Here is a 114180-nt window from a genome sequence, read left to right as displayed (position 1 = left end):
GGTTCATCTTGGACCCCTAAATGTGCAGCACTGGCCTGAACCCACAGGGCAGTATTTTTGGAATGGAAAGATAGATGCGTTTATGCACAGGTTTCTGCAAACTACTAAAAGCCCACAATCAGCCTCATAGCCTCCTCCTTGAAAAGCAGGAAAGAGAGGAGCTGGGTAAAGGTCTTGCTGCCAAGCCTGTCGACCTGAGTTGTCACACTAGAATCCACATGAAGGAGAAAAGAGATTCCCACAGGTTGTCCTCTGACCTCCACAAGCATTCTATGCCATATTGCCACACACAAAAATAATCACTTAAGTACTGAATGTAAAAGAAGTCAGGTGTGGTGGTGCATCCCTTTAATCCGGTACCCAGAAACAGAAGGAAGTTGATTTCTGTGAGTTAAAGGCAAGCCTTGTCTACGTAGCAAGTTACAGGCTAGCCTGGGCTACATAGTGAGACCCTTTTTCAAAAAATTATCAACAACAACAACAAAAAGCACAATCAATGAAGAAACAACTGAACAAAGTAGCAATAAAGAAACACTTGAGGAGGCTGGAGATGGGATTGAGTCTGTAGGGTGCTTGCCTGGCGTGTGGGAAGCTCCGTACCTCACACACTACACAAGCCTGAAACCCCAGCACTTGGGAGGTACACACAGGTGGATCAAAGGTGCTTCCTCAGCTACACAGTTGAGTTTGAGACAGCTTAGACTAGAGACCCTCTCTCTAAAAACAAAGTCCATCTCTGGAGACGCAGGACAGTGGGATCTGGATGGTCCAGGCTGCAACGCACTGTGTGACCCTGGATAAGTCCCCATTGCTGGATCTCAGCTGCTCCCTGTAAAATGGAAACTCACCAAACACGGCTGTGGGCCTCAAGCTTCGCACCTCTGGTCCAGCCTTCATTGATGCCAGCCCCAGTGCTTCCTGGGACACCCCCAAGTCCAATCATCTTCTAATACTGGAGGCAGAAGAGGCCGTTGGGATTTTGTGGCCACACTATGTTCTAAGCTCTGTGAATACCTTCCAGAGGCATTGCACTTCCTCACTCTGTCACACTTTCTGTCCAGCACTGAATTATGAATTATGGGTAGGCACACACCTTAGCATCTATTTTACTATTTTACTAGACACTGAGCCACTTGAAGCAGATAGAACAGCTCATCGAAGGTTAAAATCTGGTACATACCTGGAACAGGCTTTTTGGTTTTTTTGTTGTTGTTGTTTTGGTTTGGTTTTTTTTTTGGTTTTTCGAGACAGGGTTTCTCTGTGTAAGCCTGGCTGTCCTGGAACTCATGATGTAGGCCAGGCTGGCCTCGAACTCAGAAATCCACCTGCCTCTGCCTCCCAAGTGCTGGGATTAAAGGCGTGTGCCACCACTGCCCGGCCGATTTTTTTTTAATTGTATATACTGATTGCATGTGTGTGTAGGGGTGTTCAGTGCACAGGTGGGGGTCAGAAGACAACTTTCAGGAGTCAGTTCTCTCCTTCCATCAGGTGGGTCCTGATGGTTGAACTCAGGTTGTCAAGCTTGGCAGCACATGCCTTTACCTACTGAGCCAGCCAGCCAGTTCAAACCAAAGTTATTTGATGGTAACTTCAGCAGGAAGTTGGGCAGGTAATATGGCTCGTGCTTTTAATCCAAGTATGCCGGGAACAGACACAGGTGGATCTCTGAGTCTGAGGCCAGCCTGGTCTACAGAATGAGTTCCAGGACAGCCAGGGATATGTATATAGTTTTTTAGATTCTATCTCCTGGCAGCCAAGAGCTATAACCCCGGGGTCTAGCGGTGTGCTGCATGCAGCTTACTTGGCTCCCGAGAGCAGCCGTTCTCAGAAGTGTTGTGAGATCGTTGCTACACAGTCATTATTAACAGGTGGGTTAGGGGGCTGGAGCCTTGGCTCAGCGGTTAAGAGCACTGACTGCTCTTCCAGAGCTCCTGAGTTCAATTCCCAGCAACCACATGGTGGCTCACAACCATCTGTAATGGGATCTGATGCCTTCTTCTGGTGTGTCTGAAGACAGGACAGTGTACGCATATGCATAAAATAAATAAACAAATCTTTATGGGACCATTTTTTTGTTTTTGTTTTTGTTTTTGTGGTTTTAAGATTTTTATTTTATGTATATGAGTGGTCTATCTGCACATACATCTGCATGCCAGAAGAGGGCATCAGACCTCATTTTAGATGATGAACCACCATGTAGGTGTTGGGAACTGAACTCAGGACCTCTGGTAGAGCAGCCAGTGCTCTTAACCTCTGAGCCATCTCTTCAGCCTACAAATCTTAAGAAAGAAAGAAAGAAAGAAAGAAAGAAAGAAAGAAAGAAAGAAAGAAAGAAAGAGAAAAGAAAAGAAGGTGACTTAGGGAGAGATGGCTCAGTGATTTAAGAGCACTGGCTGCACTTTCACAGGACACTGGTTTCAAGTCTAGAACACACACACACACACACACACACACACACACAGAGCTACTCACAAAGAGCCTATAGTTTCAGTCACAGGGGACCCAAAGCCCTCTTCTGGCCTCTTCAGGTACTGCATGCACATATAGCATAAAACATGCAGGCAAAGCACTCGTACGCAAAGATAAATGACTCTAAAACTTTAAATTATATAACCCTATCTTTAAATTACTTTAAAACAAGATAATACTCAACATTGATCAATTCCTACATTTTTGGTACATGTGTCTATTATTTAAGCTCTCGAGGCTGTTGACATCTGTCGTTTCTTCTTCACAACAATAGCATATAACACTTGGCTACCATGCATCTCTTTCCACATCCATGGTGGAAGACTTAAATCAGCCATGATGGAAGAGTTCACACCATGAAAACCAGCGAACACACGCACTTCCTGCAGCAGAATGGCCATCACATCACCACAGAGGCACTGCTGTGGCTGTCTCACTGCCACCACTGCCTGGTGGCATCTCCTGCTCTGGCTGTCAGGTCTACACCTCTATTGAAACCAATAGCTGCATCATCACTTACAAACTAGTAGGATGTGGCCTGGACTGGTGGCGCCGACCTGTAATCCTAGTTCTCAGGATGTTAGAGCAAGAGAGTCACATGTTTGAGACCAGCCTTGGGATGCGGAGCAGCCTGCCTGACTACATAGGGAGAGCCTGCACCCCCAAAACAACAGAACGGCTGCTTATGGTAGCGCTTATTTTGTTCTCCCTTTTTACAATTATGTTTATTTTTTTATTTTTTGGCTTTTTGAGACAGGGTTTTTTTGTGTAGCCCTGGCTGTCCTGGAACTTGCCCTGTAGACCAGGCTGGCTTTGCACTCAGACATCTGCCTACCTCTGTCTTCCAAATACTGGGATTAAAGGTATGTGCCACCATGTCTGGTTTGGTAGCACATGTCTTTAATCCTAGCACTTGGGAGGCAGAAACAGGCAGATCTCTGTAAGTTCAAGGCCACGCTGGTCTACCTAGCGAGACCCTGTCTCAAAAAGTAAATGAATAACTAAACATAAAAAAAATAAAAAATAAATAAAAAAATAAAAACCAAAGCAACACGAATCCCTCCAAAAATAAACCGAAAAAGACTACTGAGTTAGGACTGATGAGTTAATACATGGCGAGGTCCTGGGTTCAATCCCCAGCACCAAGGGATAGGGCAGGCGGGAAGCAAAATGCACTGTGGAGATAATAGAGCTGGGATCATGGATAGTAATGTGTAAGATGGTTAGAAATGATTCACCCCAGCTTGCTTCCTCCTTGAAGGGGCCTTTGTCAGCACAGCCCCAGGGTCTTAGGTAGACAGACCCACAGGACTTTAAAGGAGCCTTGATTGCCCTCCAGGTGCCCCCTTAAAGATCTATTTATTGCCCACAGCAGGATTCAAACATGAGTAAGACAATGTATGCTCACAGCCTACGACAGTCACTCTGGAATTAACAACTTCTGTAAATCTTTTTTTTTTTTTTAAAGACTTATTTATTTTATGTATGTGAGTACACTGTTGCTTCCTTCAGACTCACTAGAAGAGAGATTGCATCCCATTACAGATGGCTGTGAGCCACCATGTGGTTGCTGGGAAATTGAACTCAGGACCTTTGGAAGAACAGTCGGTGCTATTAACCGCTAAGCCACCCCTCCAGCCCCCTGTAAATCTTTTTATAAAATAGATTTACTTATGTTGTTTTATGTATGTTTGCCTGCATGTATGTATATGTAACACATGGATGCTTGCTTTCCTTGGAGGTCAAAAGAGGGCATTGAAACCCCTAGAGCTAGGATTACAGAGGGTTGCTAGCCACCATATGTGTACTGAGAATCAAACCAGGGTCCTCTGCAAGACAACGCATTCTCCTAACCACCCAAATTTTTACCATGAGGGTGCGGTGTGTAAGACAGCTATGAATAGGTCTTGTTCCCCACATCCTCATTTCAATGATGAAGAAACTGAGTCCACATGGGTCTATTTATTAAGAAACAGTAAGATCTTGGGGTTCGAGAGATGGCTCAGTGGTTAAGAACACTGGCTGCTCTTCCAGAGGACCCAGGTTTGATTCCTAGGACCCACATGACAACTTACAACTGTTTATACAAGAGAATCTGATGCCCTCTTCTGACCTGTAAGGGCACCAGGCATACGTGTGATGCACAAACATACATACAGGCAAAACACTCATACATATAAAATAACTGAACAAATATTTTAAAGAATTATATAAAAATAAACTGTGTAATCTTTATTGAATCTGAGCAGAAGCAAGCACAAAGTGTGAGCATACACACGCAAACATGCAGACCGAAACCGCCCCACTTTCTTCTCTGCTTTCTAGAAGATAGAAGAATTTTTTTTATATAAAGTACCCACTAAATGCCACATCCAGGGGGCACACAGAAAAATAAGAACTAGTCACCTGATGACTGATGTCACATGCCTCCAATCCTAGCATTCTAAAGACTGAGGCAGGAGGATCACAAGTTTGAGGACTTAGATTACATAGTGTGTTCCAAGCCAGCCTGAGCAATAGAGTAAGACCCTTCTCTACAAAACACCACAACACTGACCAAAAGAGTAAAACCTATCTCTCACACACAGTAGGTTACTACAGAACCAGGCTAAAAGTCTCTCAAGGGGCTGTGGGGGACAAGACTGAGATGCTATTAACCATCCCCTCCCCAGCCTAGGGAGTCACCCCAATCAAGCCTATTTGAAGAAGTGAAGGTTAAATAAGAGACGTTTTTTCTTTTAATTGAGAAAAGTAGGGACAGAGAAAGAGCCACTGAAACAAACTCAGAGAGCTTTTCCCAGGTGTCTTAAATCTGGGATGTCTCTTCCCCCAGCAATGAAGCCTACGGTGCAAGCTGTAGCCAGGAGACCGCCTCTCATCCAGCAAGGACTCCTAGAAAAGTGAGACAGGAAAAAAGCAAACCGAAGTCATTTTAAAAAAAAGATTAAACATACTATAAATGACTGCATAAGATTGCCACATGTCTCTAGACACTATTTTTCATAATTATCTTATCACTGAAGGACCACAATCACTTTGCAGACTGCCACCGTGGATGAAGGGGACTCCTAAACTCTAGAGCTCCTCTGGTATGTGTGGCAGGTGAGCCCAGGGAGACATGATCTGGAGAGCATGAGGGTCACAGAACAGAGGCCGAGCTGCTTTCCCATCTGTGCTTTCCCCTCAACTAATCTTGCCTCAGCAGCGCTAGGGAGGAGCTGATGCCACCCGCCCCTCTCTAATGGTGCCTGAGTCCTATCAGAGCCCCACAAATCCTTTCCTTCCTTCATTTATCCAGCTATCTAAGGTACTTCTGTCTAAGTAGCTGAACCCCTCGTGACAAGGCAGCATTCGAGGAGGATGGGGCTGTCACCCAGCAGTAGAGTGTGCGTGCTTAGCATGCAAGAGGCCCTAAGTTTGAAACCCAGGGCCTCTGGTCCACAGAGTGGTGTAGGTAACAGAAATAAAGGTAGCAGTCTTTTCAAATATAGCCCTGGGTGGCACAAAGATTGGTTAAATATGTAAGCAATTAATAAACTAGAGACCTGACCCTCAGATACAAAAGGGAAGACAAAATAGAAATGAAGGAAATATACAGAAAAATATATAGAAGAAACGGAGGCTTCTGCTCCCACAGCCCCCACAATTCCATCACCAAGGGAAGAGGTAGAGACAGTGGGAGGGAGTCCCTAAACCGTCCCTCTAAGATTACAACTGGGGGAGGCAATCAGGGTGAAGGGTGTGGTCTCATTAACACAAGAAGACCTGCAGCTGCAGGGGAGAGGTGACCTGAGTTCAGGGGAGGGGCCTAGACTGCTGGAGGCTACAAAATTCTGCCCTCTCAAGCAGTCGGTGACCCTAAGTGTAGGAGACCTGTTTCAGCCCTTCTCAGTCCGGGAGAGAAGGGCGTGGCCTCCTTGAAGGCTTTGGGCTGAGACCTTCCTCTCTGATCCCCCATTGGGTCAGTGGCTCCCGGGGTTCTGCCAATGGGGGACAAATGAGATGGGCTGCTGGTTTTCCCTCTTGGCTATTGCAAACTTGCCCATATAAAAATCGAGAAAGGCCCTGACGGTTCCTTTCCTCTCTGAACTTGCCCCTGAGCTGGACCTGGTCCCCCGGATTGGGCAGGACCATGGGACACTTGTTTATGCTGTGGGTGACTGCGGGCATGTGCTATACCGCCTTCGGTGCTTCTGCCTGGTAAGCCGCTCTCCAGCCTTCGTTCTCCACCAAGGCAGCCCCACTGCCTCAGCCCCGCTCACCTCAGGTTTTCTTTTTGGTAGGTCAGTGAACAACTTCCTGATAACAGGTCCCAAGGTAGGATGGTCTTGCACCTCTCCTGTTTTTTTTATTCTCTGGGGTCTCTGATAGAACTCTTCTTGGGACAGGAAAAAGGGTTGGGCACCTCTCCCTCAGAAAGCACTGGTTTTTTGTTTGTTTGTTTGTTTGTTTTTGTCATATTTGTGGTGCCTGCAGTTGAACCTTGTGTAGGCAAACCCTCAGCCACTGAGGAACATCCTCATGCCCCAGGATGGTTTCTTACTGGAAGCTATTTTATTGAGTTCTGCCTTCTCCCCAACCCTACATGACCTGTACCCAGGGAGGCTCACAGCCCTTTCCCCTGGCACAGGCCTATCTGACTTACACCACCAGTGTGGCCTTGGGCACGCGGATTGGCATCGAAGAGTGTAAATTCCAGTTTGCCTGGGAGCGGTGGAGCTGTCCTGAGCACGCTTTCCAGTTTTCAACCCACAACAGGCTGAGAGGTGGTGAGTTCTCATGGGACCACACCTCGTAACGGGCTGGTCATACATGTGTCCATGAAATGTGTGTGTTGAGTGACATGCAAAAGTGACCGGCCGGCTCCTGACACAGTTTCCTTGCTGTGTGACCCTGAGCGAGAGTCTTTCCCTCTCTCAATAAATGGAGGTGGGGCTTCATGCCTGCTCGAAAGGAGTTTTGTACCATTTATTTATTTAGTAGGGGACATGCCGCAGTAGGTGTGGGGGAGGGGTTGAGATTTTGGGGACTGAACTCAGGTCATTAGGTCATCAGGCTTGGATGCAAATGCCCTGACCCGCTGAGCCATCTCTCAGGCTCCGGGAGTATTCTGAGGGTTGACTGAAATGACCAGAAAGGTATTATTACAAATGTTATTGCAAATTCCTTTTTGTTTATTTGTTTGGGTTTTTTTTTTGTTTTTGTTTTTGTTTTTGTTTTTTTTTTTTGGTTTTTTGAGACAGGGTTTCTCTGTGTAGTCCTGGCTGTCCTGGAACTCACTCTGTAGACCAGGCTGGCCTCGAACTCAGAAACCCACCTGCCTCTGCCTCCCAAGTGCTGGGATTAAAGGCATGCACCACCACCGCCCGGCATTATTGCAGGTTCTGACTCACATCTGTAGTGGCGGGCTTATACATACTCACCTTGCTCTGATTTACATAAAATGAAATAAAAACGGAGAAAGGGGTCATGTAGCCCTGGAAGGAGTCACATTTGTAGCATCATCATAAGAGCCTGTGACGAGGAAGCTGAGAGATTAGAATAAGTTTGCCTCAGGTGGTTATGTGTGCAGTATGTGATATTTGTGATATGTGTGATATGTGATATATGTGATGTGTATGTGTGCTTATGTGTAGGGGGTATGTGGGCGTGTGTGTGTGATGTATATATGTGTGTGTGTAGTATGTAGGGGTGATGTCTGTATATGTGTGTGTACATGTAAAATATGTATATGTGTGTATGGGGTATGTATGTGTGTATGTGTGATGTATGTGTATTTATGTGTGTGTGATATATATGTGTATATGTCTGTGATGTGTGTGTATGTGTGTGGCTCTGTGGGTATGAGTGGTGTATGTGTGTATATGTACTTGTATATGTCTCTTTGTCTGTCTGTCTGTCTGTCTGTCTGTATGTATGTGTATGCAGGTACATGTTTGTGTGTATGTGTGTGTATGCATGTGCATGCTTATAAGTAGGTGCAGTAGGACCGGAGGGCTGGCTCAGCAGAGCACTGACTGCTCTTCCAGAGGTCCTGAGTTCAATTCCCAGCAACCACATGGTGGTTCACAACCATCTGTGATGGAGTCTGATGCCCTCTTCTGGTGATGCCCTCACTGATGAGAACAACAGTGTACTCATATACATAAAATAAATAAATAAATCTTTAAAAAAAATAAGTAGGTGCAGTAGTTTATATGAAAAACTTTTTTGAAGAAACGATAGAGTTGCTGAGAAGAGTTAGGAGAGTGTAAAGGAGACAACAGGGAGGAAGAGCTTCCTTCCCGTGGAACATGCAGGTAGACTAGGAAGTGTTTGTAAGCTAAGACTCAGGGCTGTGGGGACATGGATCACTGGGTCAAGCCCGAGGACCTGGTTCAGATCTGTAGCACACACCTAAAATCCTGTCTCTGTTTCCAAGAGGAGCCCAGGGCCTTACTGACCAGACAGTTTAGCCAGTCAGCCAGTCACTGGGCCGGACTCAGTGAGAGATGCTATCCCAGAGTAAGAGTAGAACAGGGGGAAGACAGCTGATGCTGACCACGGGCCGCTGTACACACAAACACATACATTCATCATGCATGTGCTCTCTCTGTGTGTGTGTGTGTGTGTGTGTGTGTGTGTGTGTGTGTGTCTGCTCGCATCTCCCTACTCTGTGCTCAGAAATTAAAAGTTTTTCTCATTTACCTGTGCCAGCCTTGTGGCTGAGTCTCAGTACCTGTGTAATAGAGGACAGAAGTCTAGGCTAGACTTCAGAAGGGCGAACTCCTGATCTGAAAACCAAAACTGGCCAGTAAGCAGCCTTAGCCTCATCGTTCTTTACAGTTCCACTGCTCCATCTGTAGCATGGGACATTCATTCCTGCCTGAATGAAGTCAGGCGGGGCGAAAGCAAGGGCGGCCTGCTCTGAGGGGGAGGAACACCTTAACACCGGGGCGGGGCGGGGCGGGGCGGGGCGGGGCGGGGCAGGGCGGGGCGGGGCGGAGCAAGAGCTGTGGAGTAGCCTTGTCTTACCAAGGCCTCTGCTTTGGGCTAAGGAGTCAGCCCCCAAAAAGTCAACTTTCTAGTCAGCCTCCTGTTTCCCCTCCCCACCCCCAAAGCCACGAGAGAGACATCCTTCATTCACGCCATCCACTCTGCTGCCGTCATGTACGCCATCACCAAGAACTGTAGCCTGGGTGACTTGGAAAACTGTGGCTGTGATGAGTCAAAAAATGGAAAAACAGGTGATGACTCTTCTACAGAGGCGGGACCTGCAGAGCTGCGCACAGACTGGGTCTTCTAAGAACAGCCTGGGGCCTCAGCTCTCTGGAATCCCAGCCTCTAGTAATCCCTTCCTTCCTGGGAGCTCATGGATTGATGAGGGCTGGGTTTACATCCTTGAGACCAGGAATTAGGAAGTTTCTCTAAAAACCAAGGAGACTGGGAGTGAGAAGGCCAGGAGAGCTGGAGACTAGCCCTGGTACAAGAAGAGCTTGTCCTCAGCCAAGGCTACCCCATTGTTTACAGACCCCTAAAGACTCAGGCCTGTCCCTAGTGAGGGTAGAGGGGGCTCCGATATTGTAGAGGTCCAGAGTGTTTGAGCTACAAAAAACCTCCGATGCATCCAGGTCATCACATGAGCCAGCTTCCTGTGGGCCTAGAGGACCTAACAGCCAAGAGTTGAGAAGCACTGGACTTTGGGACCAGGACCCCACCCGCCCATTCCAGGCACCTCCATTTCCCTGTCTCACTGTCAGATACACATACCTTCAGCATATCCTCCTAGGCCTCTTGGGGATCGTTTAGCTCTTGCCTAAACAGAACGTGACTCTTTCCCTGGGATTTAGCTGAGAGGTGTATGCAAAACTTCTTTCCCTGTGTAGGTGGCCATGGCTGGATCTGGGGAGGCTGCAGCGACAATGTGGAATTCGGGGAAAAGATCTCCAGGCTCTTTGTGGACGGTTTGGAGAAAGGGAAGGATGCCAGAGCCCTGATGAATCTTCACAACAACAGGGCCGGCAGGCTGGTGGGTATGGGAGACATCCAGTTTTGACAACAGCTCCTCACAGTCCCCAAGAGCTGTCTCATTCATCCCCAAAGCCACTCAGGAAGAACTGTGTTCTCTGCATGACAAAGACAGTTAAGTCTAAGACAAGTGGCATGCCATATACAGTTAATAAACCTTGCTTCCATGCAAGGTGTGTGTGTGTGTGTGTGTGTGTGTGTGTGTGTGTTCTCCAAAATGGGGTCTCTGAGGTAGCCCTGGCTTGCCTGGTAATTCACTATATAATCCTTGAATTCACGGCAGTTCTCTTACCTTCACCTCCCAGTGCTGGGATTACAGACATGAGCCACAAGGCCCTAAAAGATTTTAACCCCTTTAACTACATGCTAAGACATTCATAGAGGCCGTGATTTGAGAAGTTGGGACTGTGGAATCTATTCTTCACCAAGGTTCTGGTAGGATAACATTGTGAACTCAAATCTGGAAGCAAGTTGGACTCAGAACAAAAACCGTGGAAACTTTCCTGTGAACCTCCTGGGTGTTCTGGTCACCCAGGGCAGGAGAGAGGAACTTTCAAGGCAACCACATCCACTGCCTTGAGGGTAAATGGGTTCAGATACCCTTCTCTCTGAGAGGGTGTGAGGGGAGGGGGGTGGAGGAGACAGAATAGGGGGACAGGGGACAGACAATCACAAATAGTCTAGCTCCAGGCTTCAAAATAAATATAGTAACTGAGGTAATTTTTAAAAATGATTTATTTTTATTTTATGGACATTGGCGTTTTGCCTGCATGTGTGTCTTCTGTGTGAGGGTGTCAGATACTCTGCAGCTGGAGTTACAGACAGTTGTGAGCCACCATGTGGGTGCTGGGAATTGAACCTGCATCCTCTGGAAGCGCCAGGGGCCAGTGCTCTTAACTGCTGAAGTGTCTCTCCAGCCCCCTGAGGTTGTAACTTCTTTTACAATGTACAAAGCATTTCTTTGACCGTTCTGTTTTGGTTTTAGTTTGGGGTTTTGTGAGGTGCTGGAGACTAAACTCTGAGCCTCACACATACTAAGCAAGTACTCTACCCTCTGTTTCATCCAACATTTGTTACAACTGGACCAAGAAACACAGTGAAGAAGTGGTGAGCTTGGACCAGGAGCCTTTGTTCCTGGCTTCAGTCATCTAGGCACTTGGCCAGCACCTAGTCCTTAACCCCTTAACCCTGACCAGTCTCTCTGAAAAGATCTAAGACAGGGTTAGGAGTGCCCCCCTCCTCAGTAATTCAGATAGGTCTCCAAAGCTAGGAAGCACAGCTCTAGAATATTCCGTTTGCTTGCTAGACACTGGCCTTCTCCACCAAATTATTCTTTGTGTTCTCCCTCTCCTCCGCCTCCTCCTTCCCCTCCCCCACCCCGGCCCCCAAGGCAGTGAGGGCCTCCATGAAAAGGACCTGCAAGTGTCATGGCATCTCAGGAAGCTGCAGCATCCAGACGTGTTGGCTGCAGCTGGCTGACTTCCGGCAGATGGGATATTACCTAAAGGCCAAGTATGACCGCGCGCTGAAAATTGAGATGGATACGCGCCAGCTAAGGGCTGGCAACAGAGCCGAGGGCCGCTGGGCTCGCACAGAAGCCTTCCTTCCCAGCGCAGAGGCTGAGCTGATCTTCTTAGAGGGGTCTCCTGACTACTGCAACCGCAATGCCAGCCTGGGCATCCACGGCACAGAAGGGCGGGAGTGCCTGCAGAATGCCCGCAGTGCTTCCCGTTGGGAGCAGCGCAGCTGTGGACGCTTGTGCACGGAATGTGGGCTGCAGGTGGAGGAGAGGAGAACAGAGACCATGAGAAGCTGTGACTGCAACTTTCAGTGGTGTTGCACTGTCAAGTGTGGCCAGTGCAGGCGTGTGGTGAGCAGGTACTATTGCACACGCCCTACAGGTAGTGCCGGCCCCGGGGCAGGGGCAAGGACAGTGCCTGGTAACACCACCACAAATTCACTTGCTGCTTAGTTGCACTACAGTGGAGGTGGGGACTGAACTTCTGGCCTAGGGGACACAGACTGGAAAACAACTGGGACATCACAGGGTTGGCCTGTAGACCTTCCACAATAGGTGGGGTAGATGGATGATCTTACAGCATCTTCTTCGAAAGGCTGAAATCTGAACCTTGTTCTCCTGGCTTGTGGACCCAGCCTTTCCTGCGCAGTTACTCTTGGACTTAAGCAGTTTGTTCAAGAGGAATTTGATTTGGGTGCACACCCAGAGGACACTCGAAGAATTTATTCTATTAAGTTTCAGATACTGTTCCGCCCAGCCGGGCTGCTGGGAGTGAGAAGGAAGAGAAGCTAAAGGAAAGGAACTCTGGGGGCCAGAGAGATGGCTCAGTGGTTAAGGGCACTGGCTGGCCTTTCAGAGGACTGGTTCATTTGGCAGCACCCATTTGATGGCTGTGAGCCGCCTGTACTTCCAATTCCAGGGGATCAAATGTCCTCGTCTAGTCTCTGTAGTCACCAGGCACAAATGTGCATAGAACACTCATACCTATAAAAATAATAAAGTAAAACTTACATTTAAAAAGATAAGAGTTTTGTTCCGACCCGTGAAGAAAGCACCCTTCCTCACATGACCAACTGCAGGTAAACACATTGGGGACCTGTGGTGGGGACCAGCTTTCTCCTACTACGAGGTTGTTAGTGAGCTGGGTTTCTCATCTGCATTTGCATTCTGAAAAATCCCACCCCACCAGTTAAAGTCTAGGAAAACCAGGACCCAGGATGAGCATGGACCTTTCTAGCTCATAAACCATCCCCAGATCTAGAACAACAATAAACAGAGGTGACCGGGACTTTCCAGACAACATCCTAGAACACCCAGAAAGCTAGAAAACACCTCTGCTTTGTTATCTTCCCAAACTGGAAGCTCAATTTCATTTGCAATAAATGCTTCTAGGGTGTATCTAGATATAATTTTTCTTTTTTCTTGAAATATTTATTTTATGTGTATAAGTGCTGTACCTGTATGTATGTCTATATGCCATACACAGACCGTGGAAGTTGGAAGAACTGGAGTTACAGATGGCTGTGAGTCACTGTGTGGATGCTGAGAATTGACCTCGGGTTCAGCTATAAATGGAGAATGAGGTCAGGCTGACTCAAACAAACAAACAAACAAACAAACAAACAAAAAGCTGGGTGTGGTGGCCACCTCTTTAGTCCCAGCTGCAGAGAAGCAGGTATATCTCTGTGAGTTCGAGGCCAACCTGGTCTACAAATAGAGTCCAGGACAGCCAGGGCTCTGGTACACGGAGAAACTTTGTGGCGGGAGGGTGACCCGGGTGGTGGTGGTGGTGGCACAAGCCTTTAATCCCAGCACTCAGAGGCCAACCTGGTCTACAGAGTGAGTTCCGAGGCAACCAGAGCTACACAGAAAAACAACAAACAACAAAACAATAAAAATAAAGTAACAGGGAAAGAATATGCACAGGTTTGGGTGTGATTCAGAGTGACTTCAGCAGCTTGGGACTGAGCTTTGAACTTGAGCTACATTCAAAGTATGTTTACCCTCCTGGCTTAGCCCTCCTGGGGTGTCTGTGCCCCAAGCCTGCCCCGGGCAGGAAAGCTGTGGATTCTGCTTTCCTCATTTGCACTTTTACTTCTTCTAAAGGCCACCTCTGAAAGAGGGGTGCTACTCCACAAAGTGCTGCCCGCCTCTTCCCCAAGCCATTGGGTTCCTAACTCTGAATTTCACAACCAAGGGAAACTGCGGAGACTCTGGCCGAGATCCCTGCCGGCAGGTTTAACAAGTGAAGTGACAGCCAAGAGCAGGCAACGCTCCCAGGTTTTTGTTTTAACTTCTGTTCCGTTTTTACTTGCCTACAATAAACAAATATTCTTGGCCATTGGAAAGAAGTGCTCCTTCTTAAGTCCGTGGAGGAGCAATCAGTTTATCTTTTAATTTTAATCCTGTGCATGTATGTGGGGGTGGCGCACATGCATACGGGTGCCCGAGGAGGCCAGCAGGCTTCAGAGTCCTTTGGAACTGGAGTTATAGATGGTTGTGAGCCACCTGATGTGGCTACTGCGAACTGAACTCAGGCCCAAGGCAAGAAGAGTACGTACCCCTAACCGCCGAACACGCAGCTCCAACAGTCTGCTCATTTTAAATTGTTTTCAGTTTCAGATTGTGGTGGAATGTTCACTAAGGAAGTGAGTACCACGAGAGAAACCGTGAGCTGCCTTTAAGGTCTAGCCTGGGCCAGGCTGACCTCTATAGCTTCCGGTTTTTAACCCTCCTACATGTGTTGGAGAGCAGATACAATGGGGAACCCATAGAAACACTTTTGTCGGGGGCCAATTTCGTAGCAAAGGCTTGTATAACAGTAACAGCAGAGAAAGGCGGTGTGAACAGGGCTGTGGTATGGAAAACAGAGAGATGACCTAGAGGGCAAAGGCTTAGAGGAGGCAGCCCAAGAAAACATCATTTTCCTGGGGAGTAAAAACTAAAGCACAAAACTGTATAATGCTGAGTGTTGACCATCCATGAATGTGGATTTCAAAGTACCCAACCTGACACTCAACTTGAGTAGTGATGCTATGTTAGGGAAACGAACAGACTCGGTTTTCTCCCTGTATCCATAACAGGATTTCCACCCAAGGTACCTGATGCTTCGAAATTCCACCCCTACCTCCTGACCCGACACTGTGTGGATGCATCCAAATAATCGTGAGAAGGGAGGTGTTCAGAAACAAAGCCACCCCTGCTGCTTTGTTTAGAGCACTCGGGGAGAGCAGGCCTTGTGGTCCCTGTGGGGCTATAGGAGTTTTCACTAAGAAAACACAAAGAAAAAAAGAATTTTGGGGAAAGTTACTGAATCCCCTAAAGCTCATAGTCAGCTGGTGTCTTCTTCCGAGTCTCCCCCACCCCATCCATCTTGTCTCCAAAGTCACCAACTGTCATAGCAACCAACCTGCTGGCATGGAGGCTCAGCCAGGAGCTAAAGGGATTTAGATCTCTCCACATCTGGCCCCTTCCTGCCAGCCTCATCCACACTCATCAGTTACAACCCTGCCGTCCTCCTTCCCTTCCCTGCATCCCTAACAAGCGGGCAGCCATTGAGGTGACAAAATAAAACTCACACGTTCAATAGGTTCAGAGTCGGAAACAGGCAGATAGACTCCAAGGTTCCATGGTGGATCTTGAGAATCTGTTGGAAGGGGGATTGGTTCAATGAGGGAAGCTCGCCCCTGAGCCAGTGTCTCATGAAGCCCTGGCAGCAAGTCACTTCACCTGGAAAATGGACTTCTGTATTTTTGGTCCAGACTAGAAAATACACTCATGCTAGCCACAAGCCCCCATCAGGCTCTTTCCCCACTGCTGTCTTCTCTTCCTTCTTCCCATGTGAACTCCGATGTGAGCAGAATTAAGGATTCCAAAAACAAACAAACAAACAAAACAAACCCCCTGAAGCCTGTTTTCAGAGCCTGTCAGGCTCTTCCACTGACATAGTCTCAGCTAGCAGTTTGGTAATCTTTCAGGGTACAGAATCCACAACAGGGAGGGAGTATTAGACTTGCCAAATGGCCGACCCTCTCCGTCAATCTTCAGAACATCTAATTAAAAAGTTAAAATTAGCAGGGACTCGGGCATGGCTCCGGATAGAATATGCATAGATAGAGTGCATGCACAAGGCTCTGGGTTGGATCTCTATAAACCCCTCAAAAGCACCCCAATGTTTAAAGGTGGCAATCATTTCCTCTTATAGTGATTCAGAGAGGACAAGCGTCCCAACCTGAAGAAAACAAGGAGGTGGATTTGAATTCAGACCTGTCACCTCATAAATTCAAATTCTTCCCTTTACAGCCATTTCCCCTGTGGGGAGCCCAGAGTCTCCAGCAATGCTGTAACCACCCAGGCAGCTTTGAGGAGCGAGAACCATTTACATGCAGTGAAAGGTGTCTTCCTCCTCTCTCCTCTCCAAGTGAGTTATATTTCTCAGCCCTTCTCCTGAATAAGGACCCTAACTTTTGATTTGCAAAATCCTTCCTTAGAATGATAAAGCAGATGGCCTGGCACCCGCTGACTTCTAATTCTCTCTTCTAACTCAAAGGGAAAAAAAAACCAAAACAAAAAACCAAATCATTATGTATTCATTAGAGGTCAAAGTTTCAAGAGGGGATGTCAAGGGAGGGTGTTTACTTCAGAAGGCAGAGGAGGGAAAACACTGCCCTAAGGGAAACCCTAGTCCCACATCACAAACTTCTGGTGATAAGCCAAGGTTGAGAAAAAACAAAATGAAAGCAAGACCCACTTCAAAAGGTTGAAATTCTGCTCTAACCTCCTCTCCCTCCACAGGAGGAAAGAATCCTGTCCTGCAGAGAGTGGATCCCCTCCCCTGAGCAATCTCCAGGGCTGATGCTCTGGCCATTTCAAACTCTTCTCAGGGTGAGGCAACAGGAACTCATCAGGTGTCACTCCACAGCCCTGGGCCAAGAGCGGCCTGGAATTCACTTGTAACCCAAGTCGGCCTTGAATTTGTGGTAATTCTTCTGCCCATCCTTCCAAGAACTGGAGTTACAGATGTGGGTTCCATATCTGGCTTATTATAATAAATTATATACATGTACACATATGCATATGTTTGTGTATAATCGCTTTCACCCACCCTCTTTGCCAGCCTTTCCAGGCAGAGCTTTTTTTTTTTTTTTTTTTTTTTTTGGTTTTTGGAGACTGTGTTTCTCTGTGTAGACCAGGCTGGCCTCAAACTCAGAAATTCGCCTGCCTCTGCTTCCCAAGTGCTGGGATTAAAGGCGAGCACCACCACCTAGGCAGAGCTATTCTTAACTTGCTTCTTCTATTTTATTGCTTGCTCTTACAGCTCCAGCCAGGTCAACTAGGATAGATTCTTGCACTTCTGTATCCCAGGTGAGACCATTTCCCTTCCTGAAGTACACTTTGTCCTATGTTGTCCGTCTGACTCCCAAGATTCCATGAAGGGCTCTCTGCTCCTAGGCACTGTGCTCACTGCTCAGAGAGCGGTGGTTTTGCATGTCTATAACAGGCTGATCCAGGCATGGTGGTACTTGGCTGTGATCCCACGTGGAGGCAGGAGGATCAAGGGGTACCTCAGCTACAGAGTAAGCTCTCGGCCAGAACAAGCCACATGAGACTCTTTTTTTGTTTGTTTGTTTTTGTTTTTCGAGACAGGGTTTCTCTGTGTAGCCCTGGCTGTCCTGGAACTCACTCTGTAGACCAGGCTGGCCTCGAACTCAGAAATTCGCCTGCCTCTGCCTCCCAAGTGCTGGGATTAAAGGCGTGCGCCACCACAGCCCGGCGAGACTCTTTTTTAAAAACAAAAATAAAAACCCACAATAGAGCTGACATGCCTCTTTCTTGGAGGTAGGACCATGATGCCATCGTCAAAATCTCATTAGATTCAGTGGCCTCTGGAAAGACAGGATTCTTTCTATTATGTCTCAGTTTATGGCTTTTATTGAAAGTGCAATTTTTATGACTCTGTCACTCGGAAAAGTATCATGGGTTTTTGTTTTATGTGTAGTTTGGAGGATCCAACTCAGGGCCTTGGGCACGAAAGGCAGGTGCTCTACCACCAAGCTACATCCTCAGCTTGTCTCTGTGTTTTAAGACAAACTTGCTATGTAGGTATGCTAGCCTGAAACTGGCTATATAGGTTAGAACTGGCCTCGAACTTTCAGGAAGGACCAACCCCGTGCCTCAGATCCCTGGGCAGGGTGGCACACATCTGTTATCCCAGCCCCAGGAAGGCAAAAACAAATCTCTGGAGCTTCCTGACCAGTCTAGATTAACCATTGTGCTGCAGGTTCAAATATGGTGATAAAGCAACTGAGGAAGAACTTTGATGTCACCTTCTGGCCCTCTACACACATGCTCACATGCTTACTCACACATATGTACGTTATGTGTGTGTGCGCGTATGCACGCGCGCACACACACATGTACATGAGTAGTAAGGTGACTCAGCAGATACAGGCATTTGCCACCCAAGCCTAATGATCTGAAAATCAGTCCCTGGAATTCAGATAAAGATTGAAAGAGAACCACTCCATGTTGCTCTTTGGCCTCTACATTGTTGCATGCCCCACTCCCAACCATGCACACACAAAATGACGATAATGATGGTAATAGACGCTTGTACCCAGACTCAACAGATGCTTATAAGCAAGCACAGTTAACGGAACCTTGCCCTCTGATAAACATTCTAATGGACTGTCAGGGCAGTGACCCTAGGGGTTAAAGATCAGTCTGCCTGGGGACAGCACTGAGAGCAGCGACTCCCAAACAGGAAGGTGCAGCCTTCCCTCCGCCTCCACGTGGTCTTTTAAACAAGCCCATTCGTCTTGGTGGGAAGGTAAAGTCATGACAGGTTGGCGGGTGCAGAAAGAAGGATTTTGTTCCTCTAACTGTTGACAATAGAGAACAGGCTTTTCCAATGAGCCTTGGTCAGTCAGGTGTGTGGGGGTAGGGGTGGGGTGGGCATAGAGGGAACATTGGGAAAGATTAGTTTATTATTTCAGTTTTCTGTATGTGTGTCTGTCTCTGTCTCTCTGTCTGTCTGTCTGTCTGTCTGTCTCTCTCTCTCTCTCTCTCTCTCTCTCTCTCTCTCTCACACACACACACACACACACACACACACACACACAGAGGAATAAAATCCTTTGCCTGGAGCATAAGGGTCATAATTAGTATGATAAGCTGTCATTTAGCCAAGGGGGGAATTGAAGCCTCACTTCCTTCCTTTTGTGCACCCCTCGAATGGGGTGGATGCTAGCATTCAGTCGGTCAGCGTGAGGCCTGCTTTACCAACTTCGTTTTGCAAAACAAAGCCAGTCTTGGTCACACTCAGTTGGTCTTTTCCTTAGATTAGCACAAGAGGCCCCTGGAAAGCAAAGCAGCTGGGACAACTCTTCCTGCGATCCTGGTGATCCTGGGCCAGCTCGGCAGGGAGCTAGCTGTGTGAGAGAGCTAGCTGTGTGAGGGAGCTATCTGTGTGAGGGAGCTAGATGTGTGAGACCTCGTGGATCCCTGGAACTCTGCATTTCCCATCCCGGCCAGAGCTCCTCTCACCTGCAGCCTCAGGTTGACTGTATTCTTGAGATTTTGGAGGATGGGGTGATAATTCTTACATCAGAGCTGGGGCGCATGGTAAGGGGAAACCTAACAAGAGGTCCTAAGATGTGTACAGTTAGGGTTCTCTAGAGAAACAGAATGGAGAGAGTTATATATGGGAATTCATTAGGGTGGCTTACAGGCTGGGGTCCAGTTAGTCAAACAGCGGCTGCCTCCCAACAGCACATCTGAGAACCCAGTAGTTGTTCAGTCCACAAGGCTGGGCATCTCAGCTAGTCTTCAGTATAAATCGGAATCCCAAGTACGTAGGCTTTAATTAATGGGAGTGAATGGAGAGCAAGAGCAGGCAGGCAAAAAGTCAGAGCTTTGCTGTTTCCTGTTCTTTATACAGGCTGCCACTGGAAAGTGTGGCCCAGATTTTAAGGTGGCTCTTCCCACCTCAAAAGATCCAGATCCAAGGTGGGTCTTTCCACTTCAAATGATTTAATTAAGAAAAATCCCTCACAGGTGTACCCAGCCACTTGTGTTTAAGTCAATTCCATATATGGCCAAGTTGACAACCAGGAATAGCCATCACAGGAGAGGGGGAAATGCTAAACATCTCCTTTAAAAGTATCTATTCCTTGTGCATGTGGGCAAAATGGATCTGATATGGCAGACAGATATAGAGGCATCTGTAGAAAAAATTCTCAAGAATTCTCCAAGGGAGTCTCCATGGAGTTCCTTTAGAGGAATCCTTTCAACCTTAAAAGTTAACAAGGGACTACCTGTAGAGAGACAGCTTTCTCCAGTGTGCTTTGGTGTCACTGGGGCTTAGTGCAGGTTGATGTTCAGACCAGACTACTGGTCTACCTTAAAAGGGTCGAAGAATATGAGTTTAGTGTTGATGCAGAACAGAAATGGAGAGCAGGCAGGGGTGCTACCTCATTAGAACGGAGAGACTGGAGCAATCAGAACAGGATTTTTTTAGATTTATTTTTGTCCTTCAGACCCTGTGTTCTAGAGGACAAGTCAGGCTACACTAGTAGTGTTTCTGATGTCTCCCAGGTTACATGACAGGTTGAAGGCTGGAGTTATTCATAATATTCATGCTGTCTCTTGCAGAAGCTCTTAACAGGCAGTGGAGTTATCTATATGCAGTTGAAACTCAAGGGAAGGCTCTCTTGTCATCTGGTGCCAACTTTACCAGCCATGTTAGAACCCAGAGAAAGCTAGGGGAAAACACAGAGGTGGAGCCCCAGCCCCACAAAATGAGTCTGGTAGCGCCCATCCTTTGGTTTGTCTCTTAAGAGTATTTATATAAAATCATGGGTTTTAGTAAAACTTGTTTATTTAATGCTTTCCTACAGGTGCTAGGGAGGGAAATTGAAAGGAACAATTTTAAATTTTAAGTTATAAAATTAAGTTATAAAATTTTAAATTTAAGTTGCTTTTAGCAGTTAGTCATGTGCAACCAATCCCTTATTCTACTTTTTTTTTTCTTTTTCTTTTTTGGTTTTTCGAGACAGGGTTTCTCTGTATAGCTCTGGCTGTCCTGGAACTCACTCTGTAGACCAGGCTGGCCTCAAACTCAGAAATCCACCTGCCTCTGCCTCCCAAGTGCTGGGATTATAGGCGTGTGCCACCACTGCCCGGCTCTACTTTTTTTTTTTTTTTTTTTTATGTATTTAAGGTTGTTTTTTTTTTTTTTTTTTTTTTTTTTGAGAAATAAATGAGCTCATTTAATGTTTTGTAATGTTATTCCATATATATATGTATATATGTGTATATGTATGCGTGTATACATGTATAAATATGCATATATGTATGTATATACATATGTATATATACATGTATATACATACATATGTATGTGTGTGGAATGATATGAGAGACATTAATTCCCCAAAGTTGGCAAGCAGAGATAAAAGTTTCATACACATAAGTGGGACGATTTCTGTTTCGTTTTGGGACCCTCATGACAAAGCTGTTAAACAGCCTGAGCAAATCACATATTTGAGCAGTAGCAAAGATGAAGACTGAGAAAGTGTCAGCGCAAACATGAACAAATTTCAAAGGAATTTACATGAGCTCTATCACCTGCCAAAGAAAATGGTGATGGAGGCCATGGGCTTCTCGGGAAGAGGTCTTCACTGCAGCCTACGTGTCACTTTCATGATTTCACACAGGGCTTTGATGGGGGTTCTGGGGCTCCGAAGCTTAAGAAGAACCACTGTACCCAATGAGCCATCTCACTAGGCCTGATTTTTGGTTTTGTTTTCATTTCAAACTTTTATGTGTATGGGTGTTTTGCTTGCATACCTATCTGTGCACCAAATAGTTGCCTGATGCCCAAAGAGGCCAGCCAGAAGAGGGCACTGGACCCCATGGGACTGCAGTTATAGACTGTGATCTATATGTCATATGGGTGTTGAGAATCAAACCTGGGTCCTCGACAAGAGCAGCTAATGCTTTTAACTGCTGACCCATCTTTTCACTTCCTAATCCTGATTCTTGACATAGGCAGGGACCACTTGTGCTGGCTGGTTTTATGTTAACTTGACACAGGCTAGAGTTATCTGAAAGAAAGGAACTTCAATTGAGAAAATGCCTCCATAAAATAAAGCTGTAAGGCATTTTCTTAATTAATGATTAATGGGGGAGGGTCCAGCCAATTGTTGGTAGTGCCATCCTTGAGCTGGCAGACTGGGGTTCTAAATGAAGTCAGGCTGGCTGGGTGTGGTAGTGCACTTCCTGAACTTGGGAGGCAGAGGCAGGTAGATCTCTGAGTTCAAGGCCAGCCTGGTCTACAGAGTGAGTTTCAGGACAGCCAGGGTTACACAGTAAAACCCTGTCTCAAAAACAACAAAAGAGAGGGAGGGAAAGTGGGAGGGGGAAGGGGAGGGGGGGAGAGGAGGAGGAAGGGAGAGAAAGAAAGGAAGGAAGAAAAGAAAGAAAGAGAGAGATGGGGAGGGAGGGAGGGAAGGAGGAAGGAAGGAAGGAAGGAAGGAAGGGAGGGAGGGAGGGAGGGAGAGAGAGAAAGAAAGAAAGAAAGAAAGAAAGAAAGAAAGAAAGAAAGAAAGAAAGAAAGAAAAAGTCTGAGCAAGCCATGTGGAGCAAGCCAGTAAGCAGCACCCTCCACAGCCTCTGCATCAGCTCCTGACCAGGTTCCTGCCCTGTTTGATGGACAGGATGGACAGTTATCTAGAAGTGTAAGCAGAGATAAACTCTCTCCTCCAGAGTTGTTTTGGTCATGGTGTTTTGTCACAGCCATAGTAACCTTAACTAGGACATCACTCAATTTGAGTCCCCTAAGAAACATATCAGGACACTATTTTTTTGTTGTTGTTTTGTTTTGTTTTGTTTTTTAAGATTTACTTGTTTTATGTGAGTACACTGTTGTTCTCATCAGACACACACCAGAAGAGGGCATCAGACCCCATTATAGATGGTTGTGAGCCACCATGTGATGGCTGGGAATTGAACTCAGGACCTCTGGAAGAGCAGTCAGTGCTCTTAACTGCTGTGCCATCTCTCCAGCCCCAGGACACTGTTTTTATTATTTTATGACAGGCTCTCATGTATCTCAGGTTGGCCTGGAACTTGATATCTAACTGAGATAATAAAGAGCGTGAGCTGCCAGACTCTGCCTTTCCCTCCCAAGCATGTCGCCATGCCCAGCTTTATGTGGTACTGTATTGAACCCAGTGCTTGATGCTTACTGGGAAAACTCTGAGCTATATCCCTATACATATGGGTTTTATCTCCTCTACTCTGTGACATGAGTATTTCACAGCCTTGTAACAACTATGTAGAAGTCATGGTGGGGCTGGGATGTACACAGCATGCAGGAACTCCTGGGCTTGACACCCAGCACCACATAACCTAGAGGTACTGCTGCACTCTTGCAATCCCAGCATGCAGAGCGGGAGAACCAGGAGCTCAAGGTTATCTTCTATGCATGTGGAGTCTGGGCAGTGCTGGGATACATGAGACACTGAGAGAGAGAGACAGAAAGAGAGAGAGAGAGAGAGAGAGAGAGAGAGAGAGAGAGAGAGAGAGAGAGAAGAAAAGGGAGAAGAGGAGAGGAAGAAAAATAGAGAAAAGGAGAAATAAACAAAAATAAAAATGAAAACGGTGTTGGGGGAGACAAAAAATGAAAATGGGGCTGGTAAGACAGATGATCAGAGGGTGAGGGTGCCTGCTACCAAGCCTGAAGACTCGAGGGTCCCCAGAGTCCACATGATAGAAAGAGAGAACTAACTCCCGAAAGCCCGCTGACTTCCACAGCACCGTGGCATTTGCATACCACCCACACTAAATGGGTGTAGTGGCTCAGGCCCATAATTCCAGTATTCAAGAGGCTAAAGCAGAAGGAACAGGAACAGAGCCGGGATACCTAAGATACTGTCTGAACAGAGAACATGCAAAGGCTTGGACTCCATCAAAAGATCCAGATCAAATGGGTAGGCGCCCAAGGCTTAGAGCAATCCGTGTGCCAATCTACAAGAAGAGGCAGGTTTCCTGCCTCCATTTTAGAAAAATGGACAATACTGTGAGCTCACTGATGGGATAATGACCTTAATACTATGACCTGACTTCATTTAGGACATATTCTGTGTTCTCTCACGTATAATTTTTTTTAACCACCCTTGAAAGGCATGAAAGAATGAATATGGTTTGTTCTTTGTATACTGAGCCCATATCTGTAAAAATGAAAACAGGTCAAGCTAAAATAAACCTGAATCTGGGATCCTCATAACCACCACACTGGAGCTGGGCTGAGGAACCTTGACATTTCGGAAGTCCAGGGCAGCTGGCTTAGAGTATGTCCAGTCTGTGGATGGGGATCCTCTTCTCCTGTTGTCCTCGCCTGTAAGGTCACGTGAGGTGACGAGGCTCAGGCTCACTGAGCACAGTTCGAAAGCAGATAGGAGATGGGAATGTTGAGCCCTAAGGAAGCCAGACCCTTGAGAAGCAGTTCCCCACCTCAGCCCTGAAATGCTGACGAGGCAAGTCGGGAAGAAATGGCGGTTTGTGTTATTCCAGTGCTGAGGGTGTTGGCCAGATTACCCGCCATCTGTCTGCTAGTCGCTCCTCCTCCTCCTCCCCCTCCTCCTCCTCCTCTCCCTCCTCCTCCTCCTCCTCCTCCTCCTCCTCCTCCTCCTCCTCCTCCTCCTCCGAGGTGAGCACCATCACACACAGCTGCTGCTCAGGGAGCCTGGGACCAGACTCCCCTTGGAGCGGATGGCAGTGGCAGGGGGTGGGCTATAAAAAACAATTTGGTCTGGGAACAAAAGGCATCAGTCACTGCCGGGCAGCCTCTTCAGCCTTTGATTTGGATGAGAAAGGGAAAGGCAGAACTCTAGCCTTCCATTCCAGGAGGATCAGTGAGCCAGTTAAGAGGAAAGGAGCCTGTCTGAGCAGAGGTCTTCTGTAGGCATGTCTTTGGTGAAGTCAGAAGTCGTCCCACAGTCTGTATCTGAAAGTGCCAGAAACCAGTGGACTCTACTTTGAAGCCAGCTTTTCTGTAGGCCTGAAAGTCCATGATTTCAGAGTTTTCAAAGACACTGTATTGTCTCCATCAGAGGCACAGAGTAAACTTGGCTGTTGCTAATGGTGAGGGAGTCAACAGGAGAAAGACCCAAGAGCAACTGAGGTGATGGAAACAGCAGCTGAGACCTGAGCCATGTTCGGTCATAGTTCAATCTAAGTCGTTCCTACAAGGAGCTGACTGTGAGAGAGCAGGTCAGTATTCTGGTGTGCAAACTTCTCAAAATATATTTGATAATTTCAACTCAACCTGATCCACGGTGTGATCCAGGCTGTGGTAGGAGGGTCGTCAGTTCAAGGCCACTCTGGACAACTTAGTTAGACCCAATCTAAAAAATAAAGAAGAACTAAGATCTATCTTGTGGGTAGAAAGAGCTTTAGGTGCCATGTGCAAAGCCCTCTGTCCCATGAGCAGAACTGTATAATAAAACTAATAATAATAATAACATGAAGAAGAAGAAAAGAACATTTCACTATGTAGACCAGGCTGGCCTCAAGCTCGCAGAAATCTACCTTCCTCTGTCTTTTGGGTACTGGGTTTAAAGTCCTATACTAGTGGCAGTGGTGGCACACGACATTACTCCCAGCACTCAGGAGGCGGGGGCAGGCAGATCTCTGAGTCTGAGGCAGCCTGGTCTACAGAGTGAGTTCCAGGACAGCCAGGGCTACACAGAGAACCCCTGTCTTGAAAAACAAAAATTAATTAATTAATTAATGGCTTAGTAGCAGCAAAGAATGTATACACTCCTGCAGAAGACCCAAGCGTGGCTCCCAAAACTCCTGCCAGGTGACTCTCAACTACCTGTACCTCCAGCTCTACAGGACCCAGGGCTCCGGCACCTCAGGTTCCTGCACTCATGGCCAAACAGATACCCACACAAAGACACAGATGTGTTTTTAATGTAAAGAACTGGTGCGCAGCTTCTTACAGTAAGGTAGCTAACTTGGCACTTGCTCTGAGGAGTAGACTAAGGCTCTTCTGTCACTGGGAAATGACAAAGTTTAGGCTTGTTGGGATTATTTTTCACCAGCCAATCAGCGAGCCAGATCTGTGGAAAAAGAAAAACTTAAGTTAACAAACATTTAAATATTTCCTTTCGATGTGTAATGAGCCTATCAACTGAAAAATTAAAAATCATTTTAAAAAAAATTTGACAGCACTTGGGAGGCAGAGGCAGGCAGATTTCTGAGTTCAAGGCCAGCCTGATCTACAGAGTGAGTTCCAGGACAGCCAGGGCTACACAGAGAAACTCTGTCTTGAAAAACCAAAAAAAAAAAAAAAATTTGAGACAGGGTCTCACAGCCGAGGCTATCTGGAACTTACTATGTAGACCAGGCTGGCCCTGAACTCCTGGAGATCTAGCTGCCTCTGCTCCCTGAGTGCTGAGGTTAAAGGTGCACTCAGGGTGGGGTGGGGGCGCTGCAGTTCAGCTCCTCAGTCTGCTCTTCTTTGCTGATGGATCAGTAGCGGCTTGGTTACAATACATCTTTGTTTTCTGTCTGACCTGATGTTGGAGTTATGTTGACCTGGTGTTTGAGTTATGTTGTATCTAAATGAACCCCATAACAAGCCCGGTGATGAGGAACTAAAGCAGGAGGAGAGAGCATATACCCTCAAGTCTTTTAGGTTTTGTGGGCAACCTGGACAGAGTAAATAAGAAACATATGAAACAGCGGGACAGTGGTGGCACACACCTTTGATCTCAGCACAGCAGGCAGATCTTTGAGTTTGAGGCCAGCCTGGTCTACAGAGTGGGTTCCATGACAGTAAAGGCTACACAGTCTGACCCTGTCTTGAAAAAACAAAAAACAAAAACAAAACAAAACAAACAAACAAACAAAAACCCAAAGAAGCCAAAGAATAAAAATAAAGGTCCTCTGGAGACACAAACAGACATATACACACACACACACACACACAAAATAAAATAAATAAATGTAACTAAATATTTTTAAGAACAAAAAAGATAGGATCTGGGAATTGTCTAGTTGAGAGAATGCTTGCCTATTAAATACAAAGCCTTGGGTTTGATCCCAAAGGCTTTGACCTTGGGTTTGACCTGGTAAACTGGCACACAACTGTAATCCCAGCGTTTGGGAGGTAGAAACAGGAAGATCTGAGTTTAAAGTCATCCTTGGAGCTGGGCAGTGGTGGCGCACGCCTTTAATCCCAGCACTTAGGAGGCAGAGGCAGGCAGATTTCTGAGTTCGAGGCCAGCCTGGTCTACAAAGTGAGTTCCAGGACAGCCAGGGCTACACAGAGAAACCCTGTCTCAGGAAAAAAAAAAAAAAAAAAAAAAAAGCCATCCTTGGTTACACAGTTAGTCTAGGATACCCCCAGGATACAGAGTATCCTCTTTCACAAAACAAACAAGCAAATAATGTTAGTAGTAAGTGAGGGAAGGTACTTGGGATCAATCCTGAAGATCGTAGTAAGATACTGAGGACGCCCATGGTAGAAGGAGAGGACCTCTCCACCTTCCATATGTGTGCTGTGGTACACACCATGAATAAGTAATAAATTAATAAATGTAATTGTTAGACAAATTTGGGGGGCTAAAGACAGGGCTTGGCAGTTAAAAGTACTGGCAGATCTTCCAGGGGTCTGGAGTTCAATTTCCAGAAACCAGAAAAACAAACAAAATTTAAAAAGAAAGGAAGAAAGAAAATTTAGTGGAGGGTGAAAGTCACACAGGGCTCACCCTTTCTTGGGATTCACAAGAAGCTGATGGCTGATGGAGAGGGAGGAATATTGTCCTTAGTGATGCAGCCACAGGTGAGGCGCCTTTGCTCATTTAAACAAACCCTCACCAGTCAGTCAAAAGAAACAGAGAGACACGATAGACAGTAGCACAGGGGCTAACTGGAAAGAGGAAAGGGGTCAGCGGAAGTGGGTCAGGGGGAACAATAGCAAGTAAACGGGGTTGTGCACACACTGTGATCAATACATTGTCTAATACAGGCCAGCCAGGGCTTCATAGTGAAAGCCTGTCCCCCAACCACAAACAAAAACTCCCAATAAATAAGCCAAAACAAATCACTCCATATTATGTACATGTATGAAAATGTCATAATAAACTCATTATTGTGTATAATTACTATATGCTAATAAAAAGAATAAGAAAATGGAATCCAGGTATGGTGGCTCACTTCTGTAATCTCAGCACTAGGGGATGAGGGAGGTCTAGGGGCAGGAGAATAACCTCAAGTTTGACGTCAGTCTGAGCTAATATAGCAAAGTCCAAAGCCAGCCTGCACTGCATGGCAAGATCATGTCTAAAAAGAAAAGGAAAGGCAGGCCACTCAAGGCACAGGAGGCTAAACCAGGAGAGCCACGCCCGGAGGCCTGGGGCTGGGGAGGTGGCTCAGCAGTTTGCCTTTTGTCCAGCTCTTCCAGAAAACCTGAGTGCAGCTCCCAGCACCCATGTGAGGCAGATTAGCCACCTCTAACTCTAGCTCCAGAGGTCTCATACCATCTGGCCTCCGAAGACACAGGCCGCCGTAAATAAGCAAAGAAAAAAATAATCTTTTTTTTTTTTCCCATAAAGGGTTTAAGACAGCTTGAGCTACAGAATGAGATCTTGCCTCAAAATTAAATAAATAAAGTTTGTCTGGAGAGATGGCTCTGCTGGTAAGAGCGCGCATTGGTTTTGCGGAGGACCTGGGTTCAGTTTCCAGCACCCACATGTCTCCTCACAGCTCTCCGCTATCCCTGACTTCAGTTCCAGGGAACCCAACGACCTCTTCTGACTTTTCCAGCCTCCAGGAAAGCATACAGTACACAGATATATAAGCAGGCAAAACACTCATCCACATAAAACCAAATAAGTGAACCTAAAACTATATAGTAAATAAATAAATAATCAAAATCAAAACAGAAAACCTTGAAACGCTATTACTTACGTCCTGTAAAACTACTAAATACAGATCTAAATTAGGAATGAAGAAGTAAAACTGTCTTTGCTGCAGATGGCAGTGACCCCACACAGGAACAAATCTGATCGAGATCAGTTATGGTTCCTCCAGTCTGTAACCCCAGAACTTGGGAGACTGAGGTAGAGGGACCTAGGTTCAGAGCCAGCCTGCTTTATAAAGGACTTCCCCCACCACCAACCCCGTCTCTCTTTCTGTCTGTGTCTCTGTCTCTCACTCACAGGTGTTCATGCACACATGCAAACACACACACACACACACACACACACACACACACACACACACACACACTTTGAACTTGAACCTGGACAGAGTTCCCAGAGAAGACTCACATACTCCTCTTTCTGTCTGTATCTCTGTCTCTCTCTCACTCACAGGCGTTCATACACACACACACACACACACACACACACACACACACACGTTGAACTTGAACCTGAACAGAGTTCCCAGAGAAGGCTCACACACTCCTGGCAGGATGCTCTCAGAATCATGAATATGAAAGACAGCCATTGTCACATCTACTAGGGTAGCTGTTAGTGAGCAAGCAAAACAACAGAGACAAGCAAGTGATGGCTGTGCAAAAAGACCGGGGCCCTCATACGGTGCAGATGGGAAGGTAGAATGGAACAGCCACACGTGGGAAAGATTGGGTGGTCCCTGACAGAGCTGAGCAGTAATTCCAGTAACAATGGCCGAGCCCATAACTGTATATACACTGACACACATCAATCGTGGTCCACAAACGATACTGCAACACTACACACACTAGTCAAAGACAGGAGCAGTTAATCCTTGTGGCTACACAAAATATGCTATATGCACATAACAGGACACTATTCACCTTGTGGAAGGGATGGGGTTGTGTCACACGCGTCTCACTACTGGCTGCTTAATAAAACACTTAGTGAAATAAGTCAGACACAACTTTGTGTGTGTGTGTGTTGGAAACTTGTCTTAGGGTTTCATTGCTGTGAAGAGATAACAAGACCAAGGCAACTCTTATAAAGGCTAACACTTAAGTGGGGCTGGCTTACAGGTTCAGAGGTTCAGAACCTGTAAGCCAGCCCCACTTAAGTGTTATCACGGCAGGAAGCATGGCAGCATGCAGGTAGACATGGTGCTGGAGGAGCTGAGAGTTCTACATCTTAAGCTGCAGGCAGCAGAAGGGAACTGTGTTCTGCAGGCAGCCAGGAGGAGGCTGTCTTCCTGGTGCCAAGCCTCAACCTCTTTCCATGACCCATATAGTTTTGGGCTTTCAGAGGCCACTGAGGCTGCACCTTCACCAATGTCACCTTTCCTGGCCTCTCCCAGTGCCAAGCTTCAGCTGCTATTCATACCTTCAAAACCAGTACCACCGCTGATTTCTTAGCTCCAGCCAACCAGCATCCATTGTCCCAGTAACCCTTCTATTCTGGACTCTAAAGCCAGAGCCCATGTCTGAAGCCGAGTTCTGCTGCTTGCTGGGGCTGCCCCCTTGTTCTTTACATCTTCACAAGTTTCCTGTTTTCAATGATTTCCTTCACTTCCTAAGCTTGACTGTCCTGGCTCTGTAGACTGTCCTTGAACTCAGAGATCTGCATGCCTCTGTCTCCTGAACACTGGATGCTGTACCACCATGAGACCTTAAAGCCCCAACTCCACAGTGACACTGACACACTTCCTCTAACAAGGCCACACCTCCTAAAAGTGCCACTTCCCGTGGGCCAAGCATATTCAAACCACCACAAAGTGAAGCCCCACCGCTTTGGCTGTGCCCAGCAAGTGCCCTGCTATAAACCACACCCCCTAATGGCATGTATGTTGTTGCTCTAAGGCTCACAGGCCAGAGTGCACCTGTGGGGGTCAGAGGACAACTTTCGGGAGCTAATTCTCTACTTACATCCTGTGGAATCCTAGATCAAGAGGATTGCACAGTAAGTGCTTTGCCTGTCTCTCCAGCCCCTCCCCAGCCCCCCAACACACACCACTGAGGGGGTGACTTGTACTGGGTCTCACTAGATAGCCTTGACTGACCTGAAATTCACTATGTGGACCAGACAAACCTTGACTTCACAGAAATCTGCCTGACTTTACCTCCCAAGTACTAGGAGTAAAGGCACTGGCCACAATGACCGGCCCACCTTTTTAAACATTTATTTTGAGACAGTGTCTCACTAAATTGTCCTGCTTGGTTACCATGGAGTCAACACATAACCCAAGCAAGCCTCAGAACCTGAGAGTCTTGAGACTTAAAGAATAAATATTAGCTAGACATGGTGGTGTCTTTAATCCCAGCCCTCAGGAGGCAGAGGCAAGTAGATCTTTGTGAGGTTGAGGCCAGCCTGGTCTACACAGTGAGCCCTAGAACAGCTAGGACTACATAGTGAGACACTGTCTCAGAAACAAGCAAATTTACAGTTATAAAAACCACAGACTGTAAGTATTCTCTAGTAAGAATTAAAAGGTATCTTACATAAGGATCTGCTGGCTTTTGCTTGCAAAGCTCCGTGAGTCCTTGAAGTAGGGTTGGCGCTACGTACAAATTTAAATAGTCCTTAGCAGCTTGTCCTATTGGAATCGGTTCGATGATCACTGCAAATGCAAACAAGTTCTCACTAACAAGCAAATATACGTGATCAAACATTATACAGCCATTAAAGTGATGCCTGCAAGGCCTTTAACTGTCATGAGACACGCATGAGCTTTAAATTTGAGCTTTACATCGTTCCACTTATTATTAAAGTATCACAACTGATATTATTACCGGCTATCTGATAGAGTCTCACTGTAGTCCAGGCTGGCTAGGACTCACTAGCATATTGAGACCTTGCCTCAAAACAGAAGACTGGAAAGTCAGGCTGCAGTACGGGCCTGAAATCCCAGCGCTCAGAGGTGGAGGCACAAAGATCGTAGTTCAAGGTCAGCCAAGACATACAGGCCTGTCTCAAAATTTAAAAAAAAAAAAGGGGGGGCGGGGGGGTAGGGAGAGTGCTCAATGGTTAAGGTCAATTTTTCTTCCAGAGGACCCAAATTCAGATGTCAGCATCCATGTACGGTGGTTCATAACTGTCTGTAACCAACTCCAGGGATCCAATGTCTTCTGGGCTCTGAGGCCATCTGCTCACATGTGGCACACACTCACATAGACATAAACAAAAATAAAATAATCTTAAAAAGAAACAGGTAAATAAAGGAGGCCTGAACAGCTCACTGGCAACGGTTTGCTTGGCACGGAGCCCTCGGTCTGCTCCCCAGTACGTAAAGACAACGGACTGTTTCTCAGCACATCTACTTTTTTAAAGGCTCACCGGCTTCAAGACCTTAAATTGGAGGAAACCAGAAAGGATGTGGAACTATCATTTTCACATTGACTCAAGACTTTCTTGGCTTGTTTTGTTTGGAAAAAGACAAGTTTACTGAGTGCAGAACAAAGGAGCAATAGTCAGGGCGGAGACAGAGCTCAGCCTGTGCGAGTTACTGGTTAATTTGTTAGCTCTTTTACCCTCCTCGGACCAACACAGTTCTGAAGCTTCATGGGTAATTAGGAAGAATTACAACAGGACAGGAGAAGAGCAATCCTGACTATATCTAGTTCAGGAGAAGGAAAGAAAGAAACAAAGAAACTCACTTCAGAGCTTCCCTAGGGACACAGGGTACTTCTGTAGGTGGTGTTCACTTTTCCACTTTTGGCTTCAAGACTTGTTTTCTGTTTGTTACTGCTTTAAATACGTACTTATTTTATGTGTATGAATGTTTTGCCTGCATATATGTACATGCACCAGCTGTGCACTCAGTGCCACAGGGGGTCAGAGAGGGTGTTGCATTCCCGGGAATTGGAGTTATGAACCTCGGTGAGCTGCCATATGGGTGCTGGGAACTGAATTCTGGTCCTTTGCAAGAGCTGAGCCTTCTCTCCAACACTGTTTTTGCGTGTGTATTATTGAGTCAGGTCTCTCTATGTATCCCTGGCTGGCCTGGAACTCAGAGATCCTGCCTGCCTCCCAGGTGCTGAGAAGCTTTTTGTTTTGTTTTGTTTTGTTTGTGAGGTAAGGTCTGGAGATGCCTAGGCTAGCTTCCAGTAGTGCTAACACTTGAACTTCTGATCCTCCTGCCCTCATTCACTCTGTAGGCCCCATGCCCCACTTTATCTGGTGCTGGGATTTAAACCCTGGACCTCCCAGGAGCTCAGCAAACTCTCTACAAACGGAGCTACATCCCAGGTCCTTCTAGCTTCAAGTTTTAGTGACTCACAACCTGAGAATACACCAAAGCATGTTTGGAGGAAAATTCTATCTTCTTTCCCAGCCATGTTTTCAAGATACAAAACAAACTTTAAGAGGCGAACAAATTGGAGATGCAGTGGAGAAAGCAGGCTCAGCAGACTCACCTTCAGGAAACATGAACCTGATCTCTCTCTCCGAGGCGGCGAAGTCATTGCTCCCATGAAGTGCATTCCTCAGCTCGTCTGTACCATAGATCGCTCTTAAACTAGAGAGAATTACAGCCGCTGTCTTTCCGTTCTCTCACACTTTCCTTCCTGTATATCAGAGAGCTTGGAAGAGGCAGGAGGCACATGTGGAGGTCAGAGGACTACTCTGGGAGTGGTTTTTTTCCTTCCAGGTCATGCATGGGTCCTGAGTTCAAATCCAGATCCTCCTGCTTGGCAGCAATCACTTTACCCACTGAGCCATCTTGCCAGCCTTTTTCTATTTTTTTAAAGACAAATCATCACTAATTTAATCTGAAGCTTTTAATCTACCTAGAGGAGGGTCAAATGCATTTCTGTTTGCCAGTAGCATCCTCTGTGGAAGCAGGCTTTCTCTAGGTAAAGAAAGTATTTTGTGAGAAGTGAAAAGAAAATATTAATTCAAAACTGCAGTAACTATTTCATTTCTAGAAACTAGTGATCATGTTGAAAAAATGGATTTTTTTTTTTCTGAGAGAGGTTCTCAACTATGTATCCTTGGCTGGCCTGGAACTCTCATATTTGCCTGCTTCTGTTTCTGAAGTCCTGAGGTTAAAGGTAGATACCACCATGTCCAGAAAACAAATTTTAAAAATTCTTATTTTCCCATTACAAATCCTATTTCAGGATCAGAGAGTTGGCTCAGCTGCTAAAAGCACTTGCCACCAAGCCTAATGACCTGAGATCTGTCCTGGAACTCACACGCTAGAAAGGAGAGGAAAATAAATCCCACAAGTTGTATTCTGACCTTTACATGGGCAAGACACACAATGCCCACAAGCAATCAATAAATAAAATGTAATTTTACAACACCCACTTCATAGTCATGTGTTGTGGCTTATGCCTGTAACCCAGCACGGATTTTGAGGGGTGTGGGGTTAGTGGGGGTGGCTGAAGTAGGAGGATCGTCACAAATTCAAAGCTAGCCTGGGCTACACAGTCAATTATAGGCCAGCTTAGGCTACAGAGCAAGACCTGGTCTCAAAAATTATTAAAACAAATAAACAAAGCAGGGTAGTGGTAGTGCATACTTTTAATCCCAAACACTCGGAGGCTGAGGCAGAGGAATCTCTGTGAGTTTGAGGCCAGCCTGGTCTACAGAACGAGTTCCAGGACAACACAGGGCAACACAGTGAAACCCTGTCTGAAAAAAACAACCAACCAACCAACAAACAAATCAATTAATCAGTAACTCCTACTTTAGAAGCAATTTAATGCAAGGCTAGCCAGCCATCAGTGAGATGTTCTCTAACGCCTTCTGTAGCATTGGGTATTCAGATAGACATGAAATGTTGAGAATGTCAAATTCACTGACATGTACCAGACCAAAGTTTACTTAGGAAACTCCCACATGCCAGAAAGCCTGCATGTGAAGCCATTGTGAAGATGGCAGGCTTGGCTTCTTTATGTTTCTTTCGTTTTCACTCTTTAAGGTAAGCTTCAATCCCTCAAGCCACTTTCTTTTTTGTTTGTTTGTTTGTTACATATTTATTCATTAAACATAAGTACACTGTAGCTGTCTTCAGCTAAGTCAGACCTGTAAGAGGTCGTCAGATCTCATATGGATGGTTGTGAGCCACCATGTGTTTGCTGGGATTTGAACTCATGACCTTCAGAAGAGCAGTCAGTGCTCTGAGCCATCTCACCAGTCCCTCAAACCACTTTCGATGGAAATTACCTGTCCGGGTGTGTCTCCTTGGCTACTAAACTATTAGCTGGTCCCAAAAGTTCTTTCCAGTAAGAGATGGCATTATGTCTAGCTAATATCATAGCAACAAGAGGTCCAGAGCTCATATAAGCTGTTAAGTTTGGGAAATACATTTTCCCATACTGCTCCACATAAAAGTTACTACAGTGCTCAGGGCTCAGGTGTAGTTTCCGTCTCTGTAAACAAAACAAAGTGGACAAAAGCATTTAAAGAGACACCTCAACAGAAGCTCATGATGTCATTAATAACTTGCCAGGTATGGTGGCACATGCCCGCAATTATCTTTCGTTATTATACAAAAAGTAAATGGTAATTAAATACGCTCAGAGGAAGTATTTATCCCACTTAAAGAAAAGGATCCCTGGGCTGCTGCCAAGACTAAGGTTCTAAGTTCAATCCCAAGAATCAACACATGGGGAAGAAAGAATGGGTTCCCTCAGGTTTTTAGACCACAACACATCTACTGTGCATGCATGCATACATATGTAAACACACATAAGTAAACAGAAAAACTTTTGTTGTTAGTTTTGTTTTTTTGGAAGAGGATCACTCTGTGTAGCCCTGGCTACTCTGTATACAAGGCTGGCCTCGAACTCATAAAGATCCAACAGCCTGTTTTCTGAGTGCTGGGATTAAAGATATGTGCCACCAGCACCCGGATAAAAGGATTTTTTAAAAGAGTGTTTATTGAGTAATCCCGAGGATGAGAGTTTGAATCCTGGCACCTACATGACAAGTAGGGTATCCACCAGACACCTGGCACTCCAGCTACAGGAAATTTGATGCCATCTCCTATCACCCATGCACACATACCTCTGTCACTCTCCCTCCTCCCCACACCCTACACCCTGCAGTCAAGTCTAGCTTGGTCTACATAGTGAGCTCCAGGTTGGCTAGGGCTATAGAGACCCTGTCTCTGAAACAATATACATCAGTCTACCTCTAGACATGGTATTATAGGGTCTAGGGAGTCCGCAGACCACACAAAGGAATACTCTGAAAAATTCCAGAGCCAGTTGCCAAGAAATCTAAATCTCACATGACTCCTTGCTTTATAAGGAGTCCACCCCGCTTCACCATGTCCAGTATACAAGCTGCTTGCTTGTTTGTTTGTTTGTTTTGAGACAGGGTTTATTATGTAGCCCAGGCTGACTGCCAGTGTAATCCTACTGCCTTACTCTCCTAAGCAGAAGACTGCTCGCATGCCCAACAGCCATGTGCCCTTTCTTCAGGTGTGCTAGCTCCTGCAGCATCATTTTAAAAATTTAGAGTTCATCTTTAAAGTCAATGCAAAAACAATGTGGTTGCTTTAAAATGAGATCAGTCTCATTTTAAAAAATCATTTGAAATTAGTTTGAGAAACATCAATACCAAATCCGTGCAATAGAACTCAAGAGTTTTTGACAAGGAAACGTCTGCCACCTGCTGGACAGAGGGAGAAGTTTTCAGAGCTTTCCAAGAATCCACCACAATAAAGCCAAACAGACAAACCTTTAAAACATCCTTAATTTCAATGGTATAAAATAGCTGGGATAAAATAGTTTCTTGAGCTCACAACTCTTTGAAACTCAAGTTGCAGGAGATCTGACACCCTCGTACAGACATACATGCAGGCAAAACACCAATTCACATAAAATAAAAAAATAAATCTTAAAAAAAAAAAATAAGTTCACCGCTCCAGCTTGAGATGAGCAAATACAGATGACTAGTGTTGAGGGCCACAAAACAATGTGAGTGTATTTAAGGCCGTAAATTGTACCTTAAAAATCGTTTCAATGGTACAACTGATGTAATATATATTTTGTGAAAAAATTAAAGCAAAACAAAACAAAGACATCACTGTGGTGGCAGCAACAGCATAGACCACAGCCGACCAGTCTACTGTTCACTGCTGACAGAAGGGTCTACTAATTGTTTGCTTGCTACGTTGTTGTTGTTTTGAGTTCCTGGGATGGCCTGGAACTCACACAGATCCATCTCCCTCTGCCTCCTGAGTGCTGGGATTAAAGGTGTGTGCCACCATGCCAGGCTCTTGAGGTTTCTTTTGTTTTTTGTTTTCTGTTTTTTCGAGACAGGATTTCTCTGTGTAGCCCTGGCTGTCCTGGAACTCACTCTGTAGACCAGGCTGGCCTCAAACTCAGAGATCAGCCTGCCTCTGCCTCCCAAGTGCTGGGATTTTTTTTTTTTTTTTTTTTTTTTTTTTTTTTGGTTTTTGGTTTTTGGTTTTTTGAGACAGGGTTTCTCTGTGTAGCCCTGGCTGTCCTGGAACTCACTCTGTAGACCAGGCTGGCCTTTAACTCAGAAATCCACCTGCCTCTGCCTCCCAAGTGCTGGGATTAAAGGCGTGCGCCACCACCGCCCAGCTTGAGTTTTAATTTATAGTAAAGGCAAGCCACTTAATTACAAGGTCTGTTGTCAGTGGAGGGTTTTTGTTGTTGTTTTATTTTTACTATGGACTTAAAATTAGAGAGATGGCTCAGTGAGCAGAGAACTGTTGGTGGCTCAAACGTGAGGACCTGGGTTTGGATCCCCGAAATTTTCCTAATGGCCAACATTGCAGAGTGCCTTTGTAACCCCTGTATACTATAGAGAGGGTAGATGGAGTCGAGGCACCTTAGAGGCTTATGACCCAGTTAGCCTCCATTTTCCAGTAGCAAACAAGAGAGCCTGTTCTAAACAACAAAAAAGGTAAGGACTGGGGCCTGAGGTAACTTGTACACACAATACACACACACAATACACACACATAAACACACACACACAACAACACACATGCACATAAACACACACACATCTACATACCACCACTACATACACACATAAACACACACACACATCTACATACCACCACCACATACACACACCTCTACACCTCCCCGAATATTTAACCATGCCACACAACACACACTCATATCCAATTACCCTATCCACGACCACAAGCAACCACAACCTCACATATAACCACACCACATACACACACATAAAGATAAAGCTCTTTTTAAAAAAGGACTTAGCTAAGCAGTGGTGGCACACACCTTTAACCCTAGTACTTTGAGTTCGAGGCCAGCCTGGTCTATAGAGCAAGTTCTAGAATAGCCAGGGTTACACAGGGAAACCCTGTCTTAACAGTCAAAAACAAACAAACAACTTTAAACATCTTAAGTGTGCAAGGTACAGAAGTTAGAGCTCCCTCACTTTTCTGAAAATTAAAAACCTACCAAATTTAACTTAAGCCAGGCATAGTGGGTGGTACAGCATGTGTGATCCCAGCCCTCAGCAGCCTGTAGCAGAATAATCGTAATTGTAAAGCCACATGGGCTACACAATGAAGTCCTCTCAGAAAAGAAAGCACAGGGGAACACCTTGATCCTAGTTCTCATGAAGGAGAGACAGGAGGTCACCTGTGTTGGAGGACATCCTGGACTATGTATCAAGAGACTTCCTTGTTCACTTTGTTTATTTAGACAAAGAGTGTCATGTAGCCAAGGTTAGCCTCAAACTCACTATACAGCTGCAGACGACCTCATTAAACTTCTGGTCCTCCTGCTTCAGCCCCCTAAATACGGGGACTTCAGGTTTTGTGCACTGCTGACAATGGAAAACATGGTTTTATACTTGCTAGGCACTCGTTCCACCAACTGAGCCTCACCATCCAGGAGAACCTGAATTGTTTGTTTGTTTCTTTGTTTGTTTGTTTAAGATAGGGTTTGTTAAGTCTTGGCTGTCCTAGAACTAACTCTGTAGAAAAGGCTAGCCTCAAACTCAGAGATCTACCTGCCTCTGCCATCCAAGTGCTGGGATTAAAGGCATGTGCCATAATCACCTGGCTGAGAACCTAGATTTTTAGGAATCTTTTTTTCCTCAGATGTTTGTTTATCCATTTTCTTCTTCTAGAAGAAGCTACAAACATGATTTACTATTTTTGACTGAGAAGGATGGTAGGGATTGAACTCACAGCCTCATACATGCTAAACCTGTGCTCTGGCACTAAGCTACACCCTGGCCCCACCTAGAAGTTTAATTTTTAAATGTTTAGATCCATTTAGAGTTATCCCAGAAAAAAAGTACTCAGTTTTTGGAACAACATTTATTAAAGACATTGTGTTTACCTGAGTATTTCCTGTACCATCTCAACTCTGTCAAAAATCTCTCTACCATGTCATCTCTGTGTGTGACACATGCCCATGTCTGTTAGGGTATGTGTGCATACACACATGGGAGTGCAGGTGCCATGTGTGTGGAGCCAGAGTCCACATCAGGTGCCAGCCACAGTTGTTCACCACTTTGTGTCTCCCACTGACCTCAAGCCCACCAAGTTGGCAAGACTAGTGAGCTTGTCAGCCCCAGCACCGAGATTACATACAGGTACTGCCATCACACCTGACGTTTACATGGTTGCTGGGGATTCAAATTCATGTCCTTCTGCTTGCTCAGCAAAAAATTAGATATGATTCTATATAAAAATCTTAAGGCAGTCTCACTATGTAACCCTGGCAGGCTAGGAACTTGCTATGGAGACCAGACTGGCCTTGAACTCAACAGAAACATATGTCTCTGCTTTTCCGGTGCTGGGATTAAAAACACCACACTCAGCTATACAGACATTTAAGAGAATAAAAATAATGTTTTATTCTCTTAGAATTGTAGTTCAAATAAAAGTCAAACATAATATTACAAAAGTTCTATTTCATCTATTTGTACACTTGTCTTTTAGCTGGAGAGCTTGTCTACTAGAGGACAGTTAAGAACTCTGTGAAGCCTAAGGGAGTTGGGAACTCAAGATCCTCCAGTCTCACTCTATCTAGGTCTGGGATCACAGGCCTATGTCACTACTTCCAAGGTCTGCATCCCTGTGTCTCAGGATGGTCTGGGACTCACTGTTGAACCCAAGCAGATTTCTCACTGTCCTCTGGAGGGCCTGGTTTCTTTGACCCTGTTTACCAACTACAGAAGAAATATTGGTCTTAAAACACTAAATGTTTGCTGGGTGTGGTGGTGCTCACCTTTAATCCTAGCACTTGGGAGGAAGAGAAGGTGGATCTTTATGAGTTTCAGGCCAGCCTAGTTCTACTGAGTGAGTTCCAAGCCAGCCAGAACTATACATAGAAATCCTTTCTTGGAAGGAAGGAAGGAAGGAAGGAAGGAAGGAAGGAAGGAAGGAAGGAAGGAAAGACAAAACAAAAACTAAACCCACTGACACTGGGAACCAAAGTATGCCCAGGAATATTGCACATGACTGAGAAGGGAGAAGTAGATTCTGATTTAATGACCCAGAGTGTTAGAAACACCCAGGAGAAAGAATGTGGTTAAGCCATTGCCTCTCCCTAGAGCTGACCTGGGGAAGTTAAGGGAAGGAAAAGGCAGTTGGCTTCTTTGGTGTCTTATCCTATGTCCTTTGAAGTGTGAAAGACTTTTCTGTTACATGTAACTTGTTTTTGAGACAGGTCTCCCAGAGCCCAGGCTGAACTCAGAAGTCAGTACATAGCTGACCTGCCTCCACGGCCTTACAGGTACGTGGGCTTACATGGCCCGTTTATATATAACCTTTATATTTAGAAATGTAAACTTAATGTTACTAAGGATCTAAATGGGTGGCTACATTTATATAAGTATAACAAAAACTAACAAAAGAGACGCCAGAAGTTACCTGAATAATGGTGAATCCAGATCTCAGAATAATGTCGTGTATCTCCTCTTCTTTGTCAACAACATCTGGCTTGATAAGGGCTAGGGTTTTTTCTACATATATCTGAGGCAGGGGCATTGATACCTCCATTCTGGAGTTTCCTGGTACAATTTACAAATCTCCTGACCAGCTATGCACAGCAACGACACGAGTCCCCGTCCCCAAATCAGCCTGTAGCAAAATTTGGTGCTAGATCTGATTAATTTATAAAAATGGAAACTACATTCTACATGCAGTTTTGAAAGATTACGACTTGCACTGCACTCAAAGGGAGCCCTAGCTGCTTGACTGAGGCTGGAGGATGGATGACACCAGTGTCGCTCTCCAGGGGAAGGGGAAGGCCCCTACCTGGCTGCCCTAGAAAGGGTCCCCACCCCGTAGGGACCACTTTGTCCAAGCTTAGTCATGACAGGAAGGCAGGGCCCCCAAGTCCTCGGGAAATCTCCACGCAGGATTCTCCCAACCCTCCCAGGCTGCACTCACGTCTGTTCAGGTGTTGTCAAAGCCCGTTGCTAAGAGACCCGAAGCTGGTTTCCTTACGGTGGCTGCAGAGGTCCAATCCTAGCCGCGTTTTTTTTTTTTTTTTTTTTTTCCGACAGGGTTTCTCTGTGTAGCCCTGGCTGTCCTGGAACTCACTCTGTAGACTAGGCTGGCCTCGAACTCAGAAATTCACCTGCCTCTGCCTCCCAAGTGCTGGGATTAAAGGCGTGCGCCACCACCTCCCGGCTGCTCTAGTTTGTTTTAACCTAGGGCAACAATTAACCATGCACATTTTATTCTCTTTGAGTCCTTACAGCACTACACATATTTCTAACGTTTTCCGTCGTAATTTTAAAAACACCTTTGTTTATTGTGGTGTGTGTGTGTGTGTGTGTGACGTGGAGGTAAACAACTTTGTGAAGTCAAGTCCTTCTCTATTTCGGTGGTTTCCAGGGATGAACTCAAGTGGTCCTCAGTCTTAGCGCCAGCCCTTCTCTAATTGATCTTTCTTCATGGTACCTACTTGAAGGATGCGTGCCTTATCCACGCCTTGTAAATGAGATAAATCAGACACCTTTCTTGGTCCACTCCAGTTCCTCCCACAGATTATATGAAAGATTAACGTCAAGTTTATTTATTTACTTTTTCTTTCTTTCCTTCCTTCCTTTTCTTTTTCTTTCTTTCTTCTTTTCATTTTTTTGAGGGGGTGGTGGTGGTGCTTCAGATCAAACCTAGGCAAGCAATTGACCACCGAGCTACATCCCCTGCAAATACCTTCTGTGCGTCACCGCATGACGGTGTCCCCTCTAGTTCTAGCTTCTTTAATCATTTAGAAATTGCCTCTGCAAGGTCTGGTGGTCTGGTGGTGAGTACCTCTAACCCAGCACTCCATTGGAGGCAGAGGCTGGAAGCAAGGGGGATTTCCAGGAAAGCATGGGTTTTGATACTCTACCTCAAAAAACAAACAAAACCTTTAGTTTGCAAAATATTTATTTATAGAGAAACAAAAAGTTCAATCAAATTACTTCTAAGTCTATGCAACAAAAATATGGGCAATATTTACATCATAAATCCAGATCTCGGTACCCTACCCCACCCTTTAAAAAATATTACATCTGCAAGCACCACTGACTTCTTAGTTAGCAAGTAAGGCATTATTATCCTTATTCGGAAAGGTAACGGAGAGAGAGTAAGTCTCACGTCTTCTCTGGCCAGTCCTAAGCAGAGCTGTAACTTGAGGAAGAATCAGACTTATAGTTCCAGGCTGACAAGCCTGCTTCCTTCATCCACTGGATCAGCTGGCGCTCACTGCAGACTCAAGTCCTTCCTTTTGTCCAGCCAAGTGCTCAGTACCTACAGGAGCAAGGCACAGTCGGGAGCCGTGAACCTTAGGGTCAGAGGACGTGTATGCAATTTTATTTATTTTATTGGCAAACAGATAAAACCACTCCTTCTGTACACTATGTACATGAATGTCAACAGTTGCAACAAATGAGACATGGACAGTGAGTTAGCACCTCACTTGCTTTAGCCTTACAACTTGGGCCTCTGAGAGCAGAAGTATCCATTACTCGGTCATTTCCTGCCATCTTGCTACTGGCCTTCCCAGACCACCTCATCCCACTGTGTATTAAATCTGGACCCATTAAGACAAGGAGCTTCCCAGTCACCAGACCTTCAGGCCCTTCAGTCACCTCTGAAGATAGACTCACAAGAAGATAGACACAAGGTTCCCTCCACACCATCCTTGTTCACACAGGCTTCAGGAATCCCATCCCAGAAAGCACATTCCCTGTCTTGCAGCACTGTTATACACTGTTATACTGTTATACAGTACCTGGATCTGCTCCAAGACTTCCCGCTGCATCTCCACAGCCATGTGGTATATGTGATGATTGGAGTCGTTGTACATCACAGCATTTTGGAACATCAGCATCAGATCCCGCTGGAATTCAGCCATGGTGTGGATGCGTCCCTTAGACAGATTCCTCTTCAGGGTTGTTAAGTCCATGGGTCTGCAGAAGCCAGAGCAAATCAAACCTTAATATGTAAGGTCTAATGAACTAGTATTTTGGAGGCAAGGCCAGAAGAAACCCATGAGTTTGAGGATAGAGTGATTTACACAGTGATTCCAAGTCAGTATGAGTGAGGCCCCATCCCAGAACAGACAGGCAAGAATTGTAGTGCCTATAGCAAGCTCTTGAAAACTGGTTCTTAGTGAAATAGCAACTACACTGTTTTGTTTTTGTTTTTGTCAACTTGATACAAGTTGAGATCACGGGATGAGGGAGCCTCAATTAAGAAAGTGTTTCCATTACACTGGCCTACGGGCATGTTGGGGCTGGTTTGTTTGTTTGTTTGTTTGTTGATTAATGATGTATGCCCACTGTGGGTAGTGCTACTCCTGGACAGATGGTCCTGAGTTCTGTACGAAAGCAGGCTGAGTAAGCCATGAGCAAGCCAGTAAGCAGCACTCCCCCATGGCCTCTGCTTCAGGTCCTGCCTCCAAGTTCCTGATCTGAGTTCCTGTCCTGACTTCCCTGGAAGATGGCCTACAAGCAGTAAGATAGAATAAAACCTTTTCTCCTCCAAGTTGACTTTGGTCACAGTGTTTACCACAAGAATGGAAAGCAAACTAGAAGAGTAGTGAAGATACCAATTTTCATAAAACAATAAAATAGCAGCAGATCCATCTGATCCTTCATAAAGGCCAAGCACTATGCTGAGCACATTCTATAGTAAATTAATCCTCTCAATAAACACACAATGTAGGCATTACTTATCATCATTGTCATTTTAGAGGCACTGGGTATTGAACTTAGGATAGCATTTCTCAACCTGTAGATCACAACCCTTTTCGGGATCGCATATCAGATGTCCTGCACATTAGATAACTTACATCACAATTCCAAACAGTAGCAAAAGTACAGTCATGATATAGCAACAAAATAATTTTATGGTTGTGGGAGTCACAACAACATGAGAGACTGTGTTGAAGGTCACTGCACCAGGAAGGTTGAGAACCACTGCCCTTACACATCCTAGGCAAGTAGCTTCTCGACAAACCTCTATCCCAGCCCTCCTTTTCAAGTTTTACAGACAACATCTTATGAAGCTGCCAGGCTGGCCTTGAACTTGTTTTCCTACTGCATTGTCACAGAGAGTTAGTCTCTCAGGCTTGCTGACCCTAGGCCCACTGTGACCACTGTTTTTGAGATGGGGTTTGCTGGGCATGGTGGCATCTACTTTCAGCCCAGCCCTTCGAAGGCAGAAGCCGCAGGGCTGGCTGGCTTGCCATTGCTTCTGCTGGCCTTCACCTGATGTTATCACCATGGGAGCACCAAGGAGAAGAAAAAGATGGCTCCTGTTGTGCTAGAAACTCTTAATAGAAAAAGGCATTTCAGAGCTGAAGGCGAAGCTGCTGAAAAGAAATGTTCCCAAAGGATGCCTCAACAACAACAACAACAACCCCACGCTGTCACAAGGAACACACAGATGGACTGAGCTGAGACTACAATGGCCAGATGGCAAGAGTAGCTGGCAACGTCTGTGTACTTTGCAAACTCAAATTGGCATTTGTCATCAAAATCAGAGATGTCACTGTTGTGGTTTGAATGTAAAATATCCCCTACAGTCCATGTGTGTGAACAACTGGTCCCCAAGTTGTGGAACCTTTAGAAGAAGGTAGAGCCCTGCTGCAAGAGAAATGTCATGGGGGAGCACAGGCTTCCTGTTCTCTCTCTCTCTCTCTCTCTCTCTCTCTCTCTCTCTCTCTCTCTCTCTCTCTCTGTCCTCTCTCTGCTTCCTATGACCTGGCCAGCCTCTTGTTCTCTCTTGTTCTTCTTCTACACCTTCCACAACATGATGGACTGTATTGCTCTGGAACTGTGAGCAAAATAAGTCCTTTATCTCCTAAGTTGCTTTTTGGTTGGTTAGCTGGTTGGTTGATTTTTTTAAGACAGAGTCTCTCAAAGTACCCCTGGCTTTCTTAGGATTCTCTATGTAGACCAGGCTAGACAGAACTCGTAGAGATATACTTGCCCCTGCTTTTCTGAGTGCGTGACCACACGCAGCTCTAAGTTGATGTCTTATGAGTATTTTATTACAGGGACAGAAAGTAACTGTAAGACAGAAACTGGTACCAGGAGTGGGGCCACTGCTGTGATAAATCTGACTTTAAGGTTCTTAGGTCTTTGAAGCTAATTTTGGAGATGAAACTGAAAGGGCTTGGAAACTTGGGCTAGAAAGGCCCTTAATCGTTATGAGATGAGTTTTATAGGTTCTTTTGGTAGGAGTTTGTAAGACAAAGAGGCAGAGGAAAATGCAGAATGTAGGGGCTTAGCTCATGAGGTTTCAGAGGTGAACAAGAATTCTACTGGGAACTGTGTTAAAGGCCATTCAGGTTTCTGGCAAGGCATTTGGATAGACTCTGTCAATGTCTGGGCACTTGAGGGAGGCTGAATTAAAGTCATGGACTGATCTGTCTGTTGGAGGAAATTTCATGTCAGGAAAGCATAAGGCTGTGTATTGTTCATGTTTTCATTCAGATCCGTAGTGAAAAAGAGCAACAAGTGGAACAAAGGAAATAAAAATCTGAAATGTAGCAAGGAAGGGAACTGGAGTTAGACAGTCAGAAGCTGCCATGTGGGTGCTGGGAGTTGAACTCTGGTCCTTTGGAAGAGCAGTCCATGTTTTTAACCACTGAGCCATCTCTCCAGCCCTAGCTGTTTTTTTTTTTTTTTTTTTGAGGCAGGGTTTCTCTGTGTAGCCATTGCTGTCCTGGAACATGCTCTGTAGACCAGGCTTTGTCTCAAACTAGAGATCTGCCTGCCTCTGTCTCCTAAGTGCTGGGATCAAAGGTGTGTGCCTCTTAAGAGGCAAATACCTCTTAATACTGTTTTGTTGGGGGCTAAGTTTCAACATGAGTTTTATTATTTTTAATTGCCATAACTGAGGATATGTGTGTGCGTGAGTGTGAGTGTGTGTATGTGAGTGTGTATCTGTGTATATGTGTGTAAGTGTGTGTATGTGAGTGTGTACCTGTGTATATGTGTGTGTATGAGTGTGTGTGTGTGTATGTGTGTGTGAGTGTGTATGTGAGTATGTGGGTATATATGAGTGTGTGCCTGTGTATATTTGAGTGTGTATGTGTGCGTGTGTGTATGTGTATGTGAGTGTGTGCCTGTGTATATTTGTGTGTGTGGGGGTATATGAGTGTGTGCCTGTGTATATTTGAGTGTGTATGTGTGCGTGTGTGTATGTGTATGTGAGTGTGTGCCTGTGTATATTTGTGTGTGTGGGGGTATATGAGTGTGTGCCTGTGTATATTTGAGTGTGTATGTGTGCGTGTGTGTATGTGTATGTGAGTGTGTGCCTGTGTATATTTGTGTGTGTGGGGGTATATGAGTGTGTGCCTGTGTATATTTGTGTGTGGGGGGGTATATGAGTGTGTGCCTGTGTATATTTGTTGGGGGGGTATATGAGTGTGTGCCTGTGTATATGTGAGTGTGTGTGTTTGTGTGTGTGTCTGTGTGTGTGTCTATCCACATGAAGGCCAGAGGCTGATATCAGTGCCTTCCTCAGTTGTTCTGTGGCTGTGCCTACAGCTCACTGCTTCATCCTGACTGGCTGGCCAGCATCCCTGGGATCTTCCTGTCTTCACGCCCCAGCAATGCAACTCTAGGTAGGTGCCACTGCCACTGTGCCATGCTTTTGACACAGATGCTGGGGATCCACTCAGGTCCTCACACTGATGCAGACAGACTCTATTATGGCAACATTTGAGATGTACTATGCTAACATCCAAAATTGTCCACTTAGCCAATGTGTTTAATTTCTATTTAACATCTTTATCTTGTCTAAAACTATCTTCCTGAATGAACATAGGATCCCCCTTAAAATTTTCTTCAAGAAAATACTGTCAAATGTGGACAGATCAGGGGATTTGTGCACACATATGTAATTGTAGCACTGTGTAGACTGAGGCAGAAACATCTCCAGTTCGACAAATGGCAAACAAATTTTAAAACAAAACATTAACAATATCTGTAACTCTAGTACTCAAGAGGTAGAGGCAGGAGGCTCTGGAGTTCAGTACCATCGTCAGCTAAGTTTGAGCCCACTCTGGGGTACATTGTCTCAAAAACCGGTAATTTCAGTTAACAGGGAAGCAGAATGGGAAGAAATGGAACTCACGTTTAAAACCAATGTTGATAATGTTGGGGTGGAGAGCAGAAAGCATATTAAATTTTTAAGCCGAAGCTTCATTGCTGTAGACTATGTCTTGAGCTTGTGAGTACCGTAAATAAGGTAAGTGGCCCAGTAGATGGGAGCTAGAGTGAAAAGACAAACAAAGCAGCAGCCAGGGCCTGGTGGGGCGGCTCAGGCCTGCAAGCCTAGCACTTCACAGGTAGAAGCAGAAGGATTTGGAATTCAAGGTCAACTTCAACTATTTGAGACCAGCCTGGGTTACATGCAACCCACAAAACAGAACAGAAAAGCCGAACCAGCCTGGGCTACATGCAACCCACAAGACAACAACAAAGAGAAGAGCCAAGGCAGCCTGGGGTTGTAGCACGGCTGGCAGTGCTTACCTAGCACACACTAAGCCCTGGTCTAACCCTCAGCACCACAAAAATCTGGCATGGTAGAATAAGCCTATCATCCCAGACCTCAGGAATTGGAGTCAGAAGGGTCAGAAGGTCAAGGCCATCCTCAGCTATTTAGCCAGTTTAAGGCTACCCTGGGCTTCATGAGACACTGTCTATAAACAAACAAACAAACAAACAGGCGACCAACCTTTCCCTTGGCCCCTCTCCTACTGACCTTTTCACCACATCCTTGTATCCTGGGGCCTGCTTTTCTGACACAGGTTTCAGAAATGGGCTGCTAAACCTGTTAAGAAACAAACCCAAAGAGGATAAAGAAGCCTGCTGAGTCAGTCTTAAGGAGACAGGTGGCAAGTAACAAGACTACTTAAACTGCAGAGTAGACTAGGCATAGTGGCTCCATAGCACTAAGGAAGCTGAGACCGGAGGATCACCAAGAACAGGCGGCCTGCCTCGAGAGCACATCGAGTGCTAGTTCTAGGCGAGCCAGGCTACAGAGCAAGAACAAATAAGCAGCAATGATGACATATGACTTCTTGTTGACTTCCCAAACAGCAAGAATATAGGGCAGAGGTGGTGGTGCGGTAACCTGTGGAATATTTTAACTATTATGATAGTCTTTCTCTTTCTTTCTCTCTCTTTCCTTCCTTCCTTCCTTCCTTCCTTCCTTCCTTCCTTCTTCCTTTCTTTCTTTCTTAATTTTCGAGACAGAGTTTCTCTATGTAGCCCTGGCTGTCCTGGAACTTGCTTTGTAGACCAGGCTGGCCTCGAACTCATGGAGATCCTCCTGCTTCTGCCTCTTGAGTGCTGGGATTCAAGTGCACCACCATGCCATGCCCTGCTCAATATGATCTTTTTAAATTAAAGGCTCACAAATTTGTTCAAGTTTTCCAAGACCCTGGTTTTTAGTTTCCCTTTTAAAAATATTTATTTCATGTTGTGTGTATGAATGTTTTGAGTCCATGCATATGTGTACATGTTTGTAGTACCCACAGAAGCCAGAAGGGGTCACCTGAGGCCCTAAAACTTGAGTGCTGGTCACTGTGGGTGCTGGTCACTGAACCTAAGTCATCTGCAAGAGCAGCTAGTACTCTTACCTGCTAAGCTCTCTCTCTAGTCATTTGTTTGTTTTGGGGCAGGGTCTCATATAGCTCAGGCTAGCCTCAAACTTGCTATACTGCAAAGGATGACCATGCATTTCTGATTCTTTTTCCTTGACTCCTCAAGTGCTGAAACTATAGGTGTATACCTGTATACAGGTATATGCAACACTGAGGATTAAATCTGGGTCTTCATGACTGCTAAGCAGTCGTTTTGCCAACTGAGCCATGTCCATTGCTCTGAGGACCTGTTACTGTGGGGAAGAAAATCTACATATGGGAAGGAAGCATATATGTCCATTTCCCTAAGGTTGGGATGGAAGGCTTATGTGGCCCCAGCCAGGGTTTGCTATGCTCAGATGAAACCTAGGACTTCATGTACTCTGTGAAGGCTCATCACCAGCTAAACTGCAGCCCACACCCCAACTGTGGCTTGCAGGAGGGATGGCCATATCCCCTTCTGTGCTCATAGTCAAGTATGTGTTTTGGTTCTGGAAATAAAATCTCTCTTTGGAAACCTACCTGTGACTGGCAATCATCTTCCAGACTTGCAAAAGAGTCTTCTTAAATAGGAAATGATCCTGAATAGGATCACCTTGGCTTAGGTCACTCCTACAGAATACATGACAGAAAAGAGACAGTCGCTTCAGAAGTGGCCCTGTGTCTCACTAGGTGGGGAATGAGGCTTTCTCAAGCCATAGAGCTCCTAATTATGCATTTGAGGGAATATAATATTATAGGTATGAAAATGTACTTAATATTTTTATAAAGGAGAGCAAACTATATATTTTTAACATTTTTTCTTTTATGTGCCTCTGTGTATGCCTGTGTGAATTTATGTGCATCAAGAGTGAACTGGTACCGGTGGAGGGCAGTAGGGTGCCTTTGATAGTGAAGTCACAGGTGGCAGTGAGCTGCCTCTTATGAATGCTGGGAACTGAACCAAGTTCTCAACAAGAGCAGCAAGGGCTCTTAGCTGCTGAGCCATCCTCTCCAACCACAATAAACTCTATCACTGCTACCCAATGAAGTGGTTACCTTCGTTGGCTTATTTCATATTTCTCTTTTTTTCTTTTGAGATAGGGTCTTGTGTAAAACAGCTGGCCTTGAACTAGCTATGTAGCTGAAAATGACCCTGAACTACTAACCATGCTTCCTCCATGTTCTACAGTATTTAGTAGTTAGGTTTCAGCCACCATGCTGGGTGTTCACTACAAATCTCAAATTGCTTGTGCCCTTTTCTTTTTTCTCTTCCCCCTTCCACCTACCCTGGTATTTAGAGAAAGGGTCAGCTATAAAGTTAAGACTAGTCTAAAAATCTCTGCTTATAGTCAGGCAGTGGTGGCGCATGCCTTTAATCCCAGCCAGCCACCAGCCACCAGCCTGGTCTACAGAGTGAGTTCCAGGACAGTCAGAGTTACAAACCCAGTCTTGAAAAACAAACAAAAACAATGAAACAAAACAAAACAAGCAACAACAAAACTCCAATGTTTTGTCCAGTATGGCTTTAAACTGGCCATTCAGCCTCTATCCTGAATCTCTAGTTTCCCAAATGCTGGGATTGCAGGTGTCTGCCTGGTCATCTGTGCCTTGTCTACTCCTGTTCAGTTGCACCTGTGATTATACACAACTGAGCTATAAAGTGGCTTCTGAAGTGGGTGTGGCAGTGACACCTATAATCCAGCACTTTGGAAGTAAAAGCAGGAAGACCAGAGGTTCAAGGCTACAGAATGAGTTAAAGGCCAATCTGGGCTACTCGAGACACTCCCTCAAAAGAAAAAAAGGTTTCTTTAAAAAAAGAAAATAAGTTTTTGTCCAGTGTTCCTTCCTAAGTGCGTATAACCACCTGACACATAGTAGATCCTATTAATTTATTCCTCATATATCAAAGAATTCTCTTATGTTTTATTAGAATATTTCTAAAATTAAATATTTCTCTTATTTTCTTTTTTGTTTGTTTTTGTTGTTATTTTGTTTTTTTGAGATAAGGTCTCTCTGTGTAGCCCAGGCTGTCCTGGAACTCTCTCTGTAGACCAGGCTGGCCTCGAACTCATAGATTTGCCTCCTCTGCCTCCAAGTACTAGGATTAAATGTGTGTGCCACCAACGCCCAACTAGATATTTTTCCTTTTTATTCTCTCTGTATGCCTCATTAAGAGCAGGCAAGTTTAGCAATCTGAAGCTCCATTCCTTGGGCTATACACATACCAACCATTTTTCTAGGAATGCATCTGGCAGCCCTTACCTGAATGCACTATGCACACACATCCTTCTCTGAACAATGTACCCAGAAACCTGTCAGCAGCCTGGGACCCCTACTTGTATTAGGCTGCATGTACCTGCTTTACACAGTAGAAACATGCTAGTCTCCTCAGCAACCTTCTTAATAATGGCCACCCTCTGCTTTCATTCTCAAGTGGGCCCATTTGCCCTAGATAGTTCTGGGTGCAAACTGTGTCTCCTAACTGAACTTTTTCTTTTTTTTCCCCTCTCTGTTCTGGAGATTAAACCCAAGTCCTCATGCATGCTAGCCTGTAGCCCTCAGCCCTCTTCCATATAGGAATCTTAGTTGTTTTAGGGTTTTTCCTAATTTATTTTATAGTTTGTGTGTGTGTGTGAACGTGCACTCAGGTCCGCAGGTTGGCAACCTTTACACACTGAATTCTCTCTCTGACCCTTTTTCATCTTTTAATATTTATTTATTTATTTAGGTACTAGGACTTCTTGTCTTCTGGGCAAGCACTCCATCACTAAGCTATAACCTTAGCTTCATAATCGTTAAAAAAAATCTACTATAGATTTATTTCTCCTTATGATACTTCCTTCCTTGGGCTAAATTCTCTAATTTTGCTTTTCTTTCAAGATACAATAGTTCAATATTTTATCTCACCTTATAATTTTCCCAGTTGAAAAATTTTCTGTTGAGTCAGGTGGAGGTGGCACACACCTTTAGTCTCAGGACTCAGGAGGCAGAGGCAGGTGGATGTCTGAGTCTGAGGCCAGCCTGGTCTCCAGAGTGAGTTCCAGGATCACTAGGACTACACAGAAACCCTGTGTCAGGGCAGAAGGTAAAGGGAGAAAGAAGAGTTTCCTGTTTACGCCAAAGTTGAGAGTCTGTGTTAAGTAATTCCACATTATATGCAGTATAATTCCCTTGAAAACATTCTCCTTTTTTTCTTTTATTTTACTTTTTTTTTTTTTTTTTTTTTAGACAGGGTTTCTCTGTGTAGCCCTGGATATCCTGGAACTCACTCTGTAAACCAGGCTGCCTAGAACTCAGAAATCCGCCTGTCTCTGCCTCCTAAGTGCTGGGATTAAAGGTGTGTGCCACCACTGCCCGGCAAAAGCATTCTCTTAACACTAAATTTTTACATTCTCTAAATCAGGCATGGTGGCACATCTGTAATTCCAGCACTTGAGAGACAGAAACAGGAAGATCAGAAGTTCATCATCCTTGGCTGCACAGAGGATTCAAGGTTAGCCTGGGCTACATGAGACCCTGTCTCAGGAAAAACAAATCACATTATCATTTTGCGCTATATACCAAATGGTATCCGTCAATGTGATACTACAGTTCCTATTATCTCTTCAGTCTTATGCCTCCTAACAGCTGTCTTCAGCATCTAATGTAATACTTCACCTGTATCTAGATTCAATATTTGGACTTATTTTATTTTTATTTGATGTATATGAACGTTTTGATTGCATGGATCCCCTGGCACTGGAGTTACAGATGTTTTTGAGCCGCCTTGTGGGTGCTGGTAACCAAACTCTGGTCCCCTACTAAAGCAGCAAGTGTTTATAACTGCTGATTCATCTCTCCAGCTCCATTTTAAAAATTTACTAATTTATTTTGAGATATGGTCTAAGGTCTAAGTATCCCTGGCTAGCCCAGAACTTGCTATGTAGAACAGGCTGGCCTTGAACTCACAGAGATCTACCTGACTTTATATCCTAAGAGCTGGGATAAAGGCTTGCACCACCACACTTGGCCTCACCTGAATCTAAATTGTGTACCATCAAATCATATAGTTTTACTATGATCTTTACTCAATTTATTCCTAAAAGCTATTATTTACCAAAAACCCACTATCCAAATAAGACATTTATAGCACAAATTTCTTTTCTTTTTTTCCTATTTTATTTAATTTTTAAGATTTTATTTTTGTTTTGTAAGTCTGTGTGTTTCTGTGTACATGAGTGCAGTGCCAGAGAAGGCCAGAAGAGGGCATCAGATTCCCTGGCGCTGAGTTACAGATGGTTGTGAGCCTCCGGATATGGGTGCTGGGAAACGAACTTGGGTCTTCTGCAAGAGTAGCAGTAGCAAGTGTTCTTAACTGCTGAGCCATCTCTCCAGCCATTCCTATTTTATTTAATGTTTTTATTAGCATATATTAATTATACATAATAATGAATTTCATTACATTTTCATACATGCACATTAATATATTTCAATCATCTTCACCACCCTCACCATCTCTTGTCCTCCTCCAACTCCTGCTAATCTCCTTCCTTTTCCCAGACAGCCTCACTTCTACTTCTGTATGTGTGTGTGTGTGTGTGTGTATGCCTGTGGGGGGTATGTGTATGTGTGTGTATGTGTGTGTTGTGTGGGGGGGTTGGGTGGTTGTATGTGTGTGTGTGGGTGTATATGTGTTGGGGTGTATGTGTGTGTATGTATGCATGTGTGTGGGGGTATGTGTACGTGTATGTATGCATGTGGGGGGGTATGTGTATGTGTGTGTATGTGTGTATGTTGTGTGGGGGGGTTGGGTAGTTGTATGTGTGTGTGTGGGTGTATGTGTGTTGGGGTGTATGTGTGTGTATGTATGCATGTGTGGGGGGGTATGTGTATGTGTGTGTATGCCTGTGGGGGGTATGTGTATGTGTGTGTATGTGTGTGTTGTGTGGGGGGGTTGGGTGGTTATATGTGTGTGTGTGGGTGTATGTATATGTGTGTTGGGGTGTATGTGTATGCATGTATGCATGTGGGGGGGTATGTGTGTATTGGGGGGTGTATTTGTGTATATGTGTGTATGTGTGGGGGGTATGTGTGTGTGTATTGGGGGTGTATGTGTGGGTATGGGGGGATTGTATGTGTGTGGGTGTGGGTGAGTGTGTCCCAATGAGTGTCATTAAGTTTGTTTACAGGAGGGTGGATGGGAGATTTGTTTATAGTGGCATGTGTGCCTTAAGACTTTAATCACTCAGACTAAATTAACAATAGTTCCTTTGTACTAGATTGTAGAACTTCATACATTTACTTAATAAGTATTTAATACATCCACTATATGTACTATGGAAGGTTTTATAAACTCAAAATTAGCCAACTGTGCATATTTTAAGAATTTCTATCTTAGCTTTATTTTACCTATATGGAGATACATCAAGCAACATAACTAGTAAAAGCAAAGGGAGGAGACAGTACCTGTGTAGTAGAAGAGGGACCAGAAGGCCCCATCTCTCTGGTCCCTGTCAGTAGGACTAGGAAATGGGTGAGAAGAGAGTCTGGAGAATGTCTGTTTTGTTTTCCATGTCTGCTAGAACATAGTCCTTGAGTATGCTAGCCAGGAGCTCCGTCAATGAGCCCCACCACTGGGTGTACCTCCACTCCACCCCAGGGACTGCTGGTCACCCAGGGAGTGAGTGAATTCTGGAATTATAAGTATGAGGCACCAAGCCCAGCGATGGGACAGTGTTTTTAGAGGAGTTTTAAGCTTCTGCTTTAACATAAGAATTCAGCTTTCTATATCTCCCCTTAGGATAATTGGCTAAGCCTGTAAGTCACTTAGGAGGTAGAAGCAGCAGGATCAGAAGTTTGAGCTCCTTCTTACCTACATACAGAGTTCTAGGCCAACTTAGGTTGCATGAGACTGTTCAAAAACCAAATAAACAAAACGAGTGTTTGGTCAGCAGACATCACTGGGGCTGTGCTATTGCTTCCTTTTTTCTCTCCTGCCTCTTCCCTCCCTTTCTTCTTTCCTTTTTTTTCTTTTAGATAGAGAAGACATATACTTTTTTTTTTTTCTGAATTGAAACATTCCATTTTGAAGTGAAACTCCTTAAAGACCCAGGAAATTGCCAGGTATGTTGGCACACGCCTCTAATCCCAGCACTTGGGAGGTAGAGCTAGGTGGATCTCTGTGAGTTTAGGCCAGCCTGGTCAATCTAGGATGTTCCAGGACCGCTAGGGTGATGTATACTTAAGACCTTGTCTCAAAACAAAACAAATGAGCAAACAAACAAACAAGACCTGGGGAGTTCTAAAGGAGGCTCAGTCAGGAAACTCAGGTCTGGCAAACCTCAGAACTGAAAAGATTCACAGGACCCTCCCCCACAAAATTATATAAATAGTAAGGACTTCTGAGGAGGCCCCAATTTATTGAGCTGCCTACACTTGAACAGAAAGATCCATGGTTTCATCTTTCAGAAGCTGTTACCCAGTATGGGAAGAGTTTCAGGGATACAGCTGCCTCTGTGATGATCGTTCCCCTGTAAGAAGCCCCTCCCCTATCTTTCAGTAAATGACCCTAGCAAACTCCTCCCTTAGTTCTCCAGGTTGGACTCTGGAGGTCCCATTCCTTTGTTCTGTCATCAGTTCCCTAGTGAAGTAAATATATGTCTGTTCACATTTCCCCAGTAATAATGTCACATGAAAACAGGTTCATTATATAGTCCAGAGCATCAGCCTGAGTGCTGAGATTACAGCCTGCCTGCACCAACATATCTGGCTAGTTTTTGTTTTCTAGTAAACAATCTGAGCAAGACATGGTGGAACACTTGTTATCCCAGCACTGAGGAGTCAGAGACAGGAGGAGCATTACAAGGCACAGGACAGCAAGACTTGCCTAGTAAGACCATTTTTTCCCATAATAAATAGATAAAATATGGTCTTCAGTGCCTCAATTACCTATAAAAAATAAAACAATTATATTAACACTTTCCCAATATATGTGCAAGATAAAGGGAAAGCATAAACTTTAATCTTAAAGAGCCAGGGATGATGGTTTCCAACACTTGGAAGATAGAAAAAGATCAATATTTCAAGTTCATCTTCAAGTACATTCATTTGAAGCTAGCCTGACTACATGAGACCCTGTCTTAGGAAAAATGTAATCATTTTTAAAAAACATTTATCTATAAAATTAACTAATGTTGAGACAGGGTTTTAATCTATAGCTCTGGTTGTCCTGGAACTCACTATGTAGACAGTGTCAGCCTTGAACTCTCAGCTGTTCTCCTACTCCTGCCTCCCTAATGCTGAGATTACAGGATGCACTCCTGGCCCTGCTTTTGTTCAATAGGTTTTTAAGGTTGGTTGGTTGGTTGGTTGGTTTTAGTTTTTGGGTTTTTTTGGTTTTTTGAGACAGGGGTTCTCTGTGTAGCCCTGGCTGTCCTGGAACTCACTCTGTAGATCAGGCTGGCCTCAAACTCAGGGATCCTCCTGCCTCTGCCTCCTGAGTGCTGGGATTAAAGACTGTACCACCACTGCCCAGCCTGTTTCAATAGTTTTTTTTTTTTTAAGGTATATTTTGTATAATAGTAGATCACTTAGCATCATTTCCAAAGTGAGTGCAACCAGTAGTTATTAGGAAGGTTAATTTGTGGAAAGAGACTGTGTTTTCCCCTTTTTCACAGTGCTGGGGACTGAACCTAGGAAGCACCTACTAAGGAAGTGCTCTACCTTACCCATCCATCTACATACCCATCCATGAGACTAATGTCAACAAAACAGCTTTAAAAAGCCTTTATTTAATTTTATATGTATGGGTGTTTTGCTTGCATGTATATATTAGTATTGTGTATCTGCCTGGTACTGAAGGAGGTCAGAAGTGGGTGTCATTTCCCCTGGAACTGGAGTTAAGGGCAGTTGTGAGCCACCAGGTAGGTGCTGGTAACTGAACCCAGGTCCTGGGTTCAGGCCCTACTTGTTACTGGGAACTGAACCCAGTAACAAGTACTCTTAACCACTGAGCCATATATCAGGTTCCAAAACAGGCTTGTTTTATACTAGGATAGCATATAAATATTTATAGTATGTTAAAAATTTAACCTGATTTTTAGCTTGGTAACATAATGAGAACCTTGTTAAAAAAAAATTCTAAGGGTTTTCCACCTGTAGCTTCTTTCTAAAAAAAAAATTTTAAAAACTTACAAAAAATTTATTTCATAATAATGAATTCAAGTAATTTTAAAGAGAAATAAATAAAAGTATGAATCCTAATACTCTTGGAAGTAGGTCTATGTTAGACACCCTAGCAGTGCGGGGGTCACACGCAGGACCTCGAGTGTGCTACACAAGCAGGCAGCAGTGCGGGCGGGGGTCACACGCAGGACCTCGAGTGTGCTACACAAGCAGGCTACCTTAGCTACGCCCAGCCCTATACTTACAGTTGTGAGGAGTTAGTACAGTTGTAAAGGATAGTCACGAGGGGCGCTTCCTGAACTCGGATGCCGTCACGGCCCTCACCTAAAGGGGGCGTGTCTTCTCCATCTGAAGCCGACCCTTCACCTCGATCGTCCTCTTTTGAGACTTGCTGAGCTTCCCCCTGGGAAATCCAAGAAGCACCAGAAACTTTAGAGAGTTACTATCTGCATGATAATTTTACTTACACAGAGTAAATGAAGGCAGACCTTAATGTAAGACGAGGCCAACTCTATGAAGACACTAGAAAAATTAGAGAAAGGTAACTTTAGTAGACAAATAATAGTTTTCAATGATAATCTGAACAATTTAAAAATGGCTTCAAAATGAAAAAGCGAATTTACTCAATTTTAAGTTTGACATTGACCTCTATAGGAAAAAACCAACAATGAACAAAACAACCCCCTCCCCCCCACCCCACAAAACTAATAAACAATGCTTCACTATAACCTGTGGTTTTAAAATCAGCTATTGCAGCCTGACAGACTCTTCTTTCACTTGAAGACTTCCCATTACCCTTCCCTCCTAGTGCCAGGTTCCAGAGGAAGTACAACAGGCTTCACTTGATTCTTTGTTGCAATGCACAAAGGCTCCATTAATTAAATAAGCTACCCATGATCAAAGTTCCTTACATCTTGCAAAGGGACAGCAGGAGAAATTGGCACCATACATTAGTAGTGCCATACACTCACACTGTCAGCACGACTAAGTCTAAGATGGCAAGTGGATGTAACTCAGTCAATCATTCAGTCATTAAATTGTATTAAAGGCACTGGTTTGGTTAGTTGCTGGGGTCATTATGGTGAACATGTAGATATGGTTCTTGGCTCTTTCAGATTAAATTATTCTATGATTATATATATAATATTATACTATTAACCAAGAAAATCTGAAATCCATTCCTTCTATAGAAGTAGCAATATTTGAACTAATACTTGTTGAATATGCTCAGCTGTAGAATGAATATAACCTCACTGTCTCAATCTGTTGATCCTCTGCCCCAACCAAGGTAATGGCACTTAAACATATGGCAAGAACACTCATCATAAGGCAGCCCTGCATATACAAATTCTACTCCCTGAGACCCAGGGTCCTAAAAACTGTGGATTTAGGACATTTAGTTGCAAACTACATGTTTGGTGTATGTTCTATAGCAGAAGCAAGTGCTGGGGGCATAGCAATCAATCAGCCACTGGCATAGTGAAATTTGTATTTTCATTTTATTTTTCAAAGATTTATTTTTATTTTCTGGGGTTGGTGGTACACACCTTTAGTTCTAGCACTCAGAAGACAGAGGCAGGCAGATCTGTTAGAGACCAGCCTGGTCTATATAGTGGGTTCCAGGATAGCAAAAGCTGTATAATGAGATCCTGTCTGAAAGAAACATACATACATACATACATACATACATACATACATACATACATACATATTTTTATTTACATGTGTATGTTTCTGAGTTGTAACGCATGTATGTTGGTGTCCTCAGAGGTCCCCTGGAACTGGAGTTACAGCATTTGTGAGCTGCCTACTCTAGGTGCTGAGAACCCTACTCCTCTGCAAGAGCAGCAGTTCTCTTAAACACTCAGTCATCTCTTTAGCGCCTGAGCTTTTGTTTCAGTAAATAATATTAAGAGTAAGTCGTAGGAACATTTAAGGGTAAGCATTCTGGTAAAAAGCTGGGTAAGACATGGTGGAAAATTCCAGACCTTGGGAAGCTGAGGCTGAAGCAGAAGGATCTCAAGAGTCCCCAGGGCCAAGTGGCCAGATCTGATCTCAAAAGGAAAGACAAGAGAAGGGAAGGGAAAGGGAAAGAGGGAGGGAAGAGGAGAGGGGAAGGAAGGAGAACAAAAAGGAAAAGAAAAAAGTATGGTCTTTCTAACTATGGAAACAATGGCTTCACCATTACCTCAGAGAGGTGGTGGAGAACGTTCTGGGATGTGTCCTGTTCCGCCTCTTCCTGAGGTTCTTCACTCTCGACATCTTCCACAAGAAGCTCACTAGATTCTTTCTCTGGGCTGTTTCCCTCCAGCTCATCTGCATCTGCATCCTCAGTGTCCTTCCAGCTGCCCACATCAAGATCCAGACTGGAGTCCAAAGAGCTGAAGAGGGACCTGCAGTCATTGCTCAACTCAGAGTCATCAGGATTGTCTTGTCTAGAATCCAACCAAACCCACTCACACCCCACCTGTAAACACACAGAAAAAAATGTGTTAATGTAAAAAACAAACAAACAAATCCACTCAAATCAACACGCCCATTACACCCCTATCTTCCAGGTTCATAGAAAAGGTCCAGAAATGTCTATTTATTAGGAGGCATAAAAATCCAGCTAAAGGAAAACAACAGACAAAAAATGTTATGTCTTGGGAAAAATGGCTTCATGTTTATAGTACCCCATTTTAAAACTTGGATTTGTTCATACTCCAGAAGAAGAGAATTAGAACATAGCTGTCTTAATAGACTTGCTTTATCACAAATCACGCAATAGACTTAAGGATAGAAAGGGTTTCCTCAGTGTATACCAATTTTAATCTATTATTAACTTATTAATCATTAGTTTCAAAACACTCATGGTTACCTTTGGCATCCTTCTGGTCATATCTGACTGTCAGAATAAAAACAGAAACACTTGAGTTTTATTCATAGATTCATTCATTTATTTGGAAGTTTTAAAGATTTTTTTTTTTTTAACGTGATGTGTCTGTGTGAGTGAGTGAATGAATACCATACGTGTACATGAATCTGTAAGGGCCAGAAGAGGAAGAGATTGGACCTCTTGCATTACAGGTGGTGGTGAGCCACCTGATGTAGGTGCTGGGAATCAAACTTCAGTCCTCCAGAAGAACAGCAAGCACTCTTTCAACATGTTGATCCATCTGCAGCCCAAAACATAGATTTTAACCACCTTCTCTTGTTCATTACACTTCTTTTTTTTCCAATTTTCTTTTTTCTTTCTTTTAAAGACAGGGTCTCACGTAGCCTGACCTCGCAGTCAGTAGGTAGCTGAAAATGACCTGGTTTTATTTGGTGCTATGAATGGAATCCCGGGTTTCGTGCAATATTAGATGACCTAGCTACATTCCCAGCATCTAGCTACAGCTTTCAACAAGTCTTCTTTTCTTGAGTTCTTGCTTGATCTTCTCCTGTCATTAATTCCTTTAAAGTTTCAACTTTTTCCTCTGTTCAAGTTACTCCCTTGGTTTAAAATTTTTTTAAAATTACTGTTTATGCACATATGCCCGTGTAAAATGTTAGATCCTCAGTTGTTGGAGTTACAGTTGGAAGCGGCCTGATGTGAGTGCTAGGAACTGGACTCAAGTTCTCTGGAAGAGCAGTACTCTCCATCCCACCCTCACCGCTTTTTAAAGTCTTACTCTGTCTTCAAACTCAAAATTCTACTTAAGCTTTACAAGTGCTGGCCAAGTTGTATCACCATGCCTAGCTTTCTAGCCTCCACCACTAGGTGGAGTTCTAGCCCCCACCACTAGGTGGAGTTCTAGCCTCTACCACTAGGTGGAGTGTCTTGTCTCGTCTGTACTTCATTCATAATGACTCCTTATTTTTGCCCCAAACTGTAAGCTTTTCTACCAACCAAAAATTTATCTTTTAATGTATTATATCCACAAACAATTCCAACTTAAATTTTTTTCGAGATATGGTCTCAACCATGCAGCCCTAGCTAGTTTGGAATCATCCTGGGCCAGGCTGACTTGACTCTAGATTCACTTGCCTTTGCCTCTGCAGTGCTGAGATTAAAGCTTGAGTCACCATGCCTAATTTTCCAAATTCCAGTGCCTTGGTATTTGTAACACATGTCAGTTTGTGAAGTGCTTTGTCTTAATTCCTGGACAGACTGAATTCTCTATCATTTTCAAAGACTAACTTCTCCCTTAGCTTAACAAATTTTACATTTTTGAACAGGGTCTTGTGTATCTTGTGGTCTAAATCTTATGTAGCCAGCTATGCCTTTGAACTGATCCTCCATCTACCTCCTGAGTGCCAGGACTGCAGGCTTGTCACAGTGGTAGATGAAGGGCTAGGGATAACATCCAAGGCTTCCTCCATAAACTCCAGAAGCCCTCGAATTTTATCCGTAGTTCCTCTTTAGGGAGTTAACATCTGTGACTTCTACCATATCCTTTATTATTTTTTTAATGACAGTCTCACTAGGTAGCCCTGGCTAGCCTGGTACAATGTAGACCAGGCTGGCCTCGAACTCACAAGAAATTACCTGCCTCTGTCTCTAAAGTCCTGGATTTAAGGATCTTCTTAGACCTTTTTCCAGATAGAATAAAGAATGCCCTATGATTCACTTTATTTTTAAACAGGCTCATGCTAGTTCATTTCACTGCTGAATCAAAGTTTTATTTAGTAACAAAAATTAGAACTGAGATCATATTATTTTTAACACATTAAAAACTTTTAATTACATTTGTGTGTGCACACATCCATGTGTATCTCTGAGAACACAAACGGCACTAAGCGTGGTCAGAGCACACTCTGCAGGAGTCAGTTCTTTCTTCCCACCATGTGGGTTTCAGAGCTCAGACTCAGGTGGTCAGGCACGGTAGCAGGCATCTGACCCCACTGACACACCATGCAGGCCCACTAATACATTGTTTTGAGACAATGTCTCCCTCTGTAGCCCAGGCCAGCTTCAAACTGTCAGCTATTCTCTTGCCTAAGTTTCCCAAGTGCTGGGATTATCGATGTTTCCACGTTGTTTTCAAGTGCTTTCTTTCTCCCAGCACTGACAAGGACACTATCCCAGAGCTGTATCATTACACTACCAGAACACATTTCCAGCCCCAACTTCCACACCCCTCGGAGATTTATGTAAATTTCACAGTAAATTTTGTTTTGTTTTAAGCACTCTTGGACTAGTGTGGTACACACACCTGTAATCCAAGCTATTGGGAAAGTTCAAATTGAAAGATTTTGAGCTCTAGGCTAGCCTTGTCAAAAAGGGAGACTCTACCTCAAAATAACCAAAAAAAAAAAAAAAAAAAAAAAAAAAATGCACAAGAGTTCTACCTAGAGAAACACTGATGGCATGGGCAAAGATAGTACTGTCATCTGACATATCTGCTATATTTGTCCATGCTCTAATCCTATGAAATATAACCAGATCCTGAAAACCTTAATATTTCCCCAAGCATTAGAGAAATGCCCAGTAAAATAGTCAAACAGTCCCTTTTACACAATTAATTCCGACTTTGGTCTTGGCTACTTACCTCCTCAGTCATGGCAGGCAGCTTTAGGACTACTTCTCCACTCTAACAATCTTATCCACAGGTGCTTAGTTAGCACGGGAAAGAAAACACCTCAAACACAAAGGACACACCAAAGGCCAGTTTTCCTTCTGATTGTTATATACACACATTTCACAGGTTTATTATTATTATTATTTTTTAAAAATCTGTACACTTCACACGACAGTACAAATTAGCTACAATCTGCTAGTTACACATTAGGGCATTAACACAGCCCATGATTTCTGCCCTAAAACAGGCAACTGTGCTACTCCAACTCTCTGAAAAGAGATTTTCTCAACTCATGTCATTTGGCCCAGGCACCTCCTCTTCTGTAACTCCACTTCTGGACTCAGTGCTTCTCAGCCTTTTGACTAAGATCAAGTGTGGAACTGAGCCCACAAGCCCAAGCTATAATATCTTGCTTATTTCTATTTCAGGTTCAGCTCAAAGAGGGCATTCACTTCTTCATCTTCATATCTGCTTCAATGGCACAGCGTCGTCCCCTGGTTCCCCCATCCTAAACATCAAAGAAAGGAAAGAAACATGAGTGAGTTGCTTACATAGTAAGAGATGAGGTACAACAGGAATGCTGGGAATTTTATTTCTTGGGGCAAAGAATCTGCAGAGAATACCAAAGGGATGAGGTGGAAGGGATTTTCTGTTTTCCCAGAGTAGCTAAAAGAACACCTGGTATTTTGTGAGTGGAACTGTAAGACTGTTTTCTTCATGGTCCTCAAAATTCACCTGGGGTCCCACAGAATGACTATCAGTCATCCCACCCAGGCTCTATGACAAGAAATAGGTAGAGAAAATGAAAGGTGGGAGAGGCAGAAAGGGCAGTGGATAGTGAGGTGCTTGGCTAACATACCTGTCCAGTTGTTGGTCCCTATAAGAAAGGCCTTTCCTGCAGACTGACCCTGGCACTAGTTCCCTAGCACCTCCTGACAGTTGTTTTCCATGACATCAGGACAATCAGGCTTCATTCCATCTGCTGCTCTCTCCCTGCAGCCCAGCTCCTTCCTCTTGTGCAAAACTTTGCTGTCTTCGATAGATAAAAGATCCTATTAACCGGCCTTGCAATAGCCAGCCACTCCAATGAGGATCCAGAGTCACTGTTGCAGGCCAATAAGAAAGAATAGAGATCACGGTGTTCTGCTTGTGGTACAGGTCTACATGCGAGATGAACTAGTGAACACTTTTGCTGGACCAGACCAGTTTTGCATTTCTAATATGCAAGGATTAAAAAATTTTAGAACATAAGTTGCCAATAGCCAACAGTAAGAATGGAAATAACACCGTGCATTTGTGTAAGATTTTAATTTTTTTTCAAGTTCGTTTCATAACTTATTTTACCCTCACAACATCCCTGTGAGGTAGGCTGGACAGATATCTCAATCTTATTCTTTTTTTTTTTTTTTTTTAATTATTCCTTTTTTTTTTTTTAAAAAGACTTGTTTTCACTTTATACATGTGACTGTTTTGCCTGCACATGTCTATGTGCGCCTCAGTGCACAGTGCCTGTGAGGGCCAGAAGAGGGCTTTGGAGTCCTTGAAGCTGGAACTACAGGCAGAAGTGAGCCACCAGGTGGTTGCTGAAAACCCAACTCAGATCCTCTCCGAGCAGCAAGCCTTCTTAACTTCTGAGTCCCCTCTCTAGTATTCCCTCATGCTTTCTTTTAAGGCAAGGTCTTACTCTGTGTACTAGGTATGCCTTGAACTCAAAATTACTATCACATAGATGAAAAAATAAGGCCCTCAAAGGTTATCCAATGATCTTAGAACCTTATAGTTTTTGAGCAAGTTCTTTCCCTAACTTCATTGCTACCATGAACCAGGTCAGTCATTTAGTTCACGAAATAAGAGAATAAAAGCCCTTGGGCTAGATGTTTATCTATAACCCACAAGCTATTATTGTATCTGGTGGTCACTATTACTGAGATCTTAAACAATTTTTAAATTCCTATTATTTTACGTGACGTATGTGTAGGAGCACACATGCCACGGTGCATATATGCCAAAGTGCATATGTGGAGTTCATAGGACAACTCTGTGAGTTCTCTTCTTCCACCTTCAGTAGGGTTCTGGGGATCAAACTCAGGCCAGCAGACTACCATGGCAAGTGCCTGTAGCCACTGCATCATCTCACCTGCCCTTGCCGCTCTGAGCTGTCTTCCATTTGTAAGTTCAGAATTGGTAAAAGGTGGAAGCAAGAAATGAGGAGCAGGTGCATCCTATGTCTTTACCCCAAGAATATTTCATATTTCAATCCAGTGATCTTAAAAGTTGCATCTCCCAACCCTCCCTCCACACTCACACAAGCAAGAGACCAGAATGCAGAAGACAAAGAGATTCCTATTCAATGGATAAAAAGAATTTCAAGACATTGCCACAGTCTGCATGTTGGATTTCCCTCTGCCACCCAGGCCCAGCAGGAGCTGAGAATCTTTCTGGCAACATCACTGCTTGCAGCCATTCAATACTTACAAAGAGAGAGAGAAGGAAGGCAGGAGAGCCCATGGGGACACTGTCCTGTTAGAGGACAAACAAATACTGATCAGGTTCCACAGAAACTCTCAGCCACAAGCACCCCAAACCTTAGGACAGAGACAAAAGCACCATACACACAAAACAAAGATAAAATTTTAAAACTCAAGAACAAGAGGAAAGATCCCACAGCCATCTAGCCTATCTAGCAGGCAACTGCTATGAACTAATCCATCTCCACCCTGACAGCATTCTCCAGGGATTAATAGTTCAGTCATTCTGCTCAGACTATCTCCCACGTAACTGGGCCTCTCAGTCATAGCAGATTTCTTCAACAGTTAGACAGAAGCAAGCCACCACCATTCTAACATCTATGTGCTCACAGAAGGTTAGCAGTATTAGAGTAACTTAAGGTTCTCTGGATGTTTTGAACTTTTTTTGGTCTGCTCACCTTCTCTGAAGCATCTTGTTTTCGGGTAGAGTCTCTCCCCCGGAGACTTTTAGCACTGATTCCAGACTCAGATGTTTGCATAATCAACTGTGTGGCCAAGAATTGCTGCAGGGAGAAGAAAAATCGGAGGCCATAAAGATCCAACCCAGTAGGAAAGAATGAACATACTTCACATTTTGTGAACAGAACTTACACAGCACTCTTCTACTCAATTTTTTTGGCCTACTAAAAGGCTAAGTTCTAGCCACTCCTAAAAAATTCAGAAGTGAAATGTAGCTTTAAAATAAGCCAAAGAGCCTTCAGCAATTAAAGTCACTTGGCGAACTTAACAAAGATACAATATTGCTTAAAGATCAATACCACAAAGGGTGTGTAGTGTTGTACCTGTAAGATTGAAGTAGACTACTTGTGATAAATAGGGATTATAAACTCATGGTTGAATACATGTGCCAGAATATTTTATTCAACTAATAACATCAGCCCTTCACACACTGACTTGAAAACTTCAAAGGGGACTAAGGATATAGTTCAGATGGAACAGTGTTGGTCTGTCTAGCATACATGAAGCCCTAGGCTGGATTCCTAACATGACTCAACTGGGTGTGGTGAGGATGTGACATAGCTCAGAAGTAACGTACTTGTGCGGCCCCATGAAGCATGAGTTTATTAGATCCTTACCAACAAGAGCAACAGCAACAACAAAAACCCTCAAAAACTGAATTCATTTGCCCAAGAAAAATAGAATTTTTAAAAAAGACTTATTTATTTTTATGTTTATCTTCAGACACACCAGAAGAGGGCATCAGATCCCATTACAGATGGTTGTGAGCCACCATGTGGTTGCTGAGAATTGAACTCAGGACCTCTGGAAGAGCAATCAGTGCTCTTAACCCTCCAGCCCAAAAGATAGAATTTGTATCATAATTCTTCCATCAAACCAATCACATCTATACAACTTCAGTAAGAAAAAAATTATTCACCAATGTTCCTGATGCCCTATTACAAGTAAAAGTCATCAATACTTCCCCGCTCTTCATCCCTACTGAAACAAAAATGAGCACAATGTACCTGGATCTGTTCCAAAACATCTCTCTGCATCTCTACTGCCATGTGATAGACATCATGGTCTGAGCTATTGTACATAACAGCATTCTGAAACATCAGCATGATGTCACGCTGAAACTCAGCTGTGCTTCGGATCAGTCCATTTTCAATGTTTTTCTTTATAGTTGACAAATCCATAGGCCTAAATAAATAAACACAAGGGTAAATGGCCATGTAGAGAGGAGTATTCACTTGGATTTCAAAATATAGTGTTACTATACAGTCCTGTTCATATATACCTTCAGTATCAGCTACCAAGATTTAAACACCAACCCATTATCCCAAAGCATGTACTCAACTCCTCCAAAAGCCAATCTGTATAACAGGTATCATGAAAAGTCATGACAGGTGTTCATTCTTTTATACTATTAATGGTAATACAGTCACTGCAATGTAAGTTTTAACATTGTAATCAGAGCCTTTAACAATCTCAGCACTTTGCAGAAGCAGAAATTACTCACTTTCTGTGAGTTTGAGGCTAGCCTGGTCTACAGAGAGTTACAGGCCAACCAGGGCTATATATAGTGAAACCCTTTCTCAAAACACAACACCACCAACAACAACAAAAAACAAAACAAACAAAAAAAATCCACCCTGGCTTTAAACGTACTAAGGCAAAAATTCACTTAAGTCTACACAAATTTTAAGTCAAGTGTGCACTAGTTGGATGATGGCTTACCTCTGTACAATGCTATGGTAGCCAGGAGCTATGTCATCTGTAACAGGTTGCAGGAACACATTGGCATACCTGTCCAAAAAGAATAGGTTTATTATTGATTTATTCTCCAGAAGCAAAAGGAGAGAATTTTTTTTCATATAGCAGAAGGCATTAAGAATTAACGCTAACATAAGAGTCTCCCAGCTTCCTTGAATAGTTTCCTAAGCCAACAGTGAGGAATTGGTACTGCCTGCTCACCTGTGATTTGCTGCAGCCCTCCATACAAGCATGATGGCTTTCTTCCATATTTTCTGAGCCTGAATTGCTTCTTGATCTTCACTGCACACAGAACTGAAATTGATACAAGAGTGCAACTGAGCATAAAAAAAAAAAACGTCCTGTTTCTCTTAAACTATTTGTTTCAAGACAAGAAGGGCAAGTTAAGTTTAATTAAGACTACAAATGTGGCCTACCATTCAAAAAGTCCTGGGTGTACACACACACACACACACACACACACACACACACAAGTGGGGTGGGGTGGGGTGGGGTGGGGTGGGGTGTAGGGATGTCTGTAATCCCAGCACTCAGATTCTGAAATTCAAGATCACCCTCAACTACAGAGTCTGAGTTGACCCCTAGCCTGGAGGAGTACATGAGCCCACCTTAAAAATAAATAAACACATAAACAAACAAATAAATAACAGATACTCACAACTGCGAGGAGGCAGGGCTGCTTGGGATGGAATCTGCCAGAGTGTGTGACTGCAGTGTGGCATTATGTATACTAAAGCCATCATCACTTTCACTCACAGGGGGCTCATTATCCATCTCAGACAAATAGCCTTCTCCTTGATCCTCTTCCTTAGGCTCTTCTAGGCTAGCTGCTTCACTGACTCCATCTTCTTCCTCCTCCTCACCTGGGGCATCCTTAGAACAGTGTGCATTAGTCAACAGATGCAAACAAAGCTTCCTAGTAAGCCATCATTAACTGACATCTGTTTCCGGGTTAGGTCAGCTCTGGAGATGGCCTCTCCCTGATTTCTGGCTGAGCCCTCTATCACTCATACTGCCCTCTACTTAACTGACTGCCACAACAGAATTTAGAGCCTGGACAAAGAATAAAGCCCAGGATCTTTTTGAAAGGAAGAAAAGAAAAAAAAAAAAAAAAAAAAAAAAAAAAAAAAAAAGCTACTTACTTAAGACTAAGCTAAGAGGCTGCGTTCCTTCTTTCCCCTTGCTCTTGAAAGGAACTCTGACCCTGGATACAAAGTTACCAAAAATAGTTTTATTTCATGTCTTTTCTGATGGAGCAAGCTCACATCACATGACTTTAAATCTCTGTTACTACGACTTTAGTAATTCTAAATAACACAAGATAATTCTCTTTCAATGGTCTAAAATGTGACCTGGCTCCTATGTGTTCTTCCCGGCAACTCTAGTCAACTCCAAGTTATTCTGGATATATCAAAATTTCTTTGTGTATTACAAACAGAAAGGACTACGTGATCTTTACAACTCTCACAGGAGAAGCACATATTGCTATATACTCCCACTAGGTCAGAATGTCCACTACATCTTTTCCTTGTCTAACTCCTTACCAAGATGAAGATATGAATTTATGAATTTACTTAAAATTCATTTTAAATGGTAGTACTGTGGAACAACCTAATTATATGGCAAGAAGAATAAAGAAAAGTCTGAAATACCTTTATCTGGCTTCCAAAAATAGTCCCTGATTCTTCTTTCAATGAGTCTGCAGAGGAGAGAGAGACTGCCTGAAGATTTCACACCTTAGCCTCCCCTTCCTACAGACCACGATCTTAGCCTCCCCTTCCTACGGACCACGACTCTCCCTGCAGCTCTCCTTTCTTGTCAGGCTGTCCTGCCCTACACGTCCTCTATTTGCCCACAACCCACAATCCCTGAGAAGTCAAAGGAAAAGAATTCAAGTTAGATACAGTTCAAGCTTCCAGTCCTTTATTTACCTGACATTTCAAACTTGTGCTGAGTCTCTGCCTCTAAAGGATCTTCAATAGGATTTGAGCCATGGGATGGAGACAACATGCTTTCAGGGGATGCCTGAAGACCAAAAAAGAGTCAGTGCCCTGGTTACTAACAAACTGTTATAGCTCCCACAATTCTATTCTCCAATGTCAATGAGACCATAGAAGAAATCCCAACACCTGCTCATCTCATATTTTAATGTTCACTGTAGAAGGATACGGAAAGCATAGCACTGATCACCGCCTGTGGCTTTGGGCATGTGCAACATGTCAGAACTCAGGAATTCAAGTACCTAAGCTCTTACTTCTTGCCTAAGTCCCAGCCCATTCATGTTCAATACCTCTGTCTTCACAGCTGAAAGTGGCCTCTCATCACATTTCCCACTGGAACCATCTGCCTCACCAATCTCTCCAGCTGCAGAACTTCTAGGTTCTTCATCTAAGTCTTGACTCCTGAGTTCTGGTGGCTCCATACTTGAGACTGGACCAACTCCAGCTACTATCTCAGCCCCGGACATGCCTGGCTCTGGCTCTGTCGGTTCCACCTTAATCTCAACACCTGAATCCCTGATGTCTACCAGTTCATGGATCCCTTTGTTTTCTGATTCCTCGAAGTCTAGCCTCTCTTGTTTGACAGTCATCTCTGGTGCTGGAAGAGGTACTGGCTTGTCCCGCTCCTGCTGGATAGGGTGCTCCCAAGGGCCAGGCAGGGACTGAGGATCATCATTTTCTTCACAGAATGATAATGCTGCTTCTACAGCTGCTACATCCAACACTTCAGGGTGATCATCCACCTGTCCCACAATATACAAGTTGTTGAGAACACAGAGAAAGCCCAGGTCCCCCAGTTTAACAGTACAGAATTAGATGCTGAATCTACAGCCGCTTTCTATCTTTATCACTTAGTGGAAACGACAAGTGCAGACACTTGTGTTATGCATACAAGTAAGAGAAATGGAAGGGAAAATTAGTATACCAGACTACAAGGATGAAAAGGGGCAAAAGTAGAATTAAATAATTCTAAATCAAAGACAGGAAGAAGAGTGTAGTGCCCGGGAAACTTTTTAGGATTTTGCTAAATAGTTACCTTGTCCTCAATAATGGCAATAATGTCTCCAACTGTTTCAAAGTCCAACTCTTCACCTGTGTAAGACACAGCAATATCCATCTTCTCAGCCAGATCTAAATCTTCCTTCCCATCTATGCTTGGAGCCTTTGATCCACCAGGAGCCTCTGCTACCCCTGAGCGGAAACACTCTTCTTTGATAGAATTAATGATCATGGAGATTTCACTGCTATCCATGGAAACAGTCACAGTATGTGGATCCCCCACAGCTTCCAGGGGTACACAGGGCTCAGGCTGGCTCACTGATGAACAACAACAAAAAAGCAACTCAGAAGCTTATCTAGTATTAAGTGACCACCCAGAGATCACACCAGAACTGTAGACACTTAAGGTCAAAAACTTACTTCTGCCCTTGTTTTCTTCTCCCTCATTTTATTAACAAAGCAAAGTGAAAATAGAGTCTCAAGCCTGCTTATGTTTCTGCACTTAACTTGCCCCACCCAACTCACAAACACACCCACTTCCATCCTTGTTTTCCTAAGGATAAAGATGGTCCAAGTCTATGGAGAAGTATCTAGATAGGAGATCATGGTCTTGGCCACATTTCTCTAACTAAAGTTTGGTCCTACGGCTGCTCAGGGCGTGGGGCAGGGACGCACCTGGAGCTACACTTTCAGGAGTGGAGACAGCCGGAGCAGAGGATGGTGCTGGCAGTGCAGGCATCATGACAATGGTAGCCTGGGACACAGACTCTACAGGGGGTGGCACAAGCTTAACTGGAGGCTCACTGGCAACAGTAGTGAAGGAAGGAAGAGGAGCGGTGAACTGTGTGGGACCAGCTTCTAAAAGCCGGGAAAGAGTGGGAGCACCTGACAGACAAGAAGTACACAAAATGAGGGAAGACAGCATATGAACTAGAAGCAACAGCCACTCTAGGACTTCATTAAGAATTATTTATAGTTTCAAAGAACAAAAGTAAACTCTGTGTTGAATAAGCTATCACCGACACACCTCCTTTCTTTAACCTTATCTAAAATCTTCTAAGATAAGAACAAACCCAACTATCAAATTATACACTGTATATATTAAAAATGGGTGGTCATTTTCTCTGAAAAAAAAAAAAAAAAAAAAAAAGGCAGTCACAGACAATAAAATAAAATGACTGGTATGACAGGCTAGAGGCTAAGGAAGGAGGGGAGTTCAATGGCTTACAGAGCAAAATCCTGGACGGCTTGAGGTCTATATCAAGACCCCAACCCCAAAACCAAAACCAAACAAACACAAACACACACACACACACACACACACACACACACAAAGGGAGGAAAATCTCCTGCTACTTCTGAGCACACTGTATACCACCTAAGTTCAAAATATTAATCAAACACTGATATCTAATATTTATATGGTATTACTACTTTTGCTTCACATTGTCTGTTATTTAATTTTAACACATCCCTGTGAAGTATATACACCACCATTAATAAAAAATGGAAACGTAAGTCTCAATGGTTAAGATGCCTCTCCATGGTCATGAAACTAATAAATGCTGCAGATCTGAGTAGGTTCTCAATCCCTTGCTTTATAATCTCCGGGGTCTCTATCATCTTTCCATAAATTTACAACCACAAGTATATTGCCAACATTAATAAAATATGAAACAGTCTCAATAGTTACCTATTCAAAGTCACAAGATCAAACAGTATAAAACACACGAGACTCAAGCCCAAATCTCCAGTTCTAAATTTCTTTTCCTATTTCAAAATCTCATGGCTCTCTGACATCTTTTCACATTTTGCAAGACACAGAGATACCTTCACTACTAACTTTACTGATGCTTTGATCATCACCTATACTGTGGTAAATCAGAGCTATCAATATGTTACATATGCAATGGATCAATAATCTCAAATACTACATTGTTTAATAGAAAACTATCTCCAAAGCAAAGTCTAAAAACTGTAATTTGGCCTTAAATACAAGAGACTATGTTCTTTCTAATAAAGATGAAAAGCACAAACAGTAACTTACCTGAGGCAGCAGGGGAGGCTGCCACAGCACTGGTTGTTGGCTGTATGTCCCCACCATGTATCATGGGAAGAACCCCGCCTACCTCCAGGAGCACCCCTGTGCTGTTCAGATGGCCAGAGGGCACAGGCATCTCACTCTCACTGACCTGCCAGGGGAAACAGAGGTGAAGGCTATTCTCAAGCACTCTTACTACCACTTCCCCAAAACAAAAACAAGACCACGCTCCAGTAGTCAACGGAACTTCTTGAAACTAAAACCTAGTATCCACAGAAAATAATGCAAGATAGAAGGGAAATTCTAAACTATAATGTTCAGAACTTAAGTGTCAAGAGTTCTCTAGGGAAGGAAAACCACAATTTGTTCAGATACCTTAGGATCCAAGAAGTGACTTAATGCATTCTTTTTTTTTTTTTTTTTAAGTTAACCTTTAACTAGGACATTTTTTTCCTCTTTCTCTCTCTTTCTTTCCTTCCTTCCTTCTTTCTCTCTTTCCTTCTTTCTTTCTTTTTTTTTGCTGGCTTTTTTTCCCCCAAGTCTTATTTTAGGGCCCAGGCATTCCCTTCCAAATACTAAATCACCACAGCTCTCAAACACCCACAGAAGTCTCCATACCAGTCTGGGGCTAGTAGGCAGGAGGCTGCCCTTCTTCAAGAGCTCTGACAGCAGAGGGGAGGGGGGTGGAGTTGCTTTCTGTCCAAGCATCTTTTTCTGGGGTGAATCATCTGTTACTGGGGTCATGGGGGCTTCTAAGGGTGCAGAGCCTGGAGGAAGGGTGTCAGGAATCCCAGGAAACGAGGTGACTGGGGTACTCGGCAAAGTCCCAGGGGTTACCTAAGAGACAACAGAGAACCTTTATCTGACTTTTCAAACTATGGAAGGTTCCCTACTAATCTGGATGGGTTAGTGTGTCTATTATTTTATTAGTTCTGAATGGAAATAACCAGAAACAGTCTACACTTCCCATAGTATTTTCACCTCCACTCACTCTAACCCACAACCCAATCATTTCGTCCAACCTGCTATTTTCAAACTCCCTAAACACTATTATTATTATATTTATAAAGAAATGATCTCTTTCTTCAGCAGAAATTTTATAAGACTAAATACATTGACAAATAACTCACGTAGTCTTTTAACTATCTCTCAACAAGTCAGAATCCTCAACACTTTTTGGTCCATCCTTACATTAGAGGAGTGTGTAAGAAACTAAATCTTTAGTTTAGACCAAGAGAAGTTGCATCTAGGCAAAAAGTGTAGTTTCCTATCATTTAGCTCTCTGCTGGCTTACTGTCCCTTTGCAAATCAATTTCAATAAATGCAAATACACTTACCCCAGAGGTAGCCTCTTCCATAGTGGTTGGAGTCAAGTCTCCCAGTGGATAGTCACCTCCCGGGGAGGCAGAGTCTATAGGAGAGCGGACCATCACAGTTGGTAACCTGCGAGGAGGTGTTTTCACTGCTTGCCGAGCTAGAACATAAGCAACAGATGAAATCTTCAGAATTAAATAAGTGAAACCAGCCACGGTTATACCCTGAAGCAACAATTAGAAACGATTAGAAATTTTATTATTTTTTTTTTAGTTTAGTTTTTCAAACTAAAGTCAATTCTTACACTAAACAAACTCACTACTTAACTATTTCAAAGGTCCTTGTTGTAGCAAATGGCTTACATCTCAATATCTTCTTCAGCAACTTAAGATTCTGCTTTTAAAAAGAGGAAAAGACCTCATTGGTTCACACCACATAGTCTGTCTTACAGTTGCTAACATTTACGCTTCTCCCATACTTCACCACCCAGCTGTCTGAGATGAATTCTTGATCCCACCTCCTTCCTGGATTTGAATTCCAAATTTTGGGATTACAGGCACACATCACTGTATCTTGCTTTCCTTTCTTTTCTTTTTTTTGGGGGTGGGGTGTCTCACAATGCAGCTCTAGCTTGCCTGAAACCCAACTGTACTAGCTCACAGAGCCTGTCCTGCCTCAGCCTTCCAAATGCTAGCAATCACAATGTGTACTCACACACTCCGCCTTTGACTTTTTTCATTGGCCTCTGAGTTCTAGAATCTTAATTAAGGTTAATAAGATGGTTCTGTGATAAAGGGTTTTGTTATAAGGACTGATAATCTAAGGTCAATCTCTGGGACCCACTTGGTGGGAGGAAAGAATAGACTTTTAAAACTTGTCCTCTGGTCTATACATACCCATATGACACTTATCTGTGCCTCCACTTCCAAACAAACAAACAAATGTAAAAAAAAAAAAAAAAAAAAAAAAAAAAAATTAGGAAAAGAAAAGCCGGGTGGTGGTGGTGGTGCAGCCTTTAATCCCAGCAGAGGCAGGTGGCTCTTTTGAGTTGGAGGCCAGCCTGGTCTACAAAGTGACTGCCAGGGCTACACAGAGAAACTCTACCTTGGAGGGGGGTGGGGGGGTGAAACCTTAAAAAATAAATATATGAAGAGAATAAAAATAAAGAAATAAAACCTTAAATTATGTTCACTCTACCATTATCAAGCCTGTGAGTCCTACAAGCAAACTAGGGACCTGGGGAGTATGAGAGACCTCATTTTTTCCATTTCTTTTTGACATAAAGGATGGTTTATTCTGGTAGACAAGAGAGAACTAGGAGGAATGGTTCTTTCGTCTGCAGTTGTTTGTCAGTCTCGTGCATGCTAGGCAAGGGTTTACAGTTAGGCTCCATCCTTTACCTGCATACCTTATTTTATCAAACTTCTGTGCACATGCACACAATAGATCCGTACATTTTTCCTGTTCACTGCCAGTTTGCTCCATAGAGTAAAATCACTCAAATTTTAGAAAGAGGGAAAGTTTTAACTGCCTTACAGTTTAGCAGATCAGTCAGGAGCCTAAGACATTGGGCTAGGTCCACAGTCTACGACTGGGTAATCATGGGACATGACAAAAACTAGTGAATGGAAAATACAAAAAATGAAAGAACTCTGTAGGCTTCTGACACTTGTGAAAGCCTTCCAGTACAGTGGAATTCCTTCTGATAAAAGCTTGTTTATTTAATGACAGCCTGGAGGTCTGACTTTAGCAGGCATATACAAGGCCCTCGGTTCAATCCTTAGCAGAAAAACAAAAAGAATAGTGTTTCAGGGAAAAAGAGAGGAGGAAAAGGAGGGACATAATAAATTTGGCAAGTAAACATAAACTAGTAGATTATACATTAGAAAACAACAGCTAAGTCTCCACAGTGCAGTGGTCATCACACCCATCTAACTACATAGCCAACTGTCATTAGCATGCAAAACCACATGGTCAATAATAACAGAAGCACAAACTCAGCTTACCCTGATATGCAGCATCTGTGGCCTTCCTTTTTACTTCAGCCTCTTCCTCCTCCAATTTCTTTTTCCTAAAAAAGGAATTGAGGTATGTCAGCCAGCTGTAGCTCCTCTCCACACTTATAAAAAGGTGTCCTGACACACGAGCACAGCACAGATGGCACCTACATTGCAATGTCACTGCAGAGCTCATCCAGTCTGCTGTCCATGTGCCCGGCTTGAATTAGTTCTGCATCTCTTTTCAGACGCCTATAGAAACAAAGAGGCAGACAGCAGTTTTCTTCACAGTTCCTAGTTTGTAAGTTTCTGGGTTTTTGAGACAGTCTTCCTCTGTAGCTCCAGCTGGGCTCAGACTTACACGGATTTCTTTTTTGGTCTCCCAAAGGTTGGGATTACAGGCGTGAGCTACTAGACTCTCTTATTCATTTATTAGTGTGTATGTACAAGTACAGGTGGACACACTCCACAGCACATGAGGTCACAGGTCTAATACTTCCGGACTTATAAAGGGTCCCTTTCATCTCTGCCACTGAGCTCTCTAATACTATAAACCACATTCAGAGGTTTTTACTTGTGGCCTCAAGTAACCTTTTCATTTCAAACTCCTGAGTAGCTGCTGCAGACATACCATGCACCCAACATTTTAACTACATTTCTCTTTTTCTTTTCTTTTCTTTTTTTCTTTTTTTTTTTTTTTTTGGTTTTGGTTTTTTGTTTTTCTTAAGACAGGATTTCTCTGTGTAGCCCCAACTGTCCTGGAACTCAGAGATCTGCCTGCCTCTGCCTCCTAAGTGCTAAGATTAAAGGCGTGTGCCACCACAGAGGATGATGGATCTCCAGCTTAGTCTACAGAGAGAGTTCAGGCCAGCCAGTACTATACAGTGAGACCCTGTCACTCATAAACAGCAACTTAATCTTGTGTATACCAGAAGTCAGCCCTTTATGTCTTTCCAACGCCCCACCCCCACATCACCTGACAACTACCTGTATCTCTCCTGTGTCTCCTTTATGACTTTCTTCAGTTCCTCAACTCTCTCAGCAGTCAGTTTGCGAACAATCACGTCTTCGACAGTTTCTACCACTTCTCCTTTCTCACCCCGTTTCCGCCTGTGGAAAAAAAAAATCAAACAATAAATCCAAATTTAAATAATAGGACATTTGTTTCCACTTGTATTCACTGAGCCTTTTCTACTATTGAATCATAAATAAATAACATCTGCTATACTTTTCTCACCCAAAAACATTTATTTCCACAGTGAACACTTCCCAACCAAACAGATGTGGACTTGGGTTTATACTCACTTTGGAGTCTCAGTAGTCTCCAAGAGCTCAGAATACTGTGAAGCACAATGCTGTAAAACAAAGAAAAATGTGATAAACAAGCTCAGAAAGAAACAGGCTTTCAAAGTTTCAACAATACAGTAATAAGACTTAGTGAAAAAAGCTATTCAAAGCTGTGTAGCTTGGTTGGTCATGGTGGGAGGCAGAGGCAAAGGATCTCTGAGTTCAAGATTAGCCTGGTCTACATAGTGAAACCCTACCTCAAAAGAGAGACTCACTGTGTGTTTGGGGCTCAGTGGGTAAAAAAGCATCTGCTGTAAGACACAATAACCTGAGCTCATTCTCAGAACCCAGGGTAAAACTCATTCCTGAAAGTTATCCTCTGACCTCTACACGAACACACAAAACTACTACTATTTTTTTTTAAAGGCATTTTCCTTTGTTTCTGATTTTGGAAGATTTTAAAATATTTTTATTTAATAAAAATAAAAATTTAATTTTTATTAAATTTAAAATATTCTTACTTAAATTTTTATTTTTTATTTATGCAGTCAGTACACTTAACCACTGACCCATCTGGGTCTTGTTATGTAGCCCTAGTTGGCTTGAAACTCTCCATGTAAACCAGGTTGGTCTTGCACATGTTAACATGCACCTGCCTATCTCTCAACTGCTAGAATTACAGGCATGTACCAATACATGCAGCTTATAGCACTCTAAGTTATTTTCCCCTTCACGATACAGAAAACCTTGTAAGCAACAAGACAAAACCCGGTAAAGAACCAATTTCATATTCCAATGAGTAAAAAAGAAAACCTGAGTGGTAACTTACTTTTTGAGAGAACCAGTCTGGAGGCCGGCCAGGTTCTGCAAAGGGCTTGATTGCTCTGCTCACTGATACCCTACAAAATGAGAAAAGCCTTGAGGTACACTGAGCTCAGAGTTTAGAGATGACATATAATAAAGAATTGCTACTAAGAAGTATTAGAATACTTTCCTTTATTATTAACTCTATCTACCTACTTCTCAGTACTAAGAATACAAACCAGAAGCTCACTCACACATTAGATTAGTGCTCCACCATAGCCATACCTCTAGTTCTGGAATACCTGATGATGGAAAATGATGCAACTATTTAAAAAACAACTTAGGGGATGGTGAAATGGCCCAGTGGGTAAAGGAAAGGCACCTGCTGCCAAGCCTGATCCTGACTCCACCCCCAGAACCCACAATCTACTATAATCTACACGGTAGAAGTATCAACTCTGTATGTTCTCCAACCTCCACACTACCACAGTGGTTTGCATATACCTATATACACATACATGCATAATAAATAAAAATGCAATGTGAAAATCTTTAAATGAATCTAGGACCTCACATATTTAGGAAAATACTATATGACCAAACTATATCCCTAGTCTGGATTAATTTTTAAAATTAGGTCTTTGGTCATTCCCCTTTGAGAAACCAGTACCTATATTTAATACATCTTTCTTCAGGACTGCTTTTGAAGAAGCCTATACCTTGCTCTCATTTTTCCTTCTGAGTAGTCCCTTTCTCTCTTAACCCTCATTATGAAACTGTATTTAAATACCTTTATTAACACTTTTTTTTTTTTTTAAGACAGGGTTTGGGCTGGAGAGATGGCTCTGAGGTTAAAAGCATTGCTCTTTCAGAGGTCCTAGTCCTGCAGTGACTTGAGGCGTAGGTTCTCTGGAAGGAACCTCCCCCTTCTCAGAGGTGAAAGGGAGAATGGGATGGGGAGAGGGCTCTTATGGAAAGGACTGGGAAAAGGAATGAGGACTGCAATTGGGATATCAAGTGAATAAATAAATAAATGGGGGAAAAAGTAACAACATACACAAAGACAAGTTCATAGACACTGAATTAGAATACAAGAGTCAATCTTTGTACAACTTTCTGTAATTAAATATTATGTGACTGTGTTAGTGCATACAAATAATCCCAACAATCAGAAGACAGATGAAATCTTGAGGTCAAGATCACATGAGCTGGAGCTACTTCGAGATCTGGAGGCTAGTAACAAAAACTAAACCTTTATAACAACAAAAGACATATTGCAGTGAGACATTATTGCTTCAAGTAAAGAACTCAAGTGTTTCCCCAAATTTTATGACTAAAATATGTGATACTGTTAAATATTACAGAATAAAATATAGAACAATATAAGCTACAATGATGCCTTCTTTTTTACTTTTTTTTTTTTTTTTTTTCCCCCTGGTTTTTCGAGACAGGGTTTCTCTGTGTAGCCCTGGCTGTCCTGGAACTCACTCTGCAGACCAGGCTGGCCTCGAACTCAGAAATCCGCCTGCCTCTGCCTCCCAAGTGCTGGGATTAAAGGCGTGCGCCACCACCGCCCGACGATGCCTTCTTTTTGAATTATTAAATAACTACATTTGGGAGGGAAAAAAAACACACACCAGATTAGATTGTTTTTAAAAGCAGAAATATTTCTAGAAAGTTGTTGGAAAAACTTAATAGCTGGCTGGATATGGAGATGTGTACCTCCAATCCCAGCACTCTGGATGCAGAGACAGGAAGATTACTCAAGGCCAGTCTAGTTTACAAGGCAAGTTCTAGGTCAGTCAGAGCAATAGAGTGAGACCCAGTCTCAAAACACCTATACACACATAAAGACAGAAATTGCAGGGGAAAAAAACAAACAAACAAAAAAAACCTGACTGCTGCTGACATTTTTTATAAACCCATCTCATTAGTTAAAATTTATGGGGTTTTGTTGTGTTTGGTCAGAGACTTATGTATTCAGGCAAGCCCTGACCTAGATGACCTAGGATGGCTAAGGATGACCTAGAACTTCTGACTCCCCTGCCTCTACGTCCTCCTTTAAGATCCCAGAAACACATGTTGACATCCAGTTTAGCTTATCCAAAGGCTTGAGGATGTTAGGTGAACATGCTACCAGTTGACCTTTCTCTCTGACCTATGGTTTGCTTTTTTGGTTTTGTTTTCTTTTTTAAGGAAATGCCTCATGTAGTTCAGGTTACACTAGAATTCCTGATCTTATGTCTCCTTTCCAGTAGGGATTACAGGTGTGTGACACCTCACCTGTTTTTCTTTATATTTGAGTTGGGTATGGTAGGAGGATCAAATTTAAGGCTATCCTTGACTCACATCAAGTTCTGGCTCCACAATGAAGAACTACTAAGACTTCTGGGCCAGACTGGACCAATAGTGAGTTCAAGACAAACTAGACCACATACTCAGATGCTGTCTTTAAAACAAACAAACAACTCATGAAAATCTGTCTCAGAAAGAAACTATTTGATTATAAAGCTTAAAAAAAATTGAAAGGTTGGCTGGGTATGGTGGTATACATACCTATAATCCTAGCAAGTTGAGAGGCTGAGGCAGGACAATACCTATGAGTCTGAGGCTATTCTATGTGATTATGGTCCTGCTTTTAAAATCAATAATACCAGGCAGAGTAGTGGATGGCTGTAATTCTAACCTTTGGGAAGTAGTCAAGGTCAGCTACATGGTACGTTCGTTCCAGACAGACTATATAGCAAGACTGTTTTAAGACCAAAAATGGGTTAGAGAGATCACTCAGTGATTAAGACAATGCAATGCTATTGCAGAGGACCTGAATTCAGTTCCCAGTACCCACAAGAGGTGGCATGCAACAGCTCCAGATCCATAGGGATCCAATGCTTTTGACCTCCAAAAGCACCTGCATTTCCATCCATCCATCCATACACACACACACACACACACACACACACACACACACACACAAGTTTAAAATAATAAAAATGCTCTTGCTTGTTCTAAAAGCCTTACAATCTGAGTTTGATCCCAGGAACCCAAGGAAAAAACTATCTTCACAAAGATGTCCTCTGACCTCCATACCCAAAACCATACTTTTTTTTGTTTTGTTTTAAATTACAGAGCTGAATAGTTCGTTCCTTGCCTATAAAATCCCAGTCTCTGAGGATCCAATGACTTCTGACCTCCAAAGGCACCAGAACACATGGTACATATATATACATGCAGGCAAAACACTGATACACACACAAAATAATGATGATTAAAAAAATAATTTTTAATAGTAAAAGTCAACAAACAAAAAAGCAAAACATATTTTCCTAGCTGATTCTCAAGCAAAGAAATAGAAGAAACTAAACTAGTAATCAACTTTTGGCTTGGCTTGGCAGCTCACGCCTTTAATGTCAGCACTTGGGAGGCTAAGGCAGACAGGTGTATGTGAGTTCAAGGCCAGCCTGGTCCATATGGTGACTTCCAGACAACCAGGGCAATAATATCAAAAAAAAAATCTTCAAAACTTTTGTGTTATAAACAATACCAATCAAAGAAGTATAAAGACAGGTTGGAAAGGTAAGTCAGTGGTTAAGATCATTGTCTCCTCTTCCAGAGGACCTAGGTTCAATTCTAAGCACGCATATGGTGGCTCAAAACCACCTCCAGTTTTGGGGATCTTGTACCCTCTTCTAGCCTACACATATGTTACAGACATAATCAGGCAAAGCGCATATACATAAAAAGTAAAACAAGTGATTAAGAAAGTGTTTCTTTTAAAAGCATAAAGATAATACTCAAAAAGGAGAAAGTCAAAGGATTAGGATCCAGAATACACATAGAAATATAATGCAATTACTGAAAGAAATTCAAACAAAAAAAAAAATATGCCTGTATAGATATAAAATGCTCTTACAAAAAGAAAGAAAAAAGAAAAAAAAAAAAAACCAGGGCCAGCAAGATAGCTTATCAAGTTCCAAAAGCCTTACAACCTGCGTTTTGGGCATGACTGATCCCGAGAACCACATGAAAAGATATTATCATACACAGTATATCAGATAAATGCATATCAAAACAAGGTTAAGAATGCCAGGCAGTGTTGTTGCACACCTTTATTCCCAGCATTCAGTAAGGCAGGCTGATCTGAGTTTGAGGCCAGCCTGGTCTACAGAGTGAGTTCCAGGACAGCCAGAGCTACACAGAGAGAAAAAAAAAAATTCCCCAAACAATGAGCAAGTAGATGTGATGGCTCACATTTGTAATTCCAGGTCGGAAGGCTAAAAGGGGGGAAATCACTGAGATCTAGGCCAGCCCGGACTACATACATACACAGATCCTGTCTTTAAAAGCAAACAAACAAACAAAAAAAAGGTGCAGTAAGTTGGCTCAGCTGACAAAGCTCCCAAGCCTGAAGATCCCCATAACCCATTAGGTGGAAAGGGAACCAAATCCTGCAAGCTGTCTTCTGACCTCTATCCACACTTAAGTATACATGTACACAAGCAGTAACACAAATAAGTATAAAAGAAAATCTGTAATGAGATGATTTACTAGCATAGCTACTATAAAAATAAAGAAATATAGTGAAGCAGAAAGAGAAACCGGAGGGGATGGGGCTATAGTTCAGTTAGCTGAGTACCTGCCTAGCATGCATGAAACCTTGGTTTGATCTGTACTACAAAATCTGGGCCTCATGGTACATTACCTGTAATCATTGTATTCAGGAGGGAAAGGTAGGACCAGGAGTTCAAGGTCCTCCTAGGTTAGAGAGTTTGAAGCTAGCTTAGCTAAAAGAAATAAAGATTTGGTGAGTCACAGTGCTCACACCTTTAATCTCAGTACTCAGGAGGAAGATCTGAGTATAAGGTCAGCATGGTCTATCTACATAGTGAGTTCCAGAACAGCCAAAACTACATAGTAAGACCTGTCATGAGGGAAAGAAAGAAAGAAAGAAAGAAAGAAAAGAAAAGAAAAGAAAAGAAAAGAAAAGAAAAGAAAAGAAAAGAAAAGAGGGGAAGGAAGGAAGAAACAACAACAACAAAAAGTCTGAACTTGTGACACAAGCTAGTGGAATATGCCAAAGCAGCAGACAGTGTGGGCTAGTCTGGGCTATCTTTTTCTTTTCTTGCTGAGCATAGTGGCACATGCCTTTAATCCTAGCCCTTACAGGACAGGGTAGGAAGACCTCCATGAGTTGGAGGCCAGCCTCATTACAGAGTTTGATTCTTGTCCAAAAAAAAAAAAGTAGAATCTTTACCCAGCATGCACCAAATTCCAAGTTCCACCCCCAGCACCTCTACTCTCCAAAATTTGGAGGGATGAAGAAATGGCTTAGGGGTTAAGAGGACATGTTGCTATTCTAGGAATCCATGTTAGTCAGATATTTCATATCTTCCTGCATCTCCAAGGAATCTGATGTCTCCTTCTGGCTCCCAAGGGATTCTGCACTGATATGCCCATAGCCTCCACCCAATACACAGATAAACATACATATATTTAAAATAACAAAGAAAATGGCTTGGCAGTTCTTTAAAAAAGACTAGGAGCTACCACATGACCCAGAGACTTCTTGGGTGAGATCTCCAGGGAAATGAAGACAAAATCCACAAAGACCTAAGTCATCTGTCCCAAATGTCAGGTAATGAATATGTAGATGACTGTCCACAGCCAGGGGATGTGCATCCTTGGATTTCCTCAGCCTACATTGTACAATACAGTCATGCCCAAAACCAAACAGAGATGTTTCTGAACTTGTACAAACTTACTCCCTAAACCAGTGGTTCTCACCATTCCTAATGCTGCAACCCTTTAATACAGTTCCTCATGTTGTGGTGACCTCAACCATAACATTATCTTTGTTGCTACTTCACAATTGTAATTTTTTTTAAAAAATTATAATGTAAGTATTTTTAGAGACAGAGGTTTGTCAAGTGTCACCACCCCAGGTTCCTCTGCCCTAAACCACTTACACACTACTTCACTGCATTAAGTGATATAATCTAGAGCTAACTTGGAGTATTTGGGAGAATATGTGTTGGTTACATAAAAATATGAGGTATCTTATGTACAGGAATTGAACTACCACCATCTTTATACCCTCACAGGTCCTGGAACTAAATCTGCATGGATATGGAAGGGATGACTCATAGTATTATCTGGCCAATACTAGAAACACGTATTAATACCTGTTACATGTGAACAAAACTCGAAGAGTACTATGTTAATTGACTACAAAGCTAGTCCCGGAAAACTACACTCTATACATATAGGACAGCCAAATCTAGGGAAAGAAAGTAGACTACTCAGGGAAGAGAGGGAGAGGTAAATGTAAAGAGATTTACTTTAAAGATTAAAGAAACTTCTTAAATTATAGGGACGGCTGCACAAGTCTGTGAAAATAGAAGGAACCATCAGTATTTTCCTTTTCTGTAGGCTTATTTTATGGTTTGTGATTCGTATTTTGGTCAAGCTGCCTACTACATAAAGCTTAATGTAAGTTAAGAAAGGAATATATTGAAGTGAAAAATACTTAGTTCTGGCTAGCTTGATTGCCATGTCTTTAATTTCAGTACTAGGAAGGCAGAGGTAGGCATTCTCTGAGTTCAGGCCAGCCTAGTCTACAAGGTGAATTAATTCTAAGACACCCAGGGTTACATACAGAAACCCTGTTTCAAAAACAAGCAAAAAATAAAAAGAAAGATAACTCAGTCCAACGGCTCAAGAAATCAGATATCTTAGATTCCTTACCAGTTCTGATCCCCACTCCTCATGACAGAAGATGCTAAACACAACTTCTCTCGGATGGACCATGGCTCTGTTGGGCCAGTACTCAGCAGCTTGTGCTCTGGAAATAAAGAAGGCTCAGAAACAACCTCTGAGCTAGTTCTAAACCCCAGAACAGCTAAAGCCTGATATAAGTAACACCCCAGGCAGACTGTGTAGTAATAATCCTGGATCTCAGGAAACAGAGGGATGCAGATTTCTTTGAGACTAGTATGGTTTGCATAATGAGTTCCAGGCCAGCCAGAAGCCTGTCTCAAAATAAATACATTTCAAACTTGTTCGAACTACTACCATCAATTATTATCACCAAATCTTGAGTTTTCACCATTCCAATGAAATATCACCATTATTTGCCAGGTTTCTTTTATTGAACACACATTTATAGAACATTGTGTTTAAATGACAAGGCTTCGAGGTGGTCTGCTTCCAAAAAAAAAAAAAAAAAAACCAAAGAAACAAAAAAAATGGCAGTTTTACGTTAAAAAAAAAAAAAAAGGTTATAAGGTTCTCTTTAAAAAACAGTTTTAAAACTTTCAGTTTGAACTCAGGTTTATTTCCCAAAATTCCAAGCGGCCACTGGCACCTCCTTCTTAGCATAAAGTTGTTTACATTTCAGCCCCTCAACTGTCGGGTATAAACCAGTTCCGTCGGTGAAACTGAAAAATGGCTGAAATACACGAAACGCATTTTCTTTCCCCAGTGGCAGAAAACGCCTAGAGTTAACAGATATCATTCCGAGTGCTTCACACAGCTTGGTTAGATGAACGACTGAGTCACTGGCCACTTCATACTGCCTTTATGTTTTACCCTAGATAGCGCCTAGCACACAAAGGCTTCCTGGGCTGCTTCGCACCAGCCTCCGTTTCCTCCCAACACTGTTAAGCCCCAGGTGGTGGTCCTGAAAGCGAATGAAAGGCAGATCTCTGAACTGTGCGCTCTCTTACAACCCACTCCTCCCACTCCTTTCATGCCTGAGAAGTGGGATGCCTAGTCTCGACTCTACAAAAGCCTTGAACATGAAAGCGGATCCGATACTCACTGCCTGTCCCGGTCGCCATTTTGGCTTCGACGTCTTCTACGCTTGCGACAGACGCGGGGAACTCTGGGAAATACTGTATGAATCCGTTCGCGGTGCCTCGTGGGTAAAGTGGGTGGGTCAGTTTGCCCTACTAGAAGCGAAGTCCCTCTAGGAAAAGTTTTCTTTTTAACTAATAAAAGACAATGGATCTCAGCTGAAGCCTCAGAAAAGAAACGTCTAGGCTTAGAGTTAAGTGAGACAAATCCCATAACGAACAACTTGGAAGTGACAGTTGGTAACCCGGACCCACATTAAAAAAAAAAAAAAAAAAAAAACAATCTTCCGGTCGGCTCTGCCCCCTCCCTTTTGCTGATTGGTTCTTTCAGGCTTCGCTTTCTGGTTGGCCGGACAAGGTCAGCGCGCAATTTAAAACATTGTATGAGGAACAAAGCTGTTCGTCGTGGGCGGAGTTGTGCGCTCCGGAGTCGTGGTTCGCTGCTGGGTAGAAGCTGGGATTAGAGAAGCAGCGAGGCAGACTGTCTTCGGGTGAGTGCAATTGGGCTGGATTTCAAATTGGAATTGGTTATCAGCTGTTTCTTGCGTGTCATAGTCCGCAGAAGGTTCCTGTGTTTTCCATAATTCCCGAGTTCTCGTGGTCTTTGAAGTGAGGTTGGAAAAGTACCCTTGGGATCCTGAAACACACTTGCACTAGCGGGCCTGTAGACAGCCTATGTGGAGCGTGGCCTTCTGTTCTGCTTTTAGAGCCAGATATCTCTCCGTGCCTATTCACCTACAGAAATGCAGCTTTGGGCTGTATTAGTTCTCATTCTCTTCCCCTTGGCTGATAAATGGTGTATAGTCTCGACCTAGTGTCCAAAGCAAGGACATCCCCCTTACCAGGGGACTGTTTTTAACCTACAGGTTTGCAGTTTTTGTGCGATAATATTCTACCCATCTACTCTTGTCTCTTTTTAGACATAGACTGACTGCTTGTCATGTCTCACGGGATCCTTTCTCCGCCAGCGGGCTTACTCTCTGATGAGGATGTTGCAGACTCTCCCGTGTTAGAATCCACAGCTGCAGATCTAAGGTCTGTGGTCCGAAAAGACCTGCTGTCAGAATGCTCTGTCATCTCCGCCTCTCTGGAGGACAAACAGGTAAAGGAGTTGAGTGGGTTAAGGGCAGAAAGTGCTATCTTCAGCCTCACAGTTATTTATACAAGGTAGTATGAGATGAAAGGCCAGTAATCCTGAAGAAAGATCAGTTCAAAATTAAGGACATACTTTTAATCCCAGCACTTGGGAGGCAGAAATAGCAGATCTCTGAGTTAAAGGCCAGCCTGGCCAGGCAGTGGTGGCGCACGCCTTTAATCCCAGCACCTGGGAGGCAGAGGCAGGCTGATTTCTGAGTTCAAGGCCAGCCTGGTCTACAGAGTGAGTTCCAGGACAGCCAGGGCTACACAGAGAAACCCTGTCTCGAAAAACCAAAAAAGAAAAAAAAAAAAAAAAAAAAAAGGCCAGCCTGATTTACCAAGTGAGTTCCAGGACAGCCAGGACTACACAGAAATACCCTGTCTTGAAAAACCAAAACAGAAAATAGGGTAAAACAAATAGTCTGTACCTATAAGAATATTATTGGCATTATATTCATGAAATATCTCAGTTGCAATTGCGCCATGCTTTCTGTTAGTATTCTGTCTAAACTACATCTCCACGGTTACCTGGCAACAGCCAGGTATGATCCTCCCCAGTTACCTAGCAACAGCCAGGTAGGCCTGGTCCACTATAAAAGGGGCTGCTTGTCCCCTCCTCACTCTGTTACCCTCTCTCTCTTACTCACTTACTCCTACCCTCTTAATCTCTTACTCTCTTACCCTTCTACCCTCTTGCCTCTCTGTCCCCTCCCCCCTTCTCTTCCTCTCTCTCCATGTGGTCATGGCCTGCCTCTACTTCTCTTCTTCTTCTTCTCTCTTATCCTTCCATCTTCTTCGCCCCACCTTTGCCCTATCTCCTAAATAAACTCACCCCCTCCCCCAGCCCTGTGGTCTGGAGTGGTCTGTTTGCTGATGTCGGACGTCTGAGCAAACAACTAACACTTTCAGTTAGGGAAGAATATCTTATTTCTCTGGTATGCAAGCTATTAAGGATGGAAGATGTGAGAGTGCATGTTTAGTATGTTCTAGGTTCACATATTGCACCTCATACAATTATTTGCAGAGAATCGTGGTGGCCTTAACTAGATAGAATGGAATTCTTGTTCCATTAATAATCGTAGCTGCCATTGCTTTAGTCTTTTACAAGGCCAAAGATTCTCAGCTATAGCACTGTTGATGTTTGAAGCCAAACCTTTGGGGTGGGGGTGGGGTGGGGGCTGCCCTAGCTTGGCAAGATGTTTAGTAGGGTTAAGGGCCTTTGTTCACTAGACACAATGCATTTTTACTATTTAGAATTCAGTGTCCTTGGGAATACAGAGACATTCTCTAAATATCTGCTGAATAAATGGAGTGGTTACTATTTAACTTTATTCTTCAAGTCACTCAGAACTTGTTCACGGTCGCCTAACTACTAAATGATGAAATGCATATCTATTGTTATTTTATTATTATTACTACTATTATTATTATTTATATGTATGATAGGGGACATCTTACTAACCCAATTTTCATTACTGTGCTTTGAAAAAAAAATTGTATTTATCAGAATTGGAAAGATAGCTCAGGGCCAAGATCTCCTCCTGTCCTTTCAGATGACCCAACTTAGCTTCACAACACCAATGGCTCACAACTGCCTGTAACTCCAGACTACAGTGGATCTAACACCTTCATGAACAGAAACAAATAAATAAAAATTATTGGAGATAGTATTTGTAGTCAAGGCTGGCTTTGAATTTCTGATCCCCCTATCTACTGGGTGTTGAGATTATAAGCACACACCACCATACCTGGTCTATGGTGATTTTCCAACAACCCATTCTAACTCAAATCATTGATACGGCAAGCCAGGACTGCAGTGCAATGTTGAACTGGGAAGGGTAACAAAGTTCCTGTGTGCTCGAATGATTGTGGAACCAAAGAAGAGCTGCACAGGACCGCTTAATGCGAATGAGGGAGTGGTAGCATGCTTCCAAGGAACTAGGCTGTCCTGGTTTACAGGTTAACTCTGAAATCTGTTACAGGCTCCATTTGAGGACACTGCAGAAAAGATGAAAGTTTACCTTCGAATCAGACCATTCTTAACTTCCGAGTTGGACCGACAGGAAGATCAGGTAGGATTTAAGTTGGATTGTTGTAACACAAGAGAGGCTCCCCAGGAATGCTTCTTTACTCTGTTAACGTCTGTTTTCTACCTTCTCAGGGCTGTGTCTGTATTGAGAGTACAGAAACCCTTCTGCTACAGGCACCCAAAAACTCCTTTGCCTTGAAGAGTAATGAAAGGGGAATTGGTCAGGCCACTCACAAATTCACCTTTTCCCAGGTATGCAGTTCTGGTGTACAAACAAAGTCCAACATTTAGGGGGAAATTTATTTCTACTTTAAAAGATTTCTGAGTGTAAGTTTTACATGTGTGTATCTATAATTTTAAGAACTTTTTATGTGCAAGTCAGTGTGTCAGATACGTTTATGTACATGAACTACCACTGATGTGACTACTATTACTCCTCTTCTCCCTGATAAGAAAACTATGGCACGCTGGGCGGTGGTGGCACACTCCTTTAATCCCAGCACTTGGGAGGCAGAGGCAGGCGGATTTCTGAGTTTGAAGCCAGCCTGGTCTACAAGTGAGTTCCAGGACAGCCAGGGCTACACAGAGAAAGCCTGTCTCAAAAAACCAAAACCAAAACAAAACAAAACCCACTATGGTACATATTACAGTGGTTACAGTGGCAGTAATTTTCTGAAGCTATAGAGTTAGTCAGTGGTAAAGGCAGAACTGGGATTTGGATCTACCATCTCCAAACCCATGCTCACAACCAACTGTACAACCCAGTGTGTGTGCACAGGTACTTAATAGCATTCCTTAACTATTTGATTCGGATGAACTGTACTAGCAGGGGGTGATGGAGTCTTTATTACGCACAACTAGAGTCCATCAGGAAAAGCTGCTTTTGAGCGGTGTCCAGAGGAGGGTTATATCTACTAATCCTGCCCAGGAGACAGATGGCAGATGCAAATGTGGCCTCTGAGAAATGGGTCTGTTTCTAGATATTTGGGCCAGAAGTGGGACAGGTGTCCTTCTTCAACCTGACCATGAAGGAGATGGTGAAGGATGTACTCAAAGGGCAGAACTGGCTCATATACACTTATGGAGTCACCAACTCTGGGAAAACCTACACAATTCAAGGTAAGCTGCAGGAGGGTTGTCAACTGGCATCTTAAGGTTGTCTTTCCTTTTGATGCCTTGATTATTGTTAATGTTGTTCCAGGTACTAATAAGGATGCAGGGATCCTGCCCCAGTCCCTGGCTCTCATCTTTAATAGTCTCCAAGGACAACTTCATCCAACACCTGATCTGAAGCCCTTGTTGTCCAATGAGGTAATCTGGCTAGACAGCAAGCAGGTTCGACAAGAGGAAATAAAGAAGCTGTCCTTGCTAATTGGAGGCCTCCAAGAGGTGAAGTGCTCATGAAGTTGGGATAAATAGTACAGATTTTAGAAAAGATTAGTGCTTATCTTCTCTCTATGCCCCTTCAGGAGGAGCTGTCCACCTCTTTGAAGAAACGTGTCCACACTGAAAGTCGGATAGGTGCCAGCAACAGCTCTGACAGCGGCGTTGCTGGGCTGTCTTCCACCAGTCAGTTTACCAGCAGTAGCCAGTTAGATGGTATGTACCATGAGGGAGCTCTGTGGTGGGCAATTGGGGGCTGGGAGGTGGATGGGGTGATGGGGGGGAAGACCCCACTCCCTATTCCCAACAGCTGTAAGAAGTATAGTTCAGAGGCTGCAACCAGAACGTCATCATTCCAAGTTCCTACAGATCAAAGTCAGATGGAATGCTCCATGCATGGTTAATGATGGACATGGACATTTTGGTTTTTCTCACAGAAACAAGTCAGTTATGGGCACAGCCAGACACTGTCCCAGTAAGTGTCCCAGCAGACATTCGCTTCTCTGTCTGGATCTCCTTCTTTGAAATCTACAATGAATTGCTTTATGACCTGTTAGAACCACCTAGCCATCAGCATAAGAGACAGACACTGCGGCTGTGTGAGGATCAGAACGGAAATCCTTACGTGAAAGGTATGCAAAGGTAGAGGAGGCTGGCAGGAAACTTGGAGGGACATAGGGACATTAGAAGCGGGCCAAGTATTCTACCTTACTCTCTGGCTCCAGACCTCAATTGGATCCATGTCCGTGATGCTGAGGAAGCCTGGAAACTGTTGAAAGTGGGTCGTAGGAACCAGAGCTTTGCCAGCACCCACATGAACCAGCACTCTAGCCGCAGGTGAGCTGTGAGAACCGACTCTTGACTATGTCTAGAAAGCTTTAGCCTTCTACCTAAACAGAACATACAGAGTAATTTTTCCCTTTCCCTTTTCAGTCACAGCATCTTCTCAATCCGAATCTTGCACCTGCAGGGAGAAGGGGATATAGTGCCCAAGATCAGTGAGTAAGTTTCCCCACTTAGAAATTTGGTCATCTTGGCCATGTATGTGGTTATGGGGCAGAAGGGAACTTCTCAAAGGAATTTGCTCTTTTCCTTCTTTTGATACAAACAATTTGGTAGGCCCTTCCCCTAGAGGAATTATATAATAAGCTATGAGTTCCTTATATTAGCTCCTGTGCTTTACTCCAGACTGTCATTCTGTGATCTGGCTGGCTCAGAGCGCTGCAAACATCAAAAAAGTGGTGAGCGGCTAAAGGAGGCAGGAAACATTAACACCTCTCTGCACACCCTGGGCCGCTGTATTGCTGCCCTGCGACAGAATCAACAGAACCGGTAAGCTGTAGGCTGGGGTGGCCTGGGCTGGCCATTTGCTCAGTTCCAGGTCAGCACTGAGGTTGGTGCTTGGATAAACATGCACACACCTGCCAGGGGCTGTGGTTATATTCACAATGCTATTTATCTGATTCTGTGCAAGGTCAAAGCAGAACCTGATTCCTTTCCGTGACAGCAAGTTGACTCGTGTGTTTCAAGGCTTCTTCACAGGCCGAGGTCGCTCCTGTATGATTGTCAATGTGAATCCCTGTGCATCTACTTACGACGAGACTCTTCACGCAGCCAAGTTCTCCGCCCTGGCCAGCCAGGTGAAACGCTACACGCTATGCACATAATGACTGTATTTTCTTTGGACTAGCAATTTAAAAAAAAAAAAATAGCTAGTCAGGGTTTCACTGTATAATCCTGGCTGTCCTAGAACTCACTGTTAAACCAGGCTGAGATCCACCTGCCTCTGCATCCGGAGTGCTGGGGATTAAAGGCATGAGCCACACCCACCCAGCAGGACTGGCAATCTTAAAATAGCTCTTAGGTATTAAGAAATTAATTAAGATTTTCCTCCCTCTTCTAGCTTGTGCATGCCCCACCTGTGCATCTGGGAATCCCATCCCTGCATTCATTCATCAAGGAGCACAGTCTTCAGGTGTCCCCTGGCTTAAAGAAAGAGAGCAAGGTGGACTCAGAACTTGAAGACAGTCCTGAAGATGAAGCTGACATCTCCATGTATGGCAAGGAGGTGAGGATACAGGCAGCTCTGGCGTAGCAGCTTGATGGCTGCACATTCCCACAAGGTGTCTGGGTGGCTCTGGGCCTTTTTAAAGAGTGCAGGAGGTCTCACAGATGCCGTCTTTTAGGAGCTGCTCCAGGTGGTGGAAGCCATGAAAGCACTACTTTTAAAAGAACGACAAGAAAAGCTGCAGCTGGAAATACAGCTCCGGGAGGAAATTTGCAACGAGATGGTGGAGCAGATGCAGCAACGGGAGCAGTGGTGCAGGTACCACGGGGTGGCCTTCCAGCCCAGTCCCGTGACAGGGACAGCAGCCACAGGCTCTGTTCCCCAGGTTCCCTCCTCAGGATCCTCACTACCCTTTTTTTGACAGCGAGCGTCTGGACACTCAGAAGGAACTGTTAGAGGAGCTGTACGAGGAGAAACTGAAGATCCTGAAGGAATCGCTGACAACTTTCTACCAAGAACAGATCCAGGTGCAGTCTCAATAGCCTCTCAGGCTTTTATCGTTTGGGGGCTGAGACAAACAAATCTTTTATTTTTACTTTGTTTGGTTGGCTTGGTTTTTCAAGACAGTTTGGCTGTCCTGGAACTCACTCTAGTCCAGGCTGGCCTTAAACTCAGATCCACCTGCCTCTGCCTCCCAAGTGCTGGGACTAAAGATACGCACCACCACTACTGCCAGTATCTTAGGATTTCTGAGACAGGGTCTCACTATTGTCGCCCTGGCAGCCTCAGACTCCTATGTAGATCAGGCTGACATCAAACTAAGTTTTATAAACTCTAGAAAGAACAGTAATATATAATTAATTTTTATTAGTTTCCCTTAGTGTCTTGCAGTTATCAAGTTTAAATTCAGGGATGAGTTCACCATGAAAGTGTGCTATAGGCTAATGTCAGCAAAAATGTTAAGAAAGTTTATGTTCTGTTAGTCTGGTCCTTTGGTATTTGTCTGACCCTGGACAGAATTGTGCTCTCTGTTTCCCTCTTAGGAGCGGGATGGAAAAATTGAAGAGCTAGAAACTCTCTTGCAGGAAGCCAAACAGCAGCCAGTGGCCCAACAGTCAGGGGGGTGTGAATTGTCCCTCCGGCGGTCACAAAGGTTGGCAGCTTCTGCCTCCACTCAGCAGTTCCAGGAAGTTAAAGCTGAACTAGAGCAATGCAAAACAGAGTTAAGCTCTACCACTGAAGGTGAGGAAGGAAGGCAGGAAGCCTGACAGTGGAAGTGGGTGAGGGAAAACTGGCCCTCAAACTCCATCCTCACCCCATCTCTTACCTACCCACTACATGTTACCTATGTTCTGTTTCCCCTCAGAGCTGCAGAAGTATCAGCAAATGTTAAAGCTGCCACCCACAGCCAAGCCTTTCATCACTGATGTGGATAAGAAGTTAGAGGAGGGCCAGAAGGTATTTAATCTGTTTCAAAGCCCTTTATCAGGGGTTTGAAAATAAGGTTTTTCTTTTTTGTTTTTGTGCAAGAGTCCTAAGGAATGAAAGCCAGCCCATTTTTGCTTCATATTTATTTATTTGTAGTGTTGTGGAAGACAGAAGAATGGTTCTCTCTACCATATGGGTTCCTAGATTTAACTCAGATTGTCAAGCTTGGGTGCTAAGTCCCCTCACCAGCTAAGCCGCTCTCCAGCCTCCCTAAGTCTGTCTTCAGGTGGCTGCTGTGGTTGATTTTGGCCATAATTGGTTCCTACTCTTTCAGAATATAAGGCTGCTACGGGCAGAACTCCGGGAACTAGGGCAATCTCTACAGTCAGCAGAAAGAGCCTGTTGCCACAGCACCGGAGCAGGGAAACTTCGTCAAGCATTAACCAACTGCGATGACATCTTAATCAAACAGGTGAGGGCAACCTAGCGACCCTGTGAGAGGGAAACTGAAGAAAAAGATGTAATAGCAGAAAAAAATAAAGCTATGTCATAAGCCTGGGGCTTTCCATATGCTAAACAGGCACTGGACACTAAGCTATGGCATTTCTCACTGCTAACGATGCCTGACGCCCAATGTCTTAAAATGATTAATAAAAATGTATGCTTCAGACTAAACATAGCACTTGATACCTAATAATTCTGTTCTTAATTATGTTCTTAGAACCAGACCCTGGCTGAGCTGCAGAACAACATGGTGCTGGTGAGACTGGACCTTCAGAAGAAGGCAACCTGCATCGCTGAACAGTACCACACTGTGCTGAAGCTCCAAGGCCAAGCTTCTGCCAAAAAGCGGCTGGGAGCAAACCAGGAAAACCAGCAGCCAAATCAACCCCCAGGAAAGAAACCATTCCTGCGAAATTTACTTCCCCGAACACCTACCTGCCAAAGCTCAACAGACAGCGGCCCTTATGCACGGATCCTGCGCTCACGGCACTCTCCTTTACTCAAATCTCCCTTTAGCAAAAAATACTAAAGTTGTGGGGATGAAGATGCATGGTTGTTGCCCTGAGGTTGGTCAGCTGCTCGGCTGATAAGTCTCTTTGTAAGCTTCAGCATATTCCCAGAACTGTATTCAGAATTACTGTATTATAATCACCTATATAATCTTGTGTTTTTTTTTATGCACAAATATTATATGAAATAAAGACATTGTTTATGCTTTTATTTAGATTCCAAATTTAGAAAAATATAAAAAGGGGGACAGAAAATTGATATAAATACCATCTGGCCTGTTGGACAGCAGTGGGAACCAGCCTAATGCATATTAGGAAGCAAGTTCCGTGCTAGCTATCCAAAGGGCTTGGACAGCTCTGTCTGGCCTGGAAGTTGCTATGTCAAAACATCCACCTGCCTCTGTCTCCAAAATGCTGGGATTAAAGACATGCACCACCACCGCTAATGTTCCTTCCACTAAAGGGGAAGAAACGTGAGGAAGGCTAGATCCAAAACAAGATCTATAGCACCTGCTGCACAAGCGCATAGCAGACATCAAGGGTGATTCCTTCAACCTTGTAGATAAGGTTGAAAAACCAAGTATTCTTTTGAAGATTTAAAAAATTCTATCAAGCCTTTACTAAAAGATGCCAGCATAGGCTTTAATATCTGCAGTAAAAAAGGTCCTTTCACAACCGTCGTAGAGTTGTCTCCTTGTGGTGCTTTCATCAGGTATCTATAGTTAATGCTGTAGCCATCTGGCCCTCAATGTGAGCCACAGTTGATGCTCACTGAGACTCTCACTTGGAAGGTTTTAGAAGGCTTTTAAATAGAGTGGAGCTCTCCACAGGATCTTCTGTGAAGAGCTCCACTCTATTTAAACCTAATTTAAGCCTTTGACATCAGAACTCTGACTCTCGCTAAGGCCATTCTAGCCAGGCCTCATGGCATACGCCTGAATCCTATCATTAGGGAGGTGAGGCAGAAAGGCCCCAGACTGGGCTACACAGAAAAGCCCTGTCTTAAAGTCACTGTTCAAAGCTGACCTCCCTGCTTGTAGAGGACAAGCATGAGAGCCTTTGCTCCTTCCTTGCCCACCCCACTCAGCAGCACTGAACCTTTAGAGGCAGTGGAGAGACTAGGAAGGCCAAGACCCGCCATTCTGAATAGAAGAGAGCACTGCTGGCTGGCACAAGATGGTATCTGTCCCCCACCATACTTCTGTCTGCCTCTGAAGGTGGTTCCATAGGCTGTCCCTCAGGCTGTTTCTGTCTAGATAATGAGAAGAGCTTAGGTCCTTGGGAACAGATGTGGTGTTCTTTACTGGAGGTAAGGTTTAATCTTGGTCTAGCAATGTGCTGACGTGAGAGTAGTCAACTACGGTGTGACTGAAGACAGGTTGAGTGGAGAAACTCTGCGTGTAGGAGTGTTGTTTGCAGACAGTGAGGCAGGGAGGAAAAAGGTACCAGGCGTGTCAGAGGTGGGTGTCTCCCCTTGGTTCCTCAGCTGTAGGATCTGGCGGAGCAAGGCCTTACCTTCTTCCCGGGTCTGAAACAAAGTCACAGCTGTTTCAAAATATATTCAGTGCTAGTCTCAAAAAAATAATTATTAAAATACTGTTCAGATCATTCCTTACAAATAAAGGGAGTTCTGCGCCCCCCCCCCCCTTTAAAAGGTACTATTCGACAGATGACTTCCACAAGTCAAAGTAAGATTCCCTACACACCACGGTAAAGACCTAAAGTGCAAACCCTTTAAGATCTAATACTCACATCATTGAATGCACAGCACTTTTGGGCACAAGTTGAAGCTTCATCCCACAGCTTGCACTTAAAATAGTACTGGGCCAGGTATCGGAAGGCCGTGCTCTCCTCTAAGTGCTCCACTGTTTCCTAGATAAGGAAAGCAGGCGTCACTGAGGTGACAAGAGCCCGTCGCGGTGACACGGCTCTCATGCTCTGACACATACCCCACAGGAATAGATATCTTGGATATATTTGATGTAACACTGGGCAGCCTGCTCTGACTCAGTCAACTGTTCATGAAGCCTGCAAAAGAAATTGAGCTTTAAATAAGTCAGGCCACAAAGCAAGTCAAATTAAAAAGTAAAGATGTAATTAAAACCAGAAATGAGAGGTAAACATGGCTTTCCTTGGCAGAGGACTGGCCACTGCAAGTTGACTAGACCCCAATGAGCATATGAATAACAGAAAATAGACTTTGGGTTGTTTTTTTTTTTTTTTTTTTTTTTTGGTGGGGGTGTCATGAGGAGGGAGGACAGACATGGGAGGACTGAGTGGTGAGTGCGATTGGGTTGCATGATGTGAGATTCCCAAAAATCAATTTTAAAAAAAAAATGACAGGTGTCTTAACCAGAGCTACAGAGTAACACCTTGTCTCAAAACAAAACAAACCCAAAAGACCACCACCACCAAAAATAATTAAGGGCTGGTGAGGCAGCCCTTATCAGCAGATAAAGGCACTTGAAGACAAGCCTATTAGCTGTGTTCAATTCCCAGGACCCACAGAGTGGATGGAGTGAACTGACTCCCACACATGCACACACACACACACACACACAATTTTAAAAATGTTTATAAAAAAGTAGTTAACTTAAACTGGACAAACAGATCATTACCCTTGCAAATTTTTCCTGTGAGAATGAGAACTTTAGCGAATGACTGACTACTTCTGGGCAGTCCTCCCATGTACACAGGCAAGGCCTCAACCACTGAACCACGCTGCTAGTCTAGTCCTATCTTTTTCAATCCATTTTCATCTCTTGCCTACTAGGAAATCTATCTCCAACTCAAGGTGAAGTGGCACTCTCTATAGGCAAGAGCCCAGGGCTAGAATATAACTCCATATCTAGCATGGGTAAGTAAGATCCTGGGTTTGTCTACGATATGGGGGAGAAAAAAGAAAAGCAAATGGTGCTTAACTGCCAACCAACCCAGCATCTCCACACCCCGCTCCATGCACATGCTCTATATGATTGATCACCGCCTCAGGAGAGCCCGCCTAAGTATCCCGAGCATTCACTCACTTGGCCAGCTTCACCAGAGCCATTTTCTCCACATCTCCCACAGCATATGCTCTCCAATAACACTGTCAAAGAGTAAACAGGGCACTTCAGCCTACTGCTCATGTGCAACAATTCATCACCTTCTAGACATTCAGGCTTGCAGAAGGTGAGCTTTTTCCTAATGGTGACAGTTCCAGGCTACATACAGACATCCATAGTCTCAACCTACATTTCTTTTTATACTATGTAGCTACAAAATATTCACTTTGCCATACATATAGATCAGAATATAGAAAAGAAACAAACAATAACAACAAAACCACAGAATATACAACCCATGCTCCTTTAAACAGCTGATTTCTGCTCACATACTCTAGGCTGCAATTTCAGGTACCTTTTTGGCTTCCACTAGTTGATTGAGTTTCTCATAACATTCTCCTAAGGCAACCAGCATACGAGAATCATTGGGACTATGAAAAAGAGTAACATTGTCAGAGCAAAGACTTACTAATACCTCAAGTCTTCAACTCAAAGATTAGTCTCTACTATTTCCATGCTATTCCAAATCTATACAAGGACTGTTCTTCAACAAAATGCCTCATTTAATTACTTTATGTTTATAATTATCCCATAAACCCACTAGTAAAAACGACCAAACCATACCCTTTAGGTCTGAGAGAGATGGTATCCTATCAACCCTTTCCACATTGTCCAGTAGCCAACTTACCGAAGCTGGTGGGCCCGTCTATAATAATAAAGGCAATAAAATGGCATCTTCAGGATTTCATAGGTCTGCCCAAGGCCATACCAAGCTCTGTAGTCTCTCTTGTTGACCTCAATGGCATGTCTAAGAAACAGACAAAACAGACCAGTGACATGGCAAAAGAATTAAAGCTAGCAACACAGAGACTAACAAGAAGCTCCCACCACCACGGGGATCTGAGCCACTCACCCCTGCCCACCCTACTGGATGCTCACCGGTAAGCCTGAATAGCTGCCGATGTGTTTTTCATTTCCATGTACTCATGCCCCATCAGTGTCCAGGCCCCAAGGTACCGAGGATTCAACTTTAGGGCTCTCTGGAAATACAAAGCTGCTTTCTCATGCTGGGAGCGTAAGCTATAGTAATTGCCTGATTAAAAAACAAAATAAAACAAGATGATCCCTAGTAACACACACACACACACTCACTCTAAAAGGGGCTGGAGAATGGCTCAGTGGTTTTAATATTGGCTGCTCTTACAAAGGATCCAGGTTCAGTTGCCAGCACTAATAGGACAAATGGCAAACCCTGTATCCAGTGCCAGGTGATCTAACATGCTTTTCTGACCTCTTCTTGTACCAGCACATGCATATATTCACACAGGCAAAAACTAATAAACATAAAATAAACAACTATTTAAAAAATAAACAAAAAAATTAAAAACTGTTCCTTTTGTTTATTTTATTTCATGAAGATAACAGTTTCTTGGGTTTTTTTGTTTTTTTCTTTTGTTTCGGTTTTTGAGACAGGGTTTCACTGTATAGCCTTGGCTGTCCTTAAACTTACACAGATCCACCTGCCTCTGCTTCCCAAGTACTGGGATTAAAGGCATAGGCCACCATGATCTGGCTAGATATAGCATTTATATATATTTTTGTAATATGAGAATTTTCTAAGCATGCTTTAGATTGATAATTTTTGTTTGTTGATTTGATTTTATTTTTTGGTTTTTCAAGACAGTGTGTCTATATAGCCCTGGCTGTCCTGAAACTCATTTTATAGACAACTCACAGAGATCAGCCTACCTCTGCCTCCCAAGAGCTGGAATTAAAAGCATGTGCCACCACACCCAACCTGATTTTTGTTTAGATTAGTGGTTCTAAACTATATTGTTTTAAACCTAGACTTCAAAGGCGTTTCTCAAAAGGACTACAGAGATGGAGCTCCGAGTTTCCTCCCCATGAATCCCAGCAGCTCTACACTACTGTGTGTGAAAAGACAATGATTTAGGGTGTGTACCAGACATTCCAAGTCTAAAAGCTACCTGTCTTACTGAGTCATAAATGAATAAGCAAAATACGGTAGACCAAACAATGGGACCTAATCCAGAAGAAAAACAATTACTTTAGATGCTACAACACTCATGGTCTCAAAAGCATGCTGGCCAAAGGGGTGGAGAACGCCTTAAATCCCAGCATTTTAGAGGAAACAGCAGGCAGGTCTGTGTAGCAAGTTCTAGGCAGCCAGAAAAAAAAAGAGAGAAAGAGAGAGAAAAAGAGAGATAGAGACAGAAAGGAAGGAAGGAAGGAAATGAGGGAGGGAGGGAAGGAAGAAAAGAAGGGAGGAAGAAAGAGAAGGAGGGAGGGAGGGAGGGAAGGAAGGAAGGAGAAAGAAAGGAAAAAAGAAAAAAAAAAGGAAATTTGCTATCTAAGCTGGGCAGTGGTGGTGCACGCCTTTAATCCCAGCACTTGGGAGGCAGAGGCAGGCAGATTTCTGAGTTCAAGGCCAGCCTGGTCTATAGAGTGAGTTCCAGGACAGGCAGAGCTACACAGAGAAACCCTGTCTCGAAAACGGAAAAAAAAAAAAAAAAAAAAAAAAAAAAACAACTTTATTCACTGTTTATACTCTATATCTGATCATTTAAGTTCAAACTCATGTTTACCTACAAGAAAGCAGTAGGGTTTTATTCCCATTATAGCCAGCCACATGTCTCACATGTCTTTAATACCAGTACTCAGGAGGCAGAGTAGGTCTAACAGTTCTAGGCAGCCTGGTCTATAGTCAGTCCCAAGACAGCCAGGGCTCTGTAGATAACCTGGCTTAAAAAAAAAAAAAGAGGAATTCATCTGCAATCTCAATCTAAGTACTGGAGAGGTAATCAGGAGACTAAGAAATTCAAAGTCATCCTTAGCTACACAGTGAATAAATATTAGAAAGATTCTCCCTCAAGCAACAGAAATACAAGGTGGGTGGGGGTAGCACATGCTTATAATCCTGGCATTTAGGAAGTGACGGAAGAGTCAGTAGTTCAAGGCCATCCTCTACAGGTTACATTCTGAGCTGAGGCTACATGAAGCTGAGACAACTGTCTCAAAACAAAACAAACAGCAAGCCAAACAGAGAGAGAGAAGTACCTCAGCAGCTAGGAGTGTATACTGATTTTACAAGAGACCCGAGTTTGATTTTTAGTACCTAGTACCTATGTCATGAGGCTTACAACTGCTGTTAACTAAAACTACAGAGGGATCTGCTAGGGTGAGACACTCATCAAAGACCCTCTAAGATAGGTCTGGAGTAATAATAGCTCACCAGATCAGAGCAGAGGCTACTGTTTCAAAGGACCTGGGTTCAATTCCCAGCACCCACATGGCTGCTCACAACCACCAGATCTCCAAGGTGCCAACCCTTCCCTCCTCTGGCCTCCATGGATATCAGGCGTACCATGGAAGTAAAGCATCTTTACAGGTAAATAAAATTTAAAATTAGAAAGAGAAAAAAAACAAAAAACAAACAAATAAAAAACAAAACAAAAAAACCTCTAAGAAGGCTCAGAAGTTAAAGGCACTAGCTGCCAGGCTGGATACCTGAATCTCTTCAAGTTGTTCTCAGACCTGCATACATGCATACCCACACACAAACACATATAATAAAAGTAATCATAAAAACAGGGCTAGCAAGATGGGTTTTAGGCCAGTCTATATAAATGGTTGTGCTTAGTTCAGTAATTGTTACTGTCTCAAAAACAAAACAAAAACAAACAAACAAAAAACAAAAGAAAACAAAACAAACAAACAAACAAAAAAAACTCAAGGTCTGGCAGCTCTGTCTTGCCTTTAATCCCAACATCCAGGAGGCAACTACATGCTCTCTGTGCATTCGAGGCCAGCCTGACCTACACAGCAAGGTCTAGAACCATACCTAAGGAGACACTGTCGTAAAATAAAATAAAAATAGAGCTTAAGAAAAAATAAAAGTAGTTAATTCTCACCAATCACACAGCACGTTTCTACTCGGTACTTATCAATTTCACAGAGGTTATGCGCCAGGTAACTCAATTCAGATTTCATGCTCTGAGAGAAAAGAGGAAGACCACATGAGCCTGAGAAAGCGCCCTGAAGCTGCTGCTTCTTTAGCTAGTGCAAACATGATTATGTAATACAGGAGTTTCATCAAGAGAAACAAGTTACCCTGACATAGAGAAGATTGGAGAATGTGTCCATATTTTCAATCCTGTAAGGATCTTGTTTCCTCAGCTCATTGAAAATAGAAAGGGCTTTGTCGATATCTGCAGAAAGAAAGCAGAGTCAAAAACCCAACTAACTGTACCTCTGCCTCTGCCAGCATCCACTGTCCTTACCAACTCACCTCTGATATTGTGATAGGCAACTGCAATTTGGGAAACAATGTATGAGCTCTTGGAAAAGCCCACATCAATGAGATGCTGATACTTCTGCAGGGCCTCCTCTATCAGCTGCAATTCTGTGTATATATGAGCCAAGAAGAACTCTTTCATCCAGGTGTCGGGCAAAGACAGGAACTTCAGCTGGCACCAGAAGAGAGGGACACACTTAATATAATCTGGCCTTTCATCCAAAAGAACACCAAAGAAAAATCATTACTTTCTAAAAGGATTCATCACTAAAACTTCATTAGAACACCTACAAATAAATACAAGATAATCCCACTTAAGTTTGACTCACAGGCATAATTAGGAGAAAATGGCCCAGTGGGATACTTAAAAAAAAACCACAAAACAAACAAACGAAAAAAACCACACAAAACTTGAGAATAATTAGAATCTAAATAGGAAGAGAGAAGAGAAAAAAGAAAGCCTTCTAGGCAAGCGTAACCGTAAGACGGTGAACACAGGAAAGGAGCTTGGTCTCAGAAAGCTATTTACAAAGAAAGTCAACCCTATCATCACAGAGAGCAAGACACAAAAAGAAACTGCCACAGATGCCTGCCAACCAAAGTGACTTAAGATGGCTCCTTCTTAAATGCCAGCACTTAGGAGGCTGAGACAGGAGGATTGCCATGAATTTGATGCCAGTCTGGTCTACACAGAGAGGGAGGCCAACTTAAAAAAAGAAAACAAGCTGTGTATGGAGGTACACACATCCTTTAACTCTCCTGCATGGGAGGTGGAGGCAGGAGATCTCTGTGAGTTTGAGGCCAGCCTGGTCTACATAACAAATTTGAAGGGCAGCTAGAGCTACACAGAGAAGGAAAGAAGGAAGGAAGGGAAGGAGGGGTGAAGGAAGAAAAAAAAAGGGGAGGAGGGAGAAAGGGAGAGGGAGAAAGAGGGGGAGAGGGAGGGAAGGAAAGGGGAGTAGGTGTGACAGAGCACATCTTTAATCCCAGGCACTTAGGAGGCTGAGGCAGAAGGATCTCTGGGAGATACTGATCTACATACAGCATGGTCTACAGAGTTTTCCAGAACAGCCTGGGCTACACAAAGAGAATTTATCTCAGAGAAAAGAAAAAAAATGTGCCCATGTGAACAGACCTGGGTTCAATCCCTAGCACCCACATGGTGGTTTACAACTGCCTGTAGCTCTAGGGACTCTGATACCTTTTTCTGACCTCCTTGGGCACCAGGCACACATATTGTGCACATACATTCATGCAGGCAAACATATACACAAAATAAAACCAAGAAAGTCTTTTTTTTAAGAATTAAAAAAAGTAATTTTGGAAATGGTGTGCACAATGACTTGGAAAGGAAAGTGTAAAGCAGAAGCTAGAGAGAAGTATCTGCTGTTAAGTAATCCAGATCTGAGATGCTAGGCAACCAAGGGGGAGATTCCTATAGAAAAGTAACATGGCACTGCTTCACCATGGATAAGAAGGGGACAGACTTTCCTGGAGCTTTCTAGATTTAATAGCTACTATGACCAATACCAATCGCACTCCCCAACATGAGAACTCAGGGTACCTTGATAGTGATAATGATCAAGTTGGAAAAAGAAAACATCTCATAAGCAAGAGAGATTTTTTGACATGCAAGATGAAAACTTTGCTTTTGCATATTTTGAGGTCAGGAAAGTCTGACATAAGGGTGAATACAAATAAAGATACATTTTCAGACACTGACTTGGCAGCACAAACAACTGTTGGGGAAGGGAAAAATAAATCCACTTTCAGTTTTTGTTGTATTTAAAACAAGATCTCAAAATGTAGCCCTGGCTGGCCTGGAATTCGAAATATAGATCACAATAGCCTTGAACCCATAGAGATCTGCCTCTCAGGTGCTGGGATTAAAGGCATTCACCACCATGCCCGGCCCACTTTTAGCTCTTTAGGAGCAAGAAAAGAAAGTGTGTTGTTGCTTGATCAACAACTGAAGGACAAAAGCTCACAGATAGTGACAATAAAATAGATTTCAGGGCAGGTAGAGTGGCAAACACCTTTAATCCCAGAGCTTGGGAAACAGCCTGGTCTACATAGGGTTTCAGGATAGCCAGGTCTACATGGAAAGCCTCTATCTCAAACAAATAAAAAGCCAGGCATGACAGTACACACCTACACTCCCAGGGTTCATGGAGGCAGAACCACCAGGTTAAATAAACTCTAAGTTACCTAGTGAGTTCTAGGTCAGCTTTTACAGGCTATTCCAAAAAAAAATACTAAGAGCAAAGAGCTAGCTATGAACAGCGGTTACAGTGGTAGCACACTCTGTCCCCACCAGATGATCGCAGATTACAAGGGCTTCCCTGAAGCTCATGCAGGCTTACCATCTCTTTGTCTGTGATGAGGTTACACAGCTCCAACCAGGCTCCCCAGTGCAAAGGCAAGACATGAGTAGCCTCCACAAACACATCGATGGCCTCTTTCACTAAGTCCAGTTTCCGCAGCACCACCCCATACCTGGGAAAGAGGGAGGTTAATGCCTGAGAACGTCTCCTCTACTCAAAAGGACAAGCATGCAGTAGAAAGCTCCCTCCACAGCCCTGGTGACACTCACAGGTAAAGGCCGAATCCATCAAGTCCCCGAGCTTGGTGCTTCCTACTAAGTTCCACTCTCAGTTCCCTGAGAGCTTCATTTTTGACTTGTCCTTTTTCTAGGGGTCCTAGGGGAGAGGAAAGGATGCTCACTCTCATCCTCTCTCACACACACATTTCTGTTATCATCAACCAAAACTATGCCTACAACCTCTAGTAACTGTAGACGGCCCACTCATTCACAACATCCATTTACTCTAGGTGATGGCTGGTGTACAGTCCTAGGTTATCAATGTTTACAAATCAGAAGCTTCAACTAAAACAGAATTTTCCACCTTAGGTTGCAGAAAGCAGGCATGATTGAAGTGGGGCAAGCAAACCCACAGGCCAATTCCCACCAGCAACCCTCAGGTAGAGCTAGATGACAGCAGCAGCTGAGACAGCCATGATCTCTCTGTTCCACACAGGCTGTGCAGTCCACTTATGGCTCCTGCATGGCCTCCATGGCCTCGAAGCATGCAGCCCCGCTTTTCTGTCTAAAAGGTTAGATGGGGAAAAACATCATACCTAGGCTGTCAACTGTTTCGTCATCTTTCTTCTTCTCTCCAGACTGTAAGAGGGAAAGAAAGAAATCAACAAATAGGGTTTGGTTTTCGTGTTGTTTGATTTGTTGTTACTGTCTGACTTATAAAATCAGCAGCTTGATTCTATCTATGGGACTAATGTCTAAGCAAAATAACATCTACGGTAGAAACAGCCATTCATTCAGGTGTTCCCACTGAATAAATATAGAATGAATTGAGCACCAAACACCTGGAATATAGTAATGAATTACAGACATGTAAACATATGAGAACCCATGAGCTCTCACTGTTACTAAGAAATAAATGTGAAGGACATGACAGCTCTGACTGGAAGCAGAATGCCTGTTGATTAAGTGTGGAGAGAATGCAAGAGGGAAAAAAAACCAAATCATTTTACAACATCTAGTAAAAGTACTTTTGGGGAGAAAAAAGTCTGTTTCAGGTAAAACTCAGCCACGGATACTGTGACTGAATATTGCAGCTGAGCTGTGGGAGTGCCGGCCTATCATCACTGTACCAGCTTACTCTGCTTGTCAGTTTATGCAACCAGAACAAAAAATGGGTAAGAAACAGCAGACATCCCAAATGAAGAATGGTGCTTTGTTTTGTTTTTTAAAAAAAAGGAGTCAAATTAATCTCAGCACTCAGGAGGCAGAGGCAGGCAGATGTCTATGAATTCTAGGCCAGCCTGGTCTACACAGTGAGTTCTAAGACAGCCAGAGCTACACATAGAAACTCTGTCTCAAAAACAAAAATAATAAGCAAATGAATAAAAATTTAAAAGGAGGGGCTAGAAAGATGGCTCATCGGTTAAGAACACTGACTCTTCTTCCAGAGGTCCTGAGTTCAGTTCCTAGCAACCACATAGTGGCTCACAATCATCTGTAATGTGATCTGATGCCCTCTTCTGGTATGTGTCTGAAGACAGTTACAGTGTACTCATATACATAAAATAAATTAAAAAAAAAAAATTAAAAGGAGCCAGAGACAGCTCAGGAGGTAAAGGAATTTACCACCAAGACTGATGCCCAGAGGTTTATTCTCAGGGATCCACATGGCAAAGAGACCAACACCCCAAGAACCAAACTTCAGCAAATGCTGCTTGGTTTTCTAACATAGCTCGACAAATTAGTTCTGTTATATGCACAGACTACATATTGAAAAACAAGAAAGGCCACATGAGGCAGTGCATGCCTGTAAGCCTGGCATTCTGGAGACCGAGAGGCAGGAGGATAATGGTTCCAGCGCAGTATCCGAAACAAGAAGCAAACAATTATAAATACGATTATTAACTTGCCTCTGCTGTTATTTATTTATTTACTTACTTATTTATTTATTATTTATTTATTTACTTAGGTTTATCTGAGATAGGTTCTCACTACCATCACCATGGGTTTGAACTACCTCTGCCTTCAGAGTGCTGGGATCACAAGTGTGTGCTGCCACAAAAGGCTGCATTGTTCTTTATATTAAAAATGCTAACAGCCATGAAATAAAGTAATAAACATACTATAAGTAAGTGATAAATGAGTTCATAAAACTTTAAATCAACGGATGCCTCTCAACTCAATTCTATTCTTTAGGGAGGGTCCTTAATATTATTTAGTTTTTTGAGACAGGGCCATATTATGTAGCCTAAATGGTCTCAAATTCTTATTCCTCCTGCCTCAAGATCCCAAGTACTAGGATTCTAAGTGTGTATCACCATGTCCTGCTTTCAGGCTTTTGATTTTGAGTTAGGGTTCTATCACTAGCTAGACTGGAACTCACTATGTCACTGTGTAGACCAAGATAGCCTCACACTTGCTGGGATCCTCTCTCTCTGCACCTAGAGTATGGAAATTATAGACCTCACCTCACCAATTCTCATAAAGCACAGAACCCAAAGAACAGAGTCACCTTGTTGGTAATTATCCTACCTACATATGTCCTGGTCTGTTTTTAGTTTTTAGAGACAGGGCTTCTCTGTGTACCCCTGGCTGTCCTAGAACTTACTCTGTAGACCATGCTGGACTTGAATTCTCAAAGATTCACCTGCATCTGCCTCTCAAGTCCTGGGATTAAAGGTTTGTGCCATTGCTATCTGGTAGTGGCAGCTGGCTCTGGCAGCTTTCTTCTGTCTGTCTGTCTATTGAGACAGGGTCTTTGTGGCACCCTAGCTGGCTAGAAATTCATTATATAGACCAGACTAGCCTTGAACTCACAAAAATCTACCTGCCTCTGCCTTACAAGTGTTAGAATTAAAGGTGTGTGCCCCCAGGCCTGGCATCATTGTTTTTATTACTACAATATAAATGTTCAGTACATTCACTTGGTGACTTGTTGCCTATCTATGTAAAAACTAAACTTCTTCAAGGCTGAAGAAATGGCTCAGTGGTCAACAGCACTGGCTGCTCCTCCAGATGACCCAGGTTCAAATCCTAGCTCCCACATGGCAGCTCATAACCATCTGAAACTCCTGTTTCAGGGGATCCAACACCCTCTTCAACCCTCTGCTGGTACCAGGCCTACCAATGATGCACACACATACATGCAGGTAAAACATCCATATATATAATTTCTTTTTAATTAAAAAATTTCCTCTTCATTCTAAACATAGATGCTTCACCAAAAGCAGAACATCATCTTAAGTGGACCTCACCAGGTATCTGGAATACATGTACAGAAAATAGGCTTTCTTGCTATTGCAGCCATGCAGGAAATGTGCTGCCCGGTCATACTCTTTAACATCAAAGTAGGCCTTGGCCAGGGTGTAAGCGTCCACATCCTGCGCGTCCTCCTGGAAGAAATAGGTTAAGTGAGTGATTAGGTCTCAAACAGCCAAAGATAACCTAGAGAAAGCATATTCATTAATTTTGAGATACAGGAAAGAATGATTATTTCTCCTCCCTAAAATGTATAAATATATGCATTTATACAATTTATACAGTACTTTAAATAAATATATCACATGTAATAGCAAACAACTTTTTTTCCAAAGTGTTTTTTCAAAATAAAAAATGGGGCCTGGCATGGTGACACACATCTTTGATCCCAGCAGTTGAGAAGCAGAGGTAGGCAGATCTCTGAATTCAAACCAAACCTAGTCTACCCTAGTCTACCCTAGTCTACGGAGTGAGACTCAGGACAGCCAAGGTTGGGGTCTGGGAAATGGTTCAGTGAGTAAAGTGCCTGCCACACACATAATGAACTGAATTTGCACACCCAGCACCCACACAGAAACCAGATATAGGACCCTACATCCGTAACCCCAGTGCATGTCTATTAATTCCAACACTTGGGGCTCGAGAGATGGTTCAGCAGCTAAGAGACAGGTCCTCTTGACTGCTCTTCCAGAGGTCCTGAGTTCAATTCCTGGCAACCACATGGTGGCTCACAACCATCTGTAATGGGATCTAATGCCCTCTTCTGGAGTGTCTGAAGAGAGCAATGGTGTACTCATATATATATATAATAAATAAATAAATCTTTAAAAATTAAAACAAATAATAATTTCAATACTTGGCAGAAGCAGGAGGATGAGCTCAAGGCTCTCCTCAGCATTTGTTTGAGGCCAGCCTGGGCAACAAGAGGCCCTGTGTCAAAAGAGAAGGGAGAAGTAAGGAAGGCAAGAGGAGAAGAAGGGAAGAGGCAGGGAGAGGGAAACAAAGTCATGCTCATTACTATAGCGGTGAGTACCCCTGCCTGGCACACACAGGTTACACACTAGTTTGTTGAAAGATGGCTCAGAAGGTAAGAGCACTTGCCACCAAGCCAAGCCGGAAAACCTGAGTCAATTTTCAGGACCCATGAAGTAGATGGAGAGAATTAACTCCTCTAGGCTCTCCTCTGATCTTAACATATGTGAAATGTCATGTGTGCACACATGTATATATACAATAAAAGTAAATAAAGAAGATTACACATGACTTATGATGAAATTCATCCAGGTAGGGTGTGGTGCCTCTAATCTCAGCACTCAGTAGGCAGGGGAAGGAGGACTGTTAAGACCAAGGCCAATCTGTATTAAGTCTGAGATCAGCAAACTACCAATAAACTATGCAAAACTATATAAACATATGTAGTGGTTTGAATGTGCTTGGCTCAGAGTGGCACTACTAGGAGGTGTGGCCTTGTTGGAGGAAGTGCGTCACTGTAGGGGTGGGTGTCTCCTCCTGACTGCCCTCAGATCAAGATATAGAACTCTCTGCTCCTTCTCTAGGACCATGTCTACCTGGATGCTGCCATGCTTCCTGCCATGATGATACTGGACTAAACCTCAGAATCTGTAAGCCAGCCCCAATTAAATGCTGTCCCTTATAAGAGTTGCCTTCGTCATGGTGTTTGTTCACAGCAATGGAAACCCTAAGACAACATACATACATAAAATATAATCATCCATAACTCTTCATATATACAAACCGTTGTAACTCAGTTTTACTACTTGGATTATATAGCCTTTGAATTTCTACTTTGGAGTCAGAAAGATGGCTCGGGGTGGGGGAGGTAAATGAGCCTGTCACCACACTTGGAAACCTGAGCTTGATACCCAGAATCCACATGGTAGAAGGAAAGAATCAACTCCCTTCATCTTCAGATCACTACAGAGCATAATGGTGTACAACTTTAATCCCACCACTCAAGAGGCAGAGGCAGGCAGATTTCTGTGAGTTCAAGGTCAGCCTGGTCTACATAGCAAGTTCAGGAATCTTAGGGTTACTGTTCCTCTGCTGAAACACCGTGACCAAAGCAACTTGGAGAGGAAAGGGTTTGTTTCATTCATAGTTCCATATTGTCATCAAAAGCAGTGAGGACAGGAACTCAAGTAGGGCAGGAACCTGGAGGCAGGAACTGATGCAGAGACCATGGAGGATGCTACTGACTGGCTTCCTCAGCCTGCTTCCTTATAGGACCCAAGGCCATCAGCTCAAGGCAGCCCAATGGGCTGGGCCCTCTCTGATCAATCACTAATTAAGAAAATGCCTTACAGTCAGATCTTATGGAAACATTTTTTCAATCAAGGTTCCTAATGAAGCAGGAAGTAGCAAATTTAAGCCCTGTCTGGGCCCCTCAGTGAGACCCTGTCTCAAAACAAAGGGTGGGGCTGGAGAGACAGTTCAACAGTTACGAGGACTGGCTGTGACTGTAGAGGACCTGACTCTGATTGCAGCACCCAAGAGGTAGCTCACAGGGTCTCTGATGTCTGCTGGCTTCCACAAGCACCAGGAACATGTGTGTGCTGCACACACACGCATGCAGACACACTCTCACACATAAAATGAAAATAAAAAAGAGAACTGTCAATATAACTCAGTGTTAGAGTGCTGGCTTAGCACAGTTCCTGGGTGCAATACCTACCTAAAAGGGGAAAAAACAAAAACAAACAAAAAAAACACCCAAAGTTTTAATGTTTACTCTAAACTTTAGATGAAGACTAAATTAGTTTTAAAGGTTTCTTCCATGACAGTCCTTAGAGAAGAAAATAAAAACAAAATACTCAACAGATCAGCAGAGACTAAGTCAATACATCTCATAGCAAACTGAAAGCTATTAACCTTGCCAATAGCTAACACTTCCTAGTAATTCAATAATGGTCAGGGTTCTATAATGTCTATAAAACCCAAGCATTACATGAGTTCTTAGAAACTACACATTTTACATTTATTTAGTGTGTGTGCACATACATGCCATGGCATGCCTGTAAAGGCCAGGAGTCAGTTCTCTCCCTCCACACGGTCCAGGAGACCAACCCAAGTTGTCAGCCTCTCTCCTTGGATGTGTGACATGAAGTCTGGAAAGCAGACAGGCGCTGTGCTCTGCGCTCGCTTGCTACTGCTCCCTGCTTGCTCACTCAACAGAGTTAAGAATGTCAATGTGCTGAGGCACCCTGACAGTACAGAGAAGTTACAGCCTAAAAGACAAATGCAAACCACAGGGATTTAAAAAGTCATGTAAAAATAATATATGCACAGCCAGGGGTGGTGGCACATGCCTTTAATCCCAGCACTGGGGAGGCAGGGGCAGGTAGTTTTCTGAGTTCGAGGCCAGCCTGGTCTACAAATCAAGTTCCAGGACAGGCATGGCTGTTACACAAAGAAACTGGTTTGAAAAGCCAAAAGAAGAAAAAAAAAAAAGTCAAAAAAAAAATATATACACACACACACACACACACACACACACACACCTTTGGGAGGGGGTTGGAGGTTTGGAGTGCATGCTTACTTAATAGGCTGGCTTTAAACCAGCAATCCTGCCTCAGTATCCCCAGTGTTATGATTACAGACAGGCATGCGCCACCACACCCAGCAGCAGAAGGCTTGCAACTTAAAAGTTCACCTGCCAACACTGATATTAGTGTTGAAACTAAAAATGATACTAGCCTGAAATACAGATGAAAATGCATTTGCAAGTCACAAGCACTCTTATCTTCCACTGTTAATGAGAATGGCTAATTTTACTGAATCCTGTGTGACTGGCATAGCTTTTTTATTTTGTATTTGCTTTTTAGGTGCTGAGAGCTGAATTCAGGGCCTCATACATGCCACACAAGAACGGCACAAGGTTGGGTTTAGGCCATGACTTGTCATCCTCTGGCCTCAGCCTCCTACAGCTCCTGTGCCACCAAGCCCAGGTACATTTCAATGCCGTTTAAACCTTTCATCCCATTTAATTCTCTCTACAACATGAAACAGATACTATTATCCCCATTTCACAGATAAGGAAATAGTGAGCCAGGAGGTTAAGTTGTTCTGTGTCATTAACTTGAGCTTCAAAGCATGTTTTTTTTTTTTTTTTTTTTTTTTTTTTTTAATTTTCAGGACAGGGTTTCTCTATATGGCTGTCCTGGAACTCACTCTGTAGATCAGTGTGCTGAGATTAAAGGCATATGACACAGCTCAGCCCAAACCCATACTCTTAATAATTTTGCAATGAAGAACAATGGTATAGAACAATAATTTCACTCTGTTGCAAGAACTTTTCATATGCTTCTTATTAACACTGTCCAGCTTGTCTACAAAACCTAAAAAGACTTGAAGGGTTTGTTATTGTCTTAATTTTCTGTGTATGAATGGTTTGCCCACACAGGTCTGTATATCACATGCATATCTGGTGCCCTCCAAGGCCAGAAGGCACTGGATCCCCCGGAACTTTGTTACAGGCAATTGTTAACTGCCCCTGTGGATGCTAGGAGTCAGACCCAGATCCTCTGGAAGAGCAGTAAGTGCTGCTCATTGCTGAGCCACCTCTCCAGCCCTCTTTTTTATTTTTTAAAGATTTATTTTTATTTTTAATTATGTGTGTGTGTTCATGTAGATTGTGCATGTGCCTGCTGAAGCAAGTCAGAGGAAGATGTCAAAAGACAGTGTTGGCTTCCCCTGTCCCAGGTGCTGGTGTTACAGGTCATAAACCCCCAACCCCCATGGGTACTAGAAATGGAGCTTTAATAACATGCAAGCCATGGAACCATCACCCCAGCATAAGGATGAACTTTTAAAAAATTATCTCTTTTTTATGTGTATGCATGTATATCTGTATACCACATGTATGGTATAATGTGTGGATACCTGCAAAGATCAGAAAAGGGTATGGGATGCCCTGGAGCTTAAGTTACAAGTGCTTTTGAGACACCTCCTGAGAGTGCTGCAAATAGAACTGGGGTCCTCTGGAAGAGAAACAAGTGTTCTTAACCACTGAGCCATTCATTCAGCTCCACCAAAGCTGAAATCTTAAGCAATAATTGCTTACCAATTCTCTCCAGCTTCAGTAACAGCGGAGACTATATTTACCTTCCAAGGCACAAACAACCCCCACACTGGAACTCCCTTGTGAGGCCCCGTTCAAATGCTGGCGTCTCTGCTCCATCACTCCCACTGAGCAGCTGGCTCCCCTCCAGTGACAGGGCGCTGAGTACCCTGGGCCGCATCCCTCGGTTAGCGGGAACATCACTATAATGACTCCCTTACCTCTGTAAGAGGCGGCAGCGGCTGCAGCTCGGACAAAGGCAAGGCGGGCAGAGAGAAGGCCAACTCCGCAGACCTGGAACACCACACAAACTGCATCAACCACGCGAGCCCCCGAGGCTGAGATCCAGCGCCGCCCCGTCCGACCCCGACCTCTCACCATTTGCTGCTATGCAGCAGGCCCCGCTCCCGAGTGAGGCCCGCAATGAGCAGCAGCTGCTTTTTAATTTCCCGCAAGTCTGAGAAATCCGCGACACTGGACACGCCCGGCACCGCCGTGGTGGCCGCTGCCACCGAGACTACCGAAGAATTCGCAGCCATTTTCCTCCCTCGGCAGCTCCAACCAATCAGCGGCGACAATACTTGCTCCGCCGAACCGAAAAAGTCTGCCTCTTATTGGTCTACCCTTGCTCGGAACAACCAATCATAAATCTTCTTCGTAATGTTCCGAAAAGGCGCTGGCAAAAAGAGACAGTTAGATCCTGATTGGCAAGAGCTACTGAGGGAGGTAAATTAGAACAAGAAGTGAAGGGGAGGGGCGGGAACGGACTGAGGCATCCCAGCATAAAAAAGATGGAGAATAGAAAGCCATGTACTGTGTATGAGTCCGTTGATCGCCAAAGAATGATACCCCAGATTCAAATAGTATGTAAAAGCAAGGAGCATCTTATCCTGTAGAAGATCAGCATATGGAGGTACCTCATTTCAAGATGGAGAGCCCCAAAGTGAGCTCGCAGGCCCAATTTAAAGCACATTAGGGGAATTCCAGGGTAGGTGACCTCTATCTTAATCTGTTGGATCCATCTCTATGAAAATTCTAGAACCATTACTGGGGCGTAGGTCCATCTCTACGGAAATTTCAGAACCATTGCCTGGGTGTAGGGACTGGTGGCAGGGCAGCTTCTGACTAGCTGCCTGAAGCCTGGGGTGTTTTTTATTTTGTTTTGTTTTTCTTCTAGTAAC

General features: G+C 43.6%; 6 protein-coding genes across 13 annotated transcripts; 2 read left to right on the top strand and 4 right to left on the bottom strand.

Moving 5' to 3' along the window:
* The first annotated feature begins 7054 nt into the window (after positions 1–7054).
* Positions 7055–12420, top strand: Wnt8a (Wnt family member 8A). The gene is given in 5 exon segments (XM_034517647.2): positions 7055–7238; positions 9570–9695; positions 10335–10477; positions 11867–12380; positions 12383–12420. Coding segments are annotated over 5 exon segments (1005 nt in total).
* Positions 12421–24688: 12268 nt separating this feature from the next.
* On the bottom strand, positions 24689–41362 carry Nme5 (NME/NM23 family member 5). Of its 2 annotated transcripts, XM_076912838.1 has the most exons (6): positions 40811–41362; positions 35134–35339; positions 33378–33478; positions 31464–31582; positions 26005–26124; positions 24689–25404 (listed from the first exon to the last, which is right to left on the bottom strand). In XM_076912838.1, exons 1-5 carry the CDS (start codon positions 40937–40939, stop codon positions 26044–26046), a joined length of 636 nt encoding a protein of 211 aa, XP_076768953.1. In that variant the 5' UTR covers positions 40940–41362; the 3' UTR covers positions 24689–25404; positions 26005–26043. The 2 variants fall into 2 exon arrangements, with proteins under 2 accessions (XP_076768953.1, XP_034373528.1); XM_034517637.2 differs by lacking the exon at positions 24689–25404 and having other exon boundaries at positions 25958–26124.
* Positions 41363–42304: 942 nt separating this feature from the next.
* LOC117719636 (bromodomain-containing protein 8-like) lies at positions 42305–62710 on the bottom strand. The gene is made up of 7 exons (XM_076913012.1): positions 62699–62710; positions 59371–59649; positions 57428–57585; positions 49560–49649; positions 48155–48223; positions 43167–43344; positions 42305–42682 (listed from the first exon to the last, which is right to left on the bottom strand). The coding sequence occupies exons 1-7, from the start codon at positions 62708–62710 to the stop codon at positions 42635–42637; spliced, it is 834 nt and encodes a 277-aa protein (XP_076769127.1). The 3' UTR covers positions 42305–42634.
* Positions 62711–62830: 120 nt separating this feature from the next.
* On the bottom strand, positions 62831–85983 carry Brd8 (bromodomain containing 8). Of its 6 annotated transcripts, XM_034518323.2 has the most exons (22): positions 85732–85886; positions 84657–84753; positions 77941–78010; positions 77130–77179; positions 76812–76934; positions 75996–76076; positions 75834–75898; positions 73851–73987; positions 73132–73350; positions 72520–72664; positions 71148–71357; positions 70510–70790; positions 69764–70216; positions 69405–69498; positions 69126–69172; positions 68132–68346; positions 67675–67767; positions 67438–67506; positions 66723–66900; positions 65655–65759; positions 65204–65248; positions 62831–63236 (listed from the first exon to the last, which is right to left on the bottom strand). In XM_034518323.2, the coding sequence occupies exons 1-22, from the start codon at positions 85748–85750 to the stop codon at positions 63177–63179; spliced, it is 2856 nt and encodes a 951-aa protein (XP_034374214.1). In that variant the 5' UTR covers positions 85751–85886; the 3' UTR covers positions 62831–63176. The 6 variants fall into 6 exon arrangements, with proteins under 6 accessions (XP_034374214.1, XP_076768949.1, XP_034374215.1 ...); XM_076912834.1 differs by lacking the exon at positions 84657–84753 and having other exon boundaries at positions 85732–85983; XM_034518324.2 differs by lacking the exon at positions 73132–73350.
* Kif20a (kinesin family member 20A) lies at positions 85983–94974 on the top strand. Its single transcript, XM_034518318.2, has 19 exons — positions 85983–86256; positions 86686–86867; positions 88885–88974; positions 89064–89183; positions 89912–90050; positions 90133–90320; positions 90401–90530; positions 90752–90946; positions 91040–91151; positions 91248–91316; positions 91503–91646; positions 91789–91954; positions 92218–92382; positions 92501–92640; positions 92747–92849; positions 93366–93564; positions 93689–93780; positions 94085–94222; positions 94472–94974. The coding sequence occupies exons 2-19, from the start codon at positions 86706–86708 to the stop codon at positions 94781–94783; spliced, it is 2664 nt and encodes an 887-aa protein (XP_034374209.1). The 5' UTR covers positions 85983–86256; positions 86686–86705; the 3' UTR covers positions 94784–94974.
* Cdc23 (cell division cycle 23) lies at positions 93170–113675 on the bottom strand. Of its 2 annotated transcripts, XM_034518321.2 has the most exons (17): positions 113378–113573; positions 113221–113293; positions 107919–108056; positions 105261–105303; positions 104716–104821; positions 104486–104618; positions 102117–102294; positions 101939–102036; positions 101740–101821; positions 98747–98900; positions 98496–98615; positions 98163–98238; positions 97790–97851; positions 96713–96791; positions 96516–96635; positions 96210–96291; positions 93170–93524 (listed from the first exon to the last, which is right to left on the bottom strand). In XM_034518321.2, exons 1-17 carry the CDS (start codon positions 113536–113538, stop codon positions 93514–93516), a joined length of 1716 nt encoding a protein of 571 aa, XP_034374212.1. In that variant the 5' UTR covers positions 113539–113573; the 3' UTR covers positions 93170–93513. The 2 variants fall into 2 exon arrangements, with proteins under 2 accessions (XP_034374212.1, XP_034374210.1); XM_034518319.2 differs by lacking the exon at positions 93170–93524 and having other exon boundaries at positions 95983–96291; positions 113378–113675.
* Positions 113676–114180: the final 505 nt, after the last annotated feature.

The sequence above is a fragment of the Arvicanthis niloticus genome, chromosome 14 (genome assembly GCF_011762505.2).
Source record: "Arvicanthis niloticus isolate mArvNil1 chromosome 14, mArvNil1.pat.X, whole genome shotgun sequence".
NCBI classification, from domain to species: domain Eukaryota; kingdom Metazoa; phylum Chordata; class Mammalia; order Rodentia; family Muridae; genus Arvicanthis; species Arvicanthis niloticus.
The sequence above is the reverse complement of the archived record's forward strand: the minus strand, read 5'-3'. Positions and strand labels throughout refer to the sequence as shown.

Excerpts from the sequence above, each read along its gene's own strand:
- Nme5 (XM_076912838.1), bottom strand. The coding sequence starts at position 40,939 with ATGGAGGTATCAATGCCCCTGCCTCAGATATATGTAGAAAAAACCCTA. Across the intron at positions 33,479-35,133 it reads AAGGAGACACACCCGGACAG|TTTAAGAGCGATCTATGGTA; the intron begins GTAATTTCCATC and ends AATTCTCTCTAG. Across the intron at positions 26,125-31,463 it reads AAAAGCCAGCAGATCCTTAT|ATCTGGCTCGCTGATTGGCT; the intron begins GTAAGATACCTT and ends CTTTTTCCACAG.
- LOC117719636 (XM_076913012.1), bottom strand. Across the intron at positions 49,650-57,427 it reads TGTACTAACTCCTCACAACT|GAGTGACCTAAGCCAAGGTG; the intron begins GTAAGTATAGGG and ends TGTATTCTGTAG. Across the intron at positions 48,224-49,559 it reads AAGATGATTGCCAGTCACAG|GTTTAGCAGCCCATTTCTGA; the intron begins GTAGGTTTCCAA and ends GTTTCTTAACAG.
- Brd8 (XM_076912834.1), bottom strand. The coding sequence starts at position 85,979 with ATGGGATTTGTCTCACTTAACTCTAAGCCTAGACGTTTCTTTTCTGAG. Across the intron at positions 78,011-85,731 it reads AATGGCGACCGGGACAGGCA|GGTATCAGTGAGCAGAGCAA; the intron begins GTGAGTATCGGA and ends CTCATTTTGTAG. Across the intron at positions 65,249-65,654 it reads AACAAGATGCTTCAGAGAAG|GACAGTGTCCCCATGGGCTC; the intron begins GTGAGCAGACCA and ends GTCCTCTAACAG.
- Kif20a (XM_034518318.2), top strand. The coding sequence starts at position 86,706 with ATGTCTCACGGGATCCTTTCTCCGCCAGCGGGCTTACTCTCTGATGAG. Across the intron at positions 90,531-90,751 it reads CAGCAGTAGCCAGTTAGATG|AAACAAGTCAGTTATGGGCA; the intron begins GTATGTACCATG and ends TTTTTCTCACAG. Across the intron at positions 94,223-94,471 it reads ATGACATCTTAATCAAACAG|AACCAGACCCTGGCTGAGCT; the intron begins GTGAGGGCAACC and ends TTATGTTCTTAG.
- Cdc23 (XM_034518319.2), bottom strand. The coding sequence starts at position 113,538 with ATGGCTGCGAATTCTTCGGTAGTCTCGGTGGCAGCGGCCACCACGGCG. Across the intron at positions 113,294-113,377 it reads CTGCTGCATAGCAGCAAATG|GTCTGCGGAGTTGGCCTTCT; the intron begins GTGAGAGGTCGG and ends GTGGTGTTCCAG. Across the intron at positions 101,822-101,938 it reads CCAATCTTCTCTATGTCAGG|AGCATGAAATCTGAATTGAG; the intron begins GTAACTTGTTTC and ends CTTTTCTCTCAG.